Below are 144,179 nucleotides of genomic sequence, written 5' to 3'. Positions count from 1 at the left end.
GCATAATGTATTATACAGGGCATTACTGCATGTGGCATAATGTGTTACACAGGGCATTACTGCGTGTGGCATAATGTGTTATAAAGGCCATTACTGAATGTGTGGCATAATGTGTTATACAGGGCATTACTGAGTGTGGCATAATGTGTTTATAAAGGGCATTACTGCATGTGGCATAATGTATTTATAAAGGGCATTACTGTGTAAGGCGCATTACTGCACATGGCAATTATTCGCCATGAGGGGAGAGCTTGGGGGAAGCCCAGCACCTTCATAAGTGCTGGGCACGCCCAACAGTGTGATGATTTGGGGGTGTTCCGCAAGGACATGCCCCCTTTCCGGAAGCGCGTGTGCTTTCAGTGCGTGCAGAGGAACGTCATCTACAAAAAGTTGTTGTTTTTTTTTCTGGGGGGAGGGGGGCGCAACTGTGAACTTTCGCCCTGAGCTCCACAATGTCTAGAACTGGCCCTGCTTGCAGGACCCTACGTGCAGCTAATAGGATCAATCTCAGTGCAGGTATCCTGCTATTCCCTGTACTATGCACATACAGCACTGCAAATATTCTGCAGGTATAAAACAAGAAAAAAATTCAAGGATGAAAAACAAATATACATACACTGCAAACTATGCTCCATATGGCTGTCCTCTGTAAAGACTTTAACATGCGCGTAGAATGACTACAATGTCAGACTCCACCCAAATACAGACATAGGGACTACCAATCCCTCCAATCCAACAATTCATACAACAACTAATAATGGAGTAAGTTTAGCACAATAGGTGCGGTACACATTGCATTCATGCCACATGGGAATTATTATCAGACACCACTACACACACTATGCTGGGTTGGATACACCCAGAGGAAGAAGACATGCTCAGACTGCACCTTATAATGACCAAAAGCCAACAACAACAAAAAAACGTTCTCATTTAAAAAAAAAAAAAAAGATATAAGTAGGATATAAATACTGTAGCTGCACATTTAACTTGGTTTTGTTTAGTCCTAATACTAGGCAAACTTGCCTACTCTCCGGGAATGGCCGGGGGGCTCCCGAGCTATGTATGTATATCCAACATAGTATATACCTCACTGCTTCTGTCATTACAGGGGTCTCCATTCTTATTCAGCATTCAGCAAAAGTTACACAGACCCAGCAGGTGCTTCATGGCTCTGGTGAATCCTCCCATGTGGCTGCTGCTGATCTCCTCCATGATTCAGAGAAGCATGTGATGAGCTCCACCAATCAGAGCTCAGCACATGTGGCTCTGTCCTTTTTGTGGTGTCTCATGGGACTTACTCAGCTCCCAGTAACTCATGTATCATGTATAGTATATTTGGGGGAAACAACTACCTCCTTGCCCCCCCCCCCCCCCACCTCCCTTCATGTTTCTGCACCTATGGCTGTGTAAACAATAATTCATAGCAGTGTATATTATTAGTTAACACTGCTCAAATGTGTAGATCTGCACAAAACCACCGCAAGCAATCATCAATTAGGTATTATTCATCTAGTGCACAAAAATGCTGGGAACATACTGTACGATATATCATTTGTAAAGTCAAGAAAATATATACCGTTCAGTCCTTATATACTGTATGTAAACAATGTTGTTAAAAGATATATTGCATAGGCCGTGCAGCACGGCAGATGCGATATATTGTTCAGATATATTGTGCGCATCTGCCTGTGTGTGTAGTCTACCGATGCCAGGATCCCAACAGGGTTAGCATACCGCCACTTGTTGGTCGGTATGCTAACCCTCCCTCTTTGGTGCCTAACGCTAACCTCCCCCCATAGTGCCTAAACCTAACCTCCCCCCTTAGTGCCTAACCCTGACCCTCCCCCTAGCGCCCTTCCCCCCCCACCCCATTACTTATCTTCAGCATCCCAGCGGTCGGGATGCTGAATGCATAGCTGCTGGCCACAGGAACCACCAACAATGACATCACCATATCGGTTGACCATTTGGTAACTGTGTAGTGTATGCACAGGCATATAGTTACAAGATCCGTCAGCCAAGTGTGTACCCCACATAAGGGTCATTAATAGATATCAAAACAGCATAAATGTTTTCTGCGTTGTCACACACCCACTTTGGTGCAGTCACATCTGATTTTATGGGAAAGTGCATGGATATGCAGCCATAATGTTTCTGTCTGTGGGGGTTCAAAAGTTTAACGTTTGCCATACCTGTACATCCGTACTGAGAGGGGTGCATTCCTAGTCCCTAAATGAGACTCCCTGCTCTTGATCCTTTGTTCCCTCCAGCATTGTGACGAAATGAAGAGGACCCAGAGTAGTGATGACCATTGACAGGTTAAACATCAATTGTCGGTGGTTTTTAACCATCTGGGAAAACCATTGATGCTTCAGTTTTGCAAGTACACAAAGGAACTAGGACTGCGATCAAGCATTCTCACTACTAAAAAATTATAAAAAAAATTTCAGCAATTCTCCCAAATTAGTGGTAAAACTACTGTCAGGGGCAAACCACTGATGGTCATCCCTAAGTCAGAAAAGAACAACAGATAAGTGGAGTGGAGGATCCAGAGAGAACCATGTTTTTGGTGGGGGTAGAGTGCGGGTGTTTGGTGATAGAAAAAGTGAACAGGTCTGGTTTGTAGCTTTGATGAGGAAGCAATTTTCCAACCAGGCCCTTGGATTTTTTGTTTTATGGAAACAACATGAAACTGGAAATAGAGTAATGGTATATGGACATTGCACCTGACCTCGCATCTGCTGTAACCTACTGTGAAACTGTCATATGTTCTTGGCCCTGATTCAGAGGTGGGCGCTCATGCGTACGCAGCTGTGCATTCCCTCGCACGTAGCTGTGAAAATATGCTAATGTTAGCAAAGATCAGCCAAGTGTAAAGACGCCCACTGCTGCCTTTGTACTCGCATGCGCGAACGCAAACACGCATAAATATCGGTAACATTGAAGGACATCTGTGGCCATTTTACCCTTGCGGCAGGTCTGACCTGCAGCAGCCTAGGAAGCTCTTCAGCCACGCAGGGTTGCGTATGCACTTGCAGTGGCTAATTTATGCACGCCCAAGTAACGGCGTTCAAACGCTCAAACACACCTGCGTTTCCTTAACCACCGCCCCGTCAACACCCCCAAATGGTCACTCCCTGTCAATCAATCTGCAATGGGCCTCCGTGGTCTGTGGGCTCGCATGGCGGTCGCTGCAGGATCGCACATCTACCTTCGCGCACTGCAATGCATACGCATGCGTAATGGCAAACAATCGCTCAGTCTGCGTGCGAATTACAATAACGTCCACCTCTGAATCAGGCCCTTAGTGTCCTAACTCTCTACATGCAAGTTCTAAAAATGTTTTGACTTGTTTAAAGCAAATAAAGAACTACATCACACAGGGGATTTTAGCACTTGCAGTTGCTACAGTTACACTACTCAAGAGTCAAGACATGTCAAACTCACATCCTTCCTGGGACCACTTTACAGAACATGAAAGTCTAGGGGTCCTGAACCACGGGCATGGGACGTGACCAGGAGGCATCACCAGGCGAGTGACCAAAACCACAATAGGATTAAAGCAATTTTTGTTTTTCACATTTCAAGCCTATCACAAATCGGGGTCTCAGCATCCCCTTCAAACAAAAAGATGTTTATATATTTCTGCTTGCAAAGCAAGTCTGAGATTTCCCATGGTAAACAAATCATTAGCCGATTCACCTGACTGCTCACATGGTCTAATAGACCAATATCTATGAACCATTCCCTATTTAAACCTGCACCTGGAGCTGAACCATTGCCAGAACAACTTCACCCCTCCAGGGATTATCTAGGCTCCAGGTCTCAGTATCAGCTGTCTTCTGTTTCCTGTGTTCCTAGTGGACTTTGGAACTCATTCAGAGCCACTCGCATCCAGCGTATGCAAATTCGGCAAAGTGACGCCATGGCAGGCGCTCACTCGGAAAGGCATTAGCACGCCCACTTTGGCTGTGCGAGCGATCGCTCTGTGTATGCAGATACCCATTAGTGTATGTTGAGACGCCCACTAACGCACGTCATCTCCAGGAAGTGTTTTAAAACATTGGTACATCGAGCACCATCGGTAGCGATCACAGCGCTTGTGGTTGCCTTACCCTACCGCAAGCACTGCGAGGTCTTCAGTGTAAAAAACAGGAATGTGACGTGTACTATGACGCTGCCTGTTAGTTATGCACGCCTTAAAAACGGCGTTGAAACACCCAGGCACGCCTGCGTTCGCACCTCTACACCCCCGTTATTAGTGTCCTGCCCTTGTTACCACCCACAAACGGCCTCTCCTGTCACTCATTTCACTGGGCTGTCTTTGCTGGGCGAGCGAGCGAGCAGGCTGCGATCGCAGAGTAGTTCAAGCACGCGCAGAACGAAGCGTGCGCATGCGCAAACCATCGGGCCGCTTGCGAGCGGCTCTGAATCAGGTCCTTTGTTACCTGTGTCTCTCAAGGACTCCAGTACCTGCGGTCATCTGCCAGCATACATCTGCTGCTTCATCCAGGTGCTGCTATATTCACCTGTTTTCAGCTTCCTCAGTTCCTACTTCCTACATATTATAATACACAGCATATGCATTACAACTATTAACACCTCTTTCATGTTCATGGGTGAACTCATTACAGATAGACTGAAACAGTGATCCACAATCAAAGACAAATTTTTACATCTTCTATGAGCTGTACAACTAATTGCCTATGGGCCTGATTTAGAGATGTACGCAAAACCCAAGGATTTGAGTACATCTCCAACTGTTGGGGGTCTTCACTAGGGCCTGCGTCGTCTGACTCAGGGTCTCATTCAGACCCGCTCGCGAGAGCTGAGCGCTCGCAAGCGGGTCGATGTTTCCCAAATGCGCATGCACACGACGGAGGCGCCTTCCGTCGTGCGCATGCGCGAGACCCGAATAACGATGGGGTAGCCGTCGTTATGGGTCTCGCACCAAAGGGGGTGTGCTGTCGATGGTGATTGACAGCACGCCCCCTTTGGTGGGTGTGCTGGGGGCGTGGCTGCCCAGACGGAGGCGTTCCCATGGGAACGCCTACCGTCTGGGTCCGGCCCCACTGACATCACTAGTGATGTCAGTGAGAGTGATTTTGGCTCTGATAGAGCCAAAATCACTCCAGGGCTTGCGGCAGCGAGACCCTGCTGCAGGGTCTCGTCGCAAGCCCGATGGTCGCGATGGTCTTGACCATCGCGACCATCTTTTTGGCCGCTCGCATAGCTGTGGGTGGTCACCCACAGCTATGCGAGCGGCCAGGAGGCAGCTCCAAATTTAACTAGGACGGCCCCGATTCAGAGCGAGCGCTCTGGTCAGAGCGTCCGGCTCTGAATCAGGCCCTCAGACTTCCTGGACTCGGCTGTCCAGTTCCGACAGACAGTTTATACAGCCTGGCTAAACCAGATGTTATAGTGATCCGAGGCAGCGTCTATGGACCACCTGCTGCATTTGTGCATTTTAGCTTGATGCAAGGCCGGCAAGGCTGGCTGCAGCGCAGTCCAAACTGTAAATAGGGGAGACACACCTGCCAAACATCACCGGTCATTACCCACTGGCAGCTGATGTTGCTCCCATATTTGAATTTTGGACTGCGCTGCAGCCAGACCTCAGGAGCCGCCACTGGTTGGATGGTATTCCACTGCTGCTTCCCTGCGGCTGTGCAATACCACCCATCTCTGAATCAGGCCCTATGTGCGAACCTCTAAAATTCTATCTTATCTATGGCTCCCATGCTATAACATAATACTGAAGATGGATCTGACTCTCGTACATGCCTGTATATTATGTGAAATATGTGGCCCATCCCATGTGATCATTGGATATCACATCTATAGAAAATGGGCGGTGCTAAGTGCACATTTACAAATAAAATATTTTCTTTTTTGAAACTTAAATAAAAGAGCTACAATTTCCAGGGACAAACTATTATTATTTTTTTATTCGGACATATGGCTTCACTCCATTCAATTAGCTGCGAACGTCACCAGATGACTTTAGCCTAAAAATGATGCAGAATTAACATGTTGGGAATAGTAATGTCATTGTGTACAGTCTGATAATCTCTGATAGAAACAAGTACAATAGAAATGCCATTGGTGTTGTGTAATTACTGAGATAGAAGCTCTTGGTACAGGTGTAGGCATGCTGTAATACATACACACACAAACAATGAAAAGGAAGAAACCCCAAACAGCCAGCATGCAGTATTGTGCTATATGAGCAAAATTTTGAATAACATAAAATGACAGGCAACAGACCCATTTTGAAGAATTGGGCAATGACCTAAATCTAACATGACAAATAGATCCTCAATGTGTGTATGAGATGTATACACACCCCTTCCATTTATGGTATACATAAATATAGTCAGGCGCGCCGACCTGGATGAATGAGGTGTGGCCTAATCGTGGTAGGCATGGTCACGACCCCTTAGGAGGAAAAAAAAATGTGCGCTGGGGAGGGGGGCGCTGTGCATAGCCAGTTGGGGGTGCAATCAGTCTGAACCCTCCCCCACAGGCATAGAAGACTGCTGCGGCTGCTGCTTAGCAGCTGCAAGCAGTCTCCCAGTGCAGCCCAGCACACAGCAGCGTGTTCTGGGCTGCTGTGATGTAAGAGGGAGGGGGAACGGCGTCTGGCCGCTACTCACAATTAAACACTCAGTAATCTATATGGAGCGGAGCTTGAGCAGAACATACAGAGCACCAGCCGTTGATGTGTCCCACTGTGGCACACATACACAGTGACAAGATGGCGTCAAGCATACACAGAAGGCCAACAGTGGCCATCTTGGTAAAGGAGAATACGTCATCTAAGGAGCATTCATTAAGACAACACAGTAGCACACTCCATATTTGATCATTCGCTACCTTGTGCTAATGTGAGTGTCAGTCCATCTATGGGATTATCCGCGCAAATTTATGTGCATGCATTGCTCCACTCACATTGTTTTTCCAGCCGTGGCTGTCATTTTACTTGTGGCACTTGTACCCACCCCCTGCTGGGTAAAAAAGCTCCATCAAACACAGGCGTCCCGTCATACGCATTCCTCACACAAGCATGGCAATCAGGTCATATGTCCACGACATTTCCAGAACACTCTCACGTGATTCATCTGTTCTGTGCATCTACACGGCCCAGTTGCCTCCCAGAAATGCCCATTTTACTGAAGGCAATTTTACATTTTATTTTCCAAATTTCTGCTAAAATTTGGTCTAAAACTACCTCTTATTTTAACACAAGTCCTAAAAGTAGAGAGAGAGAGAACCAAATCAAACATATGAGGCAAAAAAATTTAGGCATACACATTTTTTTTGAGGAAAATTATCCAAAACCACATAGCTGTGAGTGTCAAAAGTATGTGAACCTTTAGGTTTAGCAGATATTTTGAAGGTGAAATTAGAGTCAGGTATTTTCAATCAGGTGTAAGTGGACAACCTGTCTTTTTAAAAGAACAGGGATCTATCAAAAGCTGATGTTCACAACACACGTTTGTGGAAGTGTATCATGCCATGAACAAAGGAGATTTCTGAGGACCTCAGATGAAGAGTTGTTGATGCTCATCAGGCTGGAAAAGGTTACAAAACTATCTCTAAAGAGTATGGACTCCACCAATCAACAGTCAGACAGATTGTGTACAAATGGAGCAAATTCCTGACCATTATTACCCTCCCCAGGAGTGGTCGACCAACAAAGATCACGCCAACAGCAAGGCATCTAATAGTTCTCAAGGTCACAAAGGAACCCAAGGTAACCTCTAAGCAACTGAATGCCTTTCTCACATTAGCTAAGCGTTATGTTTGGAGAAAGGAGAACACTGCATCCCAGCATAAAAATCTCATACCATCTGTGAAACATAGTGGTGTTGGTATCATGGTTTGGGCCTGTTTTGCTGCATCTGGCCTCTGACGACTTGCCAGTACTGGTGGGACAATGAATTCTGAATTTTACCAGAATATTCTAAAGGAAAATGTCAGGACATCTGTCCATGAGCAGCATCTCAAGAGAATGTGGGTCATGCAGCAAGACAATGACCCAAAGCACACAAGTCATTCGACAAAAGAATGGTTATAGAAGAATACATTTAAACTTTTGGAATGGCCAAGTCAAAGTCCTGACCTTAATCCAATCAAGGGAATTAAGCGAGCAGTTCATGGGAGGAAACCCACCAACATAACAGAGTTGAAGCTGTTTTGTATGAATGGGGTAAAATTCCTATAAGCAGATGTTCAGGGCTTATCAACAATTACCTGAAACATTTAGAAGCAGTTATTGCTGCACAAGGGGATCATACCAGATACTATAAGCAAAGGTTCACATACTTTTGACACTCAAAGATATGTGATATTGGCTCATTTTCCGCAATAAAAAAATGGGTTCACAAACTTTCAAGCACCAATGCAAGTAGTTAATGTTCAAAGTGAACAGTATGGGAACACAATGGAGCTCATTCAGACCCGCTCGGAAGATGCGATCGCTCGCTGGCCAAAAGGGGACGGATATTTAAATTAAGCGCTCGCACTGTGTCGCGTAAGGGCGCCCACTATGTGTTAGTGAGGAACGGTAAAGTGCGCTCGCAAGTGTCTGAAGACTCCCCCTTGCCTCTCAGAACACACGTCATCTCCAGGAAATGTATGATTAATTGGGACCATCGTGAGCCATCGGAGCAGCTCGCAGCCTTGGGGTTGCCTTTCCCTGCCGCAAGCACTGCGGTCAGTACGGGCTGAAATACATGCATGTGACGTGTACAACTACTTTGCTAATTGTGCATGCCCTTTAAACAGCGTTTTGGGGGACTGACACGCCTGCATTCGCAACACCACTCCCCCGTTCACAAGCACCTTCCCTGTTACCACCCACAAACGGCACTCAAAGCAGCGACCTGATAGTGGCTTACGACCTACCAAAATTAGATCGCAACGAATGGCTTGCGCACGCGCACTGGACCTGATTCAGAGCCGCTCGTAAGCGGCCGCTCGTTCGCTCCGAGCGATGTTCGCACATCTGCGCATGCATATGGGTCGTAATGTGCATGCGCCAACCAGTCAATGCGGTCGGAAATCGTGTGCTCGCAAAATGTGTTTGTGGGTGGTAACAGGGGAAGGTGCTTGAAAACGGGGAGTGGAAATCCGAACGCAGGCATGCCGAACGGTCAAAACGGGCGTTTTAAGGGTGTGCATAATTAACAAAGCAGCGTCATCGACCACGTCACTTGGTTGTCTTTTAGCCTGAACTGCTCGCATGATTGCGGTAGGAAAATGCTACCACAAGAATAGCGAGCAGTTCATACGCCTTTCGATGTACTCGATTAATCAAATAAATAGCGGAGATGACGTATGATGCGAACGGCCAAGGGGCGTCTTTACAAAATAGCGAGCGCATGTTTCGGACGCTCGCTCAGACATAGAGGCGTCAACAGACCGCAAAGAGCGAGCACTCAATTTAAATAGCCAGCCCCTTTTTCTGAACGAGCGAGCGCAAATAGCGTCCGGCTCTGAATCAGGCCCACTGTGAATTATATGCATGTGCAGATGGGTGAAAATCGCTCACAGCGAACGATCGTGCCTTAGCGAGTGGGTCTGAATCAGGTCCATTGTGTGCTGGCACTTTGGGCTGCCACTGTGTGCTGGCCCTTTGGGCTGCCACAGATTCTGCCTCTGTTCAGTCATAGTGTGCATGGTCACCATTTTCTTCCGGTCTTTTATTCATATAGTGCATACTGTAATTCACAGCATACTTGCCTACCCTCCCGGAATGCCCAGAAGTCTCCTGAAAATCAGGTGATGCTCCCGGGCACCCAGAAAGGTGGACAAGTCTCCCGAGGGCTGGGGCCACCTGGCTGCGGTCGTCTATGTCCCCAGTGAAGAGGGCCGTACAGGTGGCTGATGAGGCAATTTGTGTTGAATCGCGTCATCACGGCTCTGCCCCACTCCACAATGCCGGTAATATCGGCACTGCATAGCGTCGGGGCTGGGCTATGATGACGTAGTTGTGTCGGCATGTCCCACAGTTGCCCACCACTGATGAACCCCGCCCGCCACCCCCTCCTCCTTCCCCCACAGGAGGAAGCCAAAAGGTCTCCAAGTATGCTTCACAATGTGGTACAAATACAATAATAAACAAGACTGTGTAGAGATATGATGGAACGGTCTACAAGCTTACAATCTATAGGGTTAGAGACATAGAGCCCCTAACTCAACATATCTACATTGCTAAGGGTGTTTTTTTCTTTTCTGTATAAGTATAGACGGGTGCAGGGAGGAATGCAGGTGGGAAGAATCCTCCTCCTTACCACAATTAGAAAATACATTATGAAGAAAAGCAACAGAACTGCTTTTTCTAGCGCTGCGTAAGCTCTTACTGACTCCTTTACGTAGGGCACTGAGCAGGATGTATATATAAATTTCACTATATATTCTGTATTCAAAATTTACAAAGTATAACTACAATATGGATAGTTGGTGAAAGGCAGCACTGAAGTTGCTCTTTGATAATATTATGCTGGATAATCTTTTTGAAGAATGAGAAAAAGGAGCAGATGGGGATTTATGATGTATACCCTGAAGCTCTGCGTGCTGCTGTCTGACTGCTCTGCAACGCCGAGATCACTGGGGATAGGATCACGCACGTGTGTAAGGAAGCATAGACGAAAGCGAGAGGATGAGCATGAGCATACAGGAAAAATTAGGTCATTGGGATTTTATGATAGTGCTAAGAGTCATTACTTCACAGAATCTTTATATCATGTATACAATGCATAAACATAATACCCAAATAATCAGGTGTGAGCACAAGCTAATGCTGGGGTCAGTAACACCCTTCTATTCACCATTTATTGTTTGTTTGTGTTAAATATAAATAAATAAACTGAGCAGTAGAACAGAGATATCTGTAATGAGCCCCCTGCTATGATTGCTAGCTGCAGCCCCCACCTCCCATCTGCTAATGTAAAAAGCAGCGAGGGGAGGTGCACAATACCTGAGCGGGCAGTGCCAATTCTGTGATGGGGGACGAGGCTCCTCCTAGGATGCTACCAGAGATAACATTAAGTGACTGTTAAATACAAGTACAGACTGATCTTGCGTGTTTTCGCATTGCGCAAGCTCCATAGCTGAGTGCATGCCTCTATGGGCGATTCCAGGCCTAATTCTCAGATTTATGTAAAGTTGAATCTCCGATGTTTGCAGATCTGCACATGTGCAGGAGCCGCACTGCGCAGATCTGTTTCTGCCACATTGGTCACAGTGCCCCTAAGCTGCAGCATGATTGACATGCTGCTGGCGTTTGAGGGTGGCAAAAGGGAGCATTCCAGAAAACAGGGGCATGTCGGCCCTGTTCTGGGCATCCTTGGACGCACCTTCACTAGCCCTAGCAGCGTCAGCCAGACATTCTGACATCTGACACTCAGATGCCAGATGTTCATGTAATTGATAAGATGCATCCTCGGACACAGCAGCAGATCAGAGAAGCCAGCAGGAGGAGTCATTTGCATATTGTAGCACAGCGCTGAGTATAAAGACACAGTGACTGTGCTATAGCGTATATCTATGAATCAAGGGCCTGATTCAGAGCCGGTCGCTATTTGCGCTCGCTCGTTCAGAAAAAGGGGGTGGCTATTCAAATGAACCGTTCGCTCTTTGCGGTCTGTTGCCGCCTCTATGTCTGAACGAGCGAACAAAACATGCGGTCGTTTTTTTTATAAAAACGCCCCCTGGCCGCTCGCATCATACGTCATGTCCGCTATTTATTAGATTAATCGAGTACATCGACCAGCGTATGAACTGCTCACTATTCTTGTGGTTGATTTTTCCTACCACAAATTTGCGAGCAGTTCTGACTATAAAATAACCCAGTGACGTGGTCAATGACGCTGCTGTAATAATTATGCACACCCATAAAACGCCCGTTTTGACCATTAAGCTCGCCTGCGTTCGGATCTCCACTCCCCGTTTTCAAGCACCTTCCCCTGTTACCACCCACATACGCCTCCTCCTGTCACTCATATTAGCAGGCATTCGCTATTTAGCGAAAAAACGATTTGCGGCCGCACTGACTGGTTCGCGCATGCGTATTACGATCCGTACGCATGCGCAGTTGGGCAAACATCGCTCGGAACGAATGAGCGGCCGCTTACGAGCGTCTCTGAATCAGGCCCCAAGTCCTCAGAGCCATATGCAACTCAATCACATCTCCACTTGGGGCTGAAGGGGCATAGCTGGGAGGTAATGGGGTAATCATGCTCAGGTTACGTTTAGCATGGCCATGTCGGGAGTGTGTCGTCAGAACTGGGAGCGAAGCAGAGTTGTGCATACTCATAGATACACTGCACCAGGTTAGAGCTGGAGCAAGCGCACAGTGACAATGATGATGACTGTGAAACCAAGAGTACGGATAGAGGTGGATGCGTACAACTCAGCATATGGGCTACTATATATGCATTTAGTTCTGTGCATGCAAATTGGCTTCAATTATAGACGACTTGCGTTCAACTATGCATCACCCCCATAATATGGGAATAATTAAGTTCCTGCCAAACAGACATATCTACAGTTCCCACTTTTCATACTGTCTGGCCATTTGCCATAACACATGTATTGTCTAGGTTCCAGGTCACACATTGCCCGTTATAGGAATGTAGCCTTGTTTCATAAATGATTCTACTTCTTTTAGGGGATTCTGTGCACCTATTATGCCACCATACCCTGCTTGCCATGACAGTCATGTGTGTGGAACATGTCACAGCTTTTTGTTGTTGTTATTGATGGTAAAGAGGCTTAAACTAGCTGTGATAAATGTGCTTCTAGAAACATAACACTGATGGGAGGGGAGCTATGATTTCCTCTGGCACTGACATATGTAAAACCAATGAATATTTGTTTCCAGTCACTGCTCATCTCAGACAATTAGAGGCTCCAATTGTAGATATGTAGCCTAATAATACATCATTCAGCATGAGTGTTACTATAGTTCAGTCTTCCTGTTTTACCCAAATATATTGCAGATATTGGAAGTAAAATGTTCTTATTATTAGGGGTCTATTTATTAAGTTGCCAGAGAAATATGCTATAACTGCGTCCTGCAATTTAGGAACAAAGTTATGGCAGAGAAATCATTGATTTTTCATGCGGTCTCTTTAAATTTCAAGTGTATCGTGTCCCCATAGTCTGTTATGGTGACTGAGGTCTATCTGCAATTTATCTAGCTGTGATAAGCTCAGCAGTGTGCAGCACAGCCTTCTGCAAGACCGACAGATAATCAGCATAGATCATAGGCAAACGCAGGGGTGGTTCCGTCTGCCTGGAAACCCCCCTTCCGAGCCCACACCATTACCACAAAAGAGATAGTAATATAATAGAATTTTACAAGTGCTGCATGTTCTTGGAATGGTGCCCACATCTAAAATAAAAACATTCAGCTCAGGCGGGATGGACCTACTGCCGCACCTAATGGCTTACTGTGATCGCTGGTCCTGTATCTGCTGGAATTATGACACACAATACACACTTTGTATGATGCATATTAAAGCTGGTTAAGTGCTAATTATGCCCCCTTCATGGACTGGCCACACTCGCTCTAAAATCAAGCATTTGGAAACCCCCCTCTAGAAATCCTGCATTTGCCACTGTAGATGGGTGGATACTCACATTAGCATAAAGTAGTAAGCAGGCTACCATGGCCAACAGGAAAAGCAGCCGCACATGTGTCTGACTCAGGATCAGGCTCACAACGAAATTTCAGTATGGCGATATGATTACTTGTATGGCTGCTGGAATCAGTACTGTGCTTGGTTTATGTGGTGTATTTCCAGCATTAAGATAGAAGCAAATGTAACTGGGCATATGCAGGCTCTCCTGTGCACATAGGCCCTGATTCTTAGCCGGACGCTCTTTCAGAGCGCTCGCTCTGAATCAGTGCGTTTTTGTTTTTTATTGGAGCCGGCCTCCTGGCCGCTCGCTAAGCTGTGGGTGAACACCCACAGCTTTTACGAGCGGCCAGGTGATGGTCGCGACCATCGGGCTTGCGACAAGACCCTTGTGGTAGGGTCTTGTCCGCCGCAAGCCCCAGTGAGCTTACGGCTCACGAGTGATGTCAGTGGGGCCGCCCCCAAACAGCAGGCGTTCCTTCGGGAACGCCTCCGTTTGCACAGCCACCCCCCTCCCTGCCTACAAAACGGGGTAAAAATAGATTTTGTACCATGCGCTCACCTTGTCTATATATCATATTATAGAAAATGTAGCTAAAGTAAAAAATGTGGAGATGACAACAGATCTAATGAATGTTATGAACAATCTTTTATTTATATAGACACCATATACCAATGCGTCTAGTGATATGGATGGCTATTTTAGACTCTTATATGTCTCCTTTCTGGTAGTAGGAGTATGATGGTAAAATAATCTAATAAAAATTATATATGATGATTAAGTCCTATATGGAAGGATCAAGGTATGTCTGGGTGGCAGGTGTGCCCTTTGAGGGGGTTACCTTTCCGTAAATATATACGGTACCCTTATGTTATAATATCAGCTCAGTATTTGTCCATACCGACTAGTAGCCAAGAAAAAGTCAGCCAATAGGACTGATCCCAAGTGGGTAAATAATGTCCGGGTGGTAGGTGTGCCCTTTGAGGGGGTTACCTTCCCGTAAATATATACGGTACCCTATGTCTAAAAAGACAAGTATGTGTATGTCCCTTTGGCTACTTGCAATGTGCTAGGGAAGTGAGGGTAACCTTATGTAGAAAGGTAGCTCTCCGTATGTGGATATCCACGTACGTGTCCCTGCACTGTCTGAAGCAATGTCCCTGTGATAGAGTGAGCCGTGCAAAGTGTGACTGCAGCGTCCCGCTAGCGGGGCTTACCGGTCGGCGTCTTCACTGAATGTCACGTGTTGCACTGTCCATGTGGTGTGTGGAGGAGGGGAGCAGTGCGGTATGATTTCAATTGCCGCAGTCAGTCCAGCCAGACCACTCGCTCAACCCTCTGCTTCTAATGCACGCTGCTCTGTAGTATGGCAGAGGAGGGTGCTGTTTCCTGCTGTTTCCTGTTAGGAGGATAAGGAGTAGCAGCGTGAGGCTGTGCACAAGGCTCTCTGCTTCCTTAGTCACGTGTGTGGAAAACTGGGCGTCGACGCATTTCGGCCAATCAGGCCTTCTTCAAGGTTGAGCGAGTGGTCTGGCTGGACTGACTGCGGCAATTGAAATCATACCGCACTGCTCCCCTCCTCCACACACCACATGGACAGTGCAACACGTGACATTCAGTGAAGACGCCGACCGGTAAGCCCCGCTAGCGGGACGCTGCAGTCACACTTTGCACGGCTCACTATATCACCGGGACATTGCTTCAGACAGTGCAGGGACACGTACGTGGATATCCACATACGGAGAGCTACCTTTCTACATAAGGTTACCCTCACTTCCCTAGCACATTGCAAGTAGCCAAAGGGACATACACATACTTGTCTTTTTAGACATAGGGTACCGTATATATTTACGGGAAGGTAACCCCCTCAAAGGGCACACCTACCACCCGGACATTATTTACCCACTTGGGATCAGTCCTATTGGCTGACTTTTTCTTGGCTACTAGTCGGTATGGACAAATACTGAGCTGATATTATAACATAAGGGTACCGTATATATTTACGGAAAGGTAACCCCCTCAAAGGGCACACCTGCCACCCAGACATACCTTGATCCTTCCATATAGGACTTAATCATCATATATAATTTTTATTAGATTATTTTACCATCATACTCCTACTACCAGAAAGGAGACATATAAGAGTCTAAAATAGCCATCCATATCACTAGACGCATTGGTATATGGTGTCTATATAAATAAAAGATTGTTTATAACATTCATTAGATCTGTTGTCATCTCCACATTTTTTACTTTAGCTACATTTTCTATAATATGATATATAGACAAGGTGAGCGCATGGTACAAAATCTATTTTTATCAGTATAATTTTGTTGGAGACAGGACATCTCCAGTACCAAGCAGCCCCCTAAAACAATAAACATCTTGTTGAGCGCTGTTCACATTTTCCATTTCTATACAAAACGGGGTAAGCTGTCAATCAATATCGACAGCCGCCCCATGTTGTAGTGAGCCGAGGAGCGACGGAGCTGCTGGGGCTCGCGCATGCACACGCCGGAGCCAGCTCCGGCGTGCGCATGCGCAGTGGGGGACCATCAACCCGCTTGCGAGCGCTGTGCGCTCGCGAACGCATCTGAATCAGGTCCATAGTCCAATAGATTTTTCTAAATGAGTTGTGTGGAGTCTAATGCCGGAGTTTTACACTTCTGGAAAAGGAATAATATCCATAGCGTGGAGGGGAGAGTAATAAAAGAAAATTGCAGCAGTGTAAAGATGGATGTTTTACGTGCGAGTATATCTGCTCAGCATTTACACATAGAATTTGACTAGACCAGGGGTGTCAAACTCGTGGCCATCCAGCTGTTGTGGACTACATATCCCAACATGCCTCACCACAATTTTAGCATGCCCTAATAGCAAAACTGTGGCAGTATATGCTGTGCATGCTGGGATGTGTAGTTCCACTGCAGCTGGATGGCCCGTGTTTGACACCACTGGACTAGTCAGTGGAATAATGTGAGTGAAATGAGCAGTTAAGTGACAGTCATTTGGGTAAGTGCTTTTATTAGGTGGGGAGCCATTACATACTCTTTATCTTCATACAGAAGAGATCCCACATTTTTGTTTTCTATAAATAGCAAGTTAAATATCTAGTAAGCATGCATCTCATAGTCAATTTTATTTGCTATACTCCCATAAATCATTACAAGTCATTGTGGCCCTGTCCCCACTGTACAATGCCTAGATCACTGGCCATTATAAAGCAGGGAGGGAGGCCACTAATACCACCATTGTGTCTCCTGGACAGCCCTCTTTCGCTCGGTAAGAAGTCGGCTGTGGGGGGAGGGGGTGGGGCTGGGTCAAAGTGAGCCCAGGAGACTTGCGTGCGGCCAGGAGTAGACAAGTATGTGTTGTACAAGTGTATAGGTTGCTCACTTGAAGGGCATGCAAAAGTGTCACTATCCACTCTCCTACTGACACTGGATCATGCATTTAAAAATATTGCACAGCATAGAGGGGTCTTATTTAGAATTGGTGGGTCAGTGAGTGCATTCCTTATTACTGCATATTGCAGTGATATAGATTACAATTTCTAAGCAATTTTTCAATCTAGGGCACCTATTGAATCCTGTCAAACTCCTTACCGGCAGCCTAACGCTGCTGGCAAAGGGTTCCAGCAATCTGAAGTACCCGCTTTTGTTTAGATTTGATTCTGAGGTGATCCATTGAAGCCTCTCATTGGTTCTCCATCGCTGGGTATAAGTAATGCCCTCTCACAATAGTGGTACCTAGTGGCAAAAAGTTTAGAATTTTGCCAATTGATAAACTACAGGTACTGCAGAAGTCTGTGTGCAAAAAAGGTGTTATCACTTAATATATAGACTGCAGAGCGTGGGGCATATATCCTAATGCAGAGCTGTAACTAGACTTTTTGGTGCCCTGTGCCAGAGAGAGCATTGGCGCCCCCCCCCCCCGCCATTTTTTTAAATAGGGACATAAGATAGTGCACCTGAAAAAGGGCCATGGCCTCATGGGGAAGGGCCAGGGAAGAGATAGGGGAGACCAGGAGATGCTGGGGATAAAAGGAAGCTACAAATGAGAATGATAATAAACAGGAAAATTGACAGGTCCAAACAGCGCCCTCTGCCCTGCGGTGCCCTGTGCCATGGCACAGGTTGCACTACCCTAGTTACGTCCCTGTGCTAATGTGTTTGTGATGTCACCTAAATTTGGGCTGTGCATGCAAAGAAGGTAACTGTGTGTGAAGATGGAGGAGTGTTCAGAAAATGTCTAGACAATTGTTTGATCAGAATGGGGCACTTGCATTTCCAAATAAGCACATCTCCTAGCCCTAACATATCATACAACTATAAACACTTTAAGGCCCTAATAATAATAATAATAATAATAATAATAATAATAATAATAATAATAGAGCAATGGGGAAACTGGGACAGCTTGAACTATTCATTTTTCCAGTGCAAAAAGGCTGATATTTCCTGTCTGCTTGGTGTACATGTGACTTAGATGGAGCAGGGGGGCATAGTAATTAAGAGCTTAGAAGTGGCAGAACAGATGCTCACATCGTTGTGCCCACGCTCCCCTGGGCTGTTTATATAAGAGAGTAATGTGCAGTTAAACTACTGTAATTTGTGAAAGTTGATGTAAAAAAGAGGGGGCTAGCTATAAAGCTACATCTATATAGTACCTATACAATGACTTTGTACACATGTAGGGCACAAAGGGGTAGCAAGTCTCACGATTATTATCACTGCGCATATTCCATAGCAGAGTGTGCGCATTTACAGGTGATTCCGAGTTGTACACAATTCAGTGGCAGCTCCACTCACAGTGGGTGTGGTAAAAAAGTAGACAGTTTTTAGATAGACAGTCAGTAGGTCGACAGGGTGAAAAAAGGGTTGACATGGACTAAATATCCAGATTTATTTTGGAGCATGTAGTGTGAATGTAGGGCCTGATTCTTATTCTGATATTCATGCAGGGGCGTATTTAGACAGGAGGGTGCCATGTGCAGTCTATGTCTGTGGCACCCTACTTTTTACCCGGCGGCCAGCAGTGCACTGAGCTCAGCAGTAGACTCTGGGCACTAGTCTGTGCCAGAGTCTACCGGCTCACTTGTGTTCGGTTGGTGTTCGCTCTCAGTTCCGGGGCTCTGCAGTGCAGACACAGCAGGGAGGGATCTGAACAGATCCCTCTGCTGTGGCTGCCTTGTAAATCTTCACAGGCTGCCATGTAAACAGCAGCATGTGAAGGTTATTGTGGGGCTGTACGCCATCTGAAAATGGCATTCAGTGACACCATCAAGTTCCAAAAAAAAAATGCTTTTTCGGAACTTGATGAATAACCCTGACACTTATTTTTACAAAAGTTTGTGAAAATGTAAATTTTTCACATGCTTTTGTGAAACATATGTGATAGGCCCCACTATAACTTCTTATTACATACAGGAAGGAAGCAAACAATGTGCATGATTCATTACCAATCGCAACTGCGATTTACGTTTGCGTGAAGACTCCACTGCATTCAGGACTGAGATCGCAGTGACTACACAGTCCCATCGCAGAGTGATTACCAGGAAGTGACCATTTGGGGGGTAGTGACTGGGGTGTGGTCAGACGTGCATAAATAAACCATTGTGATGCCATACACAGCTTGGGCTTTCTCTGTGTGCGATGAGGTTAGCAATTCCTGAATAAGGGCAGGTCTTGTCCAAGTGTGTGTGAGGCTCCGATTGTACTCGATGTTACCGATGTTTTCGCAGACTTGCAAAGTATTACTGATGTGTGTAAGGTAAAGTGGGCGTCCTTATGTTTGGCTGCGATGGCATTGCGATTGCAATCATTAGCATATTTTCGCAGTGAGACTGCATGCGTAATCGCAACTGCGATCACAATAGCGTTCCGTAATGAAAAAGCCCTGTGCAAATATATAGTTGGAGAGGTCAGTGATCTGCTCCTGTGCTTGGCAGTCAGTTATATAGTCAAAGGAGGTTGTGGTAGGCATGAAGGGGTCATGGAGGCAGTGCATTGCAGTGTTTGGTGTGAAGGGGTCAGTGAGGGGGTAGCGCTGATAGAGAGTGCTGTATTAAGGGGTCACAGAGGTAGTGGTGTGCATGGAGGAGTCAAAGAGGTAGTGAGCCGCCCAGTAACCCCTGCAATGCTGGCCAATTGTGGTGAAATGAGACCACTACACATGTGCTAACGGTATACGTTTATGAAGCCGGCGGACGGAATGCCGACCGCCAGCTTCTAGACTACTAAATCCTGGCGAGGGCTAAAATCAGGCGTCTAAATGTAGACGCCTGTCATTTTACCGATGCCGGGAGACCGGCGCCCGGCATCCCGATCGAAGGGATGCCGGGCGCGGACAGCCGCCGGGGGGGGGGGGTAGGGTTAGGTTTAGGGCTCCCAGGGGGGACATAGGGTTTGACACCCCCCCGGGAGGTTAGGGTTAGGCTAGGGGGAGGGAGGGTCAGGGTTAGGCACTCCCCCTTAGGTTTAGGCGGCGGGGATGGGGGGATTAGGTTTAGGCACTTAGAGGAGGGATTTGGGTTAGGCACAGGGGGGGTTAGGCACCCCTAAGGGAGGGTTAGGGGGTAAACTTAGGTTAGTTTATACTTACCTGGGGAAGCTCGGGATTCCCTCCTCCGCCGGGCTGCCGCTGCCAGGATTTGAACCATACCGATTCCGTCAGATCAGTCAGGGACTTAGGTGTCTGAGCACATAGTTAGAAAGAATACTACTAGTACCGCATGGATGTAATACTTAACTTACCACCACCACGCCCAATGCCATGCTCTGCCTGTTGCTGGGGCCAGGACAAGGCTGACTCACAAAATTCAGATGACCATTCACTGTGCATCCGGCTGGAAGGGAGTGACCGAGGTGTGAGGAGGACCGAGAAGTCGGACGACCCACGCCCAACAGCAATCACTGCAGCCCGCACTTCTCTCGGCAGTCCGTCCCGGCGATCCTCTCTCCCCTGCTCAGTGACGTCGGTGGCCGCGCCTAGCATTCTGGGTCTCCCAGAATGCAACGGAGGTGCAGCATTGGCATTCTGTGAGACAGGTAGGCGGAAGGAAATGGCAGCTGCTGTATGGTAAGACGGCAGTGCAAGAGCCGGACGGGCAAGCGCGAGCAGGTGCCGTCTGTTTAGATGCGCCGTTGGGGACACTGTGTCTGCGCCCTCAGGACGCAGCGCCCCGGCCAATAGCACTGCTTGCCCGAGCCAAGATCCTCCACTGTGTGTTTGTCCTGCGTGAACACACTCCTGAAGGGTCAAAAAATACTTTTTTAAATTATCTTCCTCAGGCAGTGGTTTGTTCATAATACCATGGCAGGCAAGTTACAGGAGAAGTAATATAAATAGGCACTGAAGATGAAACCTGCACATATAATAAATGAACAACTTCCTATAGTAGCTATGAATAAATTAGCAAAACTGCTGACACTCCCACACCCCCTCCAATAACCACCGCCAATATTGCCCCCATCAATTCTTTCTAACATTATACAAAACTGTAGTGCCCCCCACATTATGCCACACTATACTGCTCCCCACATTATGCCACACTGTAGTGTCCACACATTATACCACACTCTAGTGCTCCCCACATTATGCGAAACTGTAGTGCATCCACATTATGCCTTATTGTAGTGCCCCACACATTATGCCACACTATAGCCCCCCTCCCACATTGTCTTTCAGTAGTTCAACCAAAATTGTGCCACACTGTAGTGCCCCCCACATTATGTCACACTGCAGTGTCCTCGACATTATGCCATACTGTGTGCCTCTATATTATACCATACTGTAGAGACCTATCATTATGCCAAAGCTCCCACATTATACCACAGTGTACTCACATGAAGCCACAGCACCCTCAGTCAGCCGGAAGAGCAGGCACAACCTCACAATGAGTCACTCCCATGAGGCTGCTCTGCTGCTGATCTTCACAAGTCAGAGGAGCATGTGATGGGCTCCTCCAATCAGAACTCAGCACATACACCACTTTAGCAAAGGACATCTCACTTGATAAGAGCGGCCCTTTGCGGTGTGGGGACTTCCAGGTTTAGGACCAGGGGGTCCCTCTGCGCATGCACGGCCGTAGGCCGCACACATATTCCATAGCGCATTACAGAGAATTTTTGTCCATTCACATCAGTCCCTGCCCCAGTGGAGCTTACAATCTATGGGCCTGATTCAGAGCCACTCGTAAGCGGCCGCTCGTTCGCTATGAGCGATGCTCGCACAACTGCGCATGCATATGGGTCTTAATGCGCATGCGCAAACCAGTCATTGTGGTCAGAAATCGAGCGCTCGCAAAACAGTGAGGGGCTGCTAATTTGATTGACAGAATGTACCGTTTGTGGGTGGTAACAGGGGAAGGTGCTTGAAAACGGGGGAGTGTAGATCCGAACGCAGGCATGCCTAACGGTAAAAAGGGCGTTTAATGGGAGTGCATAATTAGTAAAGGAGCGTCATCGACCATGTCACTTGGTTGTCTTTTAGCCTGAACTGCTCGCAATGGTTGCGGTAGGAAAAAGCTACCACAAGCACTGCGAGCAGTTCAGATGCCTTTCGATGTACCCGATTAATCAAATAAATACCGGAGATGATGTGTGATGCGAACGGCAAAGGGGCGTCTTTACAAAATAGCGAGCGCATTTTTCGTTCGCTCGCTCAGACATAGAGGCGTCAACAAACCGCAATGAGCAAGCGCTCAATTTAAATAGCAGGCCCCTTTTTTGGAACAAAATAGCGCAAATAGCGTCCGGCTCTGAATCAGGCCTTATATTCCCAACCACATGTACACACACATACTTACACAATAGGGTTAATTTTTGTTGCGAACCAATTAACCTACCAGTATATTTTTGGAGTATGGGAGGAAACCGGAGTAAACCCACGCAAGCACAGGGAGAATATACAAACTCCACACAGATAGGGCTGTAGTGGGAATCAAACCCAGGACCTCAGTGCTGTGAGGCAGTAATGTTAGGCAGTAATACTAAACATTACACTGTCTGTGCTGTCAAATCCGCATGTGCCCAGGGCTCGTGGCTGCTCAATCAGCAGGCAGTGCTGGCAAGGGCCTGCCCAATTATCAGAGCTTGGAATATATAAAAAGAATTGTTTTGTACTTTTAAAAACTACAATACCCGGCGCTTACTAGAATTTAATTTATACACGTATGAATACCACCTGCTAGCTAGTAACAATCTTGGTCTAGTTAGGACCAAATAAATTAATGCGAACAACCAAACAAAATGTGGTTACTGCGCAAGGTGGAGGTAAATAACAAATATCTATATAGAGTGATGAATAATATTTGCTCTCTAATGAAATGCACAGGAGGCTTCTTTAAACATAAAAAGTCTTAATTTAATATACAATCATGAAACATGAAAAAATTTGAAAACAGAGAATAATAGCATAATCTGATATAGTTAATCTAATATTACACTTGACTGATATTGCGTAACTGTGTAACTGATATAACTCATTTAAAAATAAAAATTATACAAAGTAGCAGCTTGATTGAATCCACAATCTAGTGTCCTATAAATGGATTCATATGAAATTGCTGGCGTCCCAGCACTAAAACATGAAGATGTTATTATGAAAGGTTGTAATTGTGTCTTTATGTAACCAATAAATTCAGATACAATTAGCGTGGCCATGCTAGTTATGTGGCATACATACGGTCCTGTAGATAGTCATGTTAGCAGCAGAAATCCTACCTTGGTGTGCTGTTTCAGTGAGCCCAGTAACCTTCACATGGCACTATAGGTTCTAAATCAAGGGTGGGCAATAAGCGGCCCTCCAGCTGCTGTTGAACTACACAGCCCAGCATGCCCTACACAGTGACTGCATAGTGTGGAAGTCCCATCTTGCTCGCAGTGACCATCATATATCGCTTTATGGATTGGGGCCACACAAATAAATGTATGAACCTGAAGTTAAATACCATGATAAGCCTACTGTTATGGTGCATACACACTAGACGATATGCTCCCTGAGCGATATCGTCTAGTGTGTCCCCGGCAGGCTGTGCTCAATGTCGTTCATGACATTAAGCACAGCCGCTGAACGATATCATTAACGATATCGTTCAGCACCGGGCTCTCTCCCCCATTTCCTGACATGCAGCAACCTGACGAGATCGTCAGGTTGGCCTGCATGTCAGCACGTTGAACGATAATGACGAGCGACCCGCGGGAACGCGCGTCGTCGTTATCGTTCATCTTTTTGGGGTTAAAAATGGACGATAAGGTGGACGACTGAACGATAACGATATCGTTATCGTTCAGTCGTCCACTTTATCGCCCAGTGTGTAAGCACCTTAAGGGTAGTATCAAACTGGAGTCTTGAGGAAAATTATTAGTGCAGTGTAGACAGTAGTTTCAATCTCCTTTAAATACTTGAAAGTACAACTTTGCAATAAAGGAATGTGTGCCGATAACACTGATCTAAACAGATAACAAAGAAATAATATGACATAAATTGACGAGTCAGGGAGCATTTCCCTTGCGGGTCCTGAGGATGATGATCAGCGCGTGTATTTAGCCACTTCTGATTGACCCCTCCAGCTAATTAGTATTGAATTCATTATCATTACGACTATATTATGTGAAGTCATGGATGTTTATTCACATTACTTCATTGACATCTCTATTTGGTCTACTTTAGAAAAGAAGATTGCCATTGGATTTTTAAATGTGAAAACAGCAGATGCTTTTAAGTAATTTTACTTCATTTAATTTATTTTCCTTTCATTTAATTTTATTTGTATTTAATTACATTTTATATGGAAATTAAAATTTTATTAATAGCTGTCAAGACATCTCTCTGTTGTGTATGTAACACTTGTCTACTAATAGAGTAATGCGACTTTAGCATTTGCTCAATTGATCAGCCAAAATATTGTGTGCCCGCCGGCCAGTGTGTACCAGCGATATGTCTGTGAACTATGGGCCTGATTCAGACCCGTTCGCTATTTGCGGTCGTTCGTTCAAAAACAAGGGGTGGCTATTCAAATGATCCGTTCGCAAATTGCAGTCTGTTCACACCTCTAAGTCTGAACGAGCGAGCAAAACATACGCTCGTTTATTTGTTAAAAACGCCCCCTGGCCGCTCGCACCATACGTCATGTCCGCTATTTATTAGATTAATCGAGTACATCGACCAGCGTATGAACTGCTCGCTATTCTTGTGGTTGGTTTTTCAACCACTATTTTGCGAGCAGTTCTGAGTTAATAAAAACCAAGTGACGTGGTCAATGACGCTGCTGGATTAATTATGCACTCCCTTAAAACGCCCGTTTTGACCTTTAAGCACGCCTGCGTTCGGATCTCCACTCCCCATTTTCAAGCACCTTCCCCTGTTACCACCCACATACGCCTCATTCTGTCACTCAAAATAGCAGGCATTCGCTATATTGCGAGCACATGAATTTCGGCCGCACTGACTGGTTCGCGCATGCGTATAACGATCCGTACGCATGCGCAGATGAGCGAACATCGCTCGGAACGAGCGTACTGCCGCTAGCGAGTGGCTCTGAATGAGGGCCTATGTCGTTCACCGATATCTGCCAATGGTAGATATACAGTATCTGCCCATCGTGCTGTATGTATGGGCGGTCAGCCGACTGCTCACACACTTGCAGCAGTGGCTGCGGTAAGGGGGACGCGATGCGACCCCCGGCCAGTGGGATCCACGACCAGATGACAGATGATGGTTGTTCAGTGTGTATGAACCACCATCATTTGCAGATAATTCTACAGATCAATCGATCTGCAGATATATCTTTTAGATGTGTACCCCGGGGCATTTCTATAGAGGAGGGGGTCTGTGTGCAGTCTCCGACACGGGCCCCCTCCTCTCTGTCCAGCGGCCGGCAGCGCACTAAGCTGTGCACAGCCATCACCGTAGTTATAGACTCTGGACACTAGAGAGCACCCAGAGTCTATAGAGTATGCGCAGGTCACCGGGAAAATGGCCACGGTGGCCATTTTCCCTGTACTGCGCATGCGCAAATGACAGGAATATGGCCGCGGCGGCCATTTTCCAGTTGTTTTTACAGTACCAGACCCCCGCGTCAACGTGGGACTCCGGAGAGGTAAGTAATACTATGGGTGCAGGGTGTGCGGTGCGGGGCCCCCCTGGACCCAGGGACCCGTGTGCCCTGCACCCATTATAGATACGCCCCTGTGTGTACCCATCTTAAGACTATATTACAAGAGATTAATTTATGGCCAAGTGCAGAACAATACATCAAAGGGCCCCATGCATGGGCCAAAGATTGCAGCCACTTCTCGTGGCTGCCCAGTAGGGGACTCAGAGGACCCCATGAAGTGCTGCGGAAGCTTAGGAGTGGTGAGCATGGTCTTGGAGGTAAGGGAAAGCTGACATTGTTGGGCACCTATCAACCCAGGGCCATGTGGTGGGCACATTCCCTGTACCAATAGTAGGTCACCCAGTGTTTAAGGACCTCATTCAGGACCTCATTCAGAGTCGGTCGTTGCGGCCGCACGGTCATACGCCACCGATGTTCGCTAAACTGCACATGCGTAAAGTTCGCAATACGCGTGCGCAAACTAGCGGCTACGATCAGAAATTTCTCTCTCCTTGAACACAGCCAGGTCGGTAGTTTGAGTGACAGAATGAGGCGTTTGTGGGTGGTAACAGGGGAAGGTGCTCGAAAATGGGGGAGTGGAGATCCGAACGCAGGCGTGCCTAATTATGCGAACGGCGTTTTATGGGAGTGCATAATTAACAAAGTAGTGTCATGGCACACGTGACATGGGTGGTTTGTACACTGACCTGATCGTAGTGCTTAAGAGAGGGTATGGTCAACCTTAAGCTCTGCGACCAGTTCCGATGGTTACCGATGGTCTCGATTAATCCTTATATGGCCGGAGATGACGTTTAATGCGTACGAGAAGGGGGCATATTTTTTGTCTTACGGCCGCATCCTCCCCTTTGTCGGCCAGCTAACGATCCGATCTTAAGGAGGCAACTTGCGAGTGCATCATTTGCATATCCGGCTCCTGTTCCCTTACGACCGTGCGCCCGCAACGACCGACTCTGAATGAGGTCCACAGACCCGGTCGCAAGCGCTAAGCACTCGCAACCGGGTCGATGGTCCCCGGAGCGAGAGAGAAACTCTCTCGCTCCGGAGCTCACTACAAAAGGGACGGCTGTCGATGTTGATCGACAGCTCGACCCATTCTGTAGGCGGGGCGGGCGTTCCCAAGTGAACGCCTGCCGTTTTATGGGCGGCCGCACTGACATCAGCATTGATGTCAGTGGGGAGCTTCCTACTCGATCAGAGCAGGAAGCTCCCTGGGGTTTGCGGCTGCTGAGACCTAACCTTAGGGTATCGTCGCAACCCCCGATGGTCGCGATGGTCTTGACCATCGCGTCCATCACCCTGGTCGGTCGCTAAGCTGTGGGTGGTAACCCACAGCTTAGCTAGCGACCAGGAGGCTGCACTAAAAAAAAGAAGAGGCCGCCCTCATTCAGAGAGACCGATCGCTTCTTGCGACCGCCTCTGAATGAGGGTGTCTTTTTTTTTTTATGGAGCGGCCTCCTGGCCGCTCGCATTGCTGTGGGTTCCCACTCACAGCTAATGCGAGCGGCCAGGATGATGGTCGCAATGGTCAAGACCATCGCGACCATCGTGCTTGCGACAAGACCCTTGAGGTAGGGTCTCGTGGCTGCAAGCCCCAGAGAGCTTTCGGCTCTAGAGCCGAAAGCTCTCCTACTGACATCACTTGTGATGTCAGTGGGGCCGCCCCAAATGGTAGGCGTTCTCATGGGAACGCCTCCGTCTGGGCAGCCACCCCCCGGCCCACCCACCGAAGGGGGCGTGCTGTCACTCAACATCGACAGCACGCCCCCTTTTACCAACATGTCCGATAGAGGTTATTAGGATTTGATAATTAATGGTCATTTGGTTTAATTTGGATCCACGTACACTGCAGTATAAGGAAAATAGCTGATACTGTTTGCAGATATTGAAGTGTGTCTGAAAATATTCCTTACTCTTCTGCTGGCTGCATGCCGAGCTTTCCTAATAGGATTTTAACATTCATATATAATTATGTTGCTCAATTCCAAAGTAAAATAAAAACATGAGTAAGAAGTATGAGTGTGCAGTGCTTAGTGGTGAATGGACTGGAGCACCCCATGTAAGTATCTGTACTGTGGTGATGTACACTGCACTATACACTACCTGCTGCAGATTGTTACCGGTTGTGTGTAGCAGTACACTGCATGTACTTTATGCTCTTCTTGCCTTCATCTACTCCTAGTTCTACATAAACATCACTTGAAGAGCAGGAAGCCCTGTTCTTTGAAGATCCAGATGCTGGTTTTCATTCCTGTAACAATGATGTTTAAGAACTATGAATTTCTTTCATGTCACTGGCCTATTTCCTGAGTGTCTCTGAGACTTGTTCATGTTTAGTCAAAATAACACTACATTAATGATAAAGGGGAGATGGTAGGTTTGTATATAAACTTTAACAGCCACATCTAAATGTAAATTACATTTGACTGAATTGTATAAAACAAGTAAACAAAATCATGTATCATCATAAGGCAGCTAATTATAGGTTGTGGTCCCTTCAATGACAGGGAACTGACTTGTTACAGATGGGAACTATTTTTGTAGCTAGCCAAGTGTTTTCAAATAAAATATACAGATATTGTGTTTCCTGTCTATTTTTATTATTATTCAAATTAATATCCCCCCAGTAAAAAATGACTTGTAGCTGTGCTCCTGCCAATATTATAATTACATCCATGCTAATTAATGGGGCTTTAGCTATTTTGCTTCTAATTTGAACACAGAACCTTTTTCCCTTTTTCTCAATCTTAAAGTGAAACCCTATTAGGAAAGGTGATGGGTATATAATGTCCTGATGGATGCAGACTACGCTTCTTGGTGCAATCATGAACATATAGGCAGGGGCGGATCTAGACTGTTCATTTAGGGAAGGGGGGGGTGATTTAATTAATTCTGACTCCTCCCCTTTCCTGTACTGGCACCTCCCCTTTCTGGTCTCAACTCCTTCCTTCACAGGGTTTTTTTTTTTGTGGCCAGATTGTTTCAATTTATATATGTTTATGTATTCTCTGTTTATTCTATGTTTATGTGTGAATACAGTTTTAGCACCAGCAGACATCTCCTTGCTCCCCCCTCCCCCAGCCATTTCCCTGCTCCCCCCCTCTCTCTGTCCGAGGGCAGCAGAAGAAGCCTTCTCCCTGCTCCCCCTCCCTCCGCGCTGAGGCGGGGTAGGACGGAGGCTGTACCATCTGCCTGCACAGTGTCAGTAGCGCAAGAAAGCGCTACTGTGCAGGGATGACCGCCTCTGGTCAGTTCTGCAGTGGCAGTAGGGTGAGCGGATCCCCGTGACAGCCTGTCAATACACCTCCCCCCAGAAGGGGAAGCGGTGTGCTTACATAACAGCTCCCATCACAGTACAGGCTGAATGAGGATAAGGGGAGGGGGAGGGCACACACAGTAATGCGGTGGAAGGAGATGAGAAGGACAGACTGTGCTAGGGGGACCGCTCCAATCGCCCCCCCCCCCCCCCCCGAGATCTGCCACTGCATATAGGGAAGGTTGTGTGATCCAATTTACTGTGACCAGAACCGGTGAACAGTTCGGGGGCCTACTTATCCAATAATATTTGCGCCATAGCCTCCGAAAAAACCTGAAAGTATAAAGGAGGGCCTGTAGCAGAAATGTCCAAATCTGCCTTGGTCCCGCTATTTCTGTCAGTAGGTTTCTATGGGAGATGCAAAGCTGTCAGATTTGCCAAGCTTCGCATTCTGGAGTTTGGTCCCCGCTGCCAACGTCTCCATGTGATGAACAGTACATTTGGGTAATGTATACGTTGTTTTTAGCAGCGATAAGAATTTATAATTATCAGGTCTCAAACATGATAATGAGTAAATATGCCTCTTCATAACAGAACATAGGATGGGGTTTATAAAGAAGTTTAACACAACTTAAGACAAAGAGCCAGGTACTAAATACCCGGGCTTGTTGGAGGGGCCCAAGTCCACCGCCCCCCATCCCCCTTACCTGTCAGCGGCAGCAGCCTCTCACCCCAGCCCAGCACATGCTGCTGTGTGCTGGTGTGCTGGTGTGCTGTGGTTCCAGGGAGGCTGCTGTAATACTCATCCCCCCCACTCAGGGCCATAGAGCTGGCCTGGGGGAAGGGGACATGGCCTATCACGGGAGGCGTGGCCACTGTCAGACCCTCAGCCCGGCGCAAATCCAGGAGGGTGCAATCAGTGTGGTCGCTCTCCCCCACAGGCAGAGGAGAGAAAACTGCTGCTTCTCAGCGTGTGCTGGGCTACTGACAGGTAAGAGGGAGGGGAGCGGCATCGGACCCCCCCAACAAGCCCGGGCCCAGATAATTAGTATCTTCTCCCCCCCCCTCTCAGCTCCCCTGTCCCCACTCCCTGGATCTGCCCCTGGCCCCCTGTGTGGTGTGCAGTGCCGCCACAATTAATATTTTATAATACTTATTTTGTTTGTAGAGACCTGGCCACACTGCACAATTAGGCCATGGCCCCTACAGTAGCCAGGCCCGGCACTGCTCTCTAGAGTCCTGACTGGCCCTCCAGTAACACTTAGCATGCAGCCATTGCACCTATAGGGGTCTATTCATGATGCTAATTATCGAACCCCTATAATTATCATTCTAACTTGCCGTGGACGCCGGAGCAATTCATCATTGCTCTGGTACGGAGACAGCTGATTCAAAAATCAGCCGTTCCCACGAGCGGCTTCACTGCTCCTTTCAGACCAGTGACACAAGTGCGCATGTATGGCCTACAGGTCACGCATGAGCACAAGAGCCCCGACATCCAGCAGAAGGAGCCGGACAAGGTGCGTAGGGGATCCGGTCTTTGCCATAGGGAAGGAGCAGGTTGCAAGCCCGGAGCAGAAGCACTCGCCATCTGAAGATGGCGACTGCTCCCGCACTTTTGGAGCTTCATGAATTCTGGGCCTGATTCACTACGGATCGCAAAGCTGCATACGCACGAAGTTCAACTGCCATAGCAAGGCACTGCACTGCAATCACACTGCAAACTCAGCACTACATAAAGAAGTCCACTTTACTATATGCACATCCTAAATACTTAGCAGAATAGCGAAACCATTGGTACTATCGAGTACCATTAGACCCATAGGCACACTTGCACAAGCCCTGACCTTACTCAGAAATTGCTAACAGCCTTGCACACTATGGCCCTGATTCAGGCCCACTCGCTGCCGGAGGCAGCTCGCAGGTCTAATGGGCGGTTTTGGTTTTTTTTGGAGTCCGGCCTTCTGGCCACTCGCTAAGCTGTGGGTGGCCACCCACAGCTTTAGCGAGCGGCCAGATGATGGTCGCAACCATCGGGCTTGCGAGGAGACCCTTGTGGTAATAGAGCCAGAAGCTCACTACTGACATCACTCGTGATGTCAGTAGGGCCGCCCACACATGACAGGTATTCCTTCAGGAATGCCTTCGTTTGTTCAGCCACCCTGCCTACAAAACAGGGCAAGCTGTCGATCAACATCGGCAGCCGCCCCATTTGTAGCGAGCCCCGGAGCGAGAGAATTTCTCTCTCGCTCCTGTGCTTGCGCACGCGTATTGCCCCACCGTCGACCCGCTTGCGAGTGCATAGCGCTTGCAAGCGGGTCTGAATCAGGCCCTATGTCCTCACACTGCGTATGGCAGTGCAGTGGATAATTCATGCACGCTCCTGAAATGGCGTTGAGATGCACTGGCACGCCTGCTTTCCCACAACCAGCCCCACATCACCACACACAAACGGCACTTCCTGTCAGTCACTCTGCAATGGGTCTGCTTAGCCTCTGCTATCGCAGTCCCGGTCACAGCATCTGCTTCGTGCACGCGCACTGCGATGCATACTCATGCGCAGTGCAAAATAATTTGCCAATTGCGTGCGTATTAGCAACTGCGATCCTTGCTGAATCAGGCTCTCTATCCCTATACTGGTATGGGGACAGTGGGCCATTCCGCAAGAGGAAGGTAAAGTAGGAGATATCTTGGATATCTTCTGCTTTACCTTCTTGATAAATGGCCGAAAACTTCATTTCTACTATTGCAGGTGAAAATGTGTATTTTCACCTGCTTTTGTAGAAATTAAGTGATGTTGAATAGACCCCATAATATCAGATCTTGAATGGTCTTATGGGTGTTTTTGTAAACTTTACCAGACTGCATTGCAGGAGTTCCCTAGAAAACAACACCTGAGCCTACTGATTGCTATCAATTGGAGAGTGTTACTGGTACAAACCTAGGGCCTGATTCAGAGCCGGACACTCTGACCAGAGCGCTCGCTCTGAATCAGGGCCCTTCTCCATTAAAATGGAGCGTCCTCCTGGACGCTCGTATAGCTGTGGGTCACCACCCACAGCATATACGAGCGTGCAAAAAGATGGTCGCGATGGTCTTGACCATCGCGACCATCGGACTTGCGACGGAAACCCTGCGTTAGGGTTTCCCAGCCACAAGCCCTGGAGTGATTTTGGCTCTATCAGAGCCAAAATCACTCCCACTGACATCACTAGTGATGTCAGTGGGGCCGGCTTCAGACGGTAGGCGTTCCCATGGGAACGCCTCCGTCTGGCAGGCACGCCCCCGGCACGCCCACCAAAGGGGGCGTGCTGTCAGTCACCATCGACAGCACGCCCCCTTTGGTGCGAGACCCGGAGCGACAGCTTGGCTGTCGCAGTCCGGGTCTCGCGCATGCGCACGACGGAGCTCCCTCCGTCGTGCGCATGCACAGTGGGGAACATTGACCCATTTGCGAGCGTACTGCCGCTTGCGAGTGGGTCTGAATGACCCCCCTAGAGGGACAGATTTTGAGGTGAGATCAAAGCAAAAAAGCAAGTATGTATCTGGAACAAACCAAGATGTGATGCAAGGAGTGCAAAATCATTTATTCAGGACCGTAACTAGGGCAGGGTTGCCTACCCTCCCGGTTCTGTAGGGAGCCTCTTGATAATTGGCCCCCCGGAAAGGCAGGCAAGCCTCCCCTGACCCCCCCATGTTTAACTGTAAAACCAGTAACACGATTGACGCTGAATCGCGTCAATTTGGCCCCGCCCCCTGCTTCACAATGCCTGTATTATAGGCATTGTTTAGCGGGGGCGGGGCCAAAATTATGCAATCGTGTGACTCCGCCCCCATCATGCCCACAAACGGCAGTCACCTGTCACGCCACACCCTCTTTTCCTGGCCACGCACCCTGCCCTGCTGATCTGGCTGCTCCCTCCCGGAAGGAGCAGCCAGAAAGTCGGCAACTATGAACTAGGGGTGTGTGAGTGGTGCCAGGTGCAGGGCTCTGTGGGTGGCACTGTGGCTGTTCCATGGTCCCTAGCAGGGTGCCTGAAACGGCTGCAACGCTGCTGGAGGGTCCTTTGGATTTTCCAGATATGCAACTTGCAGCCTTTATAGCACCCCGGAGCATCCTGCGGATATTCCTGCAGTGCTGCTGTTCTTACCATCGTTGGCGACCCTGCCCCCTTGGCATGACGTCTTGCGGTCGGGGGGCGTGACCGAAACACAACGCTTAATTTATTATTTTGCATGAAGGGTAAATACTGTCTGCTTTGCATGCAGTCCACAACTGCTGGATAGCTTTATTTCTACACTGCAATTTATATGAGAGTTTGGGCACATCCCTCTCAGCCCCAAAGGGTGAGGCCTGTCCACTTGTGGATGAAGGGTTGTAACTTGGTGGTTGTGGGGTGCTCGCACATAATACAAGTTTAGAGAGGGATTGTGGACAGAACTGCAGGCTTTGAGGAGTTGTGAGTACAAAGATCTGCCTGTTTTTAGATGGATCCCTTGGATCAAGAATAGGCCTGCTGCAAATGGGCTCTGACAGTGATGATGGCTATGAAACCAAGCATATGGATATAAGTGAAAGTCAGCATTTTACCCATGCATGCAATGTGGGTATAATTACGGACAATGCATCTTCCCCTTTGAGAATGTTATTGAAATAGACACATTAGAAGTGTGACAGCCTGATACAGTGATAAAGAGGTGACTCACCCTGGTCAGAAGGATTTTGAGGTGTCAGCAAAATAACTAAGTTACAATAATGTTAGCAGAGAAAATAATACTTTATGTTACACAAAGTGCACAACTTTACAATAACAAACTGTTATCTAGACATTTTAAGACAATGCAGAAACAGTTGGCTTACTTGGCTGGAAAAGCCTGTAACATACGTATATTTTCCAGAATCCATTGATTTTTTTTGCTGCTATCTCCCTAGCCCTGCATGAAATAGGGAGTATATGCAGTAACTTTCAGCAGAGTGTGCTTGCTGATATGGCTTTGGGATCTGAATGTGCAAAACTGATAAGTAGAACTCAGCTACTGAGAAAAGAAACTGTCAGATTCAGTTTATTGTAGTCTGTTGGTATATTTTTATTTGAATGGAAAGCAAACAACAATCCTCATTTACTGTCCACTGTATCTATCATACTAATACCTGATTTCCGCATCTACCATCCAGATTTTGCAACCTCCCAATATTGACACCTAAACAACAGTCAATTGTGCTGATGTTCAGGGCGATTTGCCTTCACCCTGGACATGGCATGATTGCCGGTACACACTGAACGATTTAATGAACGAAGGAACGATGACTTGTTCTGTCCTTCATTAATATGTATGGCACCGCATGCGATATATTGTGATAGGCTGTGCACAACAGCCAATCATACGATAACACATGCGACCACGGGAGCATGCACATCGGGCATACACACTGCTCGATATGGCCGATTAATCATTCTGATTTGGCTAAATCGGCCAAATCGGGCCGATATCGTTCAGGTGACAATTGCAACCTCTCCCCATTTCAATCCATCTTAAATGCTGCTGCTCATCTTATTTCCCTGTTCCCTATAGAACTCAGGGCCTGATTCAGCAAGGATCGCTATTCTGCTAATACGTATGCTATGCAGTTGCTAATATTAGCGGTGAAATGCAAATGTTTGCAATCACATTGGATCACAGCCTAACATAAGGACGCCAACTTCCCCTTACTCACATCCGTATACTTTGGCAACATAGCTAATTAATCGTACCATCGAGTAACATCGGACCCATATGCACAGTTAAGACAGGTCAGACCTTACTCAGTAACTGCTAACTTCAGTGCACGCTATGATGCCTCAGGCTGTGAATGGCCATGAAGTGGATAATTTATGCACACCCATGCAAAGGCATTGCAACTCACTGGCACGCCTGCGATCACACGACCACCCCCCCGTCACCACCCACAAATTGCAATTCCTGTCAATTATTGTGCGCCGTGTCTGCGTACCCTCTGCAAACGCAGTTCGGATCACAATTGCTAGTTCACGAACGTGCACTGTGATGCATACGCATGCGCAGTACTCCACAATCGACTGATTGCATGTGTATTAGCAACTGCGTTCCTTGCTGATTAGGACCTCAGGGCTCGATTCGTTAACATGCAGAGAAAGTATGCAAATACGCGATCGCACAATAAGACATTAGCAGCCCACTATGTCTTGGCGTGCGATCGTGCTGTGTATGCAGACACCTACCAGCCTGTCTTAAGATGCCCCCTTGCGCACATCATCTCCAGTGAGTGTATGCAACCATCGGTACCATCGGACCCATACGCAACACTTGTGGTTGACCATACCCTACCGCAAGCACTGCGAAAGCTTCATAGTAAAAATCAGCCTAGTGACGTGTACTATGACGCTGCGTCTTAATTATGCATGCCTCTGAAACGGTGTTAAGACGCTCAGGCACGCCTGCGTTCGCACCACTACTCTCCCGTTTCCAGAGACCAACCCCTGTCACCACCCTGGATGTCTTTTCCCTTTTTCAGCAACCCCCCAAACTTCAAAGCTCTTCAAATTGGGACAGATTATGAAAAGGGATATCATGCCCCTGGGACATGCTTAATGCTCTGAATAACTAAGCTGGCGTTATCCACCCATTCTGGCTGCCTCCACCGTTACAGCGGGGGAAAGTGAGGGGGTGTGATGCGGCATAGGCGGGTGTTGTGGGGAAGGGGGGAGTGCCGCCATGATTGCGTCATTGTGGCAATGCCCCCACTATACAATGCCAATATTAATGCCATTGCAAAGCGCGGACATAGCTACGATTATGCGATTCATCACGAAATGCATCTTCAGCCGCCTGGCCTGCCCACTTTACTCTGGGAAGTTGAAGGCTCTGAGCAAAAGGGGGGCACTGCGAGATACTTGTATGTCTTTTCGGGCGGCCGGTTTTGGGGAGCCTCCCGGCTGTTCCGGGGGTGTAGGCAAGTATGATTTAATGCTTTGCAGAGCAGCAGGGAAGGGGACATCACAACTTTCCAATAGTGGCGGGACAGTACTTTTCTATTTAATAGACACAGCAGGCCAGCATAATACTGTAGGTATTTCCGACATTAGGGAAACAGCCATCTTTTAAAAAATATTAAATTAAATTGTATTATGATTGTAAGCTCATCTTGCTGGGGCCAACTTCTATTTTATTTTATTGCAGGAGTTGGTACTTTGTGGTCCTTTTAACCCAGAGTACTACATTACATGCAGGTGATTTGTAATAAATGCTAATTTATTATTATTATCATCATCATCATCATTTTAAGTAATGTTTCTATAGTTTTTGTTAATTATATTTATGGCAAGTGGAAGCATACTTCTGCATTTCCATTCCATATGTATTACATAGCTCTTACCTAGCCCGTCACCTTTGCTGCTATTGCTGTCTATGAAAGATGAGCAGAGGAATGGTTGCAGCCTGTCACAGCATTGGGGTGAATACGAGCTGGTCACTGGCTGACACTCCCTCATCCCCAGCACCTCCCTCCCAGGCTGCAGCTGACATGCTGTTTGTGCTTGAGCCGCTCACCCTGCAGCTGAAAGTAGGACTTTCGGGCTGATGTATTTATATTATAAGGATCACGTCAGATGTCACTTGAGATGCATATGATAGGATGAAGCAATGCAGTACCAGTGAGTACCTTTCCTGGATGGCTGTGCAAAATGCTTTGTCGTGTGTTACTTTATGACCTGCTTCCTATTCATACAACCAGCAGCTGCTACTGAATTATGCAGCTTGTAATACTACGACTAATTACTCTTACTGAATGCTCACTTTCTGTTTCCACTATGGGGTTACTTTGGTAATTTCAGCTAGATGGTTTAATTGTGTGACGTTATTACTAAACATAAAGAGGACTGGCTGTATATGCTGCCGGTCACACAGTACCAATATTCCATGTTAGCCAAGATTCCTGGAATGCTTATGTATAAAATGAGCTTTGTACAGGGAACTAGCTGAGGAGGGGGTAATATGCTGTGCATTACAGTTATCACATGCTGTACTTTATTCCAGTATAGATAACACAATGCAATTACCCAGAATAACGTACTGTAGTATTTCACCATTGCATGTCATTATTGGGAACGTGAATGTCTCTGTGATATTATTATTATTATTATTATTATACAAATAACTAAAAATGAAAGGTTGTGTTGCATTGTATTCTTTGTTTATAGGTCTTCCTGATTTTATAATATTACAAAGCACAATAATAGTTGTTAAACATTTGGTCCTACCTGTAATAGGGATATCGGAGTCTCATACAAAAGATTGAAAACCGTCTATGCGTACCCTAATACTTTGGCCATATGTTTTATTAAGGGAAACTAACCCCAGTTTAGAATCACTGTCTACTTTCTCTTTAATTATTTGCTTGTTACATAAATGACAACTCTCTTTTCCCTGGGCTTGGTTAATTCAAAGTTCACCTGTTAATCATTCCATCCCTCTCTACAGTGTCTAATTCATTCAGTTGTGAAATGGACTTTTTGTCCCCTGGAAGAAATCCCAGATGGAAATGATGCTGGCGCTGTTGTGTTATCCCAGTGTTTTCCAACTTTGGTCCTCTAGGCACAATAACAGTTCAGGTTTTAAGGTTAGCCATACTTGAACACAGGTGATGTAATTAGTACCTCATTTATTTTGATTTAAGCATCTGTGCTTGACATGAATATCCTTAAAACTTGACCTGTTAGTGTGCCTTGAGGACTGAGGTTAGGAAACACTCTTATTCAGAACCAATGGGCCAATAAGTAGACAGTCTAAACATAATATGTAAAGTGGGTATGACATGTGTGGCATAATAATTATTTTAGATTGTTGTGATTAAGGGGTGGAAAATATTTGTTTGACCAATGCATTTAAAAAAAAAAAAAAAAAAGTACCCTGCTTCTGTACTTCTGTGTATGTTTTATATTGAATATTGTGTTTAAAAAAACTGTATATTTGCTACTTTCCTCTTACTGTTTGTGTTGCTTCTGTGGGGTTTTTTTCTTTTTTTTTTTAAGTTGCAACATTTATCTATTATTATTATTCTCCCCATGCACATACTGTTTTGTGCTGTTGGTGGAATGTACAAACTGCACATTTAGTACGTTTGCGACAATAGAATTGGCCCAATGCCACCAACTGTTGTTTTATAGTCATCTGGCCACTGACTGGGATAATTTTGTTGATGTCTGTGAATATTTAATTTTGAAGTTATTTTAGCATAATATGCAATATGTAAATATATAGGTGGCTACAGAACAGTGCCATCTAGTGGACAGATAATTATGAAGCAATGCTTGGTATTAGCTGCAAAAAAAAGGCAAACAGGTGCACATATTAGTAGGACCCCTGTAGCCTGTAGGGGAGATTGTAGTGAGTTACTACTTCCCACCCCCCATTTTTTTTTTTTTTTTTAGCTATAACTTTATTGAGCATCTTTTTTCTTTCTTTTAAGTAGGTGAAATTGTTATTTTATCTACATTTTTACTGAGCGTAGAGCTCTTATTTTGAGACAAATAGTGTTGGGTCATTGTGGCAGCAGAAGACTAGTATGACGGATTGGTCCTTATGTTTTTTTCTCCCACACTGAAAGGACCAGGTTACTAATCTGCACATTTTAATTCCACAAATCAAAGCTCCATTCACCTGCCTGATACACTAGATCGCCTATTCCTAGCTGTATAATAGCTGAACAAGTCAGCACTGTGCAAGTCTCACTGCGATTCTCTCCCTACTTGCTGGTACCATCATCATGTTGCTGTGTCAGACAAGTGGTTTCAATGTGAAAGCATTCCAGATAGAAAAGCACCAGTGTTCATAGCGCTCCAATAAATATATGCTAACATACAGGAGTGAATGGGGAACACTCATCCCACAACTTCAGAGAGATTGAGCTCTGAAGATGTTGCATGCAAAGTTATCTAAGTTATGCTATCGCTTTACTATTCTCTGTTAACCATATTCCTGTTAACCAAGACGGGCTCTTATTAAAGCTGCTGTTCCAGCATTGTGTATCTTTATAAATGGCCGTGATATATCGTGAAATTCTATTTTTCTGGGCCAAAATGCAAGGAGTCTCAAATAAACCGCTGAAAGCCTAGCACTTTGCTCAACTGGATAGTGCAGGACTTTGTGCCTGCTTTGAATACTGCAGAGTTTCTGAAACTTCGCCATTACGGTCCAGGTTTTAAGGATATCTATCATTGAGTCCAGATGGTTAAATTAAATTGACTGAGGTACTAATTAGTACAACTGTGCTCAAGCATGGATACCTTTAAAGCCTGGACTGTAATGATGAATTTGAGAATCTCTGGAATACTGTTTTGTTTTTCAGCATGGTGCCTCCAGCCAGAGCAGTACTCTTTATCCATACTGTGAAATGTTTGGTGCACAAGCATAACAATAGCCCAGGCTGTTCATAAGGCTTCTATGGGGCCTAGAGGCATGAGGGCTTTGGCAAATCTTTTTGACTTGCAGAACTGAAAGCCTAAGGGCTCAATCCAATTACTTGCGACGCGTGCGATGTGCATTTAAACACCAGCAAGGGCACCGCATCTCGCACCCCTTGTGGCTCGCTCAAACAAAATCAGGCGAATTCGGGCTGCCATAAGGTACGGCCATTGCCTCAATGACTCACACCCGCGAGTATATCTCATGCAATTGGATTGACCCTTAAGTTGGTGCTTACAATTCTACAGTGCAAGCACAAATTGACAGGGCCCGAAGTTAACACTTATTATTACTCTGAACTAGTATCAGTCCTCTACCTTGGATTGATTCTATTGATGAATTGCAGTGATACAAAATCATGGTTATGGCTGGTCTTTAATAAATAGGCCTCCCTGAACCTAAGCTGCCTCTTTCTAAAGATCCCCTTTAATTGTGCCCTTGGTATGTCATTGTATGCACAAACACGAAACAGAATATTTAAATGATGGAACTTCAATCAAACATTTTTTATTTTTTTTATCTTCCCAATAACAGTACTACTATTGTAACACAAATAGTATTTTTCTGTTGACAGTGGTTGATAAAATTACAGTGCCCTTGTGTAGATTGCATGTCCAAGATTTGTTAACTGCATGTAAATTAGGACATACTTTACTTCTATTAATGAAAATGACGTTTAAACTGCAGTTTTGTTGTACACCTGGTTTTTTATAAATGTAAGCAAGAAATGGCGTGATCATGCAGTAGAACTAGTTTGAGACCCTGAGAAAGAGAAGTGGAATGTTGTACTGTGGAACCAGTTTTAGGTCACAGAAGGCAATCCGGCATAGTGGAATGTACTATGAAATAGCAATGGTCTCAAAGTAAATTTTATCTGATCAAAATGAAAAACAAACCATTGTTTTTTTTTTTTATACAGCACAACTAAACACTGCAGAGATGTGAAGCATAATCGTTAAAAAGGCCTAGAGAACAGGAAATTCAGCAAGCATAAGCATAAAATTCCTGGCCGGCCCTAGGGGTGTTCAACCAGTGCTGTCGAACAGGGACGCCACCCCATAGAAGTGTAGTCCTCCAAACTGACCGGATTTCATCGGGACAGTACCATTGTTTGGGCACAGTCCCGCTGTTCCACCTGCTGGCCGAAGTGTCCTGCAGGTGATCGGGAGGTTGGGGGCAGGCACCGCCGCAACTCTGCTTTGCTAAGCAGAGAGCAGCAGTGACGGTGAAGCTGAATGTGCAGTGAGGTGGCTTGGGGGGGATGCAGTCAGGAAGCCGACGGCCGAAATGCTGACCGCCGGCTTCCCGACTGTCAAATCCCAGCATGGTACTAATGACAGGTGTCGGAATCCCGACGCCTGTCATTAGACCTACGCTTGGAGCCTGACGCCCAGCATACCGAACGAAGGTAAGCTGGGCGCTGGGCATGGATAGCCGCAGGGTGGGGAGGGTTAGGTTTTACTGCTCCCGGAGGGACTTAGGGTTAGGCCCCCCCCCCAGGAGGGTTAGGTTTAGGCTAGGGGAAGGAGGGGTTAGGGTTAGGCACCCCCCCGGGAGACTTAGGTTTAGGCTAGGGGAAGGGTAGGTTTAGGCACTAGGGTGGTGGTTAGGGTTAGGCACCCCTAAGGAGAGTTAGGGTAGGGGGTTAGGTTAGCGGTACTTACCTCAATTAGCGATCGGGATCTTCACCCCTGTCGGGCTTCCACTGTCGGGATTAGATTACTCCACCTGGAGCCGCCCCTGATAAGATTGTGCATAAGACAATCACCACATAAAATACACTGAAATAGCCGGATCCACATAAAATACAGGGCAGGGAATGCCGAACCTTAATGGGGGAACACAGGGCAGGGAAGGCTGGATATGTTGGGGGCACAGGGTTGGAAAGCCTGGATTGGGGGGCACAAGGCAGGGAAGGCTGGTTGGACTAGGAGGGGACAGGACAGGGAAAGCTGGCTGGATTAGGGGGTCACAGTGAAGGATCTTACCAGGTTTTTTTTTTTAATATGGCGCTGGCGCCATTCAGAGCTCGCGGAACAGCAGCCAATCAGGAGTGCTCGCTCCTGATTGGCTGCCATTCCACAAACTCTGGCTCACGGCTGGCGCCATATTTGAAATTCCGCTGGCGCAGTTTCTCGATGGCTGCCAGCGCATTTTGCACTGCTGCCATCCAGGCCCCCCTCTCTCTCCAGGCCCAGGACTCCAGTCCCAGCAGTGCCCCCTTATTAGCAGCCCTGCTGGAGAAAGCCATCTCTCACTAAATGATGGAGGCAGCGCAGAGCTCTTCTCATCCAACAGTTTTCTTCTCCATTTGGGTGATATTCAGGGAGTGGGCTATAATATGTGACCTAAGAGCAGAATTTTATCCTCCCCACCCCCCTTCACAGAAGGTAAGAGTGTGTGATGAGATAGTTCATGACACCAACCCTGTCTGTGTTCCAAACATAGCACTTGTTACATTGCTCCTGCAAAACACCATTTAGATTGTCCCCTTTTTGAGGCAGAAACCTCAGTCCTAAATTTTTTTTTTATTTTTTTTGACACTTGTTACCAATGGTGTGTCCCACAGCTGCCATCAGGGGAGGAATGCCAGGACTGAAGTCCCGGGCCCGGACAGAGAGGAGGGCTCACTGCTGGGCCGCCACCATCTACTTATACAGCCAGCGCTGAGCAATAAAGGGTTTTGTTTTTGGGGATACCCGGCACGCCGCTGAAAGAGAGGAGCCGTGTCATGTGAGGAGTAAGAGCAACAAGCAGAAGGTAATTGTGGGGCGTGGCTGGGGATGGAGACAAAAGTCGTACAAAGTGGGGGGGGGGACTGGTGGAGACACAGAAGGGGACTTGCAGGCAGTGGCGTAACTGGGGGGGGGGTCGGCCAGGGCTCATGCTCTGGTCACCGTTGGTCCGGGGGGGTCCAGGTCCATTTCAGTTGGTGTAGTGTGGACCACAGTGAGTGCCGGGTAGTACACTCATACTACGTGGCAGCTTGTGTTTGTTTTAGTAGATAATGAGACAGACTCTTATTGGCTGCTGCACCCATGGCCGGGTTTGGCTCTCACTCATGAGCTCCGCCTTCCGGCTCCCGCAGTGGGTGAAGGGAGAGATGTCATGATGTCTGTCCCATAGTGCTGAGTGGGCTGGGAGGACGGAGGAGTGGAGGGCGCAGGAGCGGGGACTCAGGTAAGTGTTGTTTTTTGTTTTCTGTGTATATGTAAGTGGCACTACATAATGGGGACCACTACTGGGGGCACTGTATAATTGGCTCTGCATAATGGGGACTACTACTGGGAGTACTGCATAGGGGGGACCACTACTGGTGGGCACTATATAGAGGGGACCACTACTGGGGGCACTGTATAAAGAGCACTGCATAGGGGTGCGACTACTGGCGGCACTGCATTATGGGGACCACTCCTGGAGGCGCTGCATTATGGGGACCACTACTGGGGACACTGCATAGGGGGAACCACTACTGGGCACACTGTATGAGGGGCACTACTGTGGCTCTGTATTAGAGGCACTACTGGGGGTACTGTTTAGGGGGGGCACTGCATAGAGGGGACCACCACTGGGGGCACTGTAGAAGGGTGACCACTACTGGTGGACTACATAATGGGCACTGCTACTGGGACATTGCATAAGGGTCACTACTACTGGGGTCACTGTATAAGGGGCACTACTGGTGGCACTGTATAGGGGTGACCGCCCCTGGGGGCACTGCTTAGAGGGGACCATACTGGGGCCACTGTATAAGGGGCACTGCATAAGGGTGACCACCACTGGGGCACTGTATAGAGGGGACCACTACTGGGGGACAACATAATGGCCACTGCTACTGGGGGCATTAAGGTGCATATGGAAAGGAATGTTCCTGGAGTGATGAGAAATGGTGGTGTGTCATGTTGACATGCCCCCAATTTCCACACTTTTTCAGCATTCGCACAGCATTTTTCAGAAGACCCCCAGAGTAAATAGACAAATCTCCGCAGCGGGGGAGCCCGGTGACACGATTCGCGCTGTTGCGTCATCGTGACCCCGCCCCCTGCTTTACAACGCTGTTTATTCCGGGATTGTGAAAAGGGGGTGGGGCTGTGACGACATGGTTACACCCCCGGCTCTGTCCCCAAAATGCCACTACCGTCCGGCCACGCCCCCAGCTGTTAGCTGACATTCAGCTCCCTCCCGGAAGGAGGGAGCTGAATGTCGGCAAGTATGATCTGTATACCTGCTAATGCATTTGGTTTTCCTGTGACAGCCCTGATGGTTTCGGCATATCAGGACATGGTTTTGGTGTGGTCATTATGTTCTATTTTCCCGCTGCTAATGAAAGTATGTATGAGTCTATATAAAGTACTACAATTTCTTAAATACCCCTTCCCAAAAACTCCTTAATTCCATCACCACTTCAAAGAATAACAGTGACAGGATAGATATCTTTGGCTTCCCTGGTATCCTAGATATTGTCCTGCTCATTGCCTCTAATCTCTTCCACTTAAGTAAAGTAAATTTATCAAGCTATCATCTGAGGGTAGTGTGTTCAGCTCTAACCTATGGTTACAGTATCACCACACCGGAGACGGATCTCTGGATCCCCATGAGCAGGTTGGACTCTGCGGATTCCCTAACCAGTGGTCTCACGTGTAATAAAGACAACAGGTCAGAACTCCAAAGACAAGTTCACTCTTTTGCCTGTGAGATAAGTAAGCAGCAAAAATATGGGAGATAGTGCTACACAACTGGGCAGTATAGAGAAATAAGGACAAATCTTCAAAATCCAGAACTGTACTTACAAATCAGGGACCATTATTGTACCCACAAACTTTACTCTCATTTCAGTATTTTGATTTTATTTTATTTAAATGTGGCCTAGTGCTGTAAAACCTGCCATGCATTTATGTTCCTAAATTCTAAGCCTCTTTACAGAAAAAGATTAAGAACTTTGCATTGATATGCATTGAATTTTAATAATATTTATTTGAGACAAAGCATAGATAATGTGTATTGATCTACCACTAAAATCATTACTGCTCCCTAGTGTGTGTTTTCATTGAGCTAGAAAATCTGCCAGACTTAACAGCTTGTTTTATATTTACATAAATGTTTTGTGTAACATGGAAATGTGCTAACCTGTATTTATGTATATATACAGTACTGTGCTAACCTGTATTTATGTATATATACAGTACTGTGCTAAATTTATGCAGGTGTGGGAAAACTGAATCAAAGTAAGAATGCTTTAAAAAATAGAAGTGTTAATAGTTTATTTTTATCAATTAACAAAATGTCAAGTGAATGAACAGAAGATAAATCTAAATCAAATCAATATTTGGTGTGACCACCTTTGTGTTCAAAACAGCATCAATTCTTCTAGGTACACTTGCACACAGTTTTTGAAGGAACTCAGCAGGGAGGTTGTTCCAAACATCTTGGAGAACTAACCACAGATCTCCTGTGGATGTAGGCTTGCTCAAATCCTTCTGTCTCTTAATGTAATCCCAGACAGACTGGATGATGTTGAAATGAGGGTTCTGTGGGGGCCATATCATCACTTCCAGGACTCCTTGTTCTTCCTTACGCTGAATATAGTTCTTAATGACATTGGCTGTATGCTTGGGGTTGTTGTCCTGCTGATGAGTAAATTTGGAGCCAATCGGACGTCTCCCTGATGGTATTGCATGATGGATAAGTACCTGCTTGTATAGCTCAGCATTGAGGACACCATTAATCCTGACCAAATCCCCAACTCCATTTGCTGAAATGCAGCCCCACACTTGCAAGGAACCTCCAACATGCTTCACTGTTGCCTGCAGACACTCATTATTGTGCCGCTCTCCAGCCCTTCAACAAACAAACTGCCTTCTGTTACAGACAAATATTTTGACTACTCATTATTCTGCACCCTAGCTATGTTTTTGTGCATAGTTGAGTCGCTTTGCCTTGTTTCCACGTTGAAGGTATGGCTTTTTGACCGCAATTCTTCCATGAAGACCCCTTCTGGTCAGACTTCTCCGAACAGTAGATGGGTGTACCTGGGTCCCACTGGTTTCTGCCAGTTCTGAGCTTTATGGCACTACTGGTCATCTTCCAATTTAGAAAGGAAGTAAGCATGATGTGTCTTTCATCTGATACACTTAGGCTGGGTACACACCTGCACGATCTAGGCTCGAGTTGGCCAATTTAGTCAAATTGGAACGACAAATCTGACATATCGTGCAGTGTGTATGCCTGATTTGTGCACTCCCGCAGTTGCATGCGATAGTGTGATAGGCCGTGCTGCATGGCCAATCACACAATATTGCATGCGGCGCCATACATATTAATGAAGGAGGGAACAAGTGATCGTTCCGTCGTTCATTAAATCGTGTAGTGTGTACTGGCAATCATGCGATGTCCAGGGTGAAGGCAAATCGGCCTGAACATTGGCATAAATGCCGATCGTTCAGGTGTATACCCACCCTAAGTTTCCTTGGCCAAATACTGCGTCTACGGTACTCCAATGTTGCCCATTTCTTTGTGCTTTTTCAAAAGAGCTTGAACAGCACATCTTGAAACCCTAGTCTGCTTTGAAATCCTGGGAGAGACCTTGCTGATGCAGTATATATACCTTGTGTCTTGTTGCTGTGCTAAGACTTGCCATAGTATATGACCTGTGACATGAAACTGCTACAAAGGTGAGGTTGTGGAAGACAGAGTTTGGCTGTTCCTCACCCAGTTTTAAGCCTCCTACACAGCTGTTTCTGTATCAGTTAATGACTGTGTTTCAACCTACATATGAAAATGATGATCATTATCACCTGTTTGGTATGATTGGTTATTCATACACCTGACTATATTACTACAAAATTCCTGACTTGTGTACGTAGAAGAATTGATGCTGTTTGAAGGCAAAGGGTGGTCACACCAAATATTTAATTTAGATTTACCTTTTGTTCATTCACTTTGCATTTTGCTCATTTATAAAAATAAACTATTAACACTTCTATTTTTGAAAGCATTCTTACTTTGTAGCATTTGTTCCACACTTGCCTAAAGCTTTTGAACACTATTGTGTATATACTAGAGAAACCTGCTGTGATTGTTTGAGCAACAGGATAACAATATATAGGCTGTGTCATATAAATTAATAATTTGTATAGTACTGATAATTAAATACATCTGTGGATTGTTAAGTGGTGTGCTTTTAAAAAGGCTTCCGTAAAAGAAGTCACATTACACGCCAGACATAGGTGCTCATGAGCACAGAAACGCGTTTATTCAATTTGTTTGGAATATATTATTCACCACTCCGATGTCTGATATACTATTGATGTCTTCACTTGACTGAGGCTGCTGAACTGGATTGTGTGCTAGCGCTACTGTACCGGACACATCAGTGTATGCGGTAGCGTGTATTACCACTTTTAACAGAGCACTAGTTCTCAGCTTGATTTTCTACAAACCCCAGCAACTGAGTTTTGCTACTACATTACCTGGTATCCGGAACATCATGGCTGCCGCGTCTCGACTGCAGTGGAAATTGCTGAGCATATCAGAGACAGGTGGGACGCCGGCATACGGGACACAGAAGCCGGACGTTTGTCTTACTGCATGGCCCGTTAACATCATGAACACTTTTGAGCCAGCAGTTAGGATACCAGTTGGAGCTCCATACAGCAGCACAGACATCTAATAAGGTGACATTACCTGGACTTGGTAAATATTTACCCTTCATTTCAAAAGGCGATAATTAGCATTCCTCTACGGGACAATACATTTCAGTCAATTATGACTAGTCTATAGGTTTTAATGTATCAATTGTGATTTTATATTGCTATTCTCAATATGGGATTTGATGATATATGCTTTTAATAACATGTTTTGGAATGATTTTGACTAGACTGTGCAGTCAATACATTGTTAACAATTTTTTGGAGACACCGCACAGCTTTCCTTAATTGGCAGCTGCACTCTAGTTAATTATTTAGATAATCCTGCAAACGTGAGCGCCACTGTAATTAATTTATATATTTAATAATTGTTATATTGTTTGGACTACTCTAAGGGGAGTTTTAATTTAAAAAAAAAAAAGCCAAGAGCGCAATCAACATGGGTCTAACCCCACTGAAGAACATCCGCATTCATGTATATATCCAACTAAATTTGGATATTCACTCATACTCAGAGTTGTATGCATCTAGTTACTGAATCACGGTATGAATAGGCTTTAGACAAATAGCCGTCATTACTGTCAGTGCAGACTAATAATAATAATAATAATAATAATTAATAACATTATTTATATAGCACTTTTCTCCTAAGAGGACTCAAAGTGCTTTACATTTCCCTTTACAGCACAAAATACAAAACAAGCTTAACAAGGGACATTAGTGAAATGCTTGGGTGAATAGGTGAGTCTTAAGTTTATTTTTGATTCTAGAGTGGAGGTCTCTCAAACTGTGCTGGGAAGTGAGTTTCATAGAGTTGGATACACAATTGTGAAAGCTCAACCCCCAAATGAATTCCGGGAGAGTCTAGGTACTGTTAATAGTCCTTAGTCAATGGATCACAGTAATCGAGTGGGACAGTAAGGGGATCAGAAGCTGCTTCAATTACCTTGGACCCAGGAAATGTAGGGCTTTGATAGTAATAGGTGTTATGTGGTTGGAAGGGGGCTGGTTGGTTAATAGCCTGGCAGCTGCATTTTGTACCATCTGCAAGCGGTGCAATTCTTTTGCTGGGAGACCGAGGTAGAGGGCGTTGCAGTAGTAAAGGCGTGATGATCTAAATGCATGTATGACTTTAGGAAGATCTTCTGGGGGGAATTAAGTGCTTGATTCTGGCAATGTTCATCAGATGGAAGAATGGTGATTTGATTGTGGATGAAACCTGGGGTTATATTTACTAAAGTGCAGGTTTTTAGAAGTGGAGATGTTGCCCATAGCAACCAACTAGTCTTTATCGTCTATAAGGTGTTAGATCATTGTTAAGTAGAATCTGGTTGCTATAGGCAACATCTCCACTTCTAAAAATCTGCACTTCAGTAATTATACCCCCTTATGTTTATTTGTCAAGCCACTATCCAGGACAACACCAAGATTTTGCACATGTTCTGAACCCCCAAGCGTTAGTCCTGTTGGTTGGTTATGCTGCAGCCTTTTCTTGTGGCCTATCATAAGGACCTCTGTTTTATCCGGGTTCAGTCGCAGCCAACTGGCACTCATCCACTCCTGGAGCTCAGCTAGGCAGCCATTTAGAGTTGGTATTGGGTTCTCAGGGGTCTATTTACGAAGCAGTGTTAGGAGATAAAGTGAACGGTAATAAGGTATCAGCCAATCAGCTCCTAACTGCCATTTTTCAAACACAGCCTGTGATATGGCAGTTAGGAGCTGAGTGGCTGGCACCTTATCACTTTTCACTTTATCTCCTAACAAAGCTTAGTAAATAGACCCCACACTACCTGGAGCAAAGGACAAATACAGTTGAGTATCATCTGCATAGCAGTGGTAGACCAGGCCATGACATCTGATTATTTCACCCAGTGGTAGCATGTATACTGCAAAAAGCATTGGAGATGGTATAGAACCCAGTGAGACACCATATGGAAGTGGCACTGGTGATGAAGAGTATACTCCAGAAGAGACACTCTGTGACCTGCCAGTGAGAAATTATTTGAACCAGCTAAGGACTGTGCCATCCAGTCCACAGAAAATTTTCAGGCGCTCAATTAAAATCCTGTGGTCCACGGTATCAAATGCTGCAGAGAGATCCAGAAGGATTGAGGGGTCTATTCAGGGCCGCCATCACAAATTGTGGGGCTCGGGACTGAAAAAATAGGCAGGCCCCCCCCCCCCCAACACACAGCCTGGGAAATGTCTGGAAGCAGCCGTAATTGGGGTGGTGTCTCATTGAACCTGCTTCAGGTCAGAGTGTAATACTCTCCCACCCACCTGGCAACTGAAGGTGATTAATCCTGTCTATATATATATATATATATATATATATATATATATATATATATAACTGTCGGCTCTCTTAGGACTTATACACATCAATAAATTACGCTATAAGCAGCTCCTTTGCTCCAACGATATGGATAAAGCTTTGGATTAAAACCGAAATGCAGAACAAAGGAGTCGCTTATAGCATTAATTAATGATGTGTATAAGTCCTAAGAGAGCCGACGGTCCTGGTTTATATTTTCACAAGTTTGTTGTGTGGAGGGCACCTGGGCATACATTCCTGGGAGGCAATGTGGTTCATTTGATGTGAATTATATATATATATATATATATATATATATATATATATATATATATATATATATTCACAGCATGTATGTGTATATATACATACATTAAAAAAAAAATATATATATATATAGCCTTTGACCCCTCCGAACAACTCTTCAGTCCCACTCCTTATATGTTTGATATTCTCTCCCCTCCTCATCTTGTATACTAGTCCATACATATTTTCTCCCCTCGGCAGCCGGCATTTTCCTTTGGGTCCCCCAGTATTGCGGCGCTGTCATTGTCGCCAGAGGAGGGAAGTCAGCGGGGACAGATAGGTGCGGGCGGCAGGAGGGAAGTCAGCGGGGACAGATAGGTGCGGGCGGCAGGAGGGAAGTCAGCGGGGACAGATAGGTGCGGGCGGCAGGAGGGAAGTCAGCTGGGACAGATAGGTGCGGGCGGCAGGAGGGAAGCCAGCAGGGACAGATAGGTGCGGGCGGCAGGAGGGAAGCCAGCAGGGACAGACGGAGGGCACCTGGCAGTTGTAGCCAATCAGATGGGCAGAAAAGCTGGTTAGCCTCTTCGGAGCATCTGCGCATGTTCAGAAGCAGGGCTGTAGCAAGAACGCTCCAGCCCTGCTTCTGCACATGAACACAGCCACGCTCCGAAGAGGCTAAACACTGCCCGAATGCAGTTCTGCTGCTGGCCCATTTGTAGGAGCAGCCGGGCCCTCCCTCTTTACCTGAGTGTGCGGGCCCGGGACTCCAGGCCCGGCTGTCCCCCCCTGATGGCGGCCCTTGGTCTACTTACTAAGCAGTGTTAGGAGAAGTGAAGAGTCAAAAGTGATAAGGTGCCAGCCAATCAGCTCCTAACTGTCATCTCACAGGCTGTGTTTGAAAAATGACAGTTGGGAGCTGATTGGCTGGCACCCTATCACTTTCTTATCACTTTTCACTCTTGTCTCCTAACACTGCTTAGTAAATAGACCCCATAGTCTTCATTCTAGCAATGCCAAGAGTGTAGCTCTCTGATGCAACAAACTGCTGAGATGAAGCAGTTTGTGTGCTAGAAGCACCAGAACACCGAGCGACACCCCAGACAAGAAAGAGGAACTGCACTAAATATAGTAGATTCACTAAGCTGTAAGATTGTGCAGTAAATTTCTGTTGTCACTGGTATCTGTGTTCCCAATGTCCGTTATACCCATCATATGCTAAGTGACCCCTAAGACTGAACAGTCACCTCTGTCTCTTGCCATCTGAAGATCATTAAGCACACGTACCAGGGCTGTGTCAATGCTATGTCTTCTCCTGAATCCTGACTGGAATGGATCATAAATATCATGGGTTGACAGGCAGGTTAATTTGCCACCTCTTTTTCAATAACCTTTTTTAGAAAAAGGTTTGATACCAGTCTGTAGTTGGTTATGCAGCCGTGGTTTAAGTTAGGTTTTTTAAGAAGTGATCTAACAATTGCTTCTTTTAGTGGTTCAGGAAAATTGCCTGACTGCAAAAATGCTTGGTGCAAGAAATTTCCCTAAAATCAGACTGATCTCCTGCAAATGCTTCTACATGCCCATGACACTACACTTAACCTGTGTGCAAATCCTCATTGTTGACCAGTTATACCCAGGGGGGGAGAGCAGGTACTATTTACCCTGGTCTGGCACTGCCTCTCCATCACTCCTTCCACCCTCACAGCAGCCCAGCACACCGCGTGTGCTGGACTGCAGTGGGAGATTGCTCGCAGCAGTCTCCTATGCCTTTGGCGGGGAGCGATCACACGGATCGCGCCCCACTTGGCTTTGTGCCGTGCTGAGGGGCTTACAGCGCCCCGCTCCCCAGCATGCAGTGACGCTAAACAGCGCTGCAAAAATGGTTTTATTTCGCTCAAGGGGGCGTGGTCATGTCGCCCTTCACCTGGGTCCGGCCGGGCTCTCTACAACCCTGGTTATACCCATTCAGCCATAACTGACATGTTTACGATTCTGAATTGCACGTAGAACTGGAAGATCATGCACAAATAAAAAAAAATTGCTGCATCTGCCCATATAACGCACGTGCATGCTACTCTGTGTCATTTTCATGCTCTTGTATTTGCCAAGTAGAAATGTCACGCTTGCTCTATAGCAATAAATGTACCAGAGCTCCTGAATGTTCAAACATAGGGGGAGATGTATCAAACCGTGAAGAGAGATTAAAATACCAACCAATCAGATCCTAACTGTCATTTCACAAGCTGTGTTTGAAAAATGAGAGGAGCTGATTGGTAGATACTTTATCTCTCTCCACTTTCTCTCCCCAAGGTTTGATAAATCTCCCCCATAATTCTTATAAGGCTGACTTACATCTGGCTGATCCGCCTGATATTGGCGGATCTCCATATAATCGTACAGTTTATGCCGGCAACCAGTCTGAAATTATTGATCAGTCGGGCATGCCCGATCGTGCAGGGGATGTAGTCGGCATCCTGGTGTGCGGGATGCCGATGGTCTTAATACCGGCGCCAACAGGTCGGGATCCCAGCACCAGTATCCCGACAGTCGGCATCCCGAAGGTTAAGTATCGGGTGCAGGGGAGGGTAGCGGGGTTAGGGTTAGGCATCGGGGAGGGAGGGTTAGGATTAGGGTGCGGGGAGGGGAAGGGAAGAGGTTAGGTTTAGGCTCTAGGGTTAGGGACCGGGAAAGGTGGGTTGGGGTAGGGGTTAGGGGAGGGGGTAGCAAAATACTTACCGTTGACTTCTATAGCTGTCGGGATGCCACCGTCTGTATTCTGACTAGCGGCATCCCGACAGCCGGGATGATATACCCAACCCGTGTCCAGCATGCCCATGTGATGCAATATTTTCTAAGTGAAATGTGTCAGCATCGGGCAGTGTATGCACAGTCACGGCCAACTGATAGAGATTTTCCCTGTGCTTTCACATTTCCCCTGGGGAGGAGCGCAAATATAGTGGCACATACACTGTGAGATATCTCGCAGTGTATATCCACACTATAAGGCTGGCAGATAAAAATGCCTGTCGGTCTGACAGGCATTTTATCTGTACTTGTAAAAAGTAATGCTGGGCATCCATTCCTTTCCTTGAAATGCAAAGTTCTAATCAGCTGACTGCTGATAACATGTTCCAGAAAATGCGTAAACAACATTAACTATTGTTCAGAATGTAATTAAAAGGTTATATTCTCTTCCCTGCTCCAAACTGTACAATAAGCAAGTACCCTAAAGAAACCATGCTAGAAATCAGTGCCTATGATTATACAGTGCATCCGGAAAGTATTCACAACGCTTCATGTTTTCCACATTTTGTTTTGTTATAGCCTTATTCCAAAATAGAACAAACTCATTTTTGTCCTCAAAATTCTACACACAATACCCCATAATAACAGCGTTTAAAAATTTTATTTGCAAATTTAGTTAAAAAAACAACTACTAAGAAATCACACGTACATAAGTATTCACAACCTTTGCTTAATACTTTGTTGATGCACCTTTGGCAGCAATTACAGCTTCAAGTCTTTTGGAATATGATGCCACAAGCTTGGCACACCTATCTTTTGGCAGTTTTGCCCATTCCTCTTTGCAGCACCTCTCAAGCTCCATCAGGTTGGATGGGAAGCGTCTGTGCACAGCCATTTTCAGATCTCTCCAGAGATGTTCAATCGGATTCAAGTCTGGGCTCTGGCTGGGCCACTCAAGGACATTCACAGAGTTGTCCTGAAGCCACTCCTTTGATATCTTTGCTGTGTGCTTAGGGTCGTTGTCCTGCTGAAAGATGAACCGTCGACCCAGTCTGAGGTCAAGAGTGCTCTGGAGCAGGTTTTCATCCAGGATGTCACTCTACATTGCTGCATTCATCTTTCCCTCTATCCTGACTAGTCTCCCAGTTTCTGCTGCTGAAAAACATCCCCACAGCATGATGCTGCCACCACCATGCTTAAATGTAGGGATGGTATTGGCCTGGTGATGAGTGGTGCCTGGTTTGCTCCAAACAACATAATGCCTGGCATTCACGCCAAAGAGTTCACTCTTTGTCTCATCAGACCAGAGAGTCCTTCAGGTGCATTTTGGCAAACTCCAGGCGGGCTGCCATGTGCTTTTTACTAAGGAGTGGCTTCCGTCTGGCCGCTCTACCATACAGGCCTGATTGGGGGACTGCTGCAGAGATAGTTCTCCTCTCTCCACAGAGGAATGGTGTAGCTCTGACAGAGTGACCATCGGGTTCTTGGTCATGTCCCTGGCTAGGGCCCTTCTCACCCGATCGCTCATTTTAGATGGCTGACCAACTCTAGGAAGTGTCCTGGTGGTTCCGAACTTCTTCCATTTACGTATGATGGAGGCCACTGTGCTCATTGGGACCTTCAAAGCAGCAGATATTTTTCTATACCCTTCCCCAGATTTGTGCCTCGAGACAGTAATGTCTCTGAGGTCTAAAGACAATTCCTAGGACTTCATGCTTGGTTTGTGCTCTGACATGCACTGTCAAGTGTGGGACCTTATATAGACATGTGTATGCCTTTCAAAATCATGTCCAATCAACTTAATTTACCACAGGTGGACTCCAATTAAGCTGTAGGAACATCTCAAGGATGATCAGTGGAAACAGGATGCACCTGAGCTCAATTTTTAGCTTCATGGCAAAGGCCGTGAATACTTATGTACATGTGGTTTCTTAGTGTTTTTTTATTACATTGGGAAAAATTGCAAAAATTTTTTTACACGTTGTCATTATGGGGTATTGTGTGTAGAATTTTGAGGACAAAAATGAATTAATTCCATTTTGTAATAAGGCTGTAACATAACAAAACGTGGAAAAAGTGAAGCGTTGTGAATACTTTCCGGATACACTGTACCAGCAGTCTATTGTCCCACTGCACAGAACACCAACCTTAATGGATCCTGTATCTCTCTCACGGTAACAAATTTCTGCAGCAATATTGTTGCCGCAAGCAGAATTATATTGAGCATCAGGGCCATAACTAGGGAAGTGTGACCCGTGCCATGGCAAAGGGCACCGCAAGGCAGGGGGCGCTGTTTGGCCTGTCAATTTTCCTGTTTTTATTATCACTCTCACTTGTAGCTTCCTCTTCTTTTATCCCCAGCATCTCCTGGCCTCACCCATCTCTTCCCTGGCCCTTCCCCAGGAGGCCATGGCCCTTTTTCAGGTTTATGTCCCTATTTACAAAAATGGAAGGGGGCACCAATGCTCTCTCTGGCACAGGGCACCAAAAAGTCTAGTTATGTCTCTGTTGAGCATTGTACTCGTTCAGGTGCCCATGGTCTTAAATTTCCTAAGACCTTTGCAGCTTTTAAATATTTATGCCTTGCATATCTGAATAATTGGGAAGTGGAGTTTTACATGTGAAAGTTCATCCTAGATTTCGAGTCATTTTTAAAAAAAATGTAAACCGGCACCAGGCTTGCCTACCCTCCCGATTTGGTCGGGAGCCTCCCGAATATCGGGTGCCGCTCCCGACCCCCCGGAAAGGCAGGCAAGCCTCCCGGCTGCCGCCTACCCCCCTGAACTACTGCTAAAAAACCCCGCAGCGGGGGGGCCCGATGACGCGATTCGCGCTGAATCGCGTCATCGTGGCTCCGCCCCCTGCTTCACAATGCCTTTTTACCGGCATTGTGAAGAGGGGGCGGGGCCACGATGACGCGATCGTGCGGTCACGCCCTGACCCCGCCCCCAAAACGGCATCATAGCCCGGCCACGCCCCCCGCAGAATGCAGGCATTCAGCTCCCTCCCAGAAGGAGGGAGCTGAATGTCGGCAAGTATGCACCACAATCAGTGTAATGCACTGCGGGCTTCACACTGACTGCAGGTGCCATTTTACATCTTCACCAACAACTCACCGGGAAGCTAATCAGCTACTTCATATAAAGCCCTGTGTTGGGGACTGTGGACCTGATTCAGACCCGGTCGCTAGCAAGCTGCCGCTCGTTGCAGACGATATTCGCTAATGTGCGCATGCATGTAGTTCGCAGTGCGTGTGCGCAAACTAGTACGAGCGATCAGAATGTACTCACTCGCCCTGCAAACACAGCCCAGTGGAATGAGTGACAGGAAAGGCCGTTTGTGGGTGGTAACAGGGGCAGGGCAGTAGTAACGGGGGAGGGGAGTTGCGGACGCAGTTGTGTCAGAGGGCCTGATTCAGAGCCGGACGCCATTTGCGCTCGCTCGTTCAGAAAAAGGGGCCGGCTATTTAAATTGAGAGCTCGCTCTTTGCGGTCTGACGCCTCTGTCTGAGCGAGCGAACGAAACATGCGCTCGCTATTTTGTAAAGACGCCCCCTGGCCGCTCGCATCATACGTCATCTCCGCTATTTATTAGATTAATCGAGTACATCGAAAGGCGTCTGAACTGATCGCAGTGCTTGTGGTTGGATTTCCCTACCGCAATCATGCGAACAGTTCAGGCTAAGAAACAACCAAGTGACGTGGTCGATGACGCTGCTTTGTTAATTATGCACACCCTTAAAATGCCCGTTTTGACCGTTTGGCACGCCTGCGTTCGGATCTCCACTCCCCGTTTTCAAGCACCTTCCCCTGTTACCACCCACAAACGCCTCATCCTTTCACTCAAATTAGCAGGCACTCGCAATTTTGCGAACACACGTTTTCCAACCGCACTGACTGGTTGGCGCATGCGCATTACGACCCATGCGCATGCGCAGATGTGCAAACATCGCTAGGAGCGAACGAGCGGCCACTTACGAGCGGCTCTGAATCAGGCCCAGAGTGTGTTCATGCCGTTTCTGGGGCATCCATTATTAACAGGCAGCATCATGGAGCATGTCACCTGGTTGAATAATACACTGAAGTGCTTGCGGTAGGGTTCAGTCAACCGCAAGCGCTGCGGTCAGAGTCGATGGTACCCGATGTACTGATGGTTGTATATACTTCCTGGAGATGACGTACGCTAGTGGGTGGCTAAAGACAGGCTGGTGGGCATCTATAAAAACAAAGTGATCGCTCGCCAAGACATAGTTGGCGTGTTTATGCCTTGCCGTGCGAGCGGCTGCCTTGACGTCACTTAGCTACAGTTCCATACGCTGGGAGCGAGCGACCGCATCTAGCGAGCGGAGCTGAATCAGGCCCTGTGTTTGTTGTGGACCCAGGGTGGAAACAGGAGCAGACACCGGAACAGGTTTAAACTGAAAGGTTGGTTGTTTGATGTGAATGTTTGTAGACATGAAAAATAATAAATTAAAGTCCAGCAATATACAAATTTATATATGTGGCTGAAGGGAACTGTAGTGAGTGGGAGTAAACTAATGTCCAGATCAGTGACCGAGATGAATCCAGATAGACTGTGAGAGTGAAATGGATATCCTGGTTTGCTGAATAGTGGCTGAAGGGGATATCTGGTAATGCTGTGATGATGGTTGAAAGGGAAATCTGGAAATGCTGTGATGATGGCTGCACAGGAAATGGGTTAACTGAGGAGCCAGGTTCAGGCAGGAGTGGGTCTGGTGGAAGGTGCATGGCTGATCTCCAGCAGAGAGCAAGGCAAAGCAGAGCGGTGCAGGCTATGCAGGGAGCCAGAGGCCGACAAGGAGCTAGGGCAAGCACCAGAGCACAAGTCTAGGGTTCAGGAGCGCAGAGAACTCTCTCTCACAGCTATGCTGTGAACACGTTGCACTGGAAACTACAAGGAGCTCAAAACACCCTTAAGTACCCAGTAGTGGAGCGTGATAGGCCAGAGAGAGTAGGTGACCTACAGACGATTGGCCGCTATGTCACATGGCCAAAGACAACATGGTGGTGCCCAGACACCTGTGACGCAGAGACTCCGCTAGACTTGCCCTTGCCAGGATGGCCCAATGCTGGCAGACCTCTGCGTACAGCCAATATCATTCTCCACACGCCAGCTCCACCGACAGAACGACCGCGCCACAGCACCCTCACCGGTAAGGACTGCAAACCTCCACACCGCGAAACCCTAGTCGTGACACCCTGTAGTTTCTACGTTTCCCATATTACCATTTTAAATGTGTGAGGACCTTTTACATTGTACAAATCTTAAAAAGAAAGAAGGTATTTAATGACGTATAAATTGGCACCACTCGTAAATAAAAAAAAAAAATATATAAAAAAATATACTCATTTAGGCAATTGTGGGCTGAAACTTTGCATGAATGTTGTATTCTAAACAATCTGGTTCTGTCATTTATTTTTCTCGCTCTAATCACCTTTGACGGCATTTCATGTTCTGTACGCCAATCAGCCATAACATGTCCCGTCCACCACCAAAAGTACCTACAATGGGCACATGAGCTTCAGAACTGGACCATGGAGCAATGGAAGATGGTTGTTGTGGTTTTCTTCTACATCATGTGGATGGCCGGGTGCATGTGTGTCTTTTACTTGGAAAAGAGATGGCACTAGGATGTACTAAGGGAAGCTGGCAGATGCAGTGTGATACTCTGGGCAATGTTCTGCTAGGAAACCTTATGTTCTGGCATTCATGTGGATGTTACTTTGACACATACCACCTACCTAAACATTGTTGCAGACCAATTACACCCCTTCATGGCACCAGTATTCTTTGATGGCAGTGGCCTTTTCCAGCAGGATAATATGCCCCTCCACACTGCAAATATTTTTCAAGAATGGTTTTAGGAGTATGAGAAAGAGTTCAAGGTGTTGACTTGTCCTCCAAATTCCCCAGATCTCAATCGAGTCGAGTATCCAAGCCATGGATGTCTCCCCGTGCAACTTAAAGGATCTGCTGCTACCGTCTTGGTGCCAGATACCACAGGACACCTTCCATACATCGACTGGTCAGAGCTGCTTTGGCGGCTAGGGGGGCCTACACAATATTAGACAGTTGGTATTAATGTCAATGGCTGATTGGTGTAAAGTGAAAAGATTTTCTGCATAGATGACATTAGAGCCTGATTCAGAGTTGTACACAGATCATCGGGTTTGTGTACAACTCCGATGGTGAACGATCACTTGCAGTGCCCCCTAAGCCATCTGAGGGCGGCGATGGCAGCATCCCTGAAAATGGGAGTGTGACGGCCCCACTTTCTGGGTGTGCATTGGCTAGTGTCTGCGTCTTCCGGCACAGCTACACTGGCCCCGGCTGCGTGAAAACACTGGCCATCCCAAGTAACCCGAGGGTTACTCAAATGGCTGATGTTCACGCAAGTGATCCGATGGCTGCATCCTCAGACTCTGCAGCGGATTACAGAAGGTGGCAGGAGGCATCTATTTACACTCCTGCGCATTAGCAGCTGTGCTATAAACATACACGTCTATATCAGGCCTATAGATAGCTGTGATAGAACTGTGTATGTTTAATAAGTTTAAACCATTATTTTGGGCCCACACAAGATTATCCTTAATTAGTTACTACTCCTAATAATACCATAGCTACCAAATTGCTGCAAAATGTACCTACAAAGCAATCAATGTCACTAGTTTGAACATTTGCCATAATTATTTTTGGAGTTTCAAAATGAATAATTTATTACTTTTCTATAATACTGCAATTGCTTTGTTATTATAAATATTACTTAGGATCACTCACTTTTATTAGATAAATGCAAAATGTCATAGAAGATTATGGGCCTGATTCAGAGCTGAACGCTCTGACCTGAGCTCTCGCTCTGAATCAGGGCCCTCCTACCTGTTTTAGGAGCGTCCTCATGGACGCTCGCATAGCTGTGGGTTAACACCCACAGCTTATGCGAGCGTCCATGATGATGGTCGCGATGGAGACCCTGCGGTAGGGTCTCGCTGCCGCAAGCCCTGGAGTGATTTTGGCTCTCGCGCATGCGCACGACTGAGCTCCCTCCGTTGTGCACATGCGCAGTGGGGCAACATCGACCCGTTTGCGAGTGTCCTTTGCTCGCGAATGGGTCTGAATGACCCCCTATGTCTCAGAAAATGAAACCAATTATTCATGTATTTGAGATGTAAGTAAATTATATTTCACCGATAAAGCCTTTGTGCATGCTAGGATTTAATAAACAATAAGATTGTCCTCTGATCATGTAGGTTTACACAGAAGGGCCGACTGAATCAGTGCAACTGCAGAAAAATAAGCAGTTGCTGACGTTACAGCCCCCCGTTACCACCAAGGAACGCCCAATGAAACTGCTTCTCTTTGCATCCAAACTAGTTGTGTGACCACCGGTGGTAACCATTGGGACACGTGCAGTGTGACTCGGATGAATAAGCAGACTGACCGTGCACCTCTGAATAAGGCCCTGAATGGTTAACCATAGATGGTGCCATCGATACCTTTCATTGATGGTAGTAAACCATTATCAAATAACCATCAGAGGGTGCCGCAAGAGGGCAAGTGTGACTGCGATGTGCTAATAGATGTGCGACAAGGAAAAAATATCTGTGTCACCATTTATGACAAAAATGGGCACCAGTAGCAATCAATGTTTGCTAGACATCGATAGTCAATGTCCATCTTTACCCCAAAAGGGGTGTGGTCTTTCAGGATGAGGAACAGGAAAAAAAGCATGATTTGTATTATTGGAGGGCTTTGGGTGGATCCAGATGTGTTGATTTTGTTTGTTTTTCTTCAGATGTTAGGAAGTATGTACATTCCTTAATGTGCTTCTTTATTGTTACCAAGCTGCTGCAGGAATTGTCTCCCTTAGAGCTGCTCTTTATACATACAGCCATCCCTGTGAGCAGCTTTTAGTCACTGGATCATTGCTCTTGCACAAGCTGACAGCTATTCATCCCACCTCTCTAGCCTCCTGTCAAGCTGTTTTCTCACTCCACACATGCTTTACTTTAACTGCTTTCACTATACTAGGGCCTGAAATAATTAGATTAGATACGTTATGCTGAAAACATCTGACTTCACGCAGCAGTAAAAAGCCAAGGAAAACCACATATTTAACCTCTTTGCTCTTCACTGCACACCAGCATAGCAGTAGTTAAATAAATAAATAAATAAAGCAAGGGAAGGTGGGAGGGGATGTGTTGGCTATTTTTAATATATGAGTGGAATGGTTTGGCTGGGTCTCCATATTATTGGAAAGAGTGTGTGTTTCATCACAGATGACTAATCTAGAGAGGGATAAACAGAGGCAGGACTAGCATCATATGTGGGGGGAGAGCCTGCATGTAAACCAGAGCCTGTCACAAAGTTGTAGGAAGAACCCCTGAGTTGTGCTCCCAGGTAAGTAACCACTTCACCCTCTATGTACAGTAGCTGAAAGGTTACAAACAATGACTCTTATGTCTGTTTTATTTACAAAATAATGCTTTGAAGGAATGTTCCCTTCTCTTTTTAAGGAATGTTTGTTTTATTTTTTTTTAGGCATGTTTCAACATACACTGTATAATTAGTTGTTCCTTATAACACTACTGAGTAGGTTATGTGCTCCATAGGTAAAGATGATTGCTTATGTATTTACTTCTAAACGTCTATACAGTATGGAGAGGCGACTTCTAATCTAGAGCCCAGATAAAAGCATAGTAAGGTTTCCTGTTGTATGTGAGCCAAGCAATCTGTGCTGTGTGAATTCTGGAGACTGCTGGGATAGGGATATGACATCTGCTAAATCCCAGTCAGGAAGTGAAGCTGGGCTCGGTGTGGTGTGCAGGGCAGTCTCTCCAGCCTTATACACACTGGGAGAAACCCGTTCTTCCTTCATCATCAAGCACAGGCTTCATTTATTTCATTGTACTTTAGGTTATGGATTTTACAATTACACTATCAAGCTGAAGGGTGTGGTCGGGGATTGTTAATTGTTCTCTTGTTGGGCACCTTTTATTAAAGTGATGGTGCTCAAATGTAAGAATGCTACACATCATGTATTTTATCCAATGCAACATAGAGAGTAAAAACCTGGTGATGTCTCTGTTTTAATTTAGTGACTAAACTTTATAGTTTTCAATAGCACCAGCTAATGTACTGAAGAGAAGGGACAACTACAATGTAAAGGAGAAGTCTATTGAAAAATACTAACCTTCAACATATGGGAAATTTTGCATACCATAGTCAAATATTCTAAAAAATGTTTTGGTTTTTTTTATATTAAAGAGTTTTTTTCCCCCGCTTTTAATGTATCTGTTTTCTGCAGTCTTCTGATGTAATAATGGATTCCCCTCAACAATTGTGTGCTAGATTTCTCACCTGAATCCTTAATTTCTAACTGTTCTGATGACCTCTTATAGGGGTCTATTCATTATGTTAATTATTGGGGTCCGAATGGACTCAGTATGTTAATTATCAAACTCACTGCAAGCGCCGGAGCAATTCATCATTGCTCCGGCACGGAGACAGCTGATCCGAAAATCAGCAGTCTCCCTGAAGCGGCTTCACTGCTCCTTTCGACTGGTCAGTGTTATTCCGCCTGTGTGAACTCTAGTTCACGTAGGCGTATAAAGCCCCGGCGTCCAGTGGAAGGAGCAGGACAGGGGCGAAGGGTTCCGAAATGATCCCTCTACGCAACCCGGGATGCCTTCCCATAGGGAAGGAGCGGAGTGAGTGCCGAGTGCGGGATAATGAATAGACCCCATAATATTGAAGGTACTCACCATACATGAGCTGGAGCAACTAGTAACCAGACAAGTGTACTGTATATTCATCTATGTAACAAATAGATGAATGTGCAGAAGGAGGCCAGAGGGACTGCTAGGTGTTAAACCCCGGAAGTACCTCTATGCTAGGACATCGGAAAGGACAGCTCTTATCGGGAGAGCTGTCCTTTACAATTTTCATCTAATTTCTAGGTACATACCGCTTTATGTACCCGATGAGAGGCAGGATGTACCGCATTGCGGATGCGATGCTTAGTACATCCCGCCCAATATCTTCTAGAAGGTGCCAGTTAAATGTTAAGTAGAATCTGATTGGTTGCTATGAGCAACGTCTCAATTTTTAAAAGCTCTCACTTTAGTAAATATTCACATTAGATGATGTGCAAACTGAATGATGATCGTCCCCATTTCCCTTCATCCCCGGAACAAACTATATAGTGTGTACACACTGTGCAATTCTTCAAACGACGGAACGATATTACTTGCATCGTTTGGTCATTAGATCCTTAAGATAAAATTTTAACATATCGCCTGGTCGTCCAGTTTTGTGTACACACTACACAATTTGCATAAGATCGCTAAAGATATCTTCTCATCTGCCATGCATGTACAACAGATCAGAATATGCGAGGAACGACGCACGGGATAGTGCGTACACATTAGACGATGTAGACAACTTGTTCCAATTCGGCTCAAAACGACAAATTGTCCAATTTATCGTGTGTGCCCAGCCTAAATGAGGCTGCCCGGACTGCAGCTGGGGGACCAACCTAATATAATATGTACGTAGAAGGTACTGCATATATCACATTTTAAATCTGTTTATCAATTGTTAATAAATAAGAGGTAACCGAAGGTGGGAAGTGTTATTACTGAGCAATAAAACAGTGAGTAATTGTTACTTCAGTCCTCCCAGGCTTATGGCCTCACGCAAAGTCATAAGCACTTGTTTGCTCATATGATGGACATAATTATATTCATGAGTTTGCAGATAGCATCTGTGTTACTAACCAGCTTAGTGTACATGACTCTTCTGTACATCATTTGCTTGTCAGTTTTATTAGCCGTTATTGTAAAGTATTAGCATCAAATCTAATTAATCTGTTTCACTTGACCTATTTTAGATGTACTCCTCTAGCTGCATAATAAATAAGATACATTATCTCAATAAATAAAAATGCAACAACTGTTTTTTTGTAGTTGTTAAAAACCTATTGCATAGTAAAAGTTAAACATCTTGATTCTGTAACTATACTGGTTGTTAATGTGAAATACCAACATGCCCATGGCTGGGAAATGATTTGTTTTAATGGTGTTGATTTGTTAAAAGTATTGATATATATTAACTTATTTTGCATTATAACTAGACAAGTGTTTTTTTTTTCTTCTTCAGTGTTCTAGGTGAAATAAGACAGACAATAATGTACAGGGCAAATAGCTTATATTTGAACATATGAGACTATGGGCCTGATTCAGAGATGTACACATTGCCGATTTTTACGCAGACCAAGCAATTGTTTTCCACTACGCATACGTGTAAGCTGCACTGTGCATGCACAGCGATTGCTTTGCGATTACGGTCACGCAGAGGATTAATTCTCAAAGAAAGTGACAGGTAGTCAGCATTTGGGAGAGGTAACGGGGCAGTTAGGCAAACGCAGGTGTGTCTGATCCTTTAAACGGCGTTTCATGGGCGTGTGTGTGTGTGTGTGTGTGTGTAATATATATATATAAACTATAGCGATTGTGATCTCCTTTGCAGCATGAGAGCTCACTGCGGGTCAGGAGAGCTGCAGTGTTTGTGGCTGTGTGGCTGGTCAGACTTGCCGCATTTGCTGCATGGCTGCCCAATCTGCATCGACGTTACCAATGTTTAAGTGTTGCACTTTGGGGTTTTCACTTGCTCTTGGTAGCAGGGAAATATTAGTGATGGGGCTTAGACAGAAGTTAGGGGTAAGCACATTTTATATATATATATATATATATATGTGTGTGTGTGTGTGTGTGTGTGTGTGTGTGTGTGTGTGTGTGTATAAAATAGTAGATAGCATAACTGCCTCACAGTAGTTAGGGTAGTTAGCATTGCTGCCTCAGTGTTAAGATGTTAGGTTCGATTCAGATAATAGTTCTGTCTGTGTGGAGTTTGTATGCCCTCCCCCATATTTGGGTGGGTTTCTAGGTGTTCTGGTTTCTTCCCACTGTCCAAAAACAGTGTTAAGTTCCTTATAGGGTATGGATGCGGTAGGGAATTTAGTATGTGTAAACTCTACTAGGGCCGGGACTGCAGGGAATGATTACATATCCTCTGTACACTGCTGATTTAATATGATTTGGGCAGTGGCGTAACTAGGGTATTTGGAGCCCAGGGCAAATTGAAAAATGGAGCCCCCCTTATGTCTGCGTGCCAAAAAAATGGGCGTGGTCAATGAAAAATGGGGCATGTCAACATGATACACACCCCTTTCTTGTCACTCTGGGAACAGTCCTTTCCATTCCATATGCACCTTAATGCAGTCCCCCCTATGCAGTGCCCCTTATACAGTGCCCCCAGTAGTGGTCCCTTTTATGCAGGCCCCATTTGTGCCCCCAGGAGTGGTCCCCCTTATGCAGGCCCCCAGTAGTACCCTTTATACAGTGCCCCCAGTAGTGACCCCCCCCCCCCTTATACAGTGCCCTCTGTAGTGGTCCTCCCTATTCAGTGCCCCAGGAGTGGTCCCCCTTGTGCTCCCAGTAGTGCCCCTTATACAGTGCCCCCAGTAGTGGTTCCCCGGTGTAGTGCCCACAGTAGTAGCCCCAGTAGTGGACCCCCCGATGCAGTGCCCCAAGTAGTAGTCCACGCCCTACTCCCAGTAGTGCCCCCTGTAGTAGTCCTCCCCCCACCCTCCCAGCAGTGCAGACAAACGCACACGTAGAAAATAAGAAAAAAAAAACACACCTGAATTCCCGCTCCTGCTCCCGCCGCCGTCCACTGCTCCGTCCTCCCAGGTCGGCCTGCTCTGCATTATGGGAGAGACATCTTGGGGAATTTTTATCAATCAACCATCCCAGAAATTTTCAACTCTGATGTGTTGTAAAAAGCGTAAACACATTTCTTCTGTTGTTTCCCTCTGGATTTCCTATGTATTTTATCCAAAATCCTCACCTGGTTGTTCTTCAGCAAACATGGGGAATTGGAGAAATGCAGGTTTAACTAAGGTCAGTCAGCTGGTGTTTCAGAGAACGTTGTGTCCATTTATGGATCTTCGGGAGACGAGTTTAATCTTCCTATCCAGAAATTCTGGACATATTGTCAAGTTATACTTTAATGCACTCTTTAGTGGTGGATAAGTCTCTACCTGTTGCATTATCTGCCTTTCAAGTATGGTGTTCCTCCATTGAATGAATCTCTCAAACCCTCTCTCTCGCTTATCTATAATCCTCTCCTGGAGCATCCATATTCCAACATTCCCAGTTTTTACTGGGGCTTGGCACAAAGAACTGAACTTAAATTGACCTTCTGCTTGACCCATTTGACTTTGTAAAGTACCAATGTCCTTGAGGTACATATATGTTCCTGATGGTGGTATAGGTGACTAAGGGTACTTTATAAAATGTTCCCCTGTTACCCTAACACATGTTGGAGTTGTGCCTTCTCCAGGGGTACATCCTTGCATATTCAGCACTTGGTTGATGATATTCCTTCGACTTAAACTTCTTGTTTTTTTTTCCATTTAATTATTATGCCAATCTCAAAGCATAAAAAGTCACTGCTAAAACTGAATAATGCTGCCAAAGCAATTTATATTGTATCTCCTAACCCAGATTAATCAAGGAATGGTATCGGATTGATTTTTATATATGGAATTGGAGGACTTCACATGGTCAGCAATGAATCAGTATTCTATGCATCTACCTGGTATTACTGGCTAGAGTTGTTACCTTAATGTTTAAGCTATGTTAGTTCTACCTACTACCCCTTTACCTTCCATTTTTCTTCCATGTTGTCTTGTCACTTTGTATCTTATTGTGTCTTATGATGCTTTATACTCTAGGATTTTAGTGTTGTTGTTTTTCTCTTGTTTAATAAATAAAAAATACCACGTTGCACTGTGCCTACCGCACCGTGTATATGCCGCTTGATGCAAGTGCTTATTTTTAGCACTCTTGTAAGAGAGACATCGAACACAAAAGAAATATCCGTTAATTATAGTCTTTACTTTATTTTATAGAAAACTTATGGGGACAAATAATTTTGGACTATCGGTCTTATTTTTTCTTTACATTTGTTATATCTATAATAAACATAATTATCCGTGTTTATTAGTGATATAGGTGCATGGTAAAATAAAAAACTGCTATGGTGAGTTGCTAGGTTCTCAATTGACCCACAGCAAGACGTAATACCCTTGTGTACTCCAAACCTGTAGTGCACTACCTGTTCCCAAATACACAGATAGAGCACCTTTCTATAGGACATATGGTGCAGTCGGATGACCCCCAAACAGCAGAGTATGCTCTGATCTGTACTGTTATCTGCACCCAAGTGGTTATGTGCACTGGATGTTTGCACTGGATTGTACTATTTGTCCAAAAGAAATATGATCCACCTACAGAGCTACAACAAACCAAAGTATTTTTGCTCTGAAACAAATCCATGGGCATAACTAGTGGGTGCAATTGCTATGGGGCACAGAGGCAGTGGGGGCCCTAGACCCAGGTTACATAGTTGCATACCAATTTCCCGGATTTGCTTGATAAAGCAACTGGGTCCAACCCGTTGCCCAGCCCGAATCGGATGACATTCCATTTTCAGTGAGAGTTGTGTGTAGTTGATGTTATAATGGCAATGGGGCACTGTATTGTGGCATAATCTGAACTGGAAAGCACTGTATTGTGGCATAATCTAACAGAATTGTAATGTGGTATCATATGAACTGGAGGGCACTATAATGTGGCACAATATAAAATGGAGGCACTATAGTGTGGCATAATATGAACTGGGGGCACTATAATGTGGCTAAATTTGAACTGGAGGGCACTAATGTAGCACAATATGAATTGGAGTTACTATAGTGTGGCATAATGTGAACAGTGGGCACTGTAATGTGACATAATATGAACTGGGGACACTGAATATCATAATATGATATTGGGGGGATTCTATGTGGAATAATTTGTACTGGGAGCCCTACCATGTGACATAATATGAACTAGGGCACTACTGTGGGGCATACCATTAACTAGGGCACATGTTCTCAAACTCTGTCCTCAGGACTCCAAACAGTGCATGTTTTCTAGGTCTCCTCACAGCATCACAAGTAAAATAATTAGCTCCACCTGTGGATCTTTTACATTATTATTATTATTATTATTATTATTATTATTACTATTATTATTATTATTACCAGTTATTTATATAGTGCACACATATTCCACAGCGCTTTACAGAGAATATTTGGCCATTCACATCAGTCCCTGCCCCAGTGGAGCTTACAATTTATGGCCCTGATTCAGACCCACTCGCGAGCGGCTGTCCGCTCGCAAGTGGGTCGATGTTCTGCACTGAGCATGTGCACGACGGAGGGAGCTCCGTCGTGCGCATGTGCCAGACGCGACGAGCGAAGGAAAGTCCTTCGCTCGTTGTGTCTGATCAAAGGGGGCGTGCTGTCGATGTTGATTGACAGCACGCCCCCTTTGGTAGGCGTGCCTCCCTGACGGGGGCGTTCCCACGGGAACGCCTCCCGTCAGAAGCCGGCCCACTGACATCACTAGTGATGTCAGTGGGAGTGATTTTGGCTCTGATAGAGCCAAAATCACTCCAGAGCTTGCGGTTGAAAACCTCAACCGCAGGCTCCGGCTCGCAGTTTCGATGGTCGCGATGGTCAAGACCATCGCGGCCATCAAACTGCACGCTCGTATAGCCTGTGGGTGGTGATCCATTTTCATGGAGGGCGGCCCTCATTCAGAGCGTGCGCTCTGCTCAGAGCGTACGGCTCTGAATGAGGGCCTATGTTCCCTACCACATGTTCACACACATATACACACGAAGGTTAATTTTGTTGGGAGCCAATTAATCTACCAGTATATTTTTGGAGTGTGGGAGGAAACCCACGCAAGCACAGGGAGAATATACAAACTCCACACAGTTAGGGCCGTGGTGGGAATCGAACCCACGACCTCAGTGCTGTGAGGCAGTAATGCTAACCATTATACCGTCTGTGCTTCCCAAGTGAGTAATGAATACATCTATGACCTGGAAAACGTGAACCGTGTGGGGTCCTGAGGACCGAGTTTGAGAACCACTGAACTAGAGCACTGTTATGGTTCAGAAAATGAACTATGGCATTATTATGGGGCATAAAATTAACAACTACTGCGGAGAGATTTCACTCCAGAAGCACTGGGACAGAGGCACCTTGAAAATGTTGCTATGGGGCTCACAAAGTTCTGGCTACGTCCCTGTCATCAAACCTTCATTCTACACTAAACAATTGTTTGGTGGAAATAAGCTGTCATTTTTTAAACACAGCCTATGACATGGCAGTTAGGAGCTGATTGGCTGGTACTTTATCTTCACTTTATCTCCATCCAAGGCTTAGTAAATAGACCCCTTTTATGCTAATGCCGCTACAAAGCCCTTCCCTGCTGTACATCCGTGCATCCTAATGCGCAAGGACCGAGACACCCACTTTCAGTGTCTACAGATGCTGCAATCATGCTTTGTGCGTCTTTAGATTCCACTATCGGTCGCATAATTGAAACTTTAACCAGCCCTATGGTACATGCAGAACATCCGTCTGAGTATGGCCTCTAATGTGAGCGATTCAGCATCTCTGTACGCAACCACTTTCAGCAACAGTAAATTAGTAAACATTCTGCCTGGCATTGACATGTTAGTATTTAGCAGTTGGTGTGACTTTATGGTGAACATCACACCAAAGATGAATGTACAGTAAAAAAAAACACAAATATATACAGATGGGTCCTTTATACATCTTCTTTATGCCTGTGTGTCTACATGCAAAACGCTGCGTTACAGTTTCAGCGGCTGTAACATTGTAATGTAGTGTTTAGCATTCAGATACACCCGCACTCGCTAACACAGAATATAGGCATGCTGCACAGCACAATCAGCTTCTGCTGATTAAAATTATATCTATTTGCATCGCTGTACGAATAATACGTATATGAAGGTAAAAAGTCGCACAAAAGACGCTCGGCGCTACCAAGTTGTAGCGCATGGAGGATAGATGTATGTGGACACGTGTGTGTGTGTGTGTGTGTGTATGTATGTATGTGTAATATATATATATATATATATATATATATATATATATATTTATTTATTTTAAATAACAATGTGAATGTGGTCCGGCTCTACTGTTACAGGCATGTACTGGGCCAGGTGCCCGCACTAAATTACTCACATACAATGTGGTGCAGCACTCCAGGCTCTTGAAAAATGACAATATACCGGCATGTAATAGGCAACGTTTCAGTGTTCACTTTAATTAGGCACTGTCATCGGGCTTAAAGTACAAATAACACTCACCTTAAATACAAGACCTACCAACACCACGTGCATGCTGAAACCGGACACAGGGCTTCTCCCCGGCGCGGTCGCGCACAATCAGTGACTTCATCCCTAGAGACTCATCACACGTGACTATACCATCACCATGACAACACTTATAACAATAATACACAGCGTAGCATCGCATATATTGTATGAACATTACTATACTTCCACTAATGGCTAAAAATATTGTAGAAATACACTCATTATTATATCACTCAATTAGAATAGATAATCAAAACGTATTTAAACCCGGAAAGCTCTTGTTTTCACAGCATATAATATCAGCCATTGTAAGTACACATAGCCGTATTCATACAGCATACTGTATTGCAATATAACATCTACTTCTATATCATCTAAACTATAATCTCAATATAAATACACCAGATACATGTAAACCACATCCAATTAAAGTATGCAAATAACATTACGTTGATGAATGTCAACCTATAAGAAATAACATAATACGGACCCAAAACATAAGTGTATTGTCATATAAAGTGATGGAGACCTGTTTGTTCATTCAGTCCCTTGGGAACAAGGGTACCTAATCTATGAATCCATCTACTTTCTGCTTGCAGGTCACGATTTCCACCCCGTATATCATTAGGTATGTGATCTAGCATCCTATAGCGCAGTGATGATAAGGTGTGTTTAGCTGTCACAAAATGCCTGATCGCTGGCCCCACTATTGATTGCTGCTCTAATAGCCGATCTGTGTGCTGTCCTTAAAGGAACGCTCCGCCTTACCTATATATGACAGTCCACAGGGGCAAATTATCTGGTAAACAATAAATTTAGAGGTGCAAGTTAATCTATACCTAATATGGTATTTTTTGCCAGAATGGGGGTGATAAAATACATCCCCTGTAAACATGAAACTACAGGTAGTACAGGAACATTTGTGGCAACCATTTTTACCCATTAAAAAGTTTGCTTTATGTTTATCTGTAGGTTTGTTGATGTTAGTTTTAACTAAATAACCTCTAAGGTTACGACACCTTTTATAGCTCGCCATCAGTTTAACTGATGACAGTTTAATTAAAACGAGCACTGAAACGTTGCCTATTACATGCTGGTGTATTGTAATTTTTGTCGGTGTATGTGTGTGTCTGTGTGTAATATATATTATATAATTAGTGTTGATAGAGATTAAAAAGACATGCGCCTGATAGTGTAGCAGTTAAAATGGTGATATAAAGGTGCTCGTTAATTGTGCGTCCCAAAATTAAAATCTTTAATGTTTATCTGAATTTCCATTGAAGAGCTCCTCGCTGGATGAAGCAGCACCTGGAGCTCGTCAGCTGAAAAACCTTTAGAGGGGCTCATACAGGCCCATAATAAAAAACAGTAATATAGTGTAGTACTTCTTCCACACAGGTATTATGCTAGTGGACAATATAGCTGCGTACCAGATATTGCTGAATTTAAAGCATGTAATGATCTATTCCTAGATGTTCCTGCAGTGTCCCTATAGTAATCATACAAATGCACATCATATGGTGCATACACACGGTCAGATATGTCAGATGAACGATTAAACGATTTTTGCCTGTATTAAAATTGATGGAATCGTCCAAATCTGCCTGCAAACACATCAGATGTCAGATATCGTTATCCGACAAACGGGAACGCGCATCGTTCCTCTGACAAACATGTCAGATATGTCAGATTTTCCTTCAGATATGAATGATTGAACGATTTTTAAAATCGTTATTGTACAGAGCTGAAGGAAAGTCTGTCCGTGTCTATGCTCTGTTAGACAGACGGCGGGCTTCAAACCAAATAGAGATGATCCCCCATCAGTACATTCAAAGGTTTTTATTGGATACAATAACCGGGCATAAGGAAATATAGGATAGAAAATAAAATAAAAAATGCTTATATTATTAAGAAATGATGAAGATCTTGTAGGTAGCGGCAGTCCACACAATGGAGAGGTTAGGTCAGTTGCCCCAACGCGTTTCGTCCTATTACCAGTGCCATAATCCCAAAAGCATATATATGTAAGAGTGCATAAGAATGTACCCATAAAATTTCAATTAACACTGAACATACTTGTGTTTAAACACTGCACATAATAATAATAACGTTTTCACTGTCAAGGGCATAAGACTAAATAGCAGTACACAGTATACAGGATGTAGCCAGACCACATCAGCATCATTATACTTGTCTTCTTAATCTAATTATAGCCAGGAGCCTTGCACATTTACTTTATGTCAGACTATACCAGGCCATACACAGTATTCAAGTGCCTAACAATTGGCCTAGCAGTCCGCAAAGCACACAGGCACCAGCTATTTACCCGAATGCGCAGAAGCTTATGACCGCTGCCTGGTCGGAGCCGAGCTCTGATCGCGGTAGTTGCCCAGTAGGTAGGCAGTGTGAGCCGGCCCTGCAAAGGGGAACATGGAGCTGACCCAACAGGAACTTTCCTGGTTTTTCGGTGGCTTAATCCGCTGCTGCACATATTCAATTCGTATTAATATTGAAACCAAGCTCTGACATCTTTTGGCTCTCTGGGCCTGATTCAGACCCGTTTGCTAGATGCATCGCACGCAGCTGTCCGCTGCCAAAGTATGCAAATCCCGCGATCGCATGCCAAGGCATGAGCACACCCACTATGTCTTGGTGTGCGATCGCGGTGTGTATTTAGCCGCCCACCAGCCTGTCTTAAAATGCCCACTTTCCCTTAGTGATACACGTCACCTACAGGAAGTGTATGCAACAATTAGTAACATCGAGTACCATCGGAACTGTACGCAGCACTTGTGGCTGACAATACACTGCCAGTGCTTCAGTGTGTAATTCAACCATGTGACGTGTACTACGACGCTGCGTCTTATTAATGCACGCCTCTGAAACTGCGTTAAGACGCACAGACACGCCTGCTTTCGCACCACTACTCCCCCGTTTCCATCGACCAACCCCTGTCACCACCCACAAGTGGCTTGTCCTGTCACTCAATCTAGCGAGGCGTCTGTGTACAAGGGGCGATCACATGGACTGGTTAGCACACGCGTACTGCGTTGCATGCACACATTGCAAACATCGGCAGGCTAGATAGAGGGATAGATGGATAGATATGCATGTTTTCTGTAAGTACACAGTGGTGTGATCCCTTTTATTTATAAATGTAGAAATAAACATACCATAAACAGGTATGTGCATATTTCTAAGGGTAAATGTGGGAAAGATATAGGCGCTTCAAGTAAGAAAATAGGGGATGTAGTCATAATCCCGACTGTCAGGATGGTGGTGACAGAATCCCGACACCGGCATCTGGACCATCTGCACCGTGCTGATAAGGAGTGGGGTTAGGCACATGGCGAGGAGGGTTATGTTTAGGGTGCGAGTTGGGTTTAGGCACTATGGGGAGAGGGTTAGGTTAAGGCAGTGGGGAGGGAGGGTAGGATAGTGACCAACAAGTGTCACTATCCTAACCCTGTCGGGATGCCAGCCCAAACCCGAAAATAGGGATCGACCTGCGTCCCACATGTGAAATGAAAACATTCAGTTCAGACAGGATGGCCCTACTGCCGTTATAATGGCTTACTGTGATAGCTGCTCCTGTATATTAGGCTGCATGTGGGGGAGGCTTAGGTTATCTAGTTGGGTCGGGATTCTGACTGTTGGGATGCCGCCGGCATTCCGACCGCTGGGATACCATACCCAACCCTGCATGATTTGTAAGTAACACAAACACATAGGACACCTTAAATAAATTTAAAAAAATAAATAAATAAAAATAAATATAATTTAGCCATACATGTATAATAGGGAGTATATATATATATATATATATATATATATATATATATATATATATATATGTTATGTATGTTATTCAGGTGATGCCAGGGAATCATATCATATTGTATATAATTAAGGAGTCCTACAATATGTTGCATTATGTGGATGTGTAAGTCATGCACACTTACATTTTTGAAGTTCACAACATATTGTAGGACCAGTTAACAAGTTAAAGTACATACACATATAGGGCCTGATTCAGCAAGGAACGCAGTTGCTAATAGGCACGCAATCGGCAGATTGTTGCCTTCTGTGCATGCGTATGCATTGCAGTGCATGAACTAGCTATTGTGATCGGGACTGCGCAGAACCTTCACAGAGTGATTGGCAGGAAGTGCCGTTTGTGGTTGGTGACTGTGGGGTGGTCAGGAGAAATCAGGCGTGCCAGTGCGTTTCAGCGCCGTTGCAGGGGTGTGCATAAATTATCCACTGTGATGCCTGATAGCGTGCGTGGTTGGTAGCAATTTCTGAGTAAGGTCCGTGCTGGTGCAAGTGTGCATGAGGCTGCGATGGTACTCAACTGTACCGATGGTTTTGCTAAACATTACAGATGTGTGGATGGTAAAGTGGGCGTCCTTGTGTAGTGCTGCGAGGAAATGGCGATCGCAATGAATTGGTATACTATCGTAGTTGAACTGCGTGTGTGATTGCTATTGCATACGCAGTTGCGTACGGTAGTGAATCAGGCCCATAGTCAAGTAAGTTGAAGTACACAGCTTGTAACTTACAGTGCCACTACCAGTCACTCCTCCTAAATCCTGGGGCTGCCCTGCCTCATCTCCCCTTCTTGGCACCTGTGCTGGTCGCTGGAGGCGGAGCCGTGAGGTGTCAATCACATGCTCTGCAATGGCCCATTGGAGGAGCAGCTTCAGCTGGGCATCCACCAGCAGCTCTGCCACGGACATTTCACATATAACTGCTGAATGAGTCTCTGCACATGCGCAGAAGCTCACAACTGCTACCTGTTGGAGTTGCGCTCCAATCACGGTCACAGCCGTGAGCGCCTCCGGCCGGTAAGGTGGCCCAGCAGAGGCGACTGGCCCAGCGGGAAATTTCCTGCTGTCCCAGTAGCCCAATCCGCCCTTGATGAAAACCCTGGCCCCTTTTACACCTAACAGTAACCCAGGTTACCCCGGCAATAACCCCGGGTTTTAGCTGCAGTGTAAAAGAGGTATAATTGTCATCCTGGTCTCCTCGGACAATTCCCTCCTTTGCCTTCTCTGGTTCATTTTCAATGTGGTGCAAACGATCATTCCAAGCAGTAGAGTGATTACTTCTCTCTATTAATAGGATGAATGACTGATTAGAACAGTGTTGGCTAACCTTGACACTCCAGCTGTTATGGAACTACATAACCCAGCATGCACTGCTACAGTTTTGCTATTAGGGCATGCTAAAACTGTGGCAGGGCATGCTGGGATATATAGTTCCACAACAGCTGGAGTGTCAAGGTTAGCCAACACTGCATTAGAAGATTGAAGGCGTATGATACTAATTCAAAAGAGCAATTAGTTTGAAAATATCACTATATTCTAATTATTTATAATCTTTTCGAAGGGGTACCAACAATCTGTCCAAGCCATTTTAGAATATATTTGGATAATAAGCAATAATTTATCTCTTTTCACAGTTTCTTTGCTTTATTCTGACATGCCAAAGACATGCATGCATACATGAGACAATAGCTTTTAATTTCATCACTTTTCAGGAGGAATGAAGCATTGATCAGTGAGCTGTATCAACAATGTGTCCACATCTATGAAAGTGCTACCAATCATTTGCATCATAGCTATTTGTGAACATTAAAGTATCCTCCTCAGGCAGTTTATTTTTTAGTGATATCAGAGTTTCGAGGATCAGTTTAAAATGCAACGACCATGCTATAGAACACCCCTGCTCTAGATCCTATTTAGTGGTTTATACAATGTTGCTAGATATAATCATGTTCATTGTGTCAAATGTATTTTGCACTGTGCACTACTAATATATACAGCAGCTTGTGCAAAGGATAAGACTGGCACAAATGTATTGGTCACCTCACGTATCAATGATTGGTTCTCAGCTGTAGTGATCACAAGACCCTTCCCTCCAATTGTCACGCTAGATTTTAAAGCTATCAATGCTTCAACAAGTGGTTAAATCAAAATGACAGAGGCACCAACTAATACTTGGGTCCACACTGAGATGACAGATCGGTCAGCAGACCGTTCTTCTGTCAGAGTGGCCGATTGGTAAGCTATACACACTTACCATTTGGACGCTCGATATGTCTGGGCTGAGATCACAACTTGGCGGGTATTGAGATGCCAGTGTTGGCATCCCTGCAGCAAGAGTATGGGCAGTCGCTTGTACACACATGCAGATGCACCGATGTATCAGATATATCGGCATCGGCTGTGCTGCAGGGTCAACCTGATTTGTCTGAACGACGTAGTTCAGACATATTGGGTGTACACACTCGCCGATGCACTTGCGCTATATCTCACGTAGATTAAACGAAAGATATATTGACGTGTGTACCCAGCATAAGACACATGTATGGGTCTCCTTAAAATATGACTTGTTTGGGGACTATAAGGACCTGAGTTGGGAAACCCTGCACTAAGCTCACTCCAGGTTGAGAAAAGCTCATTTATCACAACTGTGTTGCATGTTTTACACATATTTGTTGTTTAAAACATATTTGTCATTCCTTAGTTTAAAATAGCATTTTTAGAGGCTGGAAATAATTTAGAACAGGTACAGACACAGAACAGCGCACATACAAAATGCAGAAGTTGTTCAGCTGTTTTCTATTGCGATTCTTTTCAAAAAGATATCACATTTTGCTTGTCATGTAGAATTATATAAGTATATAGTTCCTTTTACTCTTCCAGGAATGTTTCAGTCTGGAAAATGTCACTGTCACTATAACGTTCGACAATTCCCATTGTATCCAGCTCTAGTTAAGTGTATACATTTATCAAAAATGTATTATTTAACATAAATATAGCCTAGATAGCTCAAGTCCATCCACAAGAGCTATATCAATTTTAAAAAGGAAGAAAAACACTTTTACAGGATTTCTTTATATTTCCATCCAATATAAAAAGATCTTTGGATCAAGGTAGTGCTATTGTACTGTCTTGTCTCAACATTCCAAATTGCATACGTATCCCCAAAAAAGATAAATAAAATATATATAGTGCAATATGTAGGGATAAAATATAATTTATTAATATGTGCAAATATTCTAAAGTTCTTTCACAAAAACAAGTGGTTTTTAATTTTTTTACATAAAAAATATCAGGCAACAAATATAACAATAATAATCCAGATATACAGATAAAATTGGAACCGTACCGTGTATAGCACCTAGCCAGGTGCCACAAAGAGAGTATGATGGGAGGTATCCGGATAACTTCCCTCCTCCCTTCAGGTGAAGGTTAATGGATCTACAGTATCTGCTTTTATTCATTTGATGTATTGGACCCATTGTGGATATCTGCAGCCAGGGCCATCTCTTCCTTTGGGCTAGTTGGGCAGTTGCCCAAGGGCCCGAAGCTTGTAGGGGCCCGACAACCAGACTCCCTGCAGCCATGGCCAGTTGGTAAATTAGTGATATTTTTATAAGCCAGCCGCCAGGGCATTGTATTCCCTCACCCCACCCCCCGGTGACGAGTAGTCATCTCAGTCCCAGTTTCACTTCATCTGCCGGCTGCAGAGACAGAGTCTCTCTGCATGTGTGGGAGGTCTGATGGGCATGCAGGAGGGTATAATTTTATTGACCATTTCCATTTTTTTCCCGTGAATGGGTGGGTAGGGGCCCCAGTGCATTGCTTTGCCCAGGGCCCACACTGCTGTTAAGACGACCCTGTCTGCAGCAGCTTTCTACCTGAAGGGAGGAGGGAAGTTAGGAGGTATCTGGATATCATACTCTTTGTTGCACCTGGCTAGGTGCTATACACGGTATGGTTCCAATTTTATCTGTACATCTGGATCATTGTTACTGATATATTTGTTGCCTGATATTTTTTATGTAGAAAATGTAAAACCACTTGTTTTTGTCAAAGAACTTTTGAATATTTGCACATATTATTAATAAATTATACTTTATCCCTACATATTGCACTATATATAATTTATCTTTTTTGGTGATACGGATGCAATTTGGAATGTCGAGACAAGACACTATAATATCACTACCTTGATCCAAAGATCTTTTTTTATTGGATGGGAATATAAAGAAATCCTGAAAAAGAGAAATTCAGAAGAACTACATCTATATGGGCAGCGCCGCAAGTGTTTTTCTTCCTTTTTAAAATTTATATACTTTACTTTTGGGACGTGGTGGTTACCCATAGATCTACACTGTGGCCGCTTTTAGGCTGGAGCGCCTTTTTGTGTTTTCTATTGTTATTGTTTATACTTCATCTACAAGAGCTGTCATAAAGTGAGACCCAGCTGTTATTGCAGAAAAAAAGGGCATTTGTGTACACACAGATGGTGAGGCTGAGGCTTACTCAGATGGCCGATGGCTGCGACGATTGGCTGCGATCATGATCCGATACTGCGTCTTAGGATGCAGCACTCGGATCTGCACCACCTGGAATATACTCTACTGTAGATGTTTAGTTCTGTTTCCTTGATGCAATCCACTCTGTAAAATGACTGCTCCTTAGAAGAACATTTAGTAAGTAGAGGATTCATGAATAAGTAATGAGACCATCTTCATGCTTTAGATTTTACAATGAGTGTTCATTTATAATTGTATAAATGTTCTCCCATGACAGCTATTGAGGAAAGCGTGTGAATCTTTCCGTACACAGGATGCGGTGAGGATCCCAACAAGCGGGATGCCGTCTGACAGAACCCTGGTATCATAATCCTGAATGCCGAGACAACCCCTGGCATTGAAATCCTGACATGACTTGGGATGCCGACGTCGGGATCCCGACAGACGGCATCCCGATCGTAAGGACACCGCGGAAAGGTATCAGCCGCGGGGACGACGACGTAGGTGCCCCGGGGGAAGTTAGCATTAGGCTGCGGGAGGGGGGAGGTTAGTGTTAGGCTCCGGGCAGGAGCGGTTAGGTTCAGGCACCACCGGGGAAGGGGGGGGGGGGGTTAAGGCACTAAGCGGGGAGGGTTAGGGTTAAGCACTTACCAGGAGGGTTAGTGTGCTGGGTAGGGAGGGTAAGTATTAGGGTACAGGAAAGGAGGGTTAGGGGCAGGGGCGTTTCTAGAGAGGAGAGGGGGGCCTGTAAGCAGTCTCCGACACGGGCCCCCTCTCCGCCAGCGGACGGCAGCGCACTGGGCTGTGCACGGCCAGTGCCAGAGTTATAGACTCTGGGCTCTAGAGTGTGCCCAGAGTCCATAGTGTATGCACAGGTCACCAGAAAAATGGCCGCGGTGGCCATTTTCCCTATACTGTGCATGCGCAAACGATGGGAATATGGCCACCGCAGCCATTTCCCAGTCGTTTTACAGCGCCGGTCCCCCGCGCCGACGTGGGACCCTGGATAGGTAAATATGTTCGTATGGGTGCAGGGTGTGCGGTGCGGGGCCCGTGTTTCCCGCACACCCTGCACCCATTATAGATCCGCACCTGGGGAACATTACTTACCATTCCCCTGTTGGGATTTGACCGTTCCCCTGTCGGGTTTTGAACCATCAGGATGTTGCTGTCAGTGTACTGACAGCCGACATCCCATCCATCAGTATTTTATACCGCTTCCCCGTACACACGGCAATTTCACACTTTTCCTTCACGTTAATGATGATCAGGGGCACCCAAACTTTAGTCTTACAGTGCCACACTAAGAAAATCATAAGGCAGAGATTTACAATCTATTCCAACTTGAGGCACACTAAAAAGGATGCTAAAATTGTCAAGGTACATCACCAATTTTTTGAAAGGAAAGTTGTTGCCTTAAAAAATAAGCATTAAGTTTGTGCACCAGTTTATACAGGGAGTTTGGAAAGTCCCTCCGCAGTGACTGTGTGCACAGGGCCTGATTCAGCTTTGGGAATAGAGTAAATTATAGCAAATAACTGTGCATCTTGGTAAAACCATGCTACACTGCAGGTGGGGCAGATTTAAATTGTGCAGAAAGATTTAGATTAGGGAGGGGTGTGTCCCAAACTGCAATCTATATTGCAGTGTAAAAATAAAGCTGTCCAGCATTTGTGGGCTACATGCAGAAGCAGACAGTATTTACACCACATGCAAAAAATGTTTTATGTATTTGCACCCCTTGCATAGCAGCATGGTTTATCCATGTTCACAGTTACTTGCAATATTGTATTCTGGCCCTGATTCAGAGCCGGATGCTCTGACAGAGTGCTCGCTCTGAATCAGGGCCGTCCTTCTTGTTTTTCAGAGCGGCCTCCTGGCCGCTCGCATAGCTGTGGGTGACCACCCACAGCTATAGCGAGCGGCCAGGAAGATGGTCGCGATGGTCAAGACCATCGCAACCATCGGGCTTGCGACTAGACCCTTGTGGTAGGGTCTCATTGCCACAAGCCCTAGATTGCTTTCGGTTCTACCAGAGCCGAAAGCACTCCCACTGACATCACTTGTGATGTCAGTGGCACCGGCCCCAGACGGTAAGTGTTTCCATGGGAACGCCTCCGTCTGGGCAGCTACGCCCTCGGCCCGCCTACCAAAGGGGGCGTGCTGTCACTCAACATCGACAGCACGCCCCCTTTGGTACGAGACCCAGAGCGACTGTTTGCCCATCGCTATCCGGGTCTTGCGCATGCGCACGACTGAGCTGGCTTCGTCGTACACATGCCCCCCCGTCGCACCATCGACCCGCTTGCGAGCGCACAGCGCTCGCGTGCGGGTCTGAATCAGGCCCTCTATTCCCAAAGCTGAATCTGGCCCTATGTGCGTGACAGTCCAAAATTCAAATATCGGAGCCACACCAACTGCCAGTGAGTCCCGCTGGCGATGTTTGGTAGCAGTTGGAGTGGCAGTTGGTGAGGCTCCCCTATTTGAATTTTGGACTGTGCTGCAGCCCTACCTCTGGAGCAGCCACTGTGTCACACACTTAGCACACAGTCACTGCGGAGGGACTTTCCAAACTCCCAGGGTTATGGCACACTGTATTGTACCCAGTTCACATTATGGTGTATATTATATTGTGAGTGGGTCATATATCGCAGCTACGGGGCAGATTGAGACAATGCAGTGACAGCAGGATACAGTTCTCAAAAAGAGAATGGGTATTGGGTACAAAAGAGTAGGCAGTTGGGAGATCAAAGCAGTGCTATAGCAGTTATCTGCCCCAACTAGGGCTGTAAAGCTGTTTGTCCCATGCGTGGCTCTGCAGTGACAGGATGCCTATCTGATACCAGCGTCACTACTATGGATGACCCCTTGTGGCACAAGTACTAACCCTTGCTAAGTGCTCGCCTACAGGTGGTGGGTCATTCTGACGTCTAAACTGTGATCTGTTCAGTGGGCCTGATAGTGGCAGGTTCCCCTTATAGCATGGCCTCCATTGTTGTAGATGTAGACTGTTATGCAGCGAGTTTTATCTGTTTGTGTCTGTAACATTGTTCTATTATGTAAATAATAATGCAAGAAATATGTCTTGTGCAGATACACACTTGTTGGCTCCCAGGTTGAATTCTCTATACCAAAACCACTAGAAAAAAATGGAAATAAATAAACCCATAAAATATATAATACATTATTCATTTATGTGGGTCTGTGTAAGTGATATAGCTAAAGGTGTATAGGCCCTTCTACAACCTCGGAGCCACTGTGCCTATAAATGTGAAAGCACCAACAGCTTGTTTATTAGACATTGGAGACGTTATGTTATACCTCTTTTCCACCAAAAACCCAGGTCCGACCTGGGTTTTTGGACATGGTTCCAAACCTGGTCAGACCCATTTACACTGCACCTTTGATCTGGGTTACTCCCAGGTCAGCCCTGTTCACACTGAACTCAGGTCTGCCCTGCTAAACCTGTGAGGTCATAAAAAGTGGGAGGTGAATGCTCCACAACCACCAGTCAGCTAATTTTAGGCATGACCAAGGTCGGATAACCTGGGTTGCACCGTTTACACTGCACCATTACCTGGGTCCATCCTGGGTCCAACCCTGGTAGCTACCTGGGTTGGATTGCAGGGTCACTTGACCCAGGTTATTTTTCAGGGACCCTTTTACACTGAGCTGCGACAGGTTTTTGCTCTGGTGTAAAAGGGGTATTAGAGAACACGTGCAGAGTGGTATGCAGTGACATGATCACACTGTGCCCTGGTAGTCACCTGTACCTGAATCAAACAATGAGGGAAGGGGAAATTGGGAAAAATTAAATGCACAGGATCTAATAAACGCTTAATTAGATAAATAATTGAAGTATACCAACAATATAAATGAGATCATGAGATGAAAATCTCTAGATAATTAACAACGTTGGTGGTGCTCCCTGGAACAAATATATTACTATATATGCACAGGTAAAACAGAAAAGAAAGTTCCGTTTGTGGTGCACTCTTATAATATTGAATATAGACAGTTATGATATGATGATAATATAGCTAAAACATAACTTTTAATAAGAACATACCTTATATACCAGAGTCTGAATCCAACTCTATATCTATGCTATAAAAGCAGGTATTATCTTTACTTTCTCTAAGGTGACGATCTGACTGATCCGGGTGCACTTGATTTCTGCTATACCATTTGGCATCAGAGATCATTTAACTCCCAATAAAAGGATCCTTAACAACCCACCGTTATACTTTTTATTCTATGGATACCAGCCCCCTACTCTCTCATCCCCTGTCCAATGCCAGGTAAAAGGCACAACAGGTGAAAGTAGAAGTGGGGGACATCTAGGTGTCTTACTTTCAATTATTCTATATACAATCCTGTACCTAAACTAACTATTTATGTTAAGAGTAAATTATGTGACACCCAGGAATATATGCTGATGGTTAACTGAGATATATAGGATTTCAATTGTTGATGATAATTATCTGCCCTGTTGATATATTACACACATGGTGAAATTCAGATAATTGCTGACTTTTGTGCCTTATCCTGTTCTCATTAAGTGATATGTATATAAGTTACAATAAATTCAGATACTGATACATATCACATTAACATTGGTATCAATTTCAGGTTTATTCTGTGATCTTTTTGAACAAATATGTATTATTTGATTTGAGAATTGCGCAACTTCTTATTGGGAGGAGTTTTGTCCTAGGGCTAATTTATCCTTTATTTAGCCTATTGTTGTGAATTTTATTCTCTATACCTGTTGAATGCCAACCATGAGATCAATAGAATATTGACTTTGTCCGTGTGTATCTTATACACAGGTTCTATTTGACTACCTTAGATTGGATAGGAAATGCATATATGAATATAACCACGGATGTCACAGTGATATAGTGTATGGTATTCAGAGCACAGGGCAGTATATTACAAATTATTTACTGCTGTATTTTCAATATTTTCACTACTTGATGTTTTTATATGTATTGAGATATTATATTATTGTTGTCATGATTCACCTATGTACATTTTATAAGGTATGTTCTTATTAAAAGTTATGTTTTAGCTATATTATCATCATATCATAACTGTCTATGGCCCTGATTCAGAGCCGGACGCTCTGACCAGAGCGCTCGCTCTGAATCAGGGCCCACCTCCATAATTATGGAGCGTCCTCCTGGACGCTCGTATAGCTGTGGGTCACCACCCACAGCCTATACGAGCGTGCAGGTTGATGGTCGCGATGGTCTTGACCATCGCCACTGCGAGCCGGAGCCTGCGGTTGAGTTTCTCAACCGCAAAGCCCGGAGTGATTTTGGCTCTATCAGAGCCAAAATCACTCCCACTGACATCACTAGTGATGTCAGTGGGCCGGCTTCTGATGGGAACGCCCCCGTCTGGGAGGCACGCCCACCAAAGGGGCGTGCTGTCAATCAACATCGACAGCACGCCCCCTTTGATCAGACACAACGAGCGAAGGACAGTCCTTCGCTCGTTGCGTCTCGCGCATGCGCACGACGGAGCTCCCTCTGTCGTGCGCATGCGCAATGCACACCATCGACCCACTTGCGAGCGGACAGCCGCTCGCGAGTGGGTCTGAATGAGGGCCAATATTCAATATTATAAGAGTGCCCCACAAACGGAACTTTCTTTTCTGTTTTGCCTGTGCAAAACAAAACTCTATATAGTCACCTGTACCTGCTAAGTTAGTCTGGTGCTTCTCTAGTTCCCAAAAGAGAGAAACTACCAAGAAATTAATAAGATGCTTAGTGTACAGTATATTGAAGTCTCAGCCCCCTGCATTTATAACATGTCATTATTTTTAAATTGATATGGTGTGGATTACAAGGATAGGGCCATGTACCAATTGTAGCAATTATAAGAGGGCGTAACTGTATTAAAAAATAAAATAACCGAAGTAACCACATTTTAAGTAAGGAATGTATAACTGCAGAAGAAGCATTATGTGTGTGTAAAAGGATGGTGTGCTATCAATTCCTAAAAATCTTCTTTCCTCCCTTTTGCGTAGACTTGTGTGGTTATTGTCTCTTGACTCAGCTCATTCCTCTAATCCTGTAATAGCGGGTGAGCCCCCTCCTCCCTGGTGCTGGCCCACTCATCCCTCAAACAGCTGATTGATGCTGTAAGGGTGGGAAAAAAACCAACAACGAATCTCTTCTCAGCTCACTGCTGCATCCCAATCCCACAATGCTTTGCCTTGCTTGCTGCAGTCTTTCAGTACCAGCTCACGGAGGAAAGAGATGCACTGAATAAATGATTGATGGCCTTGTATCATATAGGGAACTCCAAACTGATCGATGACCCAGAAATGTGTATTCCTCCTCATCTGATGACGTAGCATCTGCTGTCTTTCTTTATTCTGCTTTATTTCTTTGTACGTCACTCCTCTACCCCATATCCAGCCTCACTCATGGATGCAGGCTCTGTGGCAATGGCATGGATACTGTGACAGCCCTCCCTGCACTGTGTCTGAAAATCTCTTGTAGCAACAATAGTTATGCTTAATCCACTGGGATTTTTCATGTCTCATACCTACAACGGGATTCCTGCTCTGGATGATTGCGGGCTCTAGTATTTGTCCACGACGATGGGTATGTATTTAGGTGACTCTGCAATTATACAACAATGTGTGGTTGTTTTTTTTTTTGCTTGTTATACATATTCACCTGTGTGGCTGCTCTCATTAGGGAGGATATGAATGCATGTCTTGTAAGCTTATTGAACAATGGTCGGAGACCTAGGCAGAATCCCTTAGGACACAATATAGACCTGCGTAAATCTATTCCACAATAAAATTTGCACTTAATTCATCTTTGTTCTAAAATTATATATTATTCATTATGCTTTAGGACAAACAACAAAATCTGTATTCATCAGTGATTGTCATTCCCTCCCTCTCTTAATTGTCTGTCTTGAGCATGGATGCACAGGGGACTCTTGGAAGCCGCCCTGTGCATAACAGCTTGTTGGATGAATGGAGATAGCAGCTCCCCTGACCTTGGTAGTCTGACTCCGTGATGTGCATGGGTGGGAAGCAGGTGGCAGAACACAATTGCAAAGCTCTTGGCAGCTGCATTGCATTCTGTGAGAAGCTAGTGGAATTTCTTTGGTTATATCATGTTATAGCTGTATTGCATAATGTGTCCAGTATTGCTAGTTTTATTGCATTCGTAGTAATTTTTTAGTGTAAATTATATGCGGGCAGAAATTCTAGTGCTGTTCAGGCCTACATGACTGTCCTTTTAACTTACCAACTGTTCATTTTGTGTAGACACACAGCGGCCTATGTACTAAGCTTTGGAGAGCGAGAAAGTGTACTGAGATAAAGTACCAACCAATCAGCTCCTAACTGTCATATTTTTAAACACAGCCTGTAAAGTGACAGGAGCTAATTGGTTGGTACTTTATCCCCATCCACTTTATCTCTCTCCAAGGCTTAGAACATATACTCTTTGGATTGTTTAATACAGTTGCTAAGATCATTTGTGAAACCATATCCCTGTTTCAAAAGTATTTATGAGGTAAAATGTTCATTTTCTGCAATGGGAATTAGGCCTACCTACTTGCACCAGTTTTTTATACTATTGCTTTTAATTGCAGGGTTCATCTTTGCTAAACAGTAATATATTTTAAGATAATTTATTTAAAACACATACTATATTACAGGGGTCTGTGACCTCCCATCCCCCAATTCAGATCTGAAATACTGAATGGGGTGTTGATGTGAAACAATACTGATGTACCACCATGCATAGCACTGCAGGAAACATTGTAATGACTTTAGTTTACATTTTGCCAGTGTAATTTACAGACTTCTTTAATTGTGTATAATATCTAGATGATATATGTATAGGTGTAGGTGTATGTGTGTATGTATTGTATATATATATATATAATTTTTTTTTAAGTGAAAAGCTAAGAGGACACTTCTGCCGTTTCCACTGTCTTTGCTCTTCTGACATGCGAGTGAAATTATATTGATAAATCCATGTGATTTAGGTATTATACTGTGCTTTTAATGTGTGTTACTTTGTAATGCGATATTGTAATGTGTTTGCAGTGGATATAACTAGCGTTCATTGTTTCTTATGTTGGCTATACACGTGCAGATTCAATATACCTCATTTTTGCTCTTTATTAAATTTGTCATCCATTGCAATGTGCGTACTGTGAAAACTATCATTTTGCAGTAAAAGAAGAAAAAACTTCTCCGGATTGTTAGCATTTTTTTGAACATGTTAATACATTTGACACTGCATGTATGTGGACATTGGCTAATGTCATTGCACGGGATCTCATGTGAGCCAGTCATTCCACCTGACTTCAGACCAGGGCCCCCATTTATTAATGATCGCTATTGAAATGCGATCTGGGCATGACATTACCGCCCATGATCGTATTGCAATTTGCCATCATAGTGCTCGGATACATCATGCGGCACACACAGGGACACTGCCTCAGAATGGAACCCATCATTGCGATGTGCCCAGAGAGCTGCCGGGGCTGTTGCACATGCGCAGTTCCGCTGACTGCAGGAACTCTCCGCTGGCTAATTGTGTGCGGTGTAGCCCATAGGCTACAGCGGCTAACTCCATCATGGCGTTGGCTGCGGGGGCCAATATCTGGAATACATCGCATTCCGGATGTTGCTAAATTTGGCAGCATTGTATCCCCCATAGAAACCTATGGGGGATGCGGCTGCCTGCGGGAATGGAGGGATCACCGCAGGTATCGGAGATTCCTGCTACGTTTCCTCCCTCATACATCCGGGGAAAACTTCATATTTGTGGTTAACGGGTGTTTTCGGGGATTATACCTCAAATATACAATGATAAATGGGCCCCCAGATATGTGCAATTCTCACGTGTGTATTCTGTCACACCTACTAAAGACCATTCCTTCAAGTTAAACTTATATTGTCTAAGGCCCTTCTAATATTATCATTCTTGTCTTGGTTTCCTATACAGTGCTTTGTGCTTATTGAAGATCACATGTAAGAGAAGGAGGGTAGGATATAAAAGATTGTATGGCTGGGAGCATATCATTGAAAATTTCACTAATATCTACACTATTCCCCAATTAATTGTATTTATTAAGTTATTTATATAGCGCACACTTCTTCTGCACACTTTTAGAAAATGCTACAGTCATTCACATCAGTCCCTGCCCCAGTGGAGCTTACAGTCTTTGTTACCTATCACATGGACACACATCCATGCTAGGGACAATTTGTTGCCAGTTAACCTATTAGTACGTTTTTTGGAGCGTGGGAGGAAATCGGATCACCCGGATGAAACCCACGCAAACACAGGGAGGGCATACAAATGCTTGGGACTGGAACTTGAACTCATGACCTCATTTTTGTCAGGCAGTAATGACAACCACTACACCGTCCGTGCTAAATCATTATGGGGTCTTTTCATGTAGTTTGGCGATAGGAAAATGTTTATTTATAAATGCGATATCATGGTGTAATATATTTCTAGCTAAGTTGGTTTTAGATTTTCTTATTTAGTCCTGAATGCAGTGGCTGCATTTGGGCATGAAAAGTAAAGGAAATATTCTTTTCTCCTTCCTCACTATCCCGGGTCACTCCTGCACAACCCTTCTAGCACAAACAAAATCAGAAAGTGTGGACCATCGAGTCAACTGTGATAGCGTCCAGTATATATACTTTCTGCATGTCCTATGTATTGTAATGATTCGTATCCGCACCCACACCGCAGCAAGGTTGCAGCTATCAGTGCAGGAAAGGTCATGGGTGGATGTTTTAATCCATTCAATGGGATAGAACTAAATTGTATGTAAAATAATGACGTGCTTCAGCAAGCCAAATGAGGTGGACCTTTAAATGAACCCAGCATGTGTAACAGATGGGTCTGAGTAATTCATAAAATTAGTTGGCTTATCCCTCATCTAGGGAATCTTTTGCAGAGATTTATTTCATATGTGAGTGGACACCAGCAAAAGCAATTTGTGAAACCTTTTGATTTATCCCTGTGTTCTGCGCACTGATCTGTTCTAGTTTTCACAGGAACCAGCATGATCCATGCACAGTGGCAGTGAGAGACATTATGAAATGTTCTTGATACAGGAGGGAATTTTAATACTTGTTCTATGAAAACAAGATCACAATTAATGTACAATGCCAAAAATTGAGTGCATGTATTCTAATATAGTGTGATAGTGTCTAATGCATTATGATCGATGTGATTGTGACATTGCTGGGTAAAGTGCTGTAAGCAATGCCCTCATGCATATTCAAAGGTATCATTTCTGATATGTAGAAAAATAACTTGTTTTCTCTGTTTTTTTTTTTTCTTTGTGTAAAAATGTGTCATTGTCTTTGTTCCAGCTAAAAAAATGTAGGAGGAATGACCATACTTGTCGACATTCTGGCACCCCGCTCCGGGAGGGGGCTGCCAGGTTGGTGTAGCAGTAGGTGTAGGGGCGGCCGAATGGGAGGTGCAAGGGGGAGCCGGCACGATCGTGTCAATTCGACCCCGCTTTATAATGACGCTATTACGACATTATAAATCAGGGGGCGGGGCTACGATGATGCGATTCAGCGCGAATGACGTCATTGTACCCCTGGACCAGCCACTTCACGTGCAGAAGCACGCGGGGGGACTGCGTCCATTCCAGGGGACTTGCCTACTCTTGCGGGGGGCCAGGAGCGGTACCCGATTTTCGGGAGGCTCCCGGCAGTCCCTGGAGAGTAAGCAAGTATGGGACTGACACACACTAGTATCCTAATCTGGAGCACGTGTGCAGAACTGAATGGTGAAAAGGTGCCAATAAATCATTACATGTTGACCACATAGTCAGTCCATTCAATAGATTTACAGCCATATCGGGGTCTATTTATTATCATTATTTTCTGCAGAGCATAGAAAACAACTGGGATTGGCAAAACAACATTGCTAGATTGCACTGATCAATTTCATGTGCTTCATTTGTATATACAGTATGTGTGCGACTGCATCTAAATCCAAGTGCTTTGATGCAGTGGCTTTTTGTCACTCCAAGCTCTGTTGTGTGTCATCTGCGACTTTGTAAGTGTTTCAAGCTAATTCCTGTGCGCTTAAAGTCGCCGCAGCCCAGCCTCTCTAGTACTCTGTAAGTGGCGTTTCACTGCGCCTGCGATGCGAATAAGATACAACATATAAAGAAAAATACAGTACTCTACTCCTCTTAAGGTGGGTACACCCCAGTGATGTGTGGTCAGGTGAGGCAGGTTAGCAGAGCCTTTCCTGTCATACTTGGGTATACTCCAAATTTTTTACTGTAAAAATGATAAGAATAATACAAATATTTATAACATTTTCTTACATTTTTTCTCAAGTTTTATTGTCAAAACTCTGGAGTAAAAAGTGTATGGTAGGTGAGGCACTGCCTCCCCTGACTACCTTTTCTGCACATCCCTGATCAAAACACAACAAATTTCCAGCACTATATACTGCTGCACCTTTGTATAATACCCTCATGACTCCTTGGCTTCATATATGTATGTGTAAATCTGCCTCTGATACTAGCCAGTGCCTCCTCAGCCATTTACCTCACCGCACGTCACTGGTACACACCTAAACGATATATCTGCAGACTGTGCAGAACACCTGTTCTGCATACAGACTGGTTCGTCGTTACTGACGTCACAACTGGGTGGTACTATTTCAGGGACTAACTCCCTTAAGACTCTACTAACTCCCTGATTGCACCTTTCCTCTATTATGTAGCTGTTCTATACTTGGCAAAAAAAAGAAATCTGAAATATATACATTCAAATGGGATCATTAGTGACATTTTTCTGCATTGGCACAATGATCGATTTAACTACATACATTTTCATATAAGGTTTCTCATGGACACTAATATGGAATTCCGTGTAAAACACAATACATGAGCAAGCCCTAAAAACTGTAGCTCTCACTAACTGTTTGGGGCTTGTTTCCATTTGGATGTAAGGCAATTTTATGACCCACCTCTCAGATGTAACAGTACACGCCCATTTTACCACTGCTCAGGGGTGCTGCATTCACAATCTTCCTCAAATGCTTTTTCAAAAATAGGTAAGTATGAAGGGAACTGCAGAATCTGTGTCTCAATCTACATGACAGTGGAGCTGGATGACTATAGGGCTAAGGAACTCTATTTTCTTTTTTCTTTTTAAATGCGGACATCCCCTTTGACAGGGCCGCACAGCCAGACTGGCCATCTGGCAATTCTGGCAAATGCCAGAAGGGCCGATGCCAAGATGGGCCGATCCGGCCACTGAGACACAAGGCCGTCGGCAAACTATATCTCCATTGATAAAATCACATACTGTAGAAGAATCCTTCCCAAAATGGCCTCCAGAGGGAGAGGTGGGCTCTAGTGTCTGTCCGGCTGGAGGCGGTACTATTGCTGCCAATCACAGGTGCATCCACCCCCCACCCAGGGGTCACAAGAGTACCAATATTCCCCCTGCGATCACAGCCCCCCTCCCGCGATTACATCAACCCCTCCTCCCGCGGGTGCCCCCCCTCCCGTGATCGCAACAACCCCTTCCCCCGCAGGTGCCCCCATGCCCCCCCTTCCGTGATTGCAACAACCCCTCCTCCCGCGGGTGCCCCCCCTGCAGCGATCACAACAGCCTCTCCCCCGCGGGTGCCCCCCCCGATCACAGGAGCAACCCTGCCTGATGATGACAGCAGCAGCAGCCATCAGGTAGGTGCTGATGCTGGAACCCCCTTGCAGTGCTTAGTTTTGTGTGTATATAATTATATACACACACACACACACACACACACACACACACACAATATGTGTGTGTATATATTGTGTGTATGTGTGTGTGTGTTTTTATGTATATATGTATGTAGTGTTCACTCTAGGTCCGTTGCTGAACAGGGCGTCTGACCTAGAGAAGAAGCACTTGTGCGAGGGCGTCTGAAAGGGGGCGTGGCCAAGGAAAAGGGGACTTGTCTTCATGACGCGTCACCTTTTCGCTACTCTTGGGGGCGTGCCCGGCACTTACGGACATGCCGGGCAGCCCCCAAGCGCTGCGGTTACTGTGAATGGATGCCAGGCGCATAGGACTTGCATCCATTCGATGCCGGTGACCGCTGCACCGCCGTTTTCCCCACCCGCGGACACTGCGGCATGCGGGTGGGGACAGAAACAGCAGGATGTTTCAGCGGGGTGCTGCGCCGGAGGGCAGGGTGCTTTCTGCCCTTTAGCAATAGGGCAGGGCGTGGCGCCCCGCTGAAACAGCCTAGCAGGAACACTATGCATGTATATATGCATGTGTGTGTGTGTCTATCTATATATATATATATATATATATATATATATATATAATATGTATGTATGTGTGTGTGTATATGTATATATAATATGGAGGCACTCACCAGATTTTAGAAATGCACTTAAAATAAGGTTTATTCTATACTCATCACATCATATGTAGGGCTTGAGGTCTCAATGTTTCGGTCCCCACAGAACCATCCTCAGGAGGCACAACACGACAACAATAGCATCAGGGCATATAGCCCACCCAGAAACCAGCATCACTCCTATGAATACCACATAAAGATGCCAAAACTGCGCATCAGTGCGGAGCGCATGTGACATAACATCCATCACAATAATTCCATAAAATCCAACCTAAACACAAAATAACACGTCATGTGCATGCGCGAGACCCGGATAGTGACGGGCAAACCGTCGCTCCGGGTCTCGTACCAAAGGGGACGTGCTGTCGATGTTGAGTGACAGCACGCTCCCTTTGGTGGACAGGCCCGGGGAGTGGCTGCCTAAACGGAGGCGTTCCCATGTGAACGCCTCTGTTTGGGGGCGGCCCCACTGACCTCATGAGTGACGTCCGTAGGAGAGATTTCGGCTCTGTGAGAGACGAAATCTCTCTGGGGCTTGCGGCAACGAGACCCTACCACAAGGGTCTCGTCGAAAGCCCGATAGTCGCGATGGTCTTGACCATCGCGTCCATCTTCCTGGCTGCTCGCTATAGCTGTGGGTGGTCACCAACAGCTATGCGAGCGGCCAGGAGGCCGTTCTAAAAAACAAGAAGGCCGGCCCTGATTCAGAGCAAGCGCTCTGTCAAAGCGTCAGGCTCTGAATCAGACCCTCTGTGTGCTGGGTGTAGGTTCACAGCAAGGCATATGCAGCCATGCAGTGTTCTGTTCCCTCTGTAAAGGTGCCTACACACTATGCGATGTGGTCACGATGCAATCTTGTGACAGATTTCCTTTAAACTCTCCCCAGCAGCTCCCTGGCAGTCCTGGACACGATTTGGTGTTAAAAAGTGTTCAATGTGACAAACGATCTATCATGCATCCTTAACTTTTTCCAGTGCATCGTGTTCGAGATCGGCAACAGGCAAGATCTGAAGATGCAATGTACTACCAGCGGGGACGCGCATCGGCATCGTGATTGTGAGTGGACATGATTTGCCGTCACGATGCGTCGAAATTGGGCAAAATATCGCCTAGTGTGTAGGCACCTTGACTGTGCTGCCGTGGGTGACCTACCTGATATGTATTCCCTGCAGATGGGGTTACGTGTGTAAAGGCCATGCAATTCATTTAATCTTTTGATTTCCTTCATAATATGGTCTCTTTTTTTTGGTAACTGTTTGTCTTTTCTTTTGATTAATGCTAATAAATATTATTAAATATTAAAGGATTGCTAAATCTTGTCTACTTTCCAGTATTATTGTTTGGTCTATGTAACATATGGAGCCGTGTCTCTGGTATGGAACAGTGGGGGAGATGTATTATAGAGGCACTTATCGTGCCGCTATAACGCTTCCTGCTTCGCCTCTTTACCAAGGTGATGCAGGAAGCCCTAACAATGAGATGCATTAACATCTCATCAGTCGGAGCGTGGGATTGATAACGCCCCCCTCCTACGATCCCCGCTAGACACCACAGTGCATCAGCCTAGTGCTGATGTGTTGTGTCTCAGTCACAGCCGACTCCACTGAGCATGCGCGGGATCCCGCAAGCATCACGAGATCCTGAGTGCAGCCCTGCAGCCCCCGCAGCTGTGGGGATAGGGCATTGCCAGGCTGCAGCTGTCGATAGTGTTAGCTGAAGCGGGCAGAATGGTCAGGCGAACTGACTGTTCATACATAGCCCTACCTATCAGTGCTGCTATCTTGTAGATAGCAGCGCCGACAATGACAGGGGCGTATGCCTGACCAATCGATATTTTTCCCTTTGGTCGCCCGCACACACAGTGCAATTATTATGGCAAATTGTCCCGATAATTGTATAGTATATGCCCAGCATAACACATCGCAGGGACTAGAGTTGAATCTAGAAAACTTTACCTACGTAATGGTCATGAGACAGGGTGGCAAACTGCCATGGTAACAAAAGTTCTGGTGATGGGTTGGAACTTGGACCCAGGAGGATGGGTACAAGTACCTAAGTCTCTTTAGGGGCATGGGAGTACAGGAGAGGTGTAACCAATGTCTACAATATGCAGCAACCACACACAACTCAACTCACACCTCTGCTTCACAGCAGCTAACACTATAAACATGCTGTAAATTAGTGGGAGTTGCCATGCCCTCCCATGTAGTCATGCACTCTCACCATACCTGGGCCTGCCCAGTGTCTTGGGAGCCCTGCTGGGACCACCCATTACCAAATGTCTTGTTTCGCCTATGTGTGTAATGGCCATTATGGTGTGTGGCATAATGTGTAAGGGTAAGGGACACTACTGTGCAGTGTAATGTGACTAAGGAGCAATACTGTGTGGCATAATTTTAATTGAGGGTACTATTGTGTGTCACGCCCTCCCAGCAAGACTACACCATGTTTTTTTCGAAGCGCGCCTACGGCGCGCTCTTCCCCTCCTTGAGGTGTGGAGGGGGGGCAGCAATGCTCTTTATGTCCACAGGGCACCAAAATATGTAGCTATGACTCTGCATGTGTACGGGTGTGTCGTCCTCTGAGCTCAGCATCCCTGCCCTAAAAATTCCTACAGTGTTCACCAACCAAATACCAATGTCTGACTATGGCACATGTATGAATCCCCTGCAGGATGTGCGCTGTTGTGTGTATTTTAATACAGAGAATGATGTACACTTGTATGTTGTTCAAATATTAATTATATTTGTAAGAGCAAGTGGGTGGAGTCAGGAATAGTAAGGGGAGGAGTCTATGCCAGGAGCTAGATGCTGACTCCAAGGTGGGCCTGTGTGTTAAATACCAGGGCCTATTTTTAGACCCAGTCCGGCCCTGCAGGGCCAGATTAAAAATGGGGCAGGTGGAGCTACAGCTCCAGGCCTCCCATTGAAAATAGGCCCACAGGATACACAGACTGCAGTGCAGACAGGAATTTTTTTGTTCCTGTCACCACCAACAGCCCATTTCACTGGCCAGCTCACTCACCTCCCAGCTGCCCAAAGTTTAGCCTATTCTAACCACCACAGCCTAACCCTAACCTTCCCCAGTGTCTAACCCCGCTGCGTAGCCTAACCCTAATGTCAATTTGATGAATGTTGACATACCACACTACACCCGCTTGGCTTCCCTTAAGTGTGCCTCAAGCTCCTGTACCCTCCCAATTTAATTATATATAAATTAGTTCTGAAACGTTGATGACACTTATAGAAATATGCCAATAATTTTGGATTTCTTTTCTTGTTTTATAACTCTACACTAGTCTAGCACACAAGGAAAGGGGGGCAATACAACTTACATCCTTTCACAAGGTTGAAGGTAGGTGCCAGCTATGCCCTCCATGGAACTAAACACACCCACAGCACAGGCCACACCCCTATGTAAACCACACCCACACCGCACTGGTCACGACCTCATATCACCATTCACACTACTGCGGCACTTGTCACACCCCCTGCAGCGGCACACAATAGGCTCTTCATGAATTTCAGCTCCAGGCCCATCTGAACATTAATCTGGCACTGCCTGTTGAGCACCATGGAACTTTGTACAAAACATCACGTGTAAGATAAATCTGCAATTCGAAATTGTTAAAATAATAATGTGACCTTCCCTTTCACTGATTTAACTTTCTATAGTTCAGTGTTTTAAATAGTCTAACTGCATTCATAGAGTAGCAGAGTCTGAGAAGACTTGTGATGACTTCAGTGTAGATTTACACATCAGGCCAGCTTCCAATCTTACCATGACTAATAGCCTCCATTCTGGCCTTCCCTTCGCAAATGAATACAAAGCACACAAGGGCAATGCAGAGAATACAAATCTCTGCTTTACCCTCATTTTCGCTCAGTGAACCATAGCAGTCATTTTTCTTTCTCTCTGAGATATTCATTGTAAGAGAACCAGTGAACTCTGAGCTAATGCAGCAAAGAGGCAGTCTTGTGTTACATTTCTACTCTCTGGCTTTGCTGGTTTTTCTGAACTGTACCTTTCCATTGGTAAATGCTGGCAAGCTCAAATGTTTTATATAAAAGCAGCATCATCTTTTAAATTGTTTAAAGAGCAATGATTTAAGATGGCCACACACTAAACCAACTTTCATCCAACTAGTTGGCTGGTTGCAATGAAAATCTGGTAACATATGGGAGTAAATGATGATCAGCAATTTGCTCCTAAATGCCAGAAAACAGATGAAAATGGTCGTTCAGACAAGTTTGAACAAATTGCTTAGATCAAACATTTAGCAGACAACCGGTTTTTGTCCATTTTCCGGCATTTGGGAGCAAATTGCTGATTGTCATTTGCTTTCATACCTTACCAGATTTTCATTCCAACCAATCAACTAGTTGGATGTAAGTTGGTCTAGTGTGTGGCCAGCTTAGAGTTGCATGTAATGCATGTGTCTGTGTGATGTAATCTTGTTGCATAATTGTCACATTCTGCATGCGCCTAGCTTGAGTCTGTATATAGAGTAGAATATACTCTGCTACTGCAGAGATGATTCAGAGGTGATAACATGTGAATGCAGCGTACAGGAAGGGAGTGCAGATGCAAGTTATTAAAGTTGCTTTTAAAAAGCTGGTTATTTTGAGATACATGTACTTTATATTGGATATAGGGGTGAGATTTATCAAAGCTTGGAGATAAAGTACCAACCAATCAGCTCCTGTCATTTTTCAAACCGCCTGTAAAATGACAGCAGCCGATTGGTTAGTACTTTGCCTCTCTCCACTTTATCTCTCTCCAGGCTTTGATAAATCTTCCCCTATGTTCGCTACCAAGCAATAGATTTTACACCTACAGAAATCAGGTGCAGGTTTTGGATTTATTGAGGATTATCACATCTTCGATGAAGGTGTTTCTACAGCAGATAACTGCAAGCATCTTAATGGGAAGCAGTCGGGAAACCGACGGACGAAATCCCAACCGCCGGCTTCATGACTGTCTAATCCCGGCAAGGCACTAATGACAGGTGTCGAAATCCCGACACCTGTCATTAGACCTACACCTGCAGCCCGACGTCCGGCATACTGAACGAAGGTAAGCCGGGTGTGGACAGCCGTGGGGTGGGGTGGGGGGGGAGGATTAGGTACCCCCTGGGAGGGTTAAGTTTAGGCAGCGCTTAGGTACTGGGGGGGAGGTTAGGTTTAGGCACCCCTAAGGGAGGGTTAGGGTTGGGGGGGGGTAGATTAGGGTTACTTACCTTTAGAAGCAGTCGGGATTTCCACCCCTCCCGGGCTAGTGCTGTCGGGATTTGATCCGCCATGCGGCCGCCGGGATTGCATACTGATTCCATCTTAATATGCATCTAATTTAAAATACTGACACAATAATAAGTGTCCGTATGCACCATTTCACATATGCAAGCAGGGTATGGGACCGATTGTATGTAAGTCTGTTTTGCAGATAGACCTTACGCCCTTTAGCACTGCGCACGCTCCATGTCTGAGCACATGCATTACGGCCGGATGACTCCAAGTCATACATATCTCAGTCGCAACTACACTGGAAACTGAATGCGGGTAACTGCGCGGCAATGGGGCATTCGCATGTAGACTAAGTTTAGTGAGCGTGTGTAGACAGAATGGCATGCTGTGCTGTCTCTATGCAGAAATGGATCTGATTTCTGATGGACCTCTAGCATCACATATAGGGCTGGTGCAGTCATGCAGTTGAGTATAACGTGGCATATTGGGAATATGTGCATTTAGTTCTGTGCCCGCAGTGCGAGTGTAAATGCAGCTGACTTGCATACAACTCTGAATCAGCCTCACTAGAGAGGAGCTGTTCCAAATGTACAGAACACTTATCTGGATACCAGTAAATGAACTGATGTTCAGTGACTAACTTTAGGGATCTAATGGTTTGTTATTTGGAGTGTCTGTATACCGTTGTTGGCATTATGAGGAAATGGCTTAAGCATCACAAACACTCATCTCGCTCACTGAATGGCTGGTATGTGTGGGTCATGGGATTTTGCTGAACAAATGTTTTGACAATCGTATATGCCATGGCATTGTGATAAATGAATGAGGAATGTGTTTTCTTTTACTAAGGTATGATGCCAGCCTTGTTGTGCACACTGTTTTCCTACAGTCGTTGCTCACCTTGCGTTGGCATTGCACTATTTGTACTTAATGAATTGGCTGAATGCACTTTACAGCAATAAACCATGGGCAAATAATCTGCTCTCCTATGTATGTTCTATAGATATATAGCAATGTAATATTGGCAAGTATTTAAAATCCTTGGGGACGATTCAATTGATATTTGGGCAGCGATAATTAATGGGTGCCACAATTATTTTGGTTGCCCAAATTATCGCGTTTGCTGCCCGTGTAAACTAATGGGTGTGCAGAAATGTGGGCACCTGCGGCATTCGCAAATGATTGGAGCAACAATTTAATTTCTCCGTCAGGTGCCATTACTTAGAGCACCCAAAAAAACAACTGAATACCCCCCTCTTGTATTACTGAAGCCACTGAGCCTCCTGAACCTGGATATTAATCCAATCTCTACTTATTTATTGGGAATCCGTTTGGACAGTTTCTCCAATAGTAATGTTTTGGGCATTTCCAGTATTATGATGGGCTTAGCTTTAGTAAGGTGCTGTAAATATTCTCTAAACATGCTCTAGGAAATTTTGATATGGTTCTACTGAACACGAAAAATGTAATGGGGAGAATAACCCTTCGGCAAAGTGGTCTATTTTTTAAAGCCAAGACCATGTGGAAATATATACTTTCTCGTGATTTTATGATTGGGGCAATTTAAAAAATGCCTAACACCTGTAATAGCACCATATTCTCAGCTGGTTACGTTTCTGGGCAAATTACCAAGCTTTTCTGAGCTTGGCCCTGATATCAGCTAACAGAACAGAATTGAAATGCCACCGGTCCAAATCCCAACAGCGTCAGGCCGAGCGGATGAAATCCCGACAGCATCAGGTAAGTTACCTATCCCTCCCCTCTCCCCCCCCCCCCCCCCCCAACCCTCCCTTAGGGGTGCCTAACCCTAAACTCCCAGGGTGGTGCCTAACCCTAACCTCCCCCCTAGGGGTGCCTATCCCTCCCCCCCCCCCCCAAACCTAACGCTAACCCTGCAAGAGCCCCTAATCCTAACCCTCCCCTCCCCCCCCACTGCTAAGGGTGGCCCGGACTTACCTTCGTTCGGGCTGGCGTCCTCGGCATTCCGGCGTCAGGATTAACATAGGCGTCTGTATGTCGATGCCTATGTTAAATCCCTTGCCGGGATTCCGCTGTTGGGATGGAGACCGGCGGATGGGATTGAAATGCCGGCGGCTGTTTAGCCGCCATGCGGCCGCCAGTCTCATAACTACATCCCTCAGTGAACACTATCTGGCATTATCTATGTCCCTATGAGAAGATAAGAAGAGCGAGATTAGTAGATCGCTCCCCGGCAGTCTGTGTGACTCCTCCCTCTTGGCGATTTGTAAAATGATACTGCACCTTCTATCTGTACATGTGCAGTGGCAGATCAGGCAGTGATGTGATTCACATTTTACTGCAAACCTCTTTGACAGGACAGGTACCTGATGCTGCCTTGCCAAGTGTTTTATTTTTTTATATTGACATACAAAAGTATTTTTTATTGCTACAATATGCTGCTATAAGAAATAAGATCTTATGTGGCCCACTGCCATAAATAATAAATAAACCCTATAGGTGTGCCAGAAACCGCATGACAACAAAAGTACAAACTAACTTGAAGTAATCCCTAATGGTTTGCAGTCTCCTGAGGACAGCCTAATGGGGTGATCTTCTGCTGGCTGGCGATAGCCTCAGCGATGCACAAGAGAAAAAATTATTTATTTGTAAACTAAAACATCTTTCCTTTTTAAAACCATATTATTAAGTAAAATTTCTTAATTTTTTTTTTTATTTTTAAATTTCAATATTTTTTCTTTATAGAATCTGTAACTGGAAACCCAAGTCACGGCGTCCAGTGTAGTGCATATGTGTAACACGTCAGTGCTGGGTCACGAATGCTCAGGGGCTCACTCCTAGTGAGCGGTAAGGGCACTCTTACTTCTTCCAGGCAGTTTCCCTGGGGAGCTGAGCTTTGCAATTTTTTTCTCAATAAATCTGACTAAAAATGATTTTATATTGCTGCAGGAGGCGCTACATACTCCTTTTTATCATGCCACAATAATAAATGTGCCCCTTAGAGTAGCACTGTGTTGGTGGAGTTTATAGTAATGAATATGAGATATTAGAGACGAGTGGGTTAGGGTCTAGTTGTTTTGAAAATGTATTTCTGTTTGTAAAATTTACCACTCTTTTTTTTTTTTGATATCTAGATAAATAACATGACAAAACATTTGCAGTTCTTTTCCACTAGAAAATGTTTGCAATAATCCTGTACTTCACTTATCAATGCATTTGCTTAATCATTTTAAATATTAGATTCTTAGTCTAAATAAATGCAGTTCTGCACTTTTCGGTCTGGGGGTTACATATAACATGAATAATACCTTCGTTGTGGGCATAATTCCTCTGAGCAAGTTGGTATTTAGATAACAATGTACATCTGTTTGCTATTTTCCGGCATTACTTGTGTTTTCCATGGGAATGCCTTCTGGTCTTTGCAAGCCTGCTTGGCCTCAGCCAGGGTTTGGGTCCTCTTTGTGGTACTGTAACCGGTTTCTGAGAATGTCACAGATTAGCTGTAAGAATCCTCACACAGGGCAGCCTATCTTGTTCACATGTTTGAGGTTGCTCTAGTGGCATTTGTGCAAACTGCTAATAGTTTTTTTACTAAATAGGTAATTTTGTTAAAAGTAAAGTGTGATGGAGTACTTCCTTCTAGCTTATCGAAAATGGCAAAATTCATGTCACATGGCAATTGAAACAAATTGGCGTTTGTTTATTAAATGGATGATAGCTTTGCATGTTAAGAAAAAAATATTTTCATTAGTATTTTTTTTTTTTTTCAAACTATAAATAAAAATTAGAAAAGAGAGGGGGGTTTAACCCCCTATTGTTCCTCTGCTCACTGAATTATACTAGCAACAATATATGAACACTATATGGTAATAGAATTTCAGAGATATTAGTTGCATGCATTTGCAAATACATGGGATGCTGATAGGCTTCGTCAAGGCTTCTCTGTCACTAGCAGTCCCTACACTAAACTGTTCACGTCCGGGGCGCAGAGCACCCCAAAATAACGTCCAGCCCAGGACCCCCCAGGGCATCACACGAAAAATGGAAAAAGAGTGACCGTAATTACTTGCACACTTCTATACTTTACACTGCACTGTCACTCTCTTTCCATTTTTAGTGTGATGCCCTGGGGGGGTCCTGGGCTGGACGTTATTTTGGGGTGCTCTGCGCCCCGGACGTGAACCGTTTAGTGTAGGGACTGCTAGTGACAGAGAAGCCTTGACGAGGCCTAGCAGCATCCCATGTATTTGCAAATGCATGCAACTAATATCTCTGAAATTCTATTACCATATAGTGTTCATATATTGTTGCTAGTATAATTCAGTGTGCTGAGGAACAATAGGGGGTTAAACCCCCCTCTCTTTTCTACTTGGTATGACCCCTCCCTGTCATGCACCTGAAAAAAGTAATTACCAGATTGATTGAGCAGCTGCCATTTTTTTGTTTATAAATAAAAATTATCAGATCTGAAAGCCAACATCTGGGCATTCAGTTCCACCATGCATGTATTACCCAGTTAGGTCTCGCGTGCACATATCCCCTCAGACAAGACAGGTAAATTAGTAGGTGAACTCTTAACTTTATTGCAGAGGCAGCAGACTATCTTGGCTACCTGGAAGTCTAGGATGGGGTGAGGTAGGCAAGCATGGAAAAGGTGAGCTTTAGGGGGGGGCTCTATACTGGGGAGCAGTGCTGGCAAGGTCTTGTGAGGGGATGATAGCAAAGGCGAAGGTCATTATTAGAATGAAGTGGGCATATAGGGGAGGATTTCTGCTATAAAGTCATGTCATGTGGAAACATTTTGTTAGTTTTCATGCTGGTCACACAAGCCTGAGCCTGAGTGAGCACACATCCTACAGTACATAACTGTGCAGAAGAGATCCAGGCAGTCTGCTACTGGTTTCACTGCATGCTTGTATTTGTTTTTCCTGTGATTGTCACAAGTTTAATTCGGGCTGTTTACAGTGACAATCCTGCGGTTTTACAAAAAATATATTGAAAAGTCACAAGCTGTAGAAATGTAATATTAATTGTGTTACATGCAGGTACCTTGGAGCTGATGCAATGCTCTGAGAGTTGGCCTAGTGTAAAGTATGTACATTCACTCTGCACATGCCCAGAAAGTCAGCGGCACACATATGTACTGTAGCTATGCAGATTTGTGTAGGTTTGTGTCTTTGTGGACAGCTGCAGATTGGTACACGGATGTATTACTGATGCAGGCTGGTACACAGATACATATGCAGATGGGTACTACATATACGCCTGTAAAAGCAGTAGCCTTTGTGCATTTGAACCAGTGGTCACCCACAGCGATTGTGAACATGCGCTGCTGAATCAGAATTGTGCTTTCTTCCTTTACTCATGTATATATATATATTATATTTTTGTGCAAGATGGAGAGTTGTATCTGTTGTATTCAAGATGTACAGTATTGAAGCCTAATAGTGAATATCTATTTTTAGGCTAAAGTAATGGATAAAAACATAGGTGTAAGTGTATGCCTAACATACACCTGGCGCCTATATTACTGCTGCAGTATGATTGACATGCTACTACGGTAGCGCTTGGTGGCAGCGAAGGGAGCATGCCAGAAACGAGCGTGTGTCAGCCCCAGTTTTCTGAGGGTTATGCTGCCCATCCACTAGGCGATTAAACCTAGCGATTGAATGATAACGACCGTCGTTATCGCTCCATCGCTTGGTAATCGCCCGTAAATCGGGCAGGAAAATGTTAAAAACGACCAGTGATGCGCGTGCCCGCTGGTCGTTTTTAACATCAATCATCGCCCGAACATGAATGTCAACCTGACAACCGCCGTCAGGTTGCCATGTTCGGGGGTGATTGATCTGCATACACTGAACGTCTGAACCTTCAGTGTATGCACTTCACCCCGCGGGAGACAATGGCGTTGTAATTGTGCCGTCGTCCCCGCATCTTGTAGTGGATGGGCAGCATTACTCAGATGTCTGATGGCCACGCAGTTGACTCGATGGTGTGTCTTCGGACGCAGCAGCAGACCAGATAAGCCAGCAGTGGCGTCTTTTTACTTAAGACGCCTTCTGCGGCTCTTGCGTATTTTAGCACAGCTGCTGGGTCTATCTCAGGCCCTATGAGATATTTAGTAACATTTATTATATAGCGCCAGCTCTTTACAATTGATGTTAACAAATTTAAATGGATTTGTGTTTTTATTTTTCCCTACTTTGCATAAATAACGTTTTGCATATAGTCTGACATTAATGTCTGTGGAGAGTTTGTTCTCGCCATAAAGAGCACAATGCAAGGCTGTGAATGATCCACTTTCTCTGTGGTTTCTCTTGCTCACAAATGTAGTATTTAGCCTTTTGGCGCAGTGCAGCCCATGACTGAGATTGCCGGCTCATCTGCTCCTATTGTGGTAGACATGATATACTGTGCTCACCTGCGGAATGCAAATATGCACTAAAAATAAACTGTGCAGTGTTAAATGAACATAGCATAACTTGTTACCAGGAACACTCTGCTTATTTTGCAAGAGTGGTGATTTGCATTATGTATATGACTTACTTTACTTAAATTCCAGTACAGTTAAAGGGATAGACCGACAGATCAATCCAATTGTTGCGAAGGGTGCGAGTTGCCGTTGCCACGGCGCAACGGCATGGCATCTCGCACCCCTCGCGGCCCCCTCTGAATGCTAATTTGCATAATTTTGCTCAAAGCCCTATGGGGCTGCGACCACTTTTATGCGAATTTGGGCTTCCATCAAGTGCGCCCGTTGGTGTGGCGAGTGCATCGCAAGTGTGTGTGTGTGTCCGTGTGTGTGTCCTTGTTTTTAAGCATCCCTTCTAAGTAAGGGATGTTATTCCTGCATAGTATTTAGAATTAGCAACACTGTTAGTTATGAGATAGGGCAGTACAGTATGTGTGATTATCCCTTGAGGTATTATAACAGTCTGTAGGAAGAGGTAAAAAATAAATAAATATATATATATAATATGCATGCTATGTTTGGGCCTATGACAACAACAGAGGCAAACTATTTTAGTAGTTTTAGTATAAATAATAATACTGTGCTTGCTTTTTCATGTGTTCAGATGACACCTTTGCAAAGTAAACTCTGGTATTGTGCAACATTTATAGCTTTTTGTGTCTTTGTCCCCTTCATTAGTGTGCAAGGTGGAAGGGAACCTAACCCACATGTCAGTGGTCTAGGATGGCCAGTGAAGGCTCCAATATCCCTAGCCCTGTGGTGCGTCAGATCGACAAGCAGTTTCTGATCTGCAGCATATGCCTTGATCGATATAAAAATCCCAAAGTACTTCCCTGTCTGCACACATTCTGTGAGAGGTGAGTGGTCTATGGGCTTATTCTTTACTACTTATGATTAAAATGTGTTTTTAATAACTCTTAGCAGCCCTTTATATTTTATAAGATGCTAGTTGATTCAAAATAATAATGTCATCATTAAAGTTAAAAAAATTAAGTGTATTCCTGTAATTGTTAGAATAGAACACAGCTTTAAACAATATTAAGAAAGCAGATATGGATGATAGTTTTTATTATGAATCTAATTTTGTGCTTAACTGGTAAATATTTTTTTTCCAAAATTTCCTTCGATTTTTTTTTTTTTTTTAAATTAGGTAACTGAAATATATTTTAAAAGTGTATTTAAGAATACTTTTGAAAAACAACAATGCCTTGCGGGGGTGTAGCACTGTATCTTTATCCCAAGACCCCTGTAGCATTTTATAATCACCCTTGTAGATTCCCCTTTAGCTATTCACCCCCATCAGGAATTATTGTGAATGTATGTGTAATTTCCTACATGTAAATCTGTCATAAATTTAAACTTTTGACACTTTCTAATTAATTTGTATTTTGTATGAACTTAACAATGGCCTATGTAGAAATAAAAAAAAAAATATGCTCAGTGGTTGCCCCAAATTAACGTTTTGTGTCTCTGCTATAAAACTATTCTCAGTTATTTGGTTGTAAACCTGCCTGAGCCCTAATTCTGGACCTGTAACAGTCACTGTATCTATTCTATGACATTGCAGGTGTTTGCAGAACTACATTCCAGCTCACAGCCTGACACTCTCTTGTCCAGTCTGCCGCCAGACCTCAATTCTGCCCGAGAAGGGGGTGTCTGCGCTACAGAACAACTTCTTCATCACTAACCTGATGGACGTGCTGCAGAGGAGTCCAGATAATGGCATTGAGGAGTCCTCCATCCTGGAGACTGTGAATGCCGTCGCTGCTGGAAAACCTTTATCATGTCCCAATCATGATGGAAATGTAAGAAGACCATGATTAGTGGAATTGCTGATTATTTTCATGTATCACATTTGTTAAATCTTACCTCTAACATGATAAATTCATGCTTATAATGTGAGTGGAAATTAGAGTCTTATAATTGATGGCAATAGAGAGTGTTGCTTGGAGGTATGCAGGGGCGTAGCCAAAACTTTGTGGGCCCCATAACAATATTTTCAAGGGGCCCCTGTCCCAATGCTTCTGGAGTGACATCTCTCCGCAGCAGTTGTTAGTTTTATGCCCCATAATAATGCCATACTGCAGTTTATTTTCTGAACCATAATAGTGCCCTAGTTAATAGTATGCCCCACAGTAGTGCCCTAGTTTATTTTATGAACTATAGTAGTGCCCTAGTTCATATTATATCACATTGTAGGGCTGCCAGTACACATTATTTTACACAGTACCCCCAATTCATATAATGATATACAGTGTCCCTAGTTCATTTTATGCCACATTTCCTCCAGTTCATATTGTGCTACATTAGAGTTCTCCAGTTCAAATTATGCCACATTACAGTGCCCCAGTTCATATTGTGTCACATCATAGTGCCTCCACTTCATATTGTGCCACATTATAGTGCCCCAGTTAATATTATGTAACATTATAATGCCCTCCAATCATATTCATATATTGTGAGCGTGTCAGCAGGGTGCGTATCCCCTAAATGTCTGTGGATGACGTCGTTCACAGACATATCGAATCTGCTCTGCAGCACAGCAGATAGCCGATATATCGGCGCATCTGGCTGTGTGTACGGGTGGTTAACCGACCTCCTGTACACTTGCTGCAGGGTCCCTACAGGTTGACATCTCAACTGGACGGGCAAAGTCAAATGCCCGCCCAGCTGTGATGTCAGAGAACACACACTGAGCAGTAAATCTTTATAGCTTACCTGATCAGACGCTGTGTTGGTGGATCCGTCGGCACAATGTGTACGCAGCATTAGACTTAGAAGGGCGATGACTGCATTCATCACGACCTATGGTCTTCGGACACAGCACTCAGATCTGCGATGGATGCCAACAGAAGGCATCCTTTTCTCCTCAGATGCCTCCTGCGGCATTAACATATTTTAGCATCGCTGCTGCGTCCAAAGACGCAGTACTGATGCTATTAGCGTACAACTCTGAATCAGGCCCCATATACAGCACTGACTGGAGGTATGTGCACGTGGTACTGATTGGAAGTATGTATGTGCTGTACTGATTTATGTATGTGTGATGGATGTGACACTAATGTTAGGTATATTTACACACAGTGGGTGTGATGCTGTTATTACCTCTATATGTAATCAGCACCGTGATCGTAATGTGCATTAGGTGCAGTGCTGATTTCAAGTATGTGCCTACAGCTGGTATGTTTTTGGTTTTAGGTATACACAGTCTGTATAGGGAGGAGGGGCTGATAACACTGAAGTAGTGTCCAGCACAACCTCTCTCTCAGAATCTGATTAGATTAAACTGATATCTGTAACTAACTATCCGGGAAAAAAACAGCGCCACTCTAGGTAAATGCATAATGTCATTAAGATGTGATCTATTTTTACATTTTAAATCCTAACACTGTTTTCTCACATTAGACTGCACACTTATTTCTACATGATGTTGCATTGTGTACAGTTTGCATTATGAGACATCCTTTGTGCAGTGTACAGTGTGGGTCTCATTTAGAGTTGGCAGCAAATCCTTCAAATTGTAATTGCTGAATAAGCATAAATGACATACTTGAGATACCTGACTGGCTGGTAACTGTAGAACCGGTTTCTGTGAGTGTTATTGTTCTGAAGATGAAATTAGATTACTTTATGGCCTAAATGAAATGCTTTTTACATGGGGTTGTTGCACTTTCAGAAGGTTTTTTTTTTCTTTCTATTATTATCTTTTTATTTATATGGCGCTCCATGGGTTTAGCAGCACCAAACAAATGAGCAGAACAAGAAAACAGTGGCTTACAGTACAATACAATGCAGGACAGGTACATGGTTTATATATATATATATATATATAATATATATATTGCTTTGAGTCAGCGATCATAACACTAAAATAAGCGCAGGGTGGCAAATATCAACGGTTAGCTGTCGTCGTAGGGAGTATACACAAAAAGAGAAGAAAAAAGCACTGTCTCTTTGTTGGCGCACGGAAAGAAAAAATAGATTAAAATATAACTTTTAATTATAAATATCTAAAATAACCTAGCCTTATTAGTGAAATATTCTGTAAAAATAAAAATCATGAAACAAACACATAAATATATATTATTCTGGTATTCCTTTGTCAAAATTAAACAATAACACAGTAAATAGTGTGTTTGTCTCTGTGTCCTTATTGTTGTTGTTAATTGAATTATAGGAATTTCTTTTTATTGATAATTTATTCTCAAGTGGATTATGTTTAATTGCCCGATACAATTTCTATAAGTATTAATTTATACGATTGATGAACAATATGTAGCCTTATAAAGAGGGATAGTCAATACTTTGAAATGAGATATGGATACATGTTCCCATGTGGCGTAACCCAAGTTGAAGAAGCACTTTTCCCCATAGAGGGCGCTATAATTACTACAGTAGCAATAGTTGTTGGTTTACAGTCTCAATCACTAACTTTATATAATCAATGACAATGCGAGACTGGTCAAGCATATAAGTTGCATGAACGCAGTATTAGTTTGAGATATCCAACAGCATTACCATTTATCCACAACTGTAGGTTTGTAATAGACACAATCCACTTGAGAATAAATTATCAATAAAAATAAATTCCTATAATTCAATTAACAACAACAATAAGGACACAGAGACAAACACACTATTTACTGTGTTATTGTTTAATTTTGACAAAGGAATACCAGAATAATATATATTTATGTGTTTGTTTCATGATTTTTATTTTTACAGAATATTTCACTAATAAGTCTAGGTTATTTTAGATATTTATAATTAAAAGTTATATTTTAATCTATTTTTTCTTTCCGTGCGCCAACAAAGAGACAGTGCTTTTTTCTTCTCTTTTTGTGTATCGTTTATTACTGTCTGTGGCAGCACCCCCATGGGATAATCATACACTAGTGAGTTATTAACAAGTTGGGGTTACCTTATTTACAATTATTATCAAATTAAACCTTGTGCAGAGATGCTTTCCAAGTTCCCCATTCCCAACTTAGTCGTAGGGAGTATGCAGTAGATGATAGTATAAGTATGGAAAGGAAAAGCACATTGGGGAAGAGGGCCCTGCTCGTGACAGCTCTACATTCTATCCATACTAATGTGTAAACGTTCTTCACTTATGTACAAGCACTGAGCAGAAGGAAGTGAAAGGAACTGATTAAATAGGATTGTGCCTAATTCTGTTTGCCATGTGTACAATCTTGTTACTTCTACCTACTCAATCCCTTTGACCTCTTTAATGGTGAGCAAAATGCTAATTCCTTAGTATATCACGTTTAAAGCTTAGTGACCATCACAGGAGTCTTCAGATTTGTCTCAGCCACTCCGCAGTCTGCGTTTAGAGGTGGTCTCTAGTAATACACAGAATTAGGCAGTCTAATTAGTACAGGAAAATCTAATGCTGAAGAACCACTGCATTCTAACAAGAAAGGTTCTAGCTCACATCATTCATTGCTTATTCACATTCAGGTTGTAGTAAGCAGTGCAGTGACAAGTGACCTCTGGGATTAACTCCAGCCAGCATCCATCATATATACCAAGACTTGGCAGGAATCCCTACTTATTGCTGGGATGTCACTGCTCTTTTTGATTGAGTTTTTTTTTCTTGAATGGCTATATCCATTTTGTTGCTTTATAGCTTATTAGAAATGCTGGTGTGTAATTAATGCATACAGATAGTGAGTGACCTGCAGTATAAGGATAGCCAAAACACTTTACAGCTTGACTCCCAGTGAGCCGGTCACTCCCAGTTACCGGCTGTAAAACCAAATACTATTCCAGTTTGTCTTTTTATAGGTAAATGTACTGTGCAATTAAGAATGATCTCAATTCTATAACTGTGTATATATCTCTATATATAGACACATTTATTGCACCATGTAGTTGTATTATACTGTATTATATTGCACTCTAAATGTAACTGTATTTTTCTTGGTGAGGAATATTACATAATATTATGGCACTGGTATTTTGTGTTGCAGGTGATGGAATTTTACTGCAAGTCATGTGAGACTGCGATGTGCCAAGACTGTACTGGCGGGGAGCATGCTGAGCACCCCACTGTGCCACTGAAAGATGTGGTGGAACAACATAAGGCAGCCCTGCAGGTTCAGCTGGATGCTGTCAAGAAGAGGTACAGTGATGAATACTGCTCCCAGAGGGCGGCTGCCGTTCCATGTAGTTGTATACACTTAATTAATTGGTCATTGCGTCTTGGTATTTTGCCACCTATAAATGTGTTCCTTATCAAAGTCCTTACTACCACATATTAAATAACTGCAGCATACACATGGCATAGCAGCAGGGGTGAGATGTACATCTTACATTCTATTGTACATCATTTACAGCATACTCCTGTACTGCAACCTATATATTTGAACTAGTAATTAAAGCAATACATAGAGTTGCATAATTTTGGGTTAATTTATTTTAAACTTTCGTTTGCCTTTTTTTATCTTTTTAATACACAGATCACTTAACTAGAGATTTAACAGATTAGTGCTTGGTACCATATGGCTGTTATGTCATACAGATCCATGGGGCTAGGATTCGAAAGACCCTTGTATGCCTAATACTGAATAACTGGCTTCTCTAGTTTAATGCACAATATTATGAAAATCCAGACTGATATGGGATCTTTTCGAAATGTAAATTATACGTATGAATTACACTACAACATGTAATTTAAGGTGGACTTACTGCACATGGTTGCCGCCATGCAACTTTGATAAGCATTCTGGGTGGTGACTGGGGTGGCTTTAGTTGGGGATGTTTCGCTGTTGAAAATCCTGAGAAACCATAGGATTGTTCTAATGTCTGATGGTGTGGCCGATGTCTGCTCCATGGTGCGACTGTCATCGCACTGCAGCAGATTAGAGCCGCAGCCAGTGGGCGTCTCAATAGGAAGCCCTTCAGCTGTGGCATTACCATAAATTCTGCATCTCTGTCTATCTCTGAATCAGCTTCTAAAGGTGCCCACACACATACCGATGTGATCTCAATCACACGATGTGTACGATTTCCCCCTGAACTCTCCCCGGGAGCTCCCTGGCAGTCCTGCACACGATTTGGTCTGAAAATGCTGCCAGTTGGACACACGATCTATCATGCCTCCTAACTACTCCAGTGCATCCTGACGTGAGATTGTCAGATCTGCCCTACAGCACGGCAGATCTGACAAGATGCGATGTGCGACCTGCGGGGACGCGCATCGTGATCGTGAGTGGGGACTCATGATTTCTTCACGATTTGGCCATATTTTACACGATCAGTCGTTCCAATGCGTCGGAATCAGCCAGATCGGGTAAAATATCGCTATGTGTGTGGGCACCTTTAGAGAGTGTGTGTGTGTGTACAGATGCGCCTGGTTACATTGTGGCTGATCGCTCCACAAACGTGGGCACGCATCACGCCATGCGATTCTATGGAGGCGCCGTCACATACAGTGTGTGTATCCGCTCACTGATGCGCATCTCGCGCTATGTGTGGCACGATTCGCTGCGCAAGCGGTAACAATATAGCTAGCCATATCTGTGTGTGTGTGTGTGTGTGTGTGTATTTTTCATGTATATGTGAAGAGATTTGTTTGCTGACTTGAACTTTTACCACATTTTACGGTTTTAAAATGAAGTGTGTTTACATATAGACCTATCCCACTTTCCTCCCGTGTCTCTTTACATTATATGTGGAGAGCATGCTGTTGGCTTAATTGATAAGGCTCACACTTCCACCTGCAGTCTGCACACCACACCAATAAAAGTGCAGTGCAGCAGAATGCATGATGACTGGCTATCTGTCTATCTAGACACATTTATTGTACAATGTATTGCACATGTGGAGGGGCAGAGTCAGAGAGGTACATAATGGGAGGGGGAGGGGCAGAGTCAGAGAGGGGCAGAAAGGGAGGTGGAGGGGCAGAGTCAGAGAGGGGCAGAAAGGGAGGTGGAGGGGCAGAGTCGGAGAGGGGCAGAAAGGGAGGTGGAGGGGCAGAGTCGGAGAGAGGCAGAAAGGGAGGTGGAGGGGCAGAGTCGGAGAGGGGCAGAGTCGGAGAGGGGCAGAAAGGGAGGTGGAGGGGCAGAGTCGGAGAGGGGCAGAAAGGGAGGTGGAGGGGCAGAGTCGGAGAGGGGCAGAAAGGGAGGTGGAGGGGCAGAGTCGGAGAGGGGCAGAAAGGGAGGTGGAGGGGCAGAGTCGGAGAGGGGCAGAAAGGGAGGTGAAGGGGCAGAGTCAGAGGGGCAGAAAGGGAGGTGGAGGGGCAGAGTCAGAGAGGGGCAGAAAGGGAGGTGGAGGGGCAGAGTCGGAGAGGGGCAGAAAGGGAGGTGGAGGGGCAGAGTCAGGTGCAGTATGGGAGGTGGAGGGGCAGAGTCATAGAGGTGCAGAAAGGGAGGTGGAGGGGCACAGTCAGGGAGGGGCAGAAAGAGAGGTGGAGGGGCAGAGTCAGAGAGGGGCAGAATTGGAGGTGGAGGGGCAGAGTCAGGTGCAGTATGGGAGGTGGAGGGGCAGAGTCAGAGAGGTGCAGTATGGGAGGTGGAGGATCAGAGTCTGAGAAGGGACAAGTTTCAGCACTTGACTATTGACCTAATGACTAGAGGAAATGGTGGCCCCTCATGAGCTGGTTATGGTACTATAAAAGATAGTTAAATGAATGGTCGACAATATATAGCTAGATACCAGATATTAGACAGGCAATAGGTCGACAGGGACAAAAGATCGACGCACTAAAGGTCGACATAGAAGGTCAACCGGTACAAATGGCCGAAAGGACGACATGAAAATGGTCCAACACACAAATGGTTGACACGTTTTTGTTTTCTAACCCTAATTTTCACCCTATCCCTCCCCTTGGTGCCTAACCCTAACCATCCCTCCTGGTGCCTAACCCTAACCATCGGGGTAGGTCCCTTCTGACAGCATTCATTTCTAATTTTCTCAGCAAACTTAGGTGGAAAACTTATACATGGTCTGGCAAATCTTCTTCTGATGTTACTCTGCATTGTGAAGATGAATGCACACAAAGGCTGATAGCAGTCATCTTCCAACCACATTTACCATCATGCAATCCTTATCAATAATAATAATAATTATATTCATATAGGCCTTAGTTTGGTGCTACACAATCTGCAAGACCAATATTAATATATAATAGTCATTTATCAGTGCCAGAATCTCTTTACATAATCAAACAGATTTTTAATAATATCAATTAAATAACATTAACAACAGTGACAGATCCTTTATAATATGTCTGTGTTTAGATGTCAGAAGTATTTGCAAAAATGTTATACCTTTCAATTTTTTTTTTCAGTGACTTTTAATTGAGTGCAATAGCAGTTACGTTATCTCAGTTAATGTTCGTTATACTTTTATATTTATTAAAATGGCTTTTTTCATATTTTATTTTTGTTTGTTCCACAATTCATATATGCAAATACATAATATGTTATCTTATATATATTTACTACTGATCCACATTGTATGTAACACATGAATTGATGGCGCATTACTAAATGGCTTCTCGTTTCAGGTTACCAGAAATAGACTCTGCACTTCACGTTGTGTCGGAGATCATTAATCAGCTCGCTACACAGAAGTCCTGCATTGTGGATGAAATTCATTCCACCTTTGAGGACTTACAGAAAACACTCAATGTGCGCAAAAGTGTTTTGCTAATGGAACTGGAAGTGAACTATGGCCTGAAACATAAAGTGAGTAGTTAATCATTTATAAGAAGCCAGTTGCTCAATCCTCCTTTAACTAGTAAGGGTACATATGGGAGGTCAGAATGTTTGTTACTGGTCTGTTAACTTCATGTTTTCAAAGACTTCCAAGATAAATCAAAATAGTCTTCCTGATCTTTTAAGAGCACTTTATATAGAACCTTATCTGGAAGCAGGCAATCATTAATGTCATTTTAGCTAGGTTTTAGCTGATTTTTGAATGACTAACTGCTGCGCTCTGTACTTTGCCCTTAGGTCCTTCAGACCCAGCTGGACACATTGCTTGAAGGCCAGGACAGTATTAAAAGTTGTAGCACGTTTACGGCACAAGCACTTAACCATGGGACAGAAACTGAGGTCTTATTGGTAAAGAAACAGATGAGCGATAAGCTCAGTGAGCTGGCAGAGCAGGATTTCCCATTACATCCTCATGAGAACGACCAGTTGGACTTCATTGTGGAAACTGAAGGTTTGAAAAAATCTATTCACAATCTCGGAACAATATTAACCACAAATGCTGTGGCTTCTGAGACTGTGGCCACGGGTGAAGGGTTAAGACAGAGTGTGGTTGGGCAGCCAATGTCTGTTACAATTACCACAAAAGATAAAGATGGAGAACTTTGCAAATCTGGGAGTGCCTGTATATCTGCCGAGTTGTTTACACCCGACGGTAGTGTCACAGATGGAGAAATACTAGACAATAAAAACGGCACCTATGAATATTTATATACCATCCCAAAGGAGGGTGACTTCACTCTTTCTCTGAGACTATATGATCAACATATTAAAGGAAGTCCATTTAAACTGAAGGTAGTGAAGTCTGCAGACGTGTCACCCACTACAGAAGGTGTAAAGAGGAGAGTGAAATCTCCTGGCAGTGGACATGTCAAGCAGAAGGCAGTGAAGAGGCCAGCAAGTATGTACAGCACGGGGAAGAGGAAAGAAAACCCTATAGAGGATGATCTGATATTCAGAGTTGGTGAGTGACACTGCTTTCCCCACATTATCATGTCTCCAGGTTAAAGAAATTATAAGTAAGAATTGTAAATATATGGAGTCATTTTAAAATATACCTTATACTTTTCATTAAAGACTTATTGCTATATTTGAGCACAGATCACTTTTTATATCTGTGCCATACTGTACAAAACTATGTTTGGGTGAGCTAGCAATGGTTTGGATAAAAAGTATATTCCTTTTTTTCCCCATTACTCCTTCTAAACTATTGGTATTTGTCAAATCTGCCAGTTATGCTTTTGACGGTAAAGCATGCATGGGACATTGGTGGCAGTGAGCAACCCCACCATTTTTATCCGATTCTAGCTACTGTAGCATCTTTGTAGTATGGTTCAGAAAATGAAAGTAAAGGACTCATGGGTTTCTGTTGGGAACACCACAGAGTTTCTATGTAATAGTTTTTATAAATATCCTAAAATAACGATTTTCTATCTTATTATAAATGATGAGTTGAGCATCTTAATGAAAGGTACCATTAGAGGACTGCATAGATTCCCTATTGCCTGCAAGACAAAGGCGCTTTAAGAGAGGAGGGGGCCCGAGTGCAGGGTCTGATCGGGCCCCCTTCTCTCCGATGGTGCAGTAGACTCTGGCAATGTGCCAGAGTCTACTGCGTAGGTCTCTGGGAACATGGCACCCGCGCCGTGTTCCCGTAACATCTCTACTGCGTATGCGTGAATAACTGGGAAAATGGCCATTTTCCCAATTATTTCTGTAGCTCTGCAGCCAGCGCCGGGCTGACGGAGAGTTGAGTATAATTTAAATGGTTGCAGGGAGTGCAGTGTGTGGGCCCCCCTGGACCCAGGGGCCCGTGTGCATAGCACACCTTGCACCCCTTATAAATACACCATTGCTGCAAGAGCTCCTCTCACTTACCCATTGATTAAAGACCTACTACCCATTCACCTTGATGTACAACTCTGTAATACATTCAGATCTTGCCAAATATAGAAGTCTCCTCATACATCTAGCTTCAATAAGCAGCGCGACTTGCCTGGTGTGAGTGAGCTGCCAGGTTTCCTGTCCAACTCTGCTAGCATCGGGCGTCTCTTTTTTTTGCCGAAAATGTGTCAAGTCACAATGCAACTAAGGAAATCTGTATGACATGTAAGTGTGACCCAACTCCAGCAGATGAAGATCCCGACAGCGCCTGGTAAGTATCCTAACCCCTCCCCAGGGGTGCCTAAACCTAACCCTCTTGGGGGGTGCCTAACCCTAACTTCACCCTCTTGGGGGGGTGCCTGACCCTTACCCATCCTTCCCCTAGCCTAATCCTAAATTACCCCCCCCCCCCTTCCCGGCTAACAGGTCCCAAAGCCCGGCTTACCTACGTTCGTTCGGTATGCCGGGCGTCTGGATTGGCGTGGGGCTGATGATAGGCATCGGTATTTAGACGCCTATCATTCGTCCCTTGACGGGATTTCACAGTCAGGAAGCCGGTGGTCGGCATTTCGACCGCCGGCTTCCTAACTATATCCAGCGACTAAGACACACCAGCAGACTGTATATCTGTGTCACATATCAAATTAATCAGCACAAAGGAACTTGGCATGGAAAAAGCTACATCCGCTACATTGTAGCACTTCGTATACAGATTCAGAGACTCAGTCACACAGTCTCCTGGTGTGTCCTAGTTGCATCACATAGCAACAGATGCATTATGGCCTAAAAAAGACGCCTGGGGCTAGCGGAGCCTCAGGGGACCTGGCTCGCCGTGAGGGGCTTTTGGTGCATCTGCAGCAAAAATGTGTAAGGACACATCTGTAGCATTCCAGATACTTCATGCAAGGCATTAATTAGTCCTTTGCAGCGCTATGTCTTGTGCTGACAGCAACAAGCAGACTAAAGCTGGGTACACACGAAACGATGTGTACCCAGCGCGATGTTGCTGGGTACACATCGTTGCCAAAGTACACACTTGCCAATGCAGGCATTGACGGAAAGACAGTGGGGGCCATGCTGCATTCGGCAGCATGGCCCCAGCTAACGATATCGCTGGTCGGACCTGCGTGCATCAATGATATAGTGCATACACACAGAACGATATGAACGATTTGTTGTTCCGATGCATCGGAATCAGCCAAATCGTTCATAAAATCGTTTAGTGTGTGTACCCAGCATAAGAGATCTGCCACTATTCTCTAAAACCCAGAATTTATCACACCTTGTCTCCTAGTCTTGATATTAAAGTGCTATGTAGAAATTAACAATTTATAAATGGCTAAAAACAACTCTATTAACAAAAGCAATTGTTCTATCTGTAGCAATATTCAAGGCTGTATCTGTATAATGCATTTGTCCTATGTGTACAGAAATTGTGCTAGACGGAAAGATTTCTGGAAATCTGCATCTTCTGAAAAACATCTGATGTGAGGTTCTGAGTGGGGAATAAAAAAGACTTACAAAAGTACAGAAGTGTTATACAGAATAAAATGATTACATGCAATTATTCAGTCATCCATGACTATTATTATGCATTTTGTTTTCTCGTCACATTTAGGTACAAAGGGAAGAAATAAGGGTGAATTTACTAATCTACAAGGAGTAGCTGCATCAACCAATGGAAAAATATTGATTGCCGACAGCAATAACCAGTGTGTCCAGGTAGTGTAAGTTTATTGTGTTCCACTTGTTAGAGATAATATGCAAAACACTACAGGATAGTTTTTCTATTCACCGCTGCAGAAATAAATCAGACCTGATTTTATCCCTTAATGCAGGGGTCTTCAAACTTGGCCCTCCAGATGCTGTGGAACTACACATCCCAGCATGCACTGCCACCTTTTTGATATAACAGCATGCTAAAACTATGTATAGTGCATGCTGGGATGTGTAGTTCCACAGCATCTGGAGGGCCAAGTTTGAAGACCCCTGCCTTAATGCATAGTGGGACTATTAGAAAATAATGTCACTGTAAAGCTGGGTACACACTAGACAATGTGTGTACCCAGCAATGGCAGGTGCGACGGCAGGATATATTGGGCGGTCCGTACACACTTCATGATCTGGTTTACGACCGCCTGAAATCTCATTCCCCCGCCACATCCAGAAGCACGGTGTCGGCCACTGGATCTTGAGATCTGAAGATGCAATGAACGACACACGTGATCACGCAATAGTGCGTACACACTGGGCGATGTGGACGATTTGACATTCCGATTTGACTTTAAAACGACAAATCGTCCAATATATCGCCTAGTGTGTACCCAGCTTCAGAGTAGGATAGGCAGGTCTGTGCAAGTATTTATTAACAGTGGTTATTGGTAAATGAATACATGCTTATCTAGGCATTTTGTTTTAATGCATTTAGTAAGATGGAAACAGGTTTAATAGCAAATTAATATCTGCTAGTAATACCTGTAGAAGGAATACAGCCCCACGTTAGGTTTGACATTTGCATGTGTTAGGTTTACTGTAATATGACATTATTTGCTTGACGATAGTTGAAGATGTTGTTCCCCATAGTGAAGCCTGTGTTTTTCCTTTGTATAACACAGTGCAACCTGTGATTCAATCGAGAGCTTTGTTCCCTATGTGATGAGAAACGCTGTGTGAATATAATCTCAGCCTCTTATTGTGCCCATTGTGTTTAGTGCCTGCCCAGCTGCTCTGTTAGAAGCTGACGTACTGTACTTTGTTTATTCATTGCTGGAGACGCAGCTCTGCTCTCATAGTGCAGCACAGGATATGGTGGACTCATTGTTATGGGATATCTGAATCTGCAATGAGTGGAAAGTTCCACTATATTTATTTGATATTTAGGTTGATTTAAGTTGATATGGTTTCCAATTTAAATGTCACCATTTTACATCCTGAAGATAACTGTGATCAGACTTGTTTACCATAAAATTTTTAGTAACATCACATTATGTAAGTTGTAAGTGAGAACAAGGAGACCAATACACATGTTACACTATTCTCTGTGCTGAGCAGTCCTACTGAATGTGCTCCACTGTCCTCTAATGAAGCAGAACAACTTTTTATTTCTGGGTGACACTGCTAAGCTTAGGGTATAGGGGGAGATTGTGCTGGAGTTGGCATGAATTCCAAACTGTAAACCTGTTAGAATATACTCCTCAGCTTTAATTTCTGGTCATGTAGTAAGGCTGGTTTTCTTGAAGCGTCTAGGGCAACATATAAAATACTCTTTATTTCCTTCATTATACTTTTATTACAGTGTGGTCATAAGTGCTAGTTCAGCGCTTCTCTGCCACGTCTGCCTTTCTTCAAATGGCGTCCAGAGGGGAAGAGGAGGGTTGGGTTTCACCTGGAGGAACAATGAGCAGGGACCATGGTAACGAGCACTTCTGTCTGCTGCTGCTTCTGTCTCCTGCACTCCAGGAGCCCCAGTCTTTTCTAATGTTACACTGAAATGGGGCTGGCAGCAGTCCAGGTGATGAGCCCTGTAATAAAGACCATACAGGACATCTGGTGGCCAGGGCAGGGTCAGGTGGGGGCTACTATTAATGTAAGCCGGGCACTAGGGATGGGGTCGGCTGGGGTAACTGTCCTATGGACAGCATCATGTCTGTACTGGGCTAATGGAAGGTTCTTTTCCCTACTAGTAGCACCTCCTCCTTGCTGGCTTTTAGTAACTGGTAAGCCTACCAAATTATCAGGCTACTCAGACCTCACTGCCGCCAGGATCTACTTTCTTACTCTGATTGTGGGGGGAAGTTTTGCTTTTGAACTGGCTGTTTTATAGACCTCTCATTAGGCCATTAATGCCTGTGTGGTGCACGTCTGTACTCTCCTTTCTCTGGATGAGCACTGATCACTGCCAGTCACTGTTATGTCAGGGTACTCTCTCCTTATTAATATTGAGAACTGACTATCTTTTAGCCACAGTATTCGTTTCTTGTAGACTTACTGCCATTTTTCATTGACTACTGATGTTTTAGTTATCCCTGCTCAAAGACAGGATACTTACAGGATGCAGTTATAGCCTTGAGGGTTTATGTAGATCGCCATCCTTGCATAGCAGATAACTGCTTTGTTCTTTATGACACGCACAACTGAGTGTGGCTGGTAGTGACCAGTTATAATACTGTTGGATTGCAACTTTAATTTATCTGTGAGAGAACACCTTTTCCTTGTAAATTACAACCCACTGGACCCAAAGATGCTAGCTTTGGACGGAAAGTTTTGTGGGCATCTGTGTCTTAACATACCCTCCCCTAGGGACAGCTTTGGAGCATCCCCAAGGTTAGCAGTGTCCCCAAATAGGAAAACTGAAACTTTGTACTTACTACAATATCCATTTCTCTGATTAATTTGGCAGACACTGTGTGCCCCCCTATGTTATAGTTCAGTGTTGTTCTTGTGTGATGGATTAGTTCATACCTATCCTATTGGTCTTGTGGGTTACAAAAATTAGGAGCTATTGGAGGAGGGGTATAGTAGGGGAGTAGCTAGAATCCAAATAATTTTACAGTTTAAAATGAGTGGGTAGAGAAAAAACCTTGGTTGGAGTGTTCTGAAAGAAACCAGTAGCAGCTCACCCAAGAAGCAGATTTGTTTTTTGGGTGAGCTTTGTACAAGGAGAAATGTGGGTACCATTACTTGCATTTAGTGAAAAAATAAGATGTTCAATAGAAATCGCAAAAAATATCAATTGCAAATAAAAGGTAAAAAATCAATATTATAATCCATTATAAATGGCTGTAACAATACTGATCAAATAGGTGTTTGAAAAGGTGCAGCAAATTAGCATGCAACAGCTGGCTATAATATAATATAAAACGGTCTCGTTTAGATTAGTTAAGCGCTGTGTATGTGCCTGCATGTAAGGTAATCTTACCAACAAAGCATTCACAGCTGCTAAAGTTATTATAAAATATATTAAATATTTACAATGCGTATTAGGCCTGATTAAAACGATTGGTAACGCCATCTGCAGTGAGGGTAGATTCCCCTGCTTGGGCGATTTATAATGCACAGTTGAATACAGCGGCTGTAGTCCTTTTGGTGACTGCGTCTCATGCGGAACACAACTCTCAGCGATGAAATACATGAAGGGAAAATTCGCAGTAGAGAAATGCAGGCTGCAAACCTGACACATTTCTCTGACTTAGCTTCAGTTTTTTTCAAAGGTTTGTAGCAGCCACTCAGTGGTGGTTCTAGGGGCAGGGAGGCAGGGCTATTGCCCGGGTTGCTGTGGCCTGGGGGTGCGGCCGCAGTTACTCCGTCGGCGCCAGTCCACTCTTGCCCGCCGCCCATATATTTACAAACTGTGCTGTTGCCAGTCTCTCAGAATACCGGTACCAGGCGTGACGATGTCATGCATGGTATTCTGGGAGTGGCCGCAGTGAGAAGATAATGGATTCTGAGCCGCAGCAGCGCATTTACAGAACAAGCAGCAACAGCAAAGAGAAGAGGTCCACCTGCCTTCACAAGGTAAGAATTAGGCAAATGTTTCCCCCTTGGCAAGGGCACTCCCCCTGAAAAATTTATTTTTTTCCCCCTGTGCAGCGTGCTTTGCGGCACCACAACGAACCTCATTTATCAACAAGTTTATCACTCAAAACTAGTGATAAATATCACTGTGTATGATAAAAGGTGCTCCAGCCAATCAGCTCCCAACTGTCATTTTTCTAACAGTTGACAGTTGGGAGCTGATTGGCTGAGCACCATTTATCATAAAAAGTGATATTTATCACTAGTTTTGAGTTATAAACTCGTTGATAAATGAGGCTGCTATTTTCTTTGTTTTTTTTTACGCTCATGGCCACGCTCCTGATCAGGCCACACCCCCTGAGCTCAGGGCGCCAAACAAAACTTTTGCCTTGAACTACACAAAGTCTAGAACCATCCCTGCAGTCATTACTATTGTTGCAGCCATTTATAAACTATTACAATCAATATTGTTAATTTACCGTTTAATTGCAACTGATATAATAAATTGTTAATCAGAGTAAGTACAAAATCCTATTATATCCAGTCTGGTTTAAGTAATTCCTCTCAAAAGTTTTTGAAAATTATGTGAGAAATTAATCATTTGACAGGAAATATAGGAAAGCGATTTCACTATAAACATACCATAGGGAGGAATTCAATGAGGTGCGGGGTTTGAAATCCGGAAAAAAGCTCCGGGTTTCATGTCCGAAGTTTTGCAATTAATAGGCATTTTCCTCACGCTGTAAACCATGAGTGTAACGATCGCTAACCCATAGATTCCGCGCAAAGTTCCGGAATCAATGGGTTACCCCAGGCTGCATTTTAATGCAGATTTTTAAGCCTCAGGAACACTCATGGCTCCTGCTAACGTTTGCTTTATTTATATGCTAGATCTTCTCAAATGATGGACAGTTTAAAAGCCGCTTTGGCATTCGAGGAAGGTCACCTGGTCAACTACAAAGACCAACCGGCGTGGCAGTGCACCCAAGCGGTGACATCATCATTGCAGACTATGACAACAAGTGGGTCAGCATATTCTCTTCTGATGGCAAATTTAAGGTAAGACATATCTATATCCGTAGTATTTATATTGTTATCATATACATTCAACTAAATAATCTGGTTGGGTACGGGATGCTGTCGGCCAAGATATCGGCGGTGAGCATCCCGACAGGGACAGAATACAAACACCTGCTGGTAAATACCCTAACCCTACCCCTAAACCTAATCCACAGCCCAACCCAACCTAGCCCTTCCCCTAGTGCCTAACCCCTAACCTTAAACCTAATATTGATTGGATAATACAATGACTCAAAATGCTGCAATGTAAATAGAAATTCCTAGAAGTGTTTGCCCTAGAAATCAAGTTGCTTATGTATTTTAAATAAAATTAAAGGAAACTTTAGGATCAGCTATGTTGATTGAATATATTTCTACTGATGTAATGTGCTTAATTCTGTTTAAATTGGCATAAGCTTCTAACGGAGGGGATGTTTAGAGAAAAGTTAGCAGGGTAGGGGCATGTCTTGCTGATTTCTTTTGAACAAGTAACGGACTTTAGGTTAATTTAGGTAACAGTAGTTAAAGTGTGTAAGTTCTGTTACATTCCTCATCATCTGTATGGACTATACGGCCCTGTGCAATATGCCTATGTTTGTTCAGCCAAGAGATTGAGGTAATGAACTGAACAGTGAAACCTTCCATGCTACATGGACTAATTACTAATATTATTTTCTTTGTAAATAAGACTTGTTTAAATAGTTAATAGGATTAGTCTTGTTTATTGGTGTAAGCCCCGACTCTAACTTACATGTAAAGGTTGGTACACCCTGCACACAGATGTATCTGCAGATCGAGTGATCTGCAGATGATGGTCGTTCATACACACTGAACGGCCATCATCTGCTTCTGTCCGCGGGTCCCGCCCCCCCCTCCCCGCCGGTGGACAGATATATCTGCAGGTATAACGGACATATCGCTGGTACACACTGGCTGACGGGCACCAAATATATTGGCGGATCACTTGATCGACCAATATATCTGTCAGTGTGTATCCAGCTTAAGAGAGAGAATTGTTATAACACTGATTGAATCACTCTACCTGGTCGACACTTGCGTACACAGACCTATGTATGAAAACTTGCTCCGTTAATTATTTAAATGTGGTTTCACTGCATTTATTATTTTTTATGTTCCATTCTACAACATATTTTTAAGCTGGAAAGCAAAGTGGAAGGTACAATTTGGTCGTTCTTACCTTCTTAGAAAGCCCAAACATGAATGCTTGTTGATGAATGATACCTGGTTTCCAAGCTGGCCAGTCAATAGCCAGTCCCATACAGTTTGATTATGAGTTTTAGGGATTTTCAAGTCTTTAGAAGTTGTAAAATTTTACATAGGTTTCATATTACATTTAGTTACAAGTTGATGATAACTATTAACGTAAAAGGTCTCTAATGAAATTGGATTTATTTATTTATCTATTTTTTTTTATAGTGTAAAGCTGGCTACACAGTAGACGATTTCTCGGACAATATGGCAAATTGGGCCAACATATCGTCCACATCGTCTATTATGTATGCACGTTAGATGGAGCGACCCAGTTGGCGACGCCAGAAAGGTGAATGGTGCAGGTGAACGATGTATCAGGCGGTCGGACAGTGTGTACCGACGGCACGATATATATCGGAGCTATCATCTAGTGTGTACCCGGCTTAATATTACTTTACTATCTCTTGTTATATCAATGTTTGATGCTAGATATTATAGAGCAGGTATATTTGGTTTACTTATGGATTTTGTGTCATATTTAGTTGCTAATACTAATCATGTCTGAAAATTGATTTTATTAAGTGACTTGTGAATTATGATGACATTCTTCTCTACATACCACAATTAGTGACAATATGTTTAGCATATTATTTGTACTGTACTGAGTGTTATCATTTTTGTGTTTTAACAGACAAAAATTGGATCTGGAAAATTGATGGGTCCAAAAGGTGTTTCAGTTGATCGCAATGGGCACATCATTGTGGTAGATAACAAAGCATGCTGCGTGTTCATCTTCCAGCCCAATGGGAAAATAGTAACCAGGTTTGGTAGCCGAGGAAATGGGGACAAGCAGTTTGCAGGTACACTTGATGGTAATATGTAGACCACCTTCTCTTGTCTAATGTTTTCTATATCCTCTTGCATTGTGTACACTTCTCATTAGCTTAAAAACCCATAAACATCCCATTCCAGCAAAGTACAGTACATTTATGTCCTGTCTGTATGCTTCCTATTTTATACTGCAATACAATGAACTAAACCTGGAATACAAGTTAATCCAATGTGATAATGACACTTTCCACATTTAGAAATACATGCGTTACTTGTCTGCATCCTTTGTTTCGGAGCTAGCCAAGGAACTTTACAGTTTCCTTATTCCTTACATAGAGAAAGAGCTTAAATCCTATGCAGGCTTCCCTGGATGCTGCACTGGCCAGAATTGATTCTAACACTAATAGAGTCGTCCATCTAGGACAATGAACCAGTAATGTGGAGGATTGGGTCCATTCACTCTGTGGCGGTGACCATGGTACCACCATTCGTGCCCTTGTGGAGAAGGTGGACGACCTGGTAAACCATCATTGTCTGAATAATTTACGTTTTATTGGGATCCCAGAGTCAGTTAAAGGTCCACAACTTATTGACTACATTTCTACTACTGTTCCTACTGCTCTGGGGATTTGGGATGATATTGAAGTTCCTTACATAGAATGGGCCCACAGGTTAGTGCCAGAATGGTAAGGTGGTAGTAGAAATCAATCGAGACTGGTAATTGCAAAATTCTTAGCTTTCCAGACCAGAGACAGCATTTTGATTGCTTTTCGGAAGTCCTCTCCTTTGAGAATTGGGGGATAACTCTTATTTTAATATTACATGACATCTCTGTCCTAGTTTCTCAAAAGCATAAATCTTTTTATGAAGTTTGTCGCTTCCTCTATGATGAAAACATTCGCTGTGCTTTATTATAAGCGGCAAAGCTGAGGGTATCAGTGCATGGACAAACCCTTTTTATATCTTATCCTCAAAATGATAAAGGCCACTTCCTCTCTCTTCATGTAGATCACCCTCTCCCACCCCCCTTGACTGAGCTGGTGTTGAATTGTTCTGGTTTGTTAATATTGTGATTTGCCTCCTTGGTCTCTACGGAGGATGGGCTTTGCCTCCTACATGTCTATGTATTATTATTTATCAATCTTTTTTTGATTACACTGTTAGTTTTTCATACTTTTTTTAACAAATGCCACATACACTTGGTGGTTCTCTTCTTTGTTTCTATTCGTATAGTTAAATGTTGGAAAACTGTGGTTTAAGTACTGGATAAACCATGCTATTTTTATTTATTCTGTGACTACTGTTTTTTGTCTTATCTGTATAGTTTGACGACTGTGTCTGGCCAGGTGGGTCCGTTCCCTGGGTTTATTGGGCTAATCCTCTATCTGCACTGGGAATGTGGGGTTAAGGTAGAGCTCTCACGAGCAGGGCCCTCTTCCCTCATGTGCTTCTTATTGTCTTACTTATACTTTCCTCTACTGCTAACTCCCCACAACGACACCCAACACTTGGTTGCTGACACCCTGCTGCTTATTTAAGTGTTATTCAGCAATGTTTATAAACCATGTATTTGTCCTGCACTGTTCCTGTTTTCTTGTGTGCTCATTTGTATATGTACTTTGTAAGGCGCTGCGCAACCCTTGTGGTGCCATATAGATAAAGGATAATAATCTGTTTTCGAAACCTATGCAGTTCTTAAGTTGGGGACATGATGATCATGCCTTCACTTGATTTGTTTTCCTTTTCTCCCCCTGCCCCTCCCTTTTGTCTGACGACCTGGAATGTTGGTGTATGGTAATTCCCGATTAAGAGAGAGAGTAGTTACTCACCTTAAATGGTTACACTCAGATGTTGTGTTTTTGTAGGTTACGCACTGGTAAGTGGGAGAGGGAGCTCATTTTAGGGCAAATTGGATTGAGAACTGTGTTCCTGCACCGTACAATCCAAATCTTGATGGGTGCTTTTTTTTTTTGTTTTCACAAGAATCTCCATTATTCTTTGGGGGAGTCAGTGCTAGACCCTGAGGGACACATCCTTATACTGGATGTGGACTTCCAACTAGTACATTACACTTAAGTGAACATCTATGCCCCCAACCCTGCCTCGGCGACTTTCTACAATGCAGCTGAACAAATGGGAAGCTTATTGTAGGTGGTGAATTTAACAGTTGCGGACTTGCGGATCATGCTTTTAGACAAACAGCCTCCAGCAATCTGTTCTAACTAATTGATGTGGATTTACAGATCTACTTTCTGCAATACCTTACATCATACTGATCCTTGGCGTCGCTTAAACCCTACCAACAAATATTTTTCTTTACTCATCAGCTCATTGCTCATTTTCCGGGATTGAGTATGTTCTGGTGGCTGATGACCTGATCCAACATCTTTGTGGAGCTGAGCTTCATGATATTCTCATTTCCAACCACGCCCCATGTCTCTGTCGCTATTACGCACCCCTTTCTGACAATTACCAGCTGCCTTTGGTGCTTCCCTAGTTATCTTTCCTCGAATGGGGATTTAGAAATTTGACCTCACCGGCAAATGGATGGAATTTGTTGATGACAGTATTGACCATCGGGATGATCCAGTGCTCTTCTGGGAAGCTTTAAAGATGGTGATGAGGGGGCTATGTGATTTTAGTTATGTTTAAAAAAAATAAAGAAGCTAAATATTGCTGTAGAGCCCTGCAGCGATCTATGGCTGCAGCATTCGAGGCATATTTATCAACTTTTACTGAGGGCTATTTACACTGTTATCAACAGAAAAAGAAACTTCTTCTGAAAAACTTTTTATTAGCACAGGCTAAGCGTAGTTTGGATTATTCAAAGTTTAAATATTTCATATGGTGTAACAAGGGAGGCTGCTTATTAGCCACCATGACTCAACCTGTTTAAAATCAGTATCTTGTAGTGGCTATATGTGACCCTCATTCTAATTTAGTTTCCACATCATCGAATAACATTTTGTCCCATTTCTGTTGTTAGTTTACTGAATTATATGCAGATTGCCCTATTGATTTAATTTGTCAACAGCAATTCTTTCATGAGGCCAATTTTTCCTGAAATTGACACAATCCCAAAGAGACTTACTGGACAGTGATATCTCTGTTGAGGAATTATCTCTAAAGTTGCATACACACACAACGATTTTTTGAACGATTATCGTTTAAAAAAATCGTTCACTTTCTGAGTCAAACGATGAACGATTATCGTTTAAAAAAATCGTTCACTTTCTGAGTCAAACGATGAACGATTATTGTTCTGCGCGTTCACGTTTGTAGTTCAGTCAGACTTTTTCATTAATTTAATATGCAAAAATCGTTTGTAGTTCCAAAAAAATGGTTCATTACACTTTAAAAAAATCTGACAGATAATCTGACAGAAAATCGTTCAGAAAATCATTGGTAACAAAATCGTCGTGTGTGTGTATGCAGCTTAAAAGCGCATACACACACCGATTTTTTTGAACGATTATCGATAAACGATATAGATTATTGTTCATCGTTGAAAAAAATCGTTGACTTTCTAAGTTAAAACGATGGATTATTATCGTTCATGCGCTTTCACGTTTGTAGTTCAGTCAGACTGACCAACTCAACGATTTTCATTAAGGGAATATGCAAAAATCGTTTGTAGTTTAAAAAAATCGTTCATTACACTTTAAAAAATCTGACAGATAATCGTTCAGAAAATCTTTGGTAACTAAATCGTTGTGTGTGTATGCACCTTTACTATTTCTGACCTCCATCCCACAAGGTCCCAGACCCTGACAGGTTTACTGGAGCTACTACAATGTGATATTACTCCCACCCTTTTGGAATTTTTTAATACTATCCACCGTGAGTGCTCTACTTTTTCCTCTTTTACTGAGGACCATACAGTTTTATAACTAATGTCGGCTGAGGGGCACAATGGCACCCCCATTTTTCAACTCCGCAGATACTAAATGTTTTATTTTGTAAGGCAGGGGTAGCCAACCTCTGTCCTCGAGAGCTACCAACAGTTCACGTTTTCCAGGTCACCTAGCAGATGCACTTGTGTAGTTATTACTCACTGATTCATTTGAAAAGAACCACAGGTGGAGCTAATTATTTCACTTGTGATTCTGTGAGGAGTCCTGGAAAACATGCACTGTTGGTAGCTTTCGAGGACCAGGGTTGGCTACCACTGTTGCAAGGGGTTGTTGCCACATTACCTTCCATTAGGTCATGCCCCCTTGGCAATGCCTGGGCCCAGCCAGGATCTCTACAGCCCTGAGTGGGTGGAGGTTGCATTGGAACTGGAGAGGAAAGTTCACCTTTTCTTTGATACCTTGAAGATTACATAGATTCCCTTCCAGACAATATAAAACGTCGGCTCATGAGCTGCCTTCATAACACAACCTAGTACAGGGGTTCCCAACCACGGTCCTCAAGGCACACTAACACTCCAGGTTTTAAGGATAGCCATAGTTGAGCACAGGTGACTTAATTAGTACCTTAGTTATTTTGATTTAACCATCTGTGCTTAGGTATGGATATCACTAAAACCAGGACTGTTAGTGTGCCTTGAGGATCGAGGTTGGGAATCACTGACCTAGTATGAACTGCGTACTAAAGTATTGCTGGAGATGCCCCCCAATTAGACTTTGTTCTTAATTCTAGGATAATCGATTGCTGAGGTATTCTATCTTTAGAGATTATTTTTCCGCATATTTCTATTCTGGGTCGGTAATGGGGGAAGGGTGGGGGGGGGGTTATCACTAAAGCTGCATACACACACAATGAAGCTAGTAACCAACGATTTTAGTGAATGATTTTTGTAATTTTTTTTCCCTTGAAATAGTGAACGAAAATCATTGGTTACTAAAGTAATGAACGATTTTCAAAAATGAAACGATTTTTTAATGATGCATACAGTAAATGGAAATCGTTCATCGTTTTTCGTTCATTCTGCACAACATGAACGATTTTCTCAACGAAAATCGTTTGTTGGACAGTCAGAATGGACTACAAACGTGAACGTGCATGAACGATTATCGTTCATCTTAAAAAGATGACTGATTTTATAAACGATTAAACGATAACGTCGTTATCGTTAAATCGTTTAAAAAATCGTTGTGTGTACGCACCTTAAAGCTGCATACACACACAACGATTTTGTTACCAACGATTTTCTGTCAGATTATCTGTCAGATTTTTTAAAGTGTAATGAACGATTTTTTTGAAATACAAACAATTTTTGTAACTTCCCTTAATGAAAATCGTTCAGTTGGTCAGTAAGAATGAACTTCAAACTACAAACTGGAACGCGCATGAACGATAATCATTCATCGTTATAACTCAGAAACTGAACGATTTTTTCAACGATTGAACGATAACGACGTCGTTATAGTTAAATCGTTAAAAAAATCGTTACGTGTGTGCACCTTAAGTGAGACAGCACTTGTTGAGATCTGTATTATTTCATTCTGTTTGTTCTCTGCTGGCTTCAAATAGCTGATTAGTCACAGTGCTTATTTATTACTTATGTTTCTGTTAATTATCAGTTTGTTTCTTTTATGCATGTTTTTATTTTGTATTTTTAGTTTCTTTTCTACTGATTAATTTGTTACTGACTTTTTTTCAATGTACAGTACCTCTATTATAGAGAATTAAAAAAAAATAAAAAATAATAATAATAATTGACATTCCAGCTCTGTGATGCTGATCCTGGTGTATTTTGAAGATAAAATTTTCATAAATATTAATGTCAAGGCAATTTTCTGCCAGTCACATGTACATCTATATTTATTTTAAATATTTGTCTTTTGTTGTTTTGTTTAATTCTACAATATATGTGAATTAAGTTTCATTAAAATTAACTGATTTAACCCATGGGTATATAGTCTTACTTTTATATATTGTTTTTACAATTCTATAAGTAAATACTCTAGAACAGAAGTTCCCAAACTTTTTTGAATCACGGCACCATAGAGTATCAGCATTTTTTCCACGGCACCCCTGAGACAAAAGTTTCCTATTGAGAAATTCAGAAAAAAATTAAATGAAGTAAATTGTGCTTATATGTCACCCTTAGGGTCAGTTATGTGGTGGTTGACAGGGCTGTGCTTCTTTCTGTCCACATATTCTTTGATTGGCAGCCATTAGCACTGGTTTTGCATATCACACTGAATAAAATTAATTTTATTTGGTACTGGACCACCAATCCAAGGCACCCCTGCAAGTGCACTGAGGCATCCCAGGGTGCCACAGGACACAGTTTGGGAACCACTGATTTAGAACCTTATCAGAATGTAAGGTATTTGAAGTTATGATCATAAGGGTTCATATTGTTTTTTAGAATGGCCATGTATACTTTTTCTGTTTTGTTTCTTCTGAATTACTATAGCTGATAATAGCCTTCATGTGCCCACACAACAAATGTAAATACAGTTACAAACCTCTCCAGTTATATTAAAGTATTGGATAATTTGCATATATATTTGTGAACAATATTTTTTATGTGTAGCAACTTTGTATATTTTGCTTTGGTGTTCCTTTAAAATGATTTTAGTTTGTGTTTGCAGTGGAGGTGTCCTGTTTCAAATATTAGTGAAATAGTGCTGCCATGTAAACTACACAAACTAGCAGAGCAGTGTCAATCCTGCCATTACATAGATGGTGTTACCATTATGATTCCCTGGAGTGTATTGTAGAGTGCGTTGTTGTCTGCTTCATTCTATTTGCAGGAGAAAGCAGAATTTGGGAACTGTGTCCCCAATAATTGCTGAGGTATTCAAAGCTGGATAATTGTGGCAAAAATATAAATTAAAAATGATAAAATAAATGTGTATGTTACTTTTATAGATTGTTACATCAGAGGTCCTTCGGATGTACAGATGTGTCCACATACATCTAGCCTCTTTGCACGTTAAACAGACCTGGGGGCATATTCAATATGGAAGCGAAAAGTCTGTGCTGGACTTTTCGCTCCACATCGGAGGTTTGAGTGGGGATAAAAGTATCAGGCGCGTGCCCGCTTATCTCCGTATTCAATTTAAAAGTTGCGGAATCGGGACTCGGCGAAAAACTGACTGGCAAAAAGTCCTATGAATTTTCGGGAATTGATCCTGGCACACCTCAAAATATGTCCTGACATGGGGAATCACTATAGGTACCCCCGACTTGGCCTTCTGCATATTGTCGGGATTTTTAAATAGCCGCGGCAGGTGTTTTTTCCAGACTTTGAAGAAGTGATGAAGAATAATAGCACTTAGGTTTTTTGGGGGCAAAAATTAACTATGCCCATCAAATCTGGAATGCATGAAAATGGGTGCAAGCATATTTTTAAGTCCCTAAAGTGCATTTTGAAAATTCGTTAAAAGAATGCTGGTGGTAGTGGCAGGTGCATTTTTAAACACCTTCTGCATACTTGGGAACCCCCCCAAATTAATTTTGTTATTTAAAAAAACATTTTTTATTTTTTTTTACCCCAAAATTATTTTTATTTTTTTGGGGTATCCCTATTTTTTTATTCAACTTTTTTTGACAGTTAATTTTTAGGTGCTATTCCCAGGGGTGCAGGCTATTTTTTTGAAGTCTGCACCCCTAAACCCCATATCTGCACTTTTTTTACCCATGTAAAACATGGTGAATACTTATCCCCATTTTTTTTCAAAGACTTTTTGCACCGGCGAAAAAAGTCTTAGAAATTTAATAAGGGGATAATTAAAACATGCGAAAATGACGTCATCGGCAATAAATTACCGACATTTCGCTCCAAATTGAATATGGCCCTAGTCACACCATACCGTCTTTTCGTGCTACTTTTTACCTTCAAATGCATCTTATTTGCACAGCAAGGTAGCACAAGCAGCTTCTGCTGATTAAAATGATATGCGGCATGCCTATGTTCCGTGTGCAACTGCGGGTGTATCTGCATGCGAAATGCTACGTTACAGTGTCACAGCCGCTGACAATGTAACGCAGCATTACACATACACATACACCTACTCCACTGGCTGTTGCACTCAGAACATAGGCAGGCCGCATATCATTTTTAATATGCGGACGCTGCTTGTGCATTCTATTCGTGCTGCTGTGCAAATAAGATGCGCTACCGAGTCACACTTCAATCACACGTTGTGTAGGGCAACTTGTAGTGCACGGAGGATAGATGTATGTGAACACATCTGTACATTGTTGTCATATACAAGTTTTAAAAAAATTGTTCAATATTTCTGATAGCTCTTAAGTTTTTTAAATAAAATTTCTGCCAATGTCTGTAAAATGTTAAATATATATATATATTCCATTTTGTCCCTTTAGGACCTCACTTTGCAGCTGTAAACACCAATAATGAAATTATTGTGACAGACTTCCATAACCATTCAGTCAAGGTATGTCATATTAACAGTTATTGTCACCAGTAACAAACATATCAAACTAAACATCTATTGCCATTCTAATGTCTGATGACACTCTCTTGTGCTATTTTAGAGTAGCGGGAAGTGACTCCCTAGTATAGAGTGCCAGCATTGCTCGGGAGTTGAGCAAAATGTTATTGCTAATGTGGTTCTTTTCTTAAGCTGGCCACACATCTAAAGATTATCTGTCCAACCAGCCAACTAGTTGATTGGTTGGAATGAAAATCAGGTAAGGAATACAATCAGCAATTTGCTCCCAAACGCTGGAAAATGGACCAAAACTGTTTGAACGAATAGTTTAGATCAAACATTTAACAAACTTGTCTAAACGACCATTTTCATCTGTTTTCTGGCATTTAGGAGCAAATTATTGATCATCATCCCATACGTTACCAGATTTTCATTCCAACCACTCAACAAGTTGGCTGGTTGGATGTAAGTTGGTCTAGTGTGTGGCCAGCTTTACTATAGACTTTCAATTGACCGTATAAAAAATTCTACCTAATATTCAATGATGCTGTGCTAGGTGTCTAATAAAAGGAATGAACACAAACAAAAAAGGGCCTGGCCCGATTGCTAATTTTATGTGGGCCTTTTTAGAGATTATTTGCAAACGTATGCCCATATGTCAATTGGTAGGCGGATCAGGCCTGCATTCGGCTCTACACCTGAGGTAACATCAGGCATACTTACACCTAGATAGGCTTAGACCCAACCTGGTCATTGGCACAATAAAACATTTTTTAAAGTGAAAAATGCATTTGCTAATAGGTTACAATCAAAACAAAACCTATGTGCAGAAGGTTGAACCTTCCTCATCATGTATACATCAAAAAAATCAAATAAAATAGGAATGAGCAAAGAAGAAAATACCAGTTTGCTATAGCGTTGAAGCCAGGTTAAGACATTCAGAAGTGGCTAGCTCATCAACAGCCCTCAGGCACCCATGTGGGCCTGTGTCCATAGGCAACTGTTATCACGCCCTCCTGTTCTTGTTCATTGTGATAGTCCCACCTTTAAAACTTATTTTCTGCCCATTGCAGCAGTCTCCTCTCTCTCCCTGACCTTCACCGAGAGCGCCCTGTGCTGATTGTGCAGTCCCGCACATAGTCTTTTTTTATTTTTTGGCCATGCCGCTCAGATTTGGCCACGTCCATCTAGTACCCGGGCTTACCGGTGCTCTCAATGGCCCTGGTACTGCCTTTCCAACTGTAAGTTGGTTCAAGTGCTAAATCTGCATATCGCCATAGGCCTACTTTTTGTTTGTAGCATGCACAGTACAAATTTGCATACTTTACCCTAGGCAAAGTGGCATACGCCACGTAGTTGGCAGTTAAAGTCTACTGCTGACAATATGCCATCGGAACGGCAGCACATCTCTGGCACATTACTCATTTTTCCACACACCCTAGACGACTACATATTCCTTCTTTGTTATAACTAAACTGCTAGTAACCCTGTGGTACATAGTAATCCATGTTGTTTTAAAAAATGAGAATGGAAAAATAAAGTGCTGCAACGTGATACTTTTCAGGGGCTTCTGATGCTAATATTCGTTTCACAAGGAAATATTGCATTACAGTTTATGGAGAAGCATCAGATCCCAGTATAAGTTCAGGAACCTAACATTAATTTCCAGTCAATGAGAAGATGTCATCACCTAATCAGACTAATCCACTGCATAGACACAGGAAGAGATTCAATTAGCTGTGTGGCTGTACCACATGGCTTCTGCTCCCAGGTAAAGTGATGGGGGGGGCTATTAACTTTGTGTTTCTGATAGCTACATGTAGTACACAAAAAAATTGTACAATGATTTTAAATTAATATCTAATTAGATCATTATATATCTAATGGTAAACATGAACTAAGACTCCCTATATTTTATCTTTAATATTGGTTGGTCAATTATCTATATTTGTACTCTATATAGTTGATTCTATTTACTTTTTTTATATGGAATCCAGCAATAAATGTTTCCTTTTTTAATCAAGCCATATATGTTGTCACGTTTATAGGCTTAAACCATGCATGTTTCAATGCCAGAATCCATTGTTTACCATCTGATATATAATGATCTAATTAGATATTAATTTAACTCATTGTACAAAAAATTATGTTTACTACATGGAGTGATGAGAAACACTAACTTTATATTACCAACCTGTGCTGTTCATCCATCTATTCATTTTTACTTCTCTCTATATTGGAGCCTGACACTCTCCAATGAATTAGCGGCTTACTGACAGCACAGAGCTGATTTTTGTATTAAGTTGTGGGGGCTATTCAATTAGAGGCCTGCGATGAACTGGCGACTAGCCCCGAGGCATCACTTACCACCAGTGACATGCGGTGAGGTAAATGGCTGGGGAGGCACTGGCTAGTATCAGAGCCAGATTTACAGATACATATATGAACCCGAGGGTTCATGTCGGCATTATACAAAGGTGCAGCAGTATATAGTGCTGGAAATTTGGTGAGTTTTGATCAGGGATGTGCATAAAAGGGAGACAGGGGAGGCAGTGCCTCACCTACCATACACTTTTTGCTCCAGAGTTTTGACTATAAAAATGATTAGAATAATACAAAGAAGATATTTATAATATTTTTATCTTGTAATTTTTATAGTGAAAACTCTTGGGTATACCTAAGTATGACCGGAAAGGCTCTGTCTCACATCACTGCTTACCACGGTGTTTTGCTTGCAAGCAGAAATCTGTTACCTTGGGGCTAGTCACATATTAATTGCAGGCCTATAATTGAATAGCCCCAGGCACTTTACCTGGGAGCAGAGTCTGTGTGGTACAACCCACAAATAACTGAATCTCCTCCTGTGTAAAAAGTTCTGCGCTCCCAATGTGACATCGTGATTGTTAGCAGGAGGACCAAATGTGAAAAACTACTGTTTGTGGTAAGGTGTAGCATGTTTTTCTCAGAGGGCCTCATGAGGCTCCCAGACTACCCATCACTGGGTTATAATGTTCATCTGCAATTATTACATTCATTTATTTGTTTATTTTATGTTAATGTTAGGTATTTAACCAAGATGGCGAGTTTATATTGAAGTTTGGTTCAAATGGAGAAGGCAACGGACAGTTTAATGCTCCTACTGGAGTGGCTGTGGATTCCAATGGAAACATTATTGTAGCTGACTGGGGCAATAGCAGGATACAAGTAAGCCTTTGTGAATAACTATTGTGTTTCCCACATAAGCATAAGTCATTTATGTGAGTGATAAACAGATGTAATTAGACTACAAAAGACAATAAGAATATATCATTTAGATACTGCATGTTATTTATTATTTATGTCAAAACTGACATTTAGCGAGCGTCGGCAGATTCAGGCGTTCCAGTTGGCTGTGTACAGAAGCACTCTTGATTTATTAATTCAAGTTGAAGGAAGATTGATGGCTTTATTGCAGCTAAAGCTAGGAACATGAATAGCATGCACGTATTCTACCTGGATTATCCCAGTATGTCAGCCGTTTTTACTGGTAGAATAGCCTCCAGTTTTCCAATGTCAGAACATGGACCAGAGCTTCTCACAGTATAGGACTAGAGAGATGATTTTTGAGGAAGTTATAGCTAGCTCATGGATGATGATTCAAAATTGAAGCCATTACTTCCTAACTTCTACAGCAGCCCACACCCTGGTTCTATCTATACAATATTATTTCACACCCTCCGGTAGGTATGCCTTTGTGAAAGGTTTAGGTCGTATCACATGCATAGTCTATGTGAGATATAGGACTAGTGCCACAAGGTGACACCCAAGGGTGTTTACAGTGGCACCCACCATGTCAGGCCCTCGCCTTGTAGGTGCACTGTTTCCCACACAAGGATGTTTTTGTTTATTTTGTGTGTGCGCACTAGAAATTCTCCATACACAGTGAACTCTGGATAGTGATTCCTGCCCCAGTTAGTCTGGCTCACAATCGAATATCAGTACAAAATTCGGAAGTATATCTTTGTCTCCAGACTGTTATCGACGTAACTTGAGCAAGCTAGCTGCAAAAAAGGGAGGACAGGGAAGCCACTAACATTTTTAATACTAATGTATTACTATTGCAAATGTTTTTATATGATGTAATGGTGGTGGCACTTCAGAAATTGTCTTTGGCTTGTAATGTTGAATGTCTGACACTCAAAGAGTAAAACATTGCCTACCCCTGTCCCTTTTCATCACACCCAACTTGCTAACACAACATAGCATACAGCACTTACAAACATGTTTAGCTGTTCCCAGTGACCACCATAGTTGTGCACAGTCTGGTGCTTGAGGGACAATTGCTATTGTAGTAATTCTGGTGTGAACACTATCACTGTGCTATAGGAATCAAAACCATTAAAGTACTAACTGGAATTTTTGCTGAATATTATGTTATATCTCACACCTATCTCTCTAGGTTAAGAATTTAATTATTTCTGCTCGTATTATTATATTTTTCTATAACCTTTAGGTATTTGATGGGAGCGGATCATTTCTGTCCTACATCAATACCTCTGCTGACCCACTCTATGGTCCACAGGGACTCGCCCTGACATCAGATGGTCATGTTGTTGTAGCAGACTCTGGAAACCATTGTTTTAAAGTTTACCGGTATTTACAGTAACTGGATGGCCACCGTTTCGTGGAAATACTGCACTGGATATGGACCAACTGCTCTTCATGCAAGATGGATGGAAATATCCCAACCTTCATGAGAATGACTGTCCCTTATTTAAACCCCATATGATCAAGTTTTGTCTGTGCCAGAGGTTGCATCGCTACACAGTGGAAAAGGAATTTTACATTGTAATATAGGACACTATTTATGTGTTGCAGGAAATCTTCAAAACACAAATGTAAAAAAACACTACTCTTATGCACTTAGGTCTTAGAACTCTTAGAGCACTAACTCACGGACAGGATGCTTTGAGCTTCCACATTCTATAATCAATTGTCATACATTATTTGCCCAGCACTCAAATCTGGAAGTCTTCTAGACCTGTGTATTCTGGTAAGTATTGTATTTAAATCTAGGAATAAAACCTTTGGTCTTTAATAACATTAATGTAAAATAGTAAACGTACATGTGTCTGCAAAGTAAAACTTTACAAACCGTCGTCTCATTTGTAATAATGACAGAAGTTTTCTGTACACAGTCATTACTTGTCTATGTGCACTTCTATTTATCCTGTGGTATATTGATAAAGCATCATGAATTATATGCTGTTTCATTTCATGCATTTTCCACTTTTTAAAAAAAACAAAAAAAAAAAACATACAATTTTATATAATGGTTGATTATGGTTCACACAAGGGGTTCACGTTAAGGCAATTACCAATAGAATGATGCATTATTAACAGACTGTGGATAAAGAAACTTAGACCCTATAGTAAAGTTGCATGTTTATTTCCCACTGAGACTTCCCCACATACAAACATTGTGGTCTATTATTCCCAATAGTGGACAGCAGAATGGTAGTGTGAGGCCTTGTATGGGAAAATAGCCATAAGGATTTTGCTCTGAGGTAATGTTACAATTGTAACAAAATGTGGGCTAATGATTGTAATTGTATATACAGGGTTTCTATTATTTTTGAAATCTCCTATTTAATACAATTGGTAGATTTTTTTTTTTTTTTCTTTTAAATGGTTATGCTGCGATTTGGCCTGAATGCAGAATATCTGAAGTGCTTTAAATATCGGCTAAATTTTGTGAATCTGTTCCACTGAATTAAAGAGCCACTGGTATTTCTATACATACAAATTGTAATATTCATGAATGTGCCATTGATACTGCCATGATGTATTGGTCCCACATTGTACTATTCTCGCAAGTTACATTTCAGCCAGTATTAAGGCAGAGTGAGCAGGTGCCTATATCCACCCCTCTGTACCTTCCAGTTGCACTAATGGTAAAATACTTGGGGAGGGGTATTAACACCCACTTGGCTTGATGATAGTAGAGTATAGCATGGGACCATTACAGCCACTACGGTCCTTGGTGAATATGGCACTCAAAGTCAACTCAAAAGTGCAACATAAAAGTTAGGTGGCATTAATGTAACTAAGGATTTGTTTACAGCATTGTCTTCCTTGAGCAATACAATATGTAAATCAGATTAGTAAATTTAGACCTAACTGTTTTGTGCCTTTATTGTGCAAATTCCAAACAAAATACATAGAGGGGCAAATGTAATACCCTGCACGATGCAAATACAGGTTTTTCCCTTTTAAATGATTGCCCCTGTAAAACATCGGGCAGACTCCCCCGGAGCTCGCAGATGCCTGCATCATGCAGGCTATTACATTTACTCCATAGACTTATCTATGTTAACTGTGCCCAGTAAAGTTGGAATAAATCTGAGCTTAAATGGTAAATCCACCCAAATATTAACTACCATCCCTAATCTGGAGTGTCCCACATGTCTCTAATTGTCTCACACAAGAGAATTCTCTACACAGATTAGTTTTTTATTCAAGCTAGGTAGCTAGGTTATCCAAAGCTCCTCATTCATTCATATAGGAAGCTAACTGGCAGGAACTCTGACATTTCTGGCAGAGTCTGATAAGTCTGCTCAAATAGGAGAGAGGATCATCTGCTTGTGACCGGCAGATAAAAAACATCATATTGAAAGTTAGGGGGGAAACGCATGTATCCACCTAATTCCACTTGAGTAAAAGTATAATTTAAAAATCTTTCTTTTAAGTTACAACAATTTAAAAATGCAACTTGTATTTCACTACTTCTGTACTTGCACTACAAATAAATGGCCATAAAGCTAGCCCACTAGATAATAGAGGCCTCTCCATTTCACAAGTATAATAGTTTACATTTACAGAAACCAAATGTCAACAACTCATTACACTTTATCCCAATAGCTGTGCATTTTACCCCCATTAATGATATCCAAGCACCAGGGTGGGGCAGGTTCATAAAGCTACCTTATCCGTGATCTGTTGGTCAAGTTGATCACTTGGTGAGAAGTTATCCACATCAAGACAAAGATTTACATTGTGCGCAGAGCCTATTCTTGGTGTTGAAGTTTTCATTTAAGAATCACTAGTAGTACTCTTGGTTCCAGATATCTTTTAAGGGAGCCTGCTAAAGAGCTAGACCAGGACCGGTCAACCTGTGGCTCTCCAGCTGTTTAGAAACTACAAGTCCCAACATGCCCTGCCACAGTTTTTGCATTCCCTAATCGCAAACCTGTGGCAGGGCATGCTGGGATGTGTAGTTTCACAACAGCTGGAGAGCCACAGGTTGGCCAGGCCTGAGCTAGACAACTGAATACATTTACTAAAGTGTGCATTTACAAAAGAGTATAGCAACCATAGTGGATAGCTTATAGCAACTTGAAATTCTAGCTATCATTTTCTAGAATGTGCCAGATAAATGATAGGCAAAATCTGATTGATTGCTATGGACAAAACCTCCAATTTTTTTAAACCCACACAGCAGTAAATTTACTACACAGAGGGAACAACCTGTCAAGTCAAACAGAACACACTGAATGCACAAGCTATGATTCTTCCATGTGCAATTTATTTGTGTTTAAAATACGTTGTTTCTTATTTTCGCCATCAGTTTTGTGTTAATATTGTGTTAATATTTTATAATGTATATATCTCGTAATTTCTTCATTTGTCTGCTTTTATTGTCCTATTTATTTGTGTATATTTAATTCATTCAAATAGTCATTTGTACACCACAGAATATTCCATTTACATAATTTACACGCCTGGAACATAATTTTCCCATTTTTTTTCCTGTGCCCTTTATGTAGACAATAACTTAATAAACATTCTTAGAGTAAAGGTGTGTCAGTGCATGATCAGTCATTTAAATAAAAAGGTAGCAGGAAAGTAACCCATTTGAAAGTCTCTGCTCAGGTTCAAATACTGTTGCAATTACCCAGGTGCTCTGTCCCAAACTGCAATTTTATAATTTCCTTGTTATAGGGACCTATATATCAAAGCTTGATGTGAGAGAAAAAGTATTAACCAATCCGTTCCTAACTGTCATTTTTCAAACACAGCCTATAAAATGTAAGTTAGCAGCTGATTGGTTGGTGATTTATATCTCACAATTTTCTCTCTCATCTTTGAAACATAGGCCCCATAATCTTTTGCTGTTTTATTTCACTTATAGTATATATAACTCAATGCTTTCTAGAGTAAGCACTACCTTGCTTTTCCTGTTTTATGCTCAACATACATTTTACTGTACTTTGCTTCAACATATTGCATAAAATGGAAATCACTCAAGAGGACAGATCAGTTTACATGCAGCATGTGTTCCAGTGTAACGTGAGCACTAACAACGTGACATGATTAAATCACAGTAACAGCGCTGGCTACGGAAATAGCACTGACAAGAAACAAATGCAAAACATGACTTCATGGGATTTGTTGATGTCTTATTGTAGTTTCAGTAAAAGAGAACATGGAATATGACATACCATGCATGAAGCTTTTGTTCGCATTGTTCTGGATACATCATTCTATGTATTGCTTCCTTCCATATTATTACATGAGTGGCACTTTCATTGATATTAGCAGCATTGTAACATTTGTTAAGGATTTCACCTTTTCCCTTCCTGCGTGGATCACAGCATCAAATACTGGTAATGTAGTTTGACATAGACCTTTGCTGAAAGGATGGCCATTAAGTTATTCTAAATCCTATATAAAGAACTTGCATTTACAGTAAAAGACAAGGCAACACAAACGTTTCGGATGTGATTCTCTGGTGAAGCTTTGTTAAAAAGTCTAATTGTAACTACAAACTCTAATTCAACATAAGAAAAGGCTACAAAGTTCAAAGTTATGGTGCATACACACGGTCAGATTTGTCAGATCATTGATTTCGTTGAACGATAACTATGAACGATTGAATGATTTCATAAATGATTTGAACGATTTTATCAACGATGAACAATTTCTGACGTTATTTAAAATGAATGAAATCGTCCAAATCTTACTGCAAGCACAGTCGATGTCCGATATCGTTATCTGACATGCGGGCACACACATTGTTGGTCGATGCATGCCCAACATGTCAACGATATGAACGATTTTTACAATAGTTATCGTTCATATCTTTAACAAAATCTGACTGTGTGTATGCAGCATAAGTACTATTGTATCAGAGCACAGCTTAATGGTCTCTCCAATGCTACTAACCCTCGGGGCACAAGACACAGAATAGTAGGGAAGGAATGGGAGACCACCTCTATGACCTGACAAAGCACACTGACCATGAATAACAGAACATCAGTCCAACAATAGGCCTCCATTCTCCATTATGCTCTATAGGATAGTGAATGCTATAATGTGTTTCAGAGGCTTTATATATATTTTATTGCTAGTGTAACCAGCAGCAATTCAAGCTCCCAGATGGCTTCCTGTTGTGGGACTGGAGTCACTTGGCATTTCAGATCTCCTGTTTCATTTTACTGGTTCAGTATAATACAGCTTGCTGTGGCATGAATGCCATTGTATGTGAATAGACCTATCTGCTGTTATTTCTGTTACCTAGGAAACTGCAAAGCAATTATTCTTCTATTCCAGAGTGAAGCAAAATAGAGAAACCATGTCCTGCTCATGAGATAATTAAAGATGTACAATTTCACTAAAGGTATACACAAACCGTATACTACTTCAGTAATTTCAGGTATAGCATTAGTTTAACTTTACTTTGGGTTCATGAGACAAATTAACCAGGGATACCAATTGTAGGTACACATAATAGGACAGCTCGAAGACTCATCACAATATAACACAATGTGTGCAGCTCTGGTGGATTGTATGTGTCATGCTCAATAGGCACAACGTTCTGGGCTGAGAAGGTCACATATTGTGGTGAGCATATGTATGTTTTCCTTGTTCAGTCTGCATTTATTATGGTCCCATGAAATGACACAATCCTGTATAAAAAAAGATAAAAGTGTACCATTCCATAACACAAATGCTCCATCAATGCTGGAATCTCTGTATGAATTGATCTTAACACATGTCAATAAATAGCTGGACTGTACCTAATGACTTCCATGAAGTGTTATTTGCGGAATGTGAGAGATCAAGCTGTTCACAAACAAGGTTGACACTGCTCTGATATGCACTAATGTACTGGAGTGTAACAGCATTTCAAGTCCTCCCCATCTCATATTTATTTCCCTACCCCATTGTATTGTCTTTCTGCATGGACATTATTCCCACTTCCCTTCCTTATCAGCTTTCACTTTGCTGTCTTCCATACTGCTCCATTTCAAATCATTCACTGTTTTATTGCTTTCAACTCAGACTTTTTTATCCTCACAAACTCCTCTACATGCTTCTATTATATCATATGTATGATGTCAGGAATCACATTCCCTAAGGAACTACGCAGCCCCTTCCAGGATCTAACACCTATCAGTTTCGGCCCAACCGGGCCGAATATTCAAAGTCTGAAGGCGGGTATCTACTACGAAATTAAACAGAATGATTGAATAACAACATTGTTCATTCGCTTGTTAATTGGGCACAAATCGGGCAATTTAATGTCGAAAATGACCAGCGATGCGTGCTCCTGCTGGTCGTTTTTGACACTTATCATCGCCCGAACATGCTGGTCAATCTGCAGATAAAGACAGATTGCCCATGTTCGGGGATGAGGGAGGGTGCCTGCACTGAACGACTGATCGATCAGTGAAGGCTCAGCACACACTGTGAAACGACTGCACGATTACAATGTCGTAATTGTTCAATCGTTTCACAGTCTGCTAGTGGATACGCACCTTTAAGCTGTGTACACACTAGACAATATTTATGAACGATACCGATACTCTTTTGAAAGTCCGGTAGGATATTGTAAAGAGTTTTTTTATTTTATATAGTGTGTTTAGTGCAGTGGTAGACAACGTGTGGCACTCCATCTGCTGTGGAACTACACATCCCGGCATGCCCTAACAGCAAAACTGTGGCAGTGCGTTCTGGGATGTGTAGTTCCACAGCAGCTAGAGTGCCACACGTTCCCTACCCCAGTTTTAGTGCATCTTTGCCAGCATTTTTAAATAATTCTCATGAACATTTGTAGCTGAATCGCATATTACTTTCTATACTGTTATTAAAGGACCTTGGGCCTCTTATGATCTCCAACGTGACATTGCAGACCATAATTAAAGTAAAATTCACTTATATTTTTAAAACTCCTCCTCTATACTGCCCATTATTTATGGTTGAGGATTTCAGGCATAGTATGTCCACTAGAAACAGTAGTGATAGAAGGTGTGTGGCCAGATCACATTGGGATGTGCCACGTCCCCCGGGGATGTGCTCAGTGTTTCAGAAGTATTGGGCTGCCAAAAGTCTCCTTCCCTACAGTCACCCCTTCAATGCCTGCCTCTCTAATGCAGTATCCAAGGGGCATCACTCCGTGACACTTTTGTCACCAATGCCATCGAATCGGGACAAAGTAGGGACAGCCGGCAGAAACTGATGGTTGGCAAACATTGATGTTCCCGATCTGATGGTAGATGGTAGAGGGCGATGTATCAAACCGAGAGAGATAATGGATACGCTGCCCATAGAAACCAATTGGCTTCTAGCCATTATTTATCACAGTCTAGAAAATACCAGTTAGAAGCTGACTGGTTGCTATGGGCAATTTCTCCACTTTTTTTAATTCTAAAATGTTCGATACAACTCCCCCTGTGTCCGTAGCTGAGCTCCTTTGTACATGTGCAAAATACAACTGGCCACTAACACTAGGATACCTTCAATGATTAAACCATCAAATGGTTATCAGGAGTTTGTTGCATCCATTGCAAGGCATATTGCAATGGCTGCAACAATTTGATGGAGCCCTTCCTATGTTCATCACTAGGACAAATGTCCTGAAATGTGGCATTGCAGGACACTCCAGCATATATATCGGGATAGCTGTGAGGTATGGTATGCATCTAAAATAAATATTATTTACCAAAGCCACATACAATAAGAACAGGTAGCAAGAACGTCATCTTATAGCCAGAGGACTCCCATAAATCCAGATCTTCAGATAAGATCTGTTCTCTTGTGATAAAACATGGTTGTAGGTACATATACTCTTATAGGGGCATATTTATTTAACCAATTTTATGGGAAATACCCGTAAAATCTATGTATCCTCTGATGTATAACAGGGGTTCTGCAGCAGATACCGGAGATATATGCTGCAGTCCCCTTTTCCCATTCGCTATAGCAGCCACCATAGGTTTCTATGGGGGCTGATATAATGTGAGTGCTACCAAGCTCCGGAATGCTTCTTGGTGTTAGCCATTGTAGCCTATGGGCTACATATCGCAGATTTTACCACTCGTGCATGCGTGGGGCGCAGCAATGAAGTAAAG

At 43.7% G+C, this 144,179-nt stretch overlaps 1 protein-coding gene across 7 annotated transcripts; it reads left to right on the top strand.

Annotated features, from left to right (window-relative positions):
* Window positions 1-36,517: 36,517 nt before the first annotated feature.
* Window positions 36,518-138,673, top strand: TRIM2 (tripartite motif containing 2). 7 transcript variants are annotated; one of them, XM_088475320.1, is made up of 12 exons: window positions 36,518-36,697; window positions 103,887-104,065; window positions 104,776-105,013; window positions 109,184-109,335; window positions 112,723-112,903; window positions 113,171-113,894; window positions 116,433-116,536; window positions 121,220-121,387; window positions 123,291-123,471; window positions 131,720-131,790; window positions 134,851-134,991; window positions 136,280-138,673. In XM_088475320.1, the coding sequence occupies exons 2-12, from the start codon at window positions 103,932-103,934 to the stop codon at window positions 136,430-136,432; spliced, it is 2,247 nt and encodes a 748-aa protein (XP_088331446.1). In that variant the 5' UTR covers window positions 36,518-36,697; window positions 103,887-103,931; the 3' UTR covers window positions 136,433-138,673. The 7 variants fall into 7 exon arrangements, with proteins under 7 accessions (XP_088331446.1, XP_088331449.1, XP_088331447.1 ...); XM_088475323.1 differs by lacking the exon at window positions 36,518-36,697 and adding an exon at window positions 37,744-37,780; XM_088475321.1 differs by lacking the exon at window positions 36,518-36,697 and adding an exon at window positions 46,732-47,179.
* The last annotated feature ends 5,506 nt before the right edge of the window (window positions 138,674-144,179 follow it).

This window comes from Taudactylus pleione, unplaced genomic scaffold (genome assembly GCF_031769625.1).
Source record: "Taudactylus pleione unplaced genomic scaffold, aTauple2 ptg000170l, whole genome shotgun sequence".
Taxonomy (NCBI): Eukaryota; Metazoa; Chordata; class Amphibia; order Anura; family Myobatrachidae; genus Taudactylus; species Taudactylus pleione.
This window is presented reverse-complemented; position numbering and strand designations above follow the sequence as displayed.

Bases quoted from the DNA above. Each gene is read 5' to 3' on its own strand.
- TRIM2 (XM_088475320.1), top strand. From the start codon at position 103,932: ATGGCCAGTGAAGGCTCCAATATCCCTAGCCCTGTGGTGCGTCAGATC. The intron at 113,895-116,432 runs GTGAGTGACACT...CGTCACATTTAG, and splicing joins TGATCTGATATTCAGAGTTG to GTACAAAGGGAAGAAATAAG. The intron at 134,992-136,279 runs GTAAGCCTTTGT...TATAACCTTTAG, and splicing joins GGGGCAATAGCAGGATACAA to GTATTTGATGGGAGCGGATC.